Below are 109,602 nucleotides of genomic sequence, written 5' to 3'. Positions count from 1 at the left end.
CCACCAATCACCCCACGGGCGCGTGCCGGCTGTTATTAAAAAAGATGTCATATGACGTCCAGTATAGGACCACCCTATAGCAGATTTACTACTACAGGACAGACGTTCTGTGCAGAATCACGTATATATACACGTGATTCTGTACTTCCGCATAGGGGGCGCCCACACGCAGAAGTCACAGCATAAGCCAATCAGCGGGTGCCGGCCAACGGATGTCTGACGGTACCCGCTGATCGTCGAGGAGAGACACAGAATGGAGCCCAGCCTATATAAACAAGGCAGAGCTCCGTCCTGACAGCAGGGATGTGATGGACTTTCTTTCCTTGCAAAGCAGGGAGTAAAATACATCATATCCCTCAGTGAAAGCACCTCACAGTGTAGACAAAAACACTGGTTGACAGCACATACAGTGGGGACGGAAAGTATTCAGACCCTCTTAAATTTTTCACTCTTTGTTATATTGCAGCCATTTGCTAAAATCACTTAAGTACATTTTTTTCCTCATTAATGTACACACAGCACCCCATATTGACAGAAAAACACAGAATTGTTGACATTTTTGCAGATTTATAAAAAGAAAAACTGAAATATCACATGGTCCTAAGTATTCAGACCCTTTGCTCAGTATTTAGTAGAAGCCCCCTTTTGATCTAATACAACCATGAGTCTTTTTGGGAAAGATACAACAAGTTTTTCACACCTGGATTTGGGGATCCTCTGCCATTCCTCCTTGCAGATCCTCTCCAGTTCTGTCAGGTTGGATGGTAAATGTTGGTGGACGGCCATTTTTAGGTCTCTCCAGAGATGCTCAATTGGGTTTAAGTCAGGGCTCTGGCTGGGCCATTCAAGAACAGTCACGGAGTTGTTGTGAATCCACTCCTTCGTTATTTTAGCTGTGTGCTTAGGGTCATTGTCTTGTTGGAAGGTAAACCTTCGGCCCAGTCTGAGGTCCTGAGCACTTTGGAGAAGGTTTTCATCCAGGATATCCCTGTACTTGGCCGCATTCATCTTTCCCTCGATTGCAACCAGTCGTCCTGTCCCTGCAGCTGAAAAATACCCCCACAGCATGATGCTGCCACCACCATGCTTCACTGTTGGGACTGTATTGGACAGGTGATGACTAGGGATGAGCTTCGAGTTCGAGTCGAACCCTTGTTCGACTCGAACATCGCATGTTTGACCGTTCGTCGAATTGCGAACGACATGGGCCGTTCGCGCCAAATTCGAGTGGCACGTCACGGCCCATAATACACTGCAGCATCGCAGTGCATTGCTTGCTGATGATTGGCCAAGCATGCACTATGACCCGCATGCTTGGCCAATCACAGCGCCGTCTGTACAGAGACCCGTAATTGGCCAAAGCCTGGGTGGCTTTGGCCAATTATGGCTCAGGGGGTTTAGTACACGCCTCACACTATATAAGGCCGCCTGCGTGGCGGCCTTGTGTAGTGTGTTGCGGCGGCGGTGGAGAGATAGGGAGAAAGACAGTGTCATTTGATTTAAGTTAGATAGAGTAGGCAGGCGAGGCAGTTAGCTGCACTTACAGTGTATTGTGTAAATATATGCATCCTAGGTGTTTTACATACAGTGGGGACGGAAAGTATTCAGATCCCCTTAAATTTTTCACTCTTTGTTATATTGCAGCCATTTGCTAAAATCATTTAAGTTCATTTTTTTCCTCATTAATGTACACACAGCACCCCATATTGACAGAAAAACACAGAATTGTTGACATTTTTGCAGATTTAGAAAAAGACAAACTAAAATATCACATGGTCCTAAGTATTCAGACCCTTTGCTCAGTATTTAGTAGAAGCACCCTTTTGATCTAATACAGCTTTGCTCCAGTGATGAGGAGGGAGGGGATGATGAGGTCACTGACTCCACGTGGGTGCCTGATAGGAGAGAGGAAGAGGAGGAGGCACATCTCCAACGAGGCAGCATGCCCTCCAGGGGCCAGCTTAAGGGCAGCACACTGACTGCATCACACCGCAGAGGTCCGCATGTGCAGGGCGCTGCTGTCTCTGTGTGTTATTCCAAAAGTTCTTTGGTGTGGGCCCTTTTTGAGACGAGTGCATCAGATCCCACCGCTGCTATTTGCAACATATGTCTCAAGCGTATCTCGCGTGGCCAAAACATCACCCGCTTGGGCTCCACATGCTTGACCAGACATATGTCGACCTGCCATGCAAGCGTACCTAAAAGACCCACACGAAAGAACAAAGCGGACTTCTCCTTGCTCCTCATCAGCTGGGATTTCCAACCCCACTATACCTTCAGTCCTGTCTGAAACCTGCACTGAGAGGAATGAAGGTGTAGAATTAGGTGTGTCACAGCCAAGTACTTGCGGGCAATCTGCTATTGGTACACCGACGTCAGATTGTACCAGGCAAATTTCCCTGCCCCAGCTGCTGCACCGCCAAAATAAGTTTGCTCCCAGCCATCCACATGCCCAGCGGTTGAATGCTAGCATGGCTAAATTTCTAGCACTTCAACTGCTGCCTTTCAGTTGGTAGACTCTGCCCCCTTCCGTGAGTTTGTGGAATGTGCGGTTCCTCAGTGGCAGGTTCCCAAATGCCACTTTTTCTGACAGAAGGCAATTCCGGCTCTCTACCGGCATGTGGAAGGCAATGTCTTGGCCTCGCTGGACAGGGCGGTCAGCGGTAAGGTGCATATTACAGCTGATTCATGGTCCAGCAGGCATGGACAGGGACGTTGCCTATCTTTCACCACGCACTGGGTGACTCTTCTGGGAGCTGGGAAGGATGCAGGACAGGGTGCAGTAGTGTTGGAGGTTGTTCCACCACCATGCCTCCAAAATTCTACTAGTGGTGATTCTGCCACACCTCTCTTCCACCCCCTCCTCCTCCTCCTCTTCTTCCTCCATGGCCTCTTCCTGTGCTGATTTGTCCTCGGAACCAACGGTGCTCTGTAGGCGTTCAAGGGGCTACAGAAGTACGCAGGCAAAAAGATGCCATGCGGTGCTTGAGCTCGTGTGCTTGGGGGACAGGAGCCACACTGGGGCGGAGATTCTGTCAGCTCTGCAGGAGCAGGTTCAGAGGTGGTTGATGCCAGCTTGAGGCAGGTATGGTGGTTTGCGACAATGGCACCAACCTCCTCTCCGCCCTCCGACAGGGACAACTGACCCATGTGCCCTGTTTGGCTCATGTCCTTAACGTGGTGGTGCAGCGTTTCTTGGGCAGGTACCCAGGCTTACAGGATGTCCTGAGGCAGGCCAGGAAAGTCTGTGTGCATTTCCACAGGTCATACAATGCCAGTGCTCGGCTAGCTGATCTCCAAAAGGAATTTAACCTGCCCAAGAACCGCCTAATCTGTGACATGCCCACCAGGTGGAACTCAACGTTGTCCATGCTGCAGTGGCTGCACATGCAGCAGAGGGTCATCAATGAGTACCTATGCGACTATGGCACCAGGACAGGGTCAGGGGACCTTGGATTTTTTCCCCACGCCAGTGGGCTATGATCAGGGATGCATGCACTGTCCTGTCACCATTTAAGGAGGCCACGAGGATGGTGAGCAATGACAGTGTCCCTCTTGTCCACCTGTTGGAGCACACGCTGCTGGAATAATGGACAGGGCACTTGAGGTAGAACAGAGGCAGGAAGAGGAGGACTTCCTTACCTCTCAAGGCCCCCTTTATCCAGACAGTGTTCCTGCATGCCCACCGATCACACAGGAATAGGAGGAGGAGGAGGATTGTGTCAGCATGGAGGTGGAGCCTGGCACTCAGCATCAGCAGCAGTCTTCAAGGGATCATTTACAGTCCGAAGAAACCCATGGGCTTGTACGTGGCTGGGAGGAGGTGGCTGCGGATCATGTCATCCTTCGTGACCCAGAGGACTGTGTACCGAATGCCTCAGCAAACCTACGCTGCATGGCCTCCCTGATCCTGCAAAGCCTGTGGAAGGATCCTCGTATTCGTGGTATCAAGGGGAGGGATGATTACTGGCTGGCAACCCTCCTTGATCCACGTTACAAGCGTAAGGTTGCGGACCTTATCTTGCCATCGCAGAGGGAGCAGAGGATGAAACATCTTTGGGAGGCCTTGCAGAAAGGTTTGTGCAAAGCATTTCCAGAGCCTGGGAGGTTACAATTTCCTGGTTCTCTTGGACAACATGTTGCTGAGGCTTTGGTCAGTCACAGAAGGAGCGGTGGAGAAGGTGGCCGTCTGACCGATGCGTTCAGACAATTTTTTAGTCCGCAGCCCCAAGGTCTGATCGGTTCCAGCAACCATCACCAGCGTCTGATTCACATGGTGCAGGATTACCTAGGGGCAAGATCAGACTTGGACACCTTTGCCACCGAAAATCCTCTGGGTTACTGGGTCTTGAGGATGGATCACTGGCCAGAGCTTGCACAGTATGCAATTGAGCTACTGGCCTGTCCTGCATCCAGCGTTCTTTTGGGATGCACATTCAGTGCTGCTGGAGGCTTTGTAACTGATCACAGGGTGTGCCTGTCCACCAAATCGGTCTATCAGCTGACCTTCATAAAAATGAATCAGTCTTGGATCACCAGCTACCAAGCACCTGATGCTGATGTAACCGATTGATTTTTTTTTTTTTTTTGATGTGAGATCCCTTCAAGACTGCCTATGCTGATGCTGAGTGACTATCCTGTTTATGCTGAAAGAGGAGGAGAGTCTGACAGGGACTACCATAGACGGGTGTGCCACATCCCAATATATCGTAGAAGGGAATACCCCTGAGTGGGACTTTATAGACACTACCACATATAAGAAATCTATGTAAAGAAAATTTTATTCAGAAAAAAAATGTAAAAAAACATGAAACAGTACATATCATATTGAGAACACAGTAATACATGGATTAGGGTATGTTAAAAAACCGTCAATAAACGATTGTGCAGTTTCCCTGAACCAGACGCGTTTTGGAAAATCTTTCCTTCATCAGGGTTCACAAAGAGAAATTTACATCTGGAATTGCAGAATACAAAATGATCAATGATCAACATTACCATCACCAAAATATTCCTGAAGTGTTATGGCAGATGCAATACACTTACATTGTATTAATTGACACTGTATGTAAATATCCACATGATTAAAAGAAAAGGAATTTCATGACCCCATGCCTGGCCTGATGGACGTGACATCGACTAGCTGACCATGGAACACTATGCTAGGCTGGAGAATACCAACTAGTGTTGAAAAACACCACACCCCGGGTTGGGGTGGGGTGCCTATGTGTGTGCTGGGGTCTAAAAGGTAGGGAACCTGGAATCAAAGGCACAAGGATGAAAATGCTGAACTGATATAACCAATTGGGTATAGATACTCTATTGGAGAGGACATACCTCAACCCAAAAATATCGGCATATACAGGTAGATAGGCTGGTTGGCCAGTGTAAAGGGCGCAGATGGTCCTGGTAGGGTGTCTCAAAATGGGATGGCTGTAGTATCAGTATAGCCACAAAAGTCCAAACATCAAATAATGTGGCAAAGGCAGAGATGGGGAGAAGAAAAAAGGGAAAACATAGGAGCAGCAAGTTAGTAAAAAGTATGTATCCAAAATCGGTAAGAATGAAGGATACAAAGTTCAATAACACAAAAATCCACTTACTATTAGGGAACCTCTTAAGCTCTCTCTCTAACCCGACCGTCCTGCTTGCTACCTTGTCAAATAATGAACAGGCAGGGCTATTAATAGCCCCATCAAATCCATCACAGCTGATTCCAAATAAGGATCAGCTGGATGGAGGTGTATCACAAGCCCGCCCTTGGTACAACCCCATCAGTCACATCCTAGCAGATTCCCAGTAGGAATCAGCTGGATGTGGGCGTGTCATAGACCGGCACCTCATACAGCAGACTCCAGATAGGAATCAGCTGGATGGAGGAGTACCACAAACCTGCCCCAGATACAGCCCCATTCGTCACATCCTAGCTGATTCCTGATAGGAACCAGCTGGATGTTAAGTGTGCCATAGACCCGCCCCTCATACAGGGCCCCCTGGACATCAGTCGCGCACTGCCTCCACACCGCGCCGACACCAACAACATCCTGCGCATGCGTGCCAGCCATGCTGGAACACACAGGGGGGAAGCGTCATAGAGCAGCGCCGTGGAGTGGCACGCCACGGTCAACTCCCACCAACACGGCGAACCTGCCCCGGAGACAGCCGGAGTGGGCTGACCCAGAGCCAAGGGCGGGGGGATTTCAGGAGGAAACGGAGACCCCCTCTCATTGTCCTCCGAGGAGGACAGCATCGCCGGGCACAAACATAGAAATCAACCCTTAGGATGCGCCCAGAGGCAACATCTCAGTAGATGTGAAAACTCAAAAAGCCTGAATAAAAAGGAGGGGATTTGGGATGGGAGTGGGGAGGAGAGAGACACTATAAGTATTGCTGAGACACTGATAATAGGGAAGGTTGGTTTAAAAGCACTTACAAGTAGGAATATTAGAACACTGAAGAGGATCAATTTTGTTGGATTTAGGAGTATACACAAATTCAGGATTATAGGAAAATATTTGAAACCTACACTGGTTATGTTGGTCACACTACTTAAAATGTATTTTGATTTTGGAATGGGGGGCCAGGGAATGCCCGATTTTAAAATATTATATAGAAGAGGGGTATTGAGTTGCCCACATTATTTAAAGTCACCATGGTCTTTAGCAGGAGAAGTGATTGGAATACACGTGTCAAAATACTGCATAGTAGAGGGGTGTTAAGGTAGTATATTTTTAATGAATCTGGTCTTTTTTCTTTTTTTTTTCTCGGATATACCTTTTAGATTAGTACTTGTCTTCCTCTGGTACTTAAATGAAGGCTAAAATGTTAAAAATAGGATCCTGGAATGTCAGGGGATTACGCAAAAAGATGGCAGTTCTGTCTACAATGGAGAGTTGTGGCACGGAACTGATCTGCCTGCAGGAAACTCATTTAACTAAAAACTCACTTCACCAATTAAAGTCAAAGAAATATCACTGTCAGTTCCACGCGGTTCACTCCTCCTATAGTAGGGGGGTGAGCATTATGGTGAAAACGGGGGTGAACTTTTCCTGCAGGCAGTCCTGTATTGATGAATTGGGCCGTTATATTTTTCTTCATTGTTCAATTGATAGTAGTATATATTCCTCCCCCCTTTAATTTGGATGTAATGTTTAGATTGAACAAATTCCTGCTAGATAAAGAAGGGGTGCCGATCATAGTAGTGGGTGATTTCAATGAGATACTGGATAGAAGGCTGGATAGATTTCCAGTACGGCCTCTTATTGAGCCTAATGTGAAGAGCCACCTGCGGCAATTCCTGGATGAAGTGGGGCTAGTAGACCTGTGGAGGGTGAGGAACCTGGAAGCCTTGCAATATTCATGCTATTCTGCCTCGCACTCCGTGCTATCTAGAATAGACCTGGTTCTGGGAAATAATAGAGCATTACAGATCACTGATAGAATTTCATATCTCCCAAGAGGTATATCAGATCACTCTCCGGTTGTGGTGACATTGAAATTAGGAGGGAACAAATTCCGGAAGGAGTGGAAAATTAACCCGTACTGGTTTGAATTAATCAAAGAAACGAATGGGGTTCTCCCTAAATTGAGAGATTTCATAGTAATCAATGAGGGAACAGTGCCACCTATAGTGCTGTGGGACGCCCTGAAGGCCTTCCTTAGGGGGGTATTAATTCAGCAGGTGGGCAAATTTAATAAAGAGGCTATGAACGGGGAAGAAAAAATTCAGAAAGAGGTGGTTGAGGCAGAAAGCAATTATATAATGGATCCGACTCCTGAGTAGGGATGAGCCGAACACCCCCCTGTTCGGTTCGCACCAGAACATGCGAACAGGAAAAAAATTCGTTCGAACACGCGAACACCGTTAAAGTCTATGGGACACGAACATGAATAATCAAAAGTGCTAATTTTAAAGGCTAATATGCAAGTTATTGTCAATAAAAGTGTTTGGGGACCTGGGTCCTGCCCCAGGGGACATGGATCAATGCAAAAAAAAGTTTTAAAAACGGCCGTTTTTTCAGGAGCAGTGATTTTAATAATGCTTAAAGTCAAACAATAAAAGTGTAATATCCCTTTAAATTTCATACCTGGGGGGTGTCTATAGTATGCCTGTAAAGGGGCGCATGTTTCCCGTGTTTAGAACAGTCTGACAGCAAAATGACATTTTGAAGGAAAAAACTCATTTAAAACTACCCGCGGCTATTGCATTGCCGACAATACACATAGAAGTTCATTGATAAAAACGGCATGGGAATTCCCCACAGGGCAACCCCGAACCAAAATTAAAAAAAAAAAATGATGTGGGAGTCCCCCTAAATTCCATACAAGGCCCTTCAGGTCTGGTATGGATATTAAGGGGAACCCCAGCCAAAATTAAAAAAAAAAATTGACGTGGGGTTCCCCCTAAATTCCATACCAGACCCTTCAGGTCTGGTATGGATTTTAAGGGGAACCCCGCGCCAAAAAAAAAAAAAAAAAACGGCGTGGGGTCCCCCTAAAAATCCATACCAGACCCTTATCCGAGCACGCAACTTGGCAGGCCGCAGGAAAAGAGGGGGGGACGAGAGTGCGGCCCCCCCCCCTCCTGAACCGTACCAGGCCACATGCCCTCAACATTGGGAGGGTGCTTTGGGGTAGCCCCCCAAAGCACCTTGTCCCCATGTTGATGAAGACAAGGGCCTCATCCCCACAACCGTGGCCGGTGGTTGTGGGGGTCTGCGGGCGGGGGGCTTATCGGAATCTGGAAGCCCCCTTTACCAAGGGGACCCCCAGATCCCGGCCCCCCCCCTGTGTGAAATGGTAAGGGGTTACTTACCCCTACCATTTCACTAAAAAACTGTCAAAAATGTTAAAAATGACAAGAGACAGTTTTTGACAATTCCTTTATTTAAATGCTTCTTCTTTCTTCCTTCATCTTCTTCTTCTTCTGGTTCTTCTGGCTCTTCTGGTTCTTCCTCCGGCGTTCTCGTCCAGCATCTCCTCCGTGGCGTCTTCTATCTTCTTCTCCTCGGGCCGCTCCGCACCCATGGCATGAGGGGGGAGGCTCCCGCTCTTCTCTTCATCTTCTTCTTCATCTTCATCTTCTTCTTCATCTTCTTCTTCTTCTTCTTCTTCTCTTCTTCATCTCTTCTTCCTTCTTCATTTCTTCTGCGGGCCGCTCCGCATCCATGCATGGAGGGAGGCTCCCGCTGTGTGACGGCGTCTCTTCGTCTGACGGTTCTTAAATAACGGGGGGCGGGGCCACCCGGTGACCCCGCCCCCCTCTGACGCACGGGACATGACGGGACTTCCCTGTGGCATTCCCCGTGACGTCACAGGGAAGTCCCGTCAATTCACCGTGCGTCAGAGGGGGGCGGGGTCACCGGATGGCCCCGCCCCCCGTTATTTAAGAACCGTCAGACGAAGAGACGCCGTCACACAGCGGGAGCCTCCCTCCATGCATGGATGCGGAGCGGCCCGCAGAAGAAATGAAGAAGGAAGAAGAGATGAAGAAGAGAAGAAGAAGAAGAAGAAGAAGAAGAAGAAGAAGAAGAAGATGAAGAAGAAGATGAAGATGAAGAAGAAGATGAAGAGAAGAGCGGGAGCCTCCCCCCTCATGCCATGGGTGCGGAGCGGCCCGAGGAGAAGAAGATAGAAGACGCCGCGGAGGAGATGCTGGACGAGAACGCCGGAGGAAGAACCAGAAGAGCCAGAAGAACCAGAAGAAGAAGAAGATGAAGGAAGAAAGAAGAAGCATTTAAATAAAGGAATTGTCAAAAACTGTCTCTTGTCATTTTTAACATTTTTGACAGTTTTTTAGTGAAATGGTAGGGGTAAGTAACCCCTTACCATTTCACACAGGGGGGGGGCCGGGATCTGGGGGTCCCCTTGGTAAAGGGGGCTTCCAGATTCCAATAAGCCCCCCGCCCGCAGACCCCCACAACCACCGGCCACGGTTGTGGGGATGAGGCCCTTGTCTTCATCAACATGGGGACAAGGTGCTTTGGGGGGCTACCCCAAAGCACCCTCCCAATGTTGAGGGCATGTGGCCTGGTACGGTTCAGGAGGGGGGGGGCCGCACTCTCGTCCCCCCCTCTTTTCCTGCGGCCTGCCAGGTTGCGTGCTCGGATAAGGGTCTGGTATGGATCTTTAGGGGGACCCCACGCCGTTTTTTTTTTTTTTTTTTGGCGTGGGGTTCCCCTTAAAATCCATACCAGACCTGAAGGGTCTGGTATGGAATTTAGGGGGAACCCCACGTCAATTTTTTTTTTTAATTTTGGCTGGGGTTCCCCTTAATATCCATACCAGACCCGAAGGGCCTTGTATGGAATTTAGGGGGACCCCCAAATCATTTTTTTTTTTTTATTTTGGTTCGGGGTTGCCCTGTGGGGAATTCCCATGCCGTTTTTATCAATGAACTTCTATGTGTATTGTCGGCAATGCAATAGCCGCGGGTAGTTTTAAATGAGTTTTTTCCTTCCAAATGTCATTTTGCTGTCAGACTGTTCTAAACACAGGAAACATGCGCCCCTTTACAGGCATACTATAGACACCCCCCAGGTACGAAATTTAAAGGGATATTACACTTTTATTGTTTGACTTTAAGCATTAATAAAATCACTGCTCCTGAAAAAACGTCCGTTTTTAAAACTTTTTTTTGCATTGATCCATGTCCCCTGGGGCAGGACCCGGGTCCCCAAACACTTTTTATGACAATAACTTGCATATAAGCCTTTAAAATTAGCACTTTTGATTTCTCCCATAGACTTTTAAAGGGTGTTCCGTGGCATTCGAATTTGCCGCGAACACCCCAAATTGTTCGCTGTTCGGCGAACTTGCGAACAGCCAATGTTCGAGTAGAACATGAGTTCGACTCGAACTCGAAGCTCATCCCTACTCCTGAGAGGGAAAAAACATGGCTAGACAAACAGCATGACTACAAGGTAGTTGTCATGCAGAAAGCGGAGACCAGGTGCCTCCTACAGTGACAGGTCTCTTGGGTTGAGGGAGAAAGAGTGGGAAAGCTGCTGGCGCAGTTGGTAAAGTCCAATTCTGCCCCGTCGACTGTTCTTGCTGTTAGGTCCCCAGGTGGAGATATATTAGCAGAGACTTCAAAGATAGTACAAGTATTCAGGGACTACTATAGAAATCTTTATTCCACTCAGAAAAAAGGTACGGAGGGGGTGATGGAGAATTTTTTGGAGGGCCTGGCAATACCGACCATTTCGCAAGCAGAAAGGGACTTATTGGAAGAGCCAATTACACTTGTAGAACTCCAGAAAGCAATAGCCAGTATGGCAAATCAAAAATCCCCTGGCCCTGATTGGCTCCCAATTGAGGCCTATAAAGAGTATGCGAAGTATTAATTCCAAAGCTACTAAAAGCCCTGGGAGGGGCGACTAGGGGGGGCCACTTGCCAGCGTCAATGTTGGAGGCAACTATCATTGTAATTCAGAAAGAGGGGAAGGATCCCCTTGATGTGTCCACCTATAGGCCAATTTCTCTTTTGTGCTCTGATGCCAAGATCTTAGCTAAGGTTTTGGCATCTAGACTAAATAAAATTATCTCTAAGCTGGTCCATATAGATCAAGCAGGTTTTATTGCCAACAGATCCACAAGCTTGAATATTAGAAGGGCCTTCTTAAACTTACAGTCCCCAACAGATAATGAAGGCTCAAGAGCGATATTGACGTTAGACGTGACTAAAGCATTCGATAGTGTGGAATGGGTTTACATCTGGAGAGTGTTGGAGAAATTTGGCTTTGGCCCCGTTTTTATTGCATGGATTAAAATGCTTTATGATAGACCCAAGGCAAGACTAAAAGTTAATAACGACCTATCAGATTGGTTTGAACTAGAAAGGGGAACCAGACAGGGGTGCCCACTATCCCCCCTGCTCTTTGCCTTGGTGATGGAACCCCTGGCTATTTCTATAAGAGCGAGTTCTGAGATAGTCGGTTTCCAGAGAAGGACGGGTGAGGATAAAATTGCGCTGTACGCGGACGATATCTTGCTTTTTTGGGGGGATACGAGCAAATCACTGTTAAAGGCAATGAGAATGGTGGAGTTGTTCGGCAGCTTTTCAGGACTCGAGATAAATTGGAAAAAGTCCGAGTTATTACCCATAGACCCCATCGATTTGATAACAGTGCAAGAAATGCACCCGTTGGTAATAGTGGACGCATTGAAATACCTGGGAATCATCATGACTAGGGATCCTAACCAATACATTAGTAAAAACCTTCTCCCACTCTTGTCGAAATTCAAACAAAAGATAGGGATATGGAAACGTTTTCCTTTATCAGTGGCAGGAAGATGCAGTTTGATAAAAATGATTTGGCTGCCACAATTGCTATATGTTTTGCATAATTCTCCTGTGTGGATATGCAAGAAGTGGTTCAACAAAATCGAGAGCCTGTTCAGGGAACAAGCCAGAATACGTCTACGAGTACTTCAACTCCCGCTACAGGAGGGTGGTTATGCTCTCCCTCATCTTCAGCGGTATTTTTTATCTTCTCAACTGCAGCAGTTAATGGGGTGCGGAGCCCCTGAGGGGGGTACCCCAAATGGTAGAATCGTACTAATGGGCACCTCACATAATACATTAATAGAAGCCCTAGAAGCAAACTCATTTCACGACACCTATCCAACAATTATAATGTTAACCAAAGTATGGAAAACAGTCAAGAACCAGATGAGATACAATGGGTGTAATGAATATACTCCCATTTGGAATAATCGAAATTTGCAGGAAATCCATAAGATAGGAAAAGTAAGAGAATGGGAAGATCGAGGTATTAAAAAGTTGAGACAATTGTATAGTGGTAATACTCTGAAGAAATTCTCAGAGTTGGAAAGTGAATTCAACCTGTCGCCGGGCTCCTTTTATACGTACCTTCAGCTAGAACACACTCTTAACCACTTGCCGACCGCCTAACGCACATATACGTCGGCAGAATGGCACGGGCAGGCAGAATCACGTACCTGTACGTGATCTGCCTCCCGCGGGCGGGGGGTCCGATCGGACCCCCCCCCGGTGCCAGCGGCGGTCGGCATTTGACTGGGAGCGTCGGGAGGCGAGGGGGAGACCATCCGATCGTGGCCCCCCCCTCGCGATCGCTCCCAGCCAATCGGAATCCTCCCCTGCCTGTGTGTAGTTTCACACAGGCAGAGGATGTGATGTCATCTCTCCTCGGCTTGGCAGTTTCCGTCCAGCGCCGAGGAGAGAAGACATGTAAGTGCACAACACTACACAAACACACACAGTAGAACATGCCAGGCATACTTTACACCCCCGATCCCCCCCCGATCGCCCCCCAATCACCCCCCCCCCCGTCACAAACTGACAGCAAGCAGTATTTTTTTTTTTTTTTCTGATTACTGCATGGTGTCAGTTTGTGACAGTTACAGTGTTGGGGCAGTGAATATTACCCCCCTTTAGGTCTAGGATACCCCCCTAACCCCCCCTAATAAAGTTTTAACCCCTTGATCACCCCCTGTCACCAGTGTCACTAAGCGATCATTTTTCTGATCGCTGTATTAGTGTCGCTGGTGACGCTAGTTAGGGAGGTAAATATTTAGGTTCGCCGTCAGCGTTTTATAGTGACAGGGACCCCCATATACTACCTAATAAATGTTTTAACCCCTTGATTGCCCCCTAGTTAACCCTTTCACCACTGATCACCGTATAACCGTTACGGGTGACGCTGGTTAGTTCGTTTATTTTTTATAGTGTCAGGGGACCCGCCGTTTATTACCTAATAAAGGTTTAGCCCCCTGATCGCCCGGCGGTGATATGCGTCGCCCCAGGCAGCGTCAGATTAGCGCCAGTACCGCTAACACCCACGCACGCAGCATACGCCTCCCTTAGTGGTATAGTATCTGTACGGATCAATATCTGATCCGATCAGATCTATACTAGTGTCCCCAGCAGTTTAGGGTTCCCAAAAACGCAGTGTTAGCGGGATCAGCCCAGATACCCGCTAGCACCTGCGTTCTTCCCCTCCGCCCGGCCCAGCCCAAGTGCAGTATCGATCGATCACTGTCACTTACAAAACACTAAACGCATAACTGCAGCGTTCGCAGAGTCAGGCCTGATCCCTGCGATCGCTAACAGTTTTCTTGGTAGCGTTTTGGTGAACTGGCAAGCACCAGCCCCAGGCAGCGTCAGGTTAGCGCCAGTACCGCTAACACCCACGCACGCACCGTACACCTCCCTTAGTGGTATAGTATCTGAACGCATCAATATCTGATCCGATCAGATCTATACTAGCGTTCCCAGCAGTTTAGGGTTCCCACAAACGCAGTGTTAGCGGGATCAGCCCAGATACCTGCTAGCACCTGCGTTTTGCCCCTCCGCCCGGCCCAGCCCACCCAAGTGCAGTATCGATCGATCACTGACACTTACAAAACACTAAACGCATAACTGCAGCGTTCGCAGAGTCAGGCCTGATCCCTGCGATCGCTAACAGTTTTTTTGGTAGCGTTTTGGTGAACTGGCAAGCACCAGCCCCAGGCAGCATCAGGTTAGCGCCAGTACCGCTAACACCCACGCACACACCGTACACCTCCCTTAGTGGTATAGTATCTGATCGGATCAATATCTGATCTGATCAGATCTATACTAGCGTCCCCAGCAGTTTAGGGTTCCCACAAACGCAGTGTTAGCGGGATCAGCCCAGATACCTGCTAGCACCTGCGTTTTGCCCCTCCGCCCGGCCCAGCCCAGCCCACCCAAGTGCAGTATCGATCGATCACTGTCACTTACAAAACACTAAACACATAACTGCAGTGTTCGCAGAGTCAGGCCTGATCCCTGCGATCGCTAACAGTTTTTTTGGTAGCGTTTTGGTGAACTGGCAAGCACCAGCAGCCTAGTACACCCCGGTCATAGTCAAACCAGCACTGCAGTAACACTTGGTGACGTGGCGAGTCCCATAAATGCAGTTCAAGCTGGTGAGGTGGCAAGCACAAGTAGTGTCCCGCTGCCACCAAGAAGACAAACACAGGCCCGTCGTGCCCATAATGCCCTTCCTGCTGCATTCGCCAATCCTAATAATTGGGAACCCACCGCTTCTGCAGCGCCTGTACTTCCCCCATTCACATCCCCAACCAAATGCAGTCGGCTGCATGAGAGGCATTTTCTTTATGTCCTCCCGAGTACCCCTACCCAACGAACCCCCCCAAAAAAGATGTTGTGTCTGCAGCAAGCGCGGATATAGGCGTGACACCCGCTATTATTGTCCCTCCTGTCCTGACAATCCTGGTCTTTGCATTGGTGAATGTTTTGAACGCTACCATTCACTAGTTGAGTATTAGCGTAGGGTACAGCACTGCACAGACTAGGCACACTTTCACAGGGTCTCCCAAGATGCCATCGCATTTTGAGAGACCCGAACCTGGAACCGGTTACAGTTATAAAAGTTAGTTACAAAAAAAAGTGTAAAAAAAAAAAAAAAACACAAACAAAAATATAAAATAAAAAAAAAATAGTTGTTGTTTTATTGTTTTCTCTCTCTCTATTCTCTCTCTATTGTTCTGCTCTTTTTTACTGTATTCTATTCTGCAATGTTTTATTGTTATTAAGTTTTATCATGTTTGCTTTTCAGATATGCAATTTTTTATACCTTACCGTTTACTGTGCTTTATTGTTAACCATTTTTTTGTCTTCAGGTACGCCATTCACGACTTTGAGTGGTTATACCAGAATGATGCCTGCAGGTTTAGGTATCATCTTGGTATCATTCTTTTCAGCCAGCGATTGGCTTTCATGTAAAAGCAATCCTAGCAGCTAATTAGCCTCTAGACTGCTTTTACAAGCAGTGGGAGGGAATGCCCCCCCCCCCAACGTCTTCCGTGTTTTTCTCTGGCTCTCCTGTCTCAACAGGGAACCTGAGAATGCAGCCGGTGATTCAGCCAGCTGACCATAGAGCTGATCAGAGACCAGAGTGGCTCCAAACATCTCTATGGCCTAAGAAACCGGAAGCTACGAGCATTTTATGACTTAGATTTCGCCGGATGTAAACAGCGCCATTGGGAAATTGGGAAAGCATTTTATCACACCGATCTTGGTGTGGTCAGATGCTTTGAGGGCAGAGGAGAAATCTAGGGTCTAATAGACCCCAATTTTTGCAAAAAAGAGTACCTGTCACTACCTATTGCTATGATAGGGGATATTTACATTCCCTGAGATAACAATAAAAATGATTTAAAAAAAAAAAAATGAAAGGAACAGTTTAAAAATAAGATAAAAAAATAATAATAATAAAGAAAAAAAAAAAAAAAAAAAAAAAAAAGCACCCCTGTCCCCCCTGCTCTCGCGCTAAGGCGAACGCAAGCGTCGGTCTGGCGTCAAATGTAAACAGCAATTGCACCATGCATGTGAGGTATCACCGCGAACGTCAGATCGAGGGCAGTAATTTTAGCAGTAGACCTCCTCTGTAAATCTAAAGTGGTAACCTGTAAAGGCTTTTAAAGGCTTTTAAAAATGTATTTAGTTTGTCGCCACTGCACGTTTGTGCGCAATTTTAAAGCATGTCATGTTTGGTATCCATGTACTCGGCCTAAGATCATCTTTTTTATTTCATCAAACATTTGGGCAATATAGTGTGTTTTAGTGCATTAAAATTTAAAAAAGTGTGTTTTTTCCCCAAAAAATGCGTTTGAAAAATCGCTGCGCAAATACTGTGTGAAAAAAAAAAATGAAACACCCACCATTTTAATCTGTAGGGCATTTGCTTTAAAAAAATATATAATGTTTGGGGGTTCAAAGTAATTTTCTTGCAAAAAAAATTTATTTTTTTATGTAATCAAAAAGTGTCAGAAAGGGCTTTGTCTTCAAGTGGTTAGAAGAGTGGGTGATGTGTGACATAAGCTTCTAAATGTTGTGCATAAAATGCCAGGACAGTTCAAAACCCCCCCCAAATGACCCCATTTTGGAAAGTAGACACCCCAAGCTATTTGCTGAGAGGCATGTCGAGTCCATGGAATATTTTATATTGTGACACAAGTTGCGGGAAAGAGACAATTTTTTATTTTTTTTATTTTTTTTTGCGCAAAGTTGTCACAAAATGATATATTGCTCAAACATGCCATGGGAATATGTGAAATTACACCCCAAAATGCATTCTGTTGCTTCTCCTGAGTACGGGGATACCACATGTGTGAGACTTTTTGGGAGCCTAGCCGCGTACGGGACCCCGAAAACCAAGCACCGCCTTCAGGCTTTCTAAGGCCGTAAATTTTTGATTTCACTCTTCACTGCCTATCACAGTCTCGGAGGCCATGGAATGCCCAGGTGGCACAAACCCCCCCCAAATGACCCCATTTTGGAAAGTAGACACCCCAAGCTATTTGATGAGAGGTATAGTGAGTATTTTGCAGACCTCACTTTTTGTCACAAAGTTTTGAAAATTGAAAAAAGAAAAAAAAAATTTTTTTTCTCGTCTTTCTTTATTTTCAAAAACAAATGAGAGCTGCAAAATACTCACCATGCCTCTCAGCAAATAGCTTGGGGTGTCTACTTTCCAAAATGGGGTCATTTGGGGGGGGTTTGTGCCACCTGGGCATTCCATGGCCTCCGAAACTGTGATAGGTAGTGAGGAGTAAAATCAAAAATGTACGCCCTTAGAAATCCTGAAGGCGGTGATTGGTTTTCGGGGCCCTGTACGCGGCTAGGCTCCCAAAAAGTCCCACACATGTGGTATCCCCGTACTCAGGAGAAGCAGCTAAATGTATTTTGGGGTGCAATTCCACATATGCCCATGGCCTGTGTGAGCAATATATCATTTAGTGACAACTTTGTGCAAAAAAAAAAAAAAAAATTTGTCACTTTCCCGCAACTTGTGTCAAAATATAAAACATTCCATGGACTCAACATGCCTCAAAGCAAATAGCTTGGGGTGTCTACTTTCCAAAATGGGGTCATTTGGGGGGGTTTTATGCCATCTGGGCATTTTATGGCCTTCAAAACTGTGATAGGTAGTGAGGAGTAAAATCAAAAATGTACGCCCTTAGAAATCCTGAAGGCAGTGATTGGTTTTCGGGGGCCCCGTACGCGGCTAGGCTCCCAAAAAGTCCCACACATGTGGTATCCCCATACTCAGGAGAAGTAGCTAAATGTATTTTGGGGTGCAATTCCACATATGCCCATGGCCTGTGTGAGCAATATATCATTTAGTGACAACTTTTTGTAATTTTTTTTTTTTTTTTTTGTCATTATTCAATCACTTGGGACAAAAAAAATGAATATTCAATGGGCTCAACATGCCTCTCAGCAAATTCCTTGGGGTGTCTACTTTCCAAAATGGGGTCATTTGTGGGGGTTTTGTACTGCCCTGCCATTTTAGCACCTCAAGAAACGACATAGGCAGTCATAAATTAAAGGCTGTGTAAATTCCAGAAAATGTACCCTAGTTTGTAGGCGCTATAACTTTTGCGCAAACCAATAAATATACACTTATTGACATTTTTTCTACCAAAGACATGTGGCTGAATACATTTTGGCCTAAATGTATGACTAAAATTGAGTTTATTGGATTTTTTTTAGAACAAAAAGTAGAAAATATCATTTTTTTTCAAAATTTTCGGTCTTTTTCCGTGTATAGCGCAAAAAATAAAAATGGCAGAGGTGATCAAATACCATCAAAAGAAAGCTCTATTTGTGGGAAGAAAAGGACGCAAATTTTGTTTGGGTACAGCATTGCATGACCGCGCAATTAGCAGTTAAAGCGACGCAGTGCCGAATTGTAAAAAGTGCTCTGGTCAGGAAGGGGGTAAAACCTTCCGGGGCTGAAGTGGTTAAAGCTCAATTTAGGAACTATAGTTTAGTATGGAATGAAACGCCCCTACTTCATAGTATATTGCAGGTAGCCCCGACTAAGGGGTTAATATCCAAGATTTATAACCAACTGAGTAAAGAAGCCAATAGTGAAGACCTACTCAATGATGTAAAAGTCAGGTGGGAAGAGGACGTGGGGGTTATAACACAGGCTCAGTGGAAAAGAATCTTAGAGATGGGATCGTTGATATCAGTCTCCCCCCCACAGAAGATATCACACTTGATGTTGTTAAACAGAGCTTATTACACACCTAAACGTCTCTTTAAGTTTGGAAGAAGATCTGATGATAGATGTCCTAGATGCCGGGGGACGGGGACCTCATTCACATGATGTGGAGATGTCCCAAGTTGTTTCGCTACTGGGAGGGGGTGATTGATAGTTTGAGAGATGTATTTGGGATTGTACTGGAGAAAGAGGCTAAAGAATGCATCTTGGGGTATAGAAAGATACAGGGGGAGAGGGAGAGTACCACACTGGCAATTCTGAGAGGTCTATTCCAAGCAAGGAAAACAATCGCATTAAAATGGCAATCAAAGGAACCCCCCACAGTAAGAGATTGGATTGTTATATTAAAGGAAACCCTTTGTAGGGAAAGAACAGATTATATTAAGAGAGGCAATCTTAAGGAGTTTGATAAAATGTGGAGACCATGGCTGGAGAAGGTAGAAGGCTCTTAACAGGAAGTGAAGAATATAACAGAGTGGGATTTAATAATAAAAGCCCTAGGCAGCCAGGGATCTGGTCTACCAGTACATAACTTCTTGGGTGCTTGTCTCTATCTGACAAATAATAGTTAATAGAAGTTGTGTTTAACTAAATGTGTTGAAAGTCTAACCCTGAATACTCTATATAGGGGAGTGGGATGTTGGGTGGGAGGGATGAGAGGGCAAGGGGAAAGAGTGATGGAATTAAGTATATATATATATATATATATTAATCTGGATAATATTGAATTTGGCTGGAGGAGCGGGCGCGGGAAGTCCTTTAGTCTCTGTTATTATTGATCTTGGACTTGTTATATGGTACCCGCATCGCGACTCTATAGGTCCATATCAATTGGTAGTGAACTAATGTCTAATTTATGACCCTGTGTAATTTCAGCTCAAAGCTCAGGAAATATGTAGAGGGGAAGGGAGGGGGAGCGGTGATAAGAAAATTTTGCCACAATGATGTGAATTTAAGAGGTCTGTAAATGAACGTCAAGCTGAATAAGCTTCCAGACACTATTCTCTGATGTGGTTAAAAGGAAAGAAAAAAAAATAGAAAAAAAATAAATGCGTGTATCATCCGATCATTGTAGTGGAAGGCGCCAGCAGAGGCCACCCATGAGGACATGAAAGTGGGACAAAGCAGAACAAAATCGGCTGACCTTCATTAAAAAATCAGTCTTGGATCACCAGCTACCAAGCACCTGATGCTGATGTACAGTAACCGATTTGATTTTTTTTTTGAAATGTCAGATCCCTTTAAGACTGCCTATGCTGATGCTGGGTGACTATCCTGTTATGCTGAGTCACAATCCTCTTCCTCCTCAATTTTCATGCTGATAACTTGTAAGAACATTTTTGGTTCTGGGCACCGCCACCAGTGCCCAGGGCCCAATTTTTCAGCACCTGTGTAACAGGGGCATATAATTACAATTTTTGATGCAATACTTTGCAGCAGGGCTCATTCCTGCGCTCCAACTATAGCATCTGTGAGAGGTTGCAGTGTTGTGGCACCAGTGCCTAAGGCCCAATTTTTCTGCCCCTGTTCAACAATGGCATGTAATTACAATTCTTGATCTAATATTTCACAGCAGGGCCCATTCCTGCGCCCACCAAGAGTAACTGTGAGGGCTTACAGTGTTGTGGCCACAACAACATCTAAGGCCCCAATTTCTGCAGAGTATATAGGGCAGGCCCCTACTTTCAAACATCCAACTTACAAACGACTCCTACTTGCAAACAGAAGGAGACAACAGGAAGTGAGATGAAATCTACCCCTAGGAAGGGAAATTCTCTCCTGTAAGAGTTAATATGGGAAAAAAGTGTCTCCTTTCCACTGATGCTTTATCACCAATCCTTGTTTCACTTAAAACCCCAAAATTTCAAAAAACATTTGTCATTGGGACAGAAAGTGAGGTAAAATCTTCTGAAGAGGTGCATAGACAGCAAAACAAATGTTACAGGGGTGATAACCCTTCCCTATGTTTTCCAAAAAGCTTAAAAATAGATTTTTTGGCTGGAGCTACACTTTAAAAATGTACCAGTTCAAAATTACAAACAGATTCTACTTAACAACAAACCTACAGTCCCTGTCTTGTTTGCACCGCCTGTATACTGCTGTTTAGAGTACATAGGGCCTGGGGGCCCCACGCCTTTCCTTTTTTTAATTTAGGTGCGGGGTTCCCCTTAATATCCATACAAGACCCACAGGGCCTGGTAATGGATGGGGAGGGGGTACCCATGCCGTTTGCCTCACTGATTTTCATCCATATTGCCAGGACCCAACATTACATTAAAGTCGGCAAGCGGTTAAAATCACTGCTCCCGAAAAAACAGCGGCTTTTAAAACTTTTTTTTTGCATTGATACATGTCCCCTGGGGCAGGACCCAGGTCCCCAAACCCTTTTTAGGACAATAACTTGCATATTGGCCTTAAAAAAGAGCACTTTTGATTTTGAACGTTCGAGTCCCATAGACTTTAATGGGGTTCTAAAGTTTGAGCGAACTTTCGGTCCGTTTGCAGGTTCTGGTGCAAACTGAACCGGGGGGGGTGTTGAGCTAATCCCTAGTGATGAGCAGTGCCTGGTTTTCTCCACACATAACGCTTAGAATTAAGGACAAAAAGTTCTATCTTGGTGTCATCAGACCAGAGAATCTTATTTTTCGCTATCTTGGAGTCCTTCAGGTGTTTTTTTTAGCAAACTCCATGCGGGCTTTCATGTGTCTTGCACTGAGGAGAGGCTTCCGTGGGGCCACTCTGCCATAAAGCCCCAACTGGTGGAGGGCTGCACCCGACTGCATCTCTAGAGCTCAGCCACAGTGATCTTTGGGTTCTTCTTTACCTCTCTCACCAAGGCTCTTCTCCCCCAATAGCTCAGTTTGGCCAGACGGCCAGCTCTAGGAAGGGTTCTGGTCATCCCAAACGTCTTCCATTTAAGGATTATGGAGGCCACTGTGCTCTTAGGAACCTTGAGTGCAGAATTTTTTTTGTAACCTTGGCCAGATCTGTGCCTTGCCACAATTCTGTCTCTGAGCTCTTCAGGCAGTTGACCTCACGATTCTCATTTGCTCTGACATGCACTGTGATCTGTAAGGTCTTATATAGACAGGTGTGTGGTTTTCCTAATCAAGTACAATCAGTATAATCAAACACAGTTGGACTCAAATGAAGGTGTAGAACCATCTCAAGGATGATCAGAAGAAATGGACAGCACCTGAGTTAAATATGAGTGTCACAGCAAAGGGTCTGAATACACAGGACCATGTGATATTTCAGTTTTTCTTTTTTAACCACTTCGTGCCTGCACTATAGCCGAAAGACGGCTGCAGCGCGGACGCTAACTGCCGGGTGGCCGTCCCTGGACGTCCTGCTGTTTATTTCCGTGATGCGCGCTCCCGCGGGCGCGCATCCGGGAAGTTCTGTGCTGGCTGTGTCCCTTGGACACAGCCAGTCACAGATCGCCATAAATGGCCAATCACAGCGGCCGTTTACAGTGCGATCGGCGGTGCCAATGAGAGATGATCTCATATGTAAACATATGAGATCATCTCTCATCGCCGGCTCTCCCTCCTCACACAGAGACAGCGTGTGAGGAGGGAGAGCGAACCGCTGCAGTGGTGAGTGTAAAAAAAAAAAAAAAAACGAAAAAAAAGTCACGTCCCTGTCATCTGTCCCCACTGCCATCCGTCCCCACTGTCATTAGTGCCATCCGTCCCCTCTGTCATTAGTGCCATCCGTCTCCTCTGTCATCAGTGCCATCCGTCCCCTCTGTCATCAGTGCCATCCGTCCCCTCTGTCATCAGTGCCATCCGTCCCCACTTTTTTTTTTATTGATTTGTAAATGCCATTTTTGCTGTAACACATCCTATAGAAAGAATGAATACATGAAATTGTGTAAGGTTCCCCCAAAATACATACCAGACTCTTTGAAAAAATGCATACCAGACCCTTATTACGAGTGTGCCCCATATACTGCCCCCCCCCCCCATATGAATGAGTAATCATTCACAAAAAAGAAAAGTTGTAACCTAGAACTAAAGACACCCAATTGTTTCCCAAGTTCTTTATTAAAAAAAATTTAAAAAATCCCCAAAAATGTCACTTGTAAATCCATCGTTAATCACAATGTCCACCACCCAAGAAAATAAAACCCATTAACTCAGCAGATACAACTGATGGAGTCGGTAACGCCAGCCAAATGACAGCTCCATGAGCTATCATCAGTTATATAAGGGAAGGGGTGGAGATACCGGTACCGATACTCATGCAAATGCACTGATACTGGTATCGGTGCAAGCCTACTGAAGACCATTGTCACTGAGACAGATAGTGATGGGTAATCCAATAATTCTGAGATGTCACCAGTACATGAAGTGAGGGGAAAAGCATCCAATGGGGACACTTATTCCTGTGAACTCTCTAAGGTGGAAATTCTCCTCACTTTGGAGAGACTTCCTCTAATTTCCTGTTCTGTCTCCAAGACAGGAATTTAAGGGAAATCTCCCCAGATGGACACCGAGGGTAAAAAACGAACTTTATAAGGATATTTACCCTTCCCTACCCTAAAACAAGAAGAACAAGTTTTTGGTGTCCATACATGTTAAGCACAGAATATGTTTGGCTCATTCGGGAGGTTACAGATCTGAGCTGCATACACATATCTGGTGGTTGATAAACAGCGGATGGTATTCCTGTCCATGGATGAAGTTACTTTTATTATTAAGTTAACCTGCAGAGAATGTTTACACAGGAATGGTTTGTCGACCTGTGTTCTGTGGCTGGGGTTGGTCTTTGCAGATGTATTATAATGAAAGTGAAAGAGAAATGCTTAGTATAAATATCGTAGCAGAGGGATCAGAGGCTACCAGAGAAGATACAGATCTCCGTGTCTCCTCCAAGTAAGTGATGAAAATTGTGTCCACGAAAGGGACAAGCTTAGCATATTGTAGAAAGGGAACCAGAGACCACCAGAGAAGATACAGATCTCTGTGTCTCTTCCAGGTAAGAGATGAGAAATGTGTCTATGAAAGGGACAAGCTTAGCATATGTAGAAAGGGAACCAGAGACCACCAAAGACGATACAGATATCCATGTCTCCTCCTGATTAGTGGTGAGAATTGTGTCCATGAAAAGGACAAGCTTAGCTTAAATATCATTGCACAGTGCAGTGACCAGAGGCCACCAGAGAAGATACCAAGGTAAGTGATGAAATTTGTATCAGTGATTGTATTCTCCTTCATGCATATTATAATAGTATGGTCATGTCATAGATTCAGTTTTTGGTTTGTATCATTTATCCTTGGAGGTAATCAAAAACAGCAATACAATCCTAACCCCTTTCTCAAGCTATCCAACTTTTTGGAAAAAATATGGCTAGAGTTTCAATTTAATCGAAATTGGACCAAGCGAAAAAAAATACATCTAATGTTTCTGAGATAATATATCAGAATTCTGAGATATTGGTCTTGATTTGGGTCAAGTGTGAGTATCATTAGACTCCATTTTATGAGTTTCATCATAATTTTCCTTTTTAGCCAACAGTTATAAAGTCATTTTCAATTTTTTGGGGGGTTTATTTGTTTTTTCTGTTGTAAAAAGCCTGATATTCATGCAACATTAGAAAACGCACACACACATAAAGTACTGGTGTAACGCTCAGCGCTGAAATGCCCGATTATGAAAAATAGTGGGAAGATAGGTATGCTGGTTCATCAATAGCAACAATAAAATATATATTGTAGGGGTAAAGATTAAAAAAAAAAAAAAACCAAAGGTTTTTGTAAAAAAAATCGATCGATCAAAGTCCTGAAATAAACGAGTTGAACATAAAGTTCTAGAGGGTGCGCTCTTGTCAACTCTGAGTCTCTGAAACAAATGCTGCAAAGGGAGCCAGGCTGCTTCAGGCTCGGGCTGGGGGAGCCGATCACTATGGGAAAAGGAAGGCAAGAAAGGAAGAGAAGCGCCAGGCAAATCCTAGTGCAGCATTATTTTATTTGATTAAAATACAAATTGTTGACAGAATAAGGTGCACTTACATATTGCTAGTGAGGGTAGGTGCCTACCCTCACTAGGATTTTCACTAGGTCCTCACCTACCTCCCCCCCAGTTCAACATACCCACTTCAATCCAAAATCAATATTCAACCCAGTACACAAAAAAGGTCCCTACATACACACCTTTTACCAGATGGTGTATGCAGACCTCATCAAGATATGCCAAACCAACCAGAACTCCAAGAAAATATCCAACCTATCCAAGGCTGAACGAACAGTAGTAGACACTCTGGCCGACAACGAGGACATCATCATAAAAGCTCCAGACAAGGGTGGAGGTATTGTAATTCAAAATAAAGTGGAAGAGGACTCCAGTGGCAACCTGTGAAGCTCTGGTGAACTCCATGCCCAAGAGGGTTAAGACACTTTGGAAATTTTCACTTAGTGGTGTACTCACTTTTGTTGCCAGGGGTTTAGACATTAATGGCTGTGTGTTGAGTTATTTTGAGGGGACAACAAATTTACACTGTTATACAATCTGTACACTCACTACTTTACATTGTAGCAAAGTGTCATTTCTTCAGTGTTGTCACATGAAAAGATAGAATAAAATATTTACAAAATGTGAGGGGTGTACTCACTTTTGTGAGATGTGTGTGTGTGTCTGTGTGTGTATATATATGTGTGTGTATATATATATACATATATATACATATTGCATGATCCATCATTAGATGCACCCCATTTGGTATCCACACTATGAAGGGACACATAAACATGCCTTGTATACCAATTAGGGGGAACGCAGCACCAATTTTATCATTACCGTTCATTATCATTATTAGGGATGAGCCGAACACCCCCCCGGTTCGGTTCGCAGCAGAACATGCGAACAGGCAAAACATTTGTTCAAACACGCGAACACCGTTAAAGTCTATGGGACACGAACATGAATAATCAAAAGTGCTCATTTTAAAGGCTTATATGCAAGTTATTGTCATAAAAAGTGTTTGGGGACCTGGGTCCTGCCCCAGGGGACATGGATCAATGCAAAAAAAAGTTTTAAAAATGGCCGTTTTTTTGGGAGCAGTGATTTTAATAATGCTTAAAGTGAAACAATAAAAGTGAAATATTCCTTTAAATTTCATGCCTGGGGGGTGTCTATAGTATGCCTGTAAAGTGGCACATGTTTCCCGTGTTTACAACAGTCCCTGCACAAATTGACATTTCTAAAGGAAAAAAAGTAATTTAAAAGTACTCGCAGCCATAATAAATTGTCAGTCCCGGCAATACACATAAGTCATTGAAAAAAACGGCATGGGATTCCCCCACAGTCCATTACCAGGCCTTTTGGGTCTGGTATGAATATTAAGGGGAACCCCGCAAAAAATTTAAAACAAAAAAATTGCGTGGGGGTCCCCCCAAATTCCATACCAGGCCCTTCACGTCTGGTATGGATATTAAGGGGAACCCTGCGCCAAAATTTAACAAAAAAATGGCGTGGGGGTCCCCCTTCAAAATCCATGCCAGACCCTTCAGGTCTGGTATGGATTTTAAGGGGAACCTCATGCCAAAATTTTTTAAAAAATGGCGTGGGGGTGCCCCAAAAATCCATACCAGACCCTTATCTGAGCACGCAACCTGGCAGCCTGCAGGAAAAGAGGGGGGGACGGGAGAGCGCCCCCCCCTCCTGAACCGTACCAGGCCACATGCCCTTAACATGGGGAGGGTGCTTTGGGGTAGCCCCCCAAAGCACCTTGTCCCCATGTTGATGGGGACAAGGGCCTCATCCCCACAACCCCTGCCTGGTTAACAAGGGGACCCCCATATCCCGGTTTCCCCCCCTGTGTGAAATGGTAACGGGGTACAAATGTACCCCTACCATTTTACAAAAAAAAGTGTGAAAATGTTAAAAATGACATGACACAGCTTGGGGACAAGTCCTTTATTAAAAATAAAAAACGTAGTCTTCTTCTTCTCTTGCTCTGCAGGACCAAAAAAGAAAAAAAAATGCGACCGACCCGCCTACATGGGAGGCACCCGCCGTAATGACGTCCTCTCAGGTGACAGCTCTTTTATAACTGAGGGCGGGGCCACACAGTAGCGTCGCTGGGTGACCCCGCCCCCCTCTGTCATACGGGGACATCCCTATGGCTTCCCCGTAGCGTCAGAGGGGGGCGGGACCACCTGGTTACATAACCGGGTGACAAAAAATATCCTAACAGAAAATGCTTTCTAATATGATAAACACACCTATAAATTAAAATTATAATAGACATAGGCATAAGTATGCATATAAAATAAGCAATTTAAATGCAAAATATTGGTTAAATTAAAATAAAATTAGAATTAAAACCGACCCACTTTAAATTAAATAAAATAAAATAAATTGAATAAATTATGAATGGAAATAAAATTAATTGCAACATGAAATGTATCAAATAAGACTAGTAGATGAAATATGTTGGTGGGACTATTATGAAATTGGCGAATTTTATAGGGATGTAGTAAAAAGGAAAATAGAAACAAAGATATAAAATAAAAAGAAAAAAGAATTAATTTATAGGTCCTATTTGGCCTGTAAATCCAAGAAGATATTCGGATTACTTTTAAGATCTGGTTAGGCATATATCAGATCTTATGTGTGTGGGTCGAATGTAAAATATTCTAAAACCCATTTATCTAAGTTAAAGGTTAAAAATAGAATGTCGGTCTGTACCAGCACAAAGAGAATGGAAGAGGAAAGAGAGAAATAGTTTAACATCATATCTTAGCCCATATTCATAAATTAGAGATGTTACTAATTTTAAAGAATGCCTTAAATTTTGTAGACAAATTATTTTCATCTAGAAAAAAAACCTTGACGGGATTATTATGGGGATTTTTTTGTTCTGGCCTATGTGTGGAATATGGTCTCAATGCATATATTAGATCCCCTTTACAGGGTCGGATGTAGTATATGCTTAAACCCTCCTTTTTGGAATACTGATCTTTGTGGCATATTTTCAAATGAATATATCCCCAGGTTGAATTTCACATCTAATGATGAAATGTGATAAAATGGGTTAGTCCACCATACCGGTGTGGCTCAAAAATTGGTAAGGAAGCAATTTAGGTCAACATCTATATTCATTCCTGCTGGTTGAAGAGTGTCCAGTTGGAATATCCATTTGGTCTCATTTTGTGAGATCTTAATTCTTTTATTCTTACCCATCCAGTGCCCTATGATCTTATCTATGGCATAGAAGACCATGCAAGTAGGATATTTTTGATGGTGCTCTTTAAAATGTCTAGAGACACTGTGTTTATTGAAACCGTTTTTTATGTTGGTGATGTGTTCTCGGATTCTGACGTGTAATTGTCTGGTTGTTCTTCCTACGTATTGTTTGTGGAATGGGCATTCTATTATATAGGTGACATGGGTGCTATTGCAGGTTATTATTTTGTTGATGTTGTATTCTCTTCTGTTAGCTGCCGAGCTGAACTTTGTTATCTTTTATGTAGCGGACTACTCCCTTGGGAGCTGATGGTAGTACATTCCTTTCTGTTAGTGTGATTCCGTTCTCCTCCCCTGCACGAACGACACAACAGCAGACAGTCCAGAACAACTGAACATTAAACTTTATTCTTTTTCTTGCTGCATAATAAAAAAGAATGTGGAATATTTACAGTCTGTATCTTCAGGAAGTATGAGCTGCCTCTAAATCTTTGGTTCCTGTAAAAGTAGTTCTATCCTTTTCCCTTAACCACTTCAGCCCCGGAAGGATTTACCCCCATCCTGACCAGAGCACTTTTTACAATTTGGCACTGTGTCACTTTAACTGCTGATTGCGCGTCATGGAATGCTGTACCCAAACGAAATTTGCGTCCTTTTCTTCCCACAAATAGAGCTTTCTTTTGATGGTATTTGATCACCTCTGCGGTTTTTATTTTTTGCGCTTTTTTTTTGCTCTATAAATGGAAAAAGACTGAAAATTTTGAAAAAGAATGATATTTTCAACTTTTTGTTGTAAAAAAATCCAATAAACTCAATTGTAATCATACATTTAGGCCAAAACGTATTCGGCCACATGTCCTTGGTAAAAAAAATGTCAATACGCGTATATTTATTGGTTTGCGCAAAAGTTATAGCGTCTACAAACTAGGGTACATTTTCTGGAATTTACACAGCTTTTAGTTTATGACTGCCTATCTCATTTCTTGAGGTGCTAAAATGGCAGGGCAGTACAAACCCCCCCCCAAATGACCCCATTTTGGAAAGTAGACACCCCAAGGAAATTGCTGAGAGATATGTTAAGCCCATTGAATAATACATTTTTTTGTCCCAAGTGATTGAATAATGATAAAAAAATAAAAATAAATTTTTTTTTACAAAAAGTTGTCACTAAATGATATATTGCTCACACATGCCATGGTTATATGTGGAATTGCACCCCAAAATACATTTAGCTGCTTCTCCTGAGTACGGGGATACCACAAGTGTGGGATTTTTTGGGAGCCTAGCCGCCTACGGGGCCCCGAAAACCAAGCACCGCCTTCAGGATTTCGAAGGGCGTAAATTTTTTATTTCACTCCTCACTACCTATCACAGTTTTGAAGGCCATAAAATGCCAAGATGGCACAAACCCCCCCCAAATGACCCCATTTTGGAAAGTAGACACCCCAAGCTATTTGCTGAGAGGCATGTTGAGTCCATGGAATATTTTATATTTTGCCACAAGTTGCAGGAAAATGACAAACTTTTTTTTTTTGCACAAAGTTGTCACTAAATGATATATTGCTCACACAAGCCATGGGTATATGTGGAATTGCACCCCAAAATACATTCTGCTGATTCTCCTGAGTACGGGGATACCACATGTGTGGGACTTTTTGGGAGCCTAGCCGCGTACGGGGCCCCGGAAAACCAAGCACCGCCTACAGGATTTGTAAGGGCGTAATTTTTTGATTTCACTCCTCACTACCTATCACAGTTTCGGAGGCCATGGAATGCCCATATGGCACAAAACCCCCCCAAATGACCCCATTTTGGAAAGTAGACACCCCAAGCTATTTGCTGAGAGGCATGGTGAGTATTTTGCAGCTCTCATTTGTTTTCGAAAATGAAGAAAGACAAGAAAAATGTATTTTTTTTTTCAATTTTCAAAACTTAGTGACAAAAAATAAGGTCTGCAAAATACTCGCCATACCTCTCAGCAAAGAGCTTGGGGTGTCTACTTTCCAAAATAGGGTCATTTCGGGGGGTTTTGTGCCATCTGGGCATTCCATGGCCTCCGAAACTGTGATAGGCAGTGAAGAGTGAAATCAAACATTTACACCTTTAGAAAGCCTGAAGGCGGTGCTTGGTTTTCGTGGTCCCGTACGCAGCTAGGCTCCCAAAAAGTCTCACACATGTGGTATCCCCAAACTCAGGAGAAGCAACAGAATGTATTTTGGGGTGTAATTTCACATATTCCCAAGGCATGTTTGAGCAATATATCATTTAGTGACAACTTTGTGCAAAAAAAAAAAAATGTTGTCTTTTTCCCGCAACTTGTGTCACAATATAAATATTCCATGGACTCGACATGCCTCTCAGCAAATAGCTTGGGGTGTCTACTTTCCAAAATGGGGTCATTTGGGGGGTTTTGAACTGTCCTATCATTTTATGCACAACATTTAGAAGCTTATGTCACACATCACCCACTCTTCTAACCACTTGAAGACAAAGCCCTTTCTGACACTTATTGTTTACATGAAAATTTTTGCAATTTTTTGCAAGAAAATTACTTTGAACCCCCAAACATTATATATATTTTTTAAAGCAAAGGCCCTACAGATTAAAATGATGAGTGTTTCATTTTTTTTTTTCACACAGTATTTGCGCAGCGATTTTTCAAACGCATTTTTTTGGGAAAAAACACTTTTTTAAATTTTAATGCACTAAAGCACACTATATTTATCAAATGTTTGATGAAATAAAAAAAGATGATCTTAGGCCGAGTACATGGATACCAAACACGACATGCTTTAAAATTGCGCACAAACGTGCAGTGGCGACAAACTAAATACATTTTTAAAAGCCTTTAAAAGCCTTTACCGGTTACCACTTTAGATTTACAGAGGAGGTCTACTGCTAAAATTAGATCTGACCTTCGCGGTGATACCTCACATGCATGGTGCAATTGCTGTTTACATTTGACGCCAGACCGACGCTTGCGTTTGCCTTTGCGCGAGAGCGGGGGGGGACTGGGGTGCTTTTTTTTTTTTCTTATTTTTTTTTTCTTTTTTATCTTATTTTTTAACTGTTCCTTTCAATTTTTTTTTTTTAGCCTTTTTATTGTTATCTCAGGGAATGTAAATATTCCCTATGGTAGCAATAGGTAGTGACAGGTACTCTTTTTTGAAAAAATTGGGGTCTATTAGACCCTAGATCTCTCCTCTGCCCTCAAAGCATCTGACCACACCAAGATCGGTGTGATAAAATGCTTTCCCAATTTCCCAATGGTGCTGTTTACATCCGGCAAAATCTAAGTCATAAAATGCTTGTAGCTTCAGGTTTCTTAGGCCATAGAGATGATTGGAGCCATTCTGGTCTCTGATCAGCTCTATGGTCAGCTGGCCAAATCAACGGCTGAATTCTCAGGTTCCCTGTTGGGACAGGAGAGCCAGAGAAAAACATGGAAGATGGTGGGAGGGGGGCATTCCCTCCCACTGCTTGTAAAAGCAGTCTAGAGGCTAATTAGCTGCTAGGATTGCATTTACATGAAAGCCGACCGCTGGCTGAAAAGAATTATACCAAGATGATACCTAAACCTGCAGGCATCATTCTGGTATAACCACTCAAAGTCCAGCAACATACCAGTACCCTGCTGGTCCTTGTTGGGCATATATTGTAAACTTTTTTTTCATGCAGCCTGTGAGCTGAACGAAAAAAAGAGATTGATCAGTGGGTATGCCCACCATTAGACTACCTCCCTTCATCCACCCACTTCTAATGATGGGCATACATGCACCGTTTATATATGCTGAAGCATGGGGGCATCCTCCCGCAAAAGGTAGAAGCAAATCGCTCCTCCGCCCGCTGCTGCCCCCGCGCTTCGGCATATATGCTGAAGTATGTAACTGTGGTGGTGAAATCACCTCCGACAGCGCTGGAGTCACGGCTTTATGTATCGTGGGAGCAAACGCTGTCAAGATAAATAAATCCGCGCTGCAGCTGAATGGCGTACCTGAAAACAAAATAATGGTTAACAATAAAACACAGTAAACTATAAAATTACATACCTGAAAAGCAAACATGATAGAACATAACAACAATAAAACATTGCAGAATAGAATACAGTAAAAAAGAGCAGAACAATAGAAAGAGAATAGAGAGAGAGAGAGAGAACAATAAAACGACAACTATTTTTTTTTTTTTATTTTATATTTTTTTTGTGTATTTTTTTTCTTTTACATTTTTTTTTATAACTGTAACTTTTATAACTGTAACCGGTTCCAGGTTTGGGTCTCTCAAAATGCAATGGCATCTTGGGAGACCCTGTGAAAGTGTGTCCTAGTCTGTGCAGTGCTGTACCCTACGCTAATACTCAACTAGTGTATGGTAGTGTTCAAAACATTCACCAATGCATAGACCAGGATTGTCAGGACAGGAGGGACAAGAATACCGGGTGTCACGCCTATATCCCCGCTTGCTGCAGACATGACATCTTTTTTGGGGGGCTCGTTGGGTAGGGGTACTCGGGAGGACATAAGGAAAATGCCTCTCATGCAGTCGGCTTACTGCATTTGGTTGGGGAAGGTGAGGTGGAGCACCGTCTGGAAACAGAAGGGCTCTGACGATCTCTTCCTGGAATGTAAGGAAGGATCCAGTCCGTCCTGAAGCCCTGTATAGCACATGAGCATTCAGCAAAGCCAATTGAAATAAATAAACAGACACTTTTTTGTACCAGCGTCTGGCCTTACGGGCAACTAGGTACGGCACCAACAACTGGTCGTTGAGGTCCACCCCTCCCATATTTTGGTTATATTCGTGGACACAGAGGGGTTTCTCCACAACACCAGTCGCCGTAGTAATTTGGACCGTCGTGTCTGCATGAAGGGAGGTAAGAACGAAAACATTCTTCTTATCCCTCCACTTCATAGCGAGCAAGTTATTATACTTCAAGCAGGCTCTCTCCCCCAGCCTAAGACGGGAATCTACAAGCCGCTGGGAAAAGCCCCGACGATTAGATCGCACGGTGCCACATGCTCCAATCTGATGATCAAAAAGATGACTAAAAAGTGGCACGCTCGTGTAATAATTGTCCATGTACACGTGGTACCCCTTTCCGAATAAGGGTGACACCAAGTCCCACACTATCTTGCCAGCGCTTCCTATGTAATCAGGGCAGTTTGTCGGCTCTACGTGACTATCTTTGCCCTCGTAAACCATAAATCTACATGTATAGCCTGTGGCCCTGTCACAGAGCTTATACATCTTGACCCCGTATCTGGCACGCTTGCTGGGAAGGTACTGTTTGAATGACAAGCGGCCAGAAAATTTAATCAGGGACTCATCAATGCAGACAACTTGATGGGGAGTAAACAAGTCTGCAAAACGTGGTTGAAGTGGTTTACGAGGGGCCGAATTTTGTAGAGCCGATCGTATTCAGGGTCTCCACGAGGACGACAGAGTTCATTGTTGTTGAAGTACATGAACCGCAAAATCTGCTCGTATCGTGCCCTGGTCATGGAGGCAGAGAACACGGGCATATGGTAAATTGGGTCAGTGGACCAATATGACCACAACTCACTCTTTTTGGTTATGCCCATGTTGAGGGAAAGGCCCAGAAAGATCTTAAATTCGGAGACCGTAATTGGTCTCCAATCTCTGGCAAGGGAGGACTGGGGATTAGTGGCGATGTGTTGACCAGCGTATAAATTGCTTTGGTCCACAATAGATCTATAGAGATCTTCGGTGAAAAACAGCAAATAAAAATCCAGTGGCGTAAAATCAACTGTTTCCACCTGAATTCCGGGTTGGCCAGTGAATGGGGGAAGTACGGGTGCTGCAGAAGTGGTGGGTTCCCAATTCGGATTGGCGAATGCAGCAGGAATTGCACTATGGGCACGACGGGCCTGTGTTCGTCTTCTTGGTGGCAGCGGGACACTACTTGTGCTTGCCACCTCGCCAGCTTGAACTGCACTTATGGGACTCGCCACGTCACCACGTGATACTGCAGTGCTGGATGTACGACCAGGGTGTACTAGGCCGCTGGTGCTTGCCAGTTCACCAGAAGGAATAGCGGCGCTAGTACTTCTCTGCTCCATACGAGGGACCTGCGGTTCTTGCACTTCAAGGACAGAAGAAGATTGGGGTCTGGTACGCCTTACCTTGGCAGGGACCACAACTCCGTCATCAGAGCTATCTGTCATGGAGCCGCTGTCCTCTACAGGATCGTATTCTGAGCCTGAATCTGACAGATGAGTGACTTCCTCTTCACTATCTGTCATGCTCAGAAACATGTAGGCCTCTTCACTAGTGTACCTTCGATTTGCCATTTTGGCCTCTAAATTTAGGGGTACACTAGTGAGACTCACAGGCAAAAAAGCTCCTGACTGTTAGCGACTGATTCAATACACTACCAAAAAACTGTTAGCGATCGCAGGGATCAGGCCTGACTCTGCGAACGCTGCAGTTATGCGTTTAGTGTTTTGTAAGTGTCAGTGATCAATCGATACTTCACTTGGGTGGGCTGGGCTGGGCCGGGCGGAGGGGCAAAACGCAGTTGCTAGCAGGTATCTGGGCTGATCCCGCTAACACCGCGTTTTTGGGAACCCTAAACTGCTGGGGACGCTAGTATAGATCTGATCGGATCAGATATTGATCCGTTCAGATACTATACCACTAAGGGAGGTGTATGCTGCGTGCGTGGGTTTTAGCGGTACTGACACTAACCTGACGCTGCCTGGGGCGACGCAGACCTTATCTGACCCTAAAAACGTAACTTATATCACCGCAGGGCAATTAGGGGGTTAAACCTTTATAAGGTAATAAACGGCGGGTGCCCTGAAACTATAATAAACTATAAAAAACAAACTAACTAACCAGCGTCACCCGTAACACTTATACGGTGATCACTGGTGAAAGGGTTAACTAGGGGGCAATCAGGGGGTTAAAACCTTTAGTAGGTAGTATATGGGGGGTCCCTGTCGCTATAAAACACTGACAGCGAACCTATATACTTACCTCCCTAACTAGCGTCACCTGTGTCACTAATACAGCGATCAGAAAAACAATCGCTTAGTGACACTGGTGACGGGGGGTGGTCAAGGGGTTAACCTTTATTAGGGGGGGTTAGGGGGGTACCCTGGACCTAAAGGGGGTACCCTAGACCTAAAGGGGGCTAACCCTAACTGCCCTAACACTTATAACTGTCACAAACTGACACCAATGCAAAAAAAAAAAAAAAACTGCTATTGGTGTCACTGTGACAGGGGGTACAGGAGAGTGAACGGGGGGTGATGGGGGTGAAAAGTGTGCCTAGTGTGTTCTACTGTTAGTGTAGTGTTGGTGTAACTCACATTAATGTCTTCTCTCCTCGGCGCCGGAGCGAAAAGACCAGCTCGAGGAGAGGTGACATCACTTCCTCTGCCGCTGTTTACATTACAGAGGCAGAGGAAGGATTTCATTCGCCGGGAGTGATCGCGAGGAGGTGGCCTCCCCCTCACGTCTGATCGCCCGCGAACAAATGCCAGCCGCCTCGGGCACCGGGGGGAGTCCGATAGGACCCACCACCAGCTGGAGGCAGATAACGTATATCAGCGTGAGGCGGTTGGCAAGTGGTTAAGCTTCCAATAAATCACTGCTCATTTAAAAATGACGGTTTTTACAAACTTTTTTTTCATTGATACATTTCCCCCTGGGCAGTAACCGGACCCCCATAACCATTGTATGCCCATTTACTTGCATAAAAGCCTTCAAAGCAGGCACTTTTGATTTTTCACGTTTGGCTCCCATAGACTTCAATGGGGTTCCTTATTCGGTTCCAAACTTTCGCGATGTCCGAAAGTTCTGGTGCGAACCGAGCAGGTTGTCGTTCAGCCCATCCCTAGTGGCTGCAGAATGCATAAATAGTCTAGGATCTGGAGCAGCCTGGTTCTTGTCCTGGAGAAGTTCCCAGCCTGAAGTGCTCCTGCCCTCCCAGACAGCCCAGCTGAAACTTACCTGAGCTCATCGAGATCCCAGCTATGCTAAAGTTGGGGGACCTAATTGCTAAGAACATCTGAAGCTAAACCAGAGGGATTTATTATATTTTTTTACTTATTACAGGTACTTATATAGCACCGCTAATTTACGCAGCACTTTACAGACACACACATAGATATAGATATATATATCTATATATTATACATTCACATCAGTCCCTGCCCACAAGAAGCTTACAATCTAAGGTCCCTTGCTCACATTCATACATACACATACTATGGCCAATTTAGACAGGATCCAATTAACTTACCAGCATGTCTTTGGAGTGTGGGAGGAAACCGGAGTACCACACAGGCACAGAGAGAACATGCAAAGTCCGGGAAGGTAGTGCCGTGGTTGGGATTCGAACAGAGACCCGAGTGCTGCCAGGTGGAGGTGTTAGCCACTAACCACTGTGCTGCCCACGTTTCACCTAGGACCTGGTCTGGAGAGTCCACTAAAGACATGTCTACTAGACATGTGCATTCGTTTTCGCCCGAATGCATTTTCGTCCGAATTTCAGGTATTTTCTTTATCGTTTTAACAAACGATAACGAAAGTGCAGAATCCGAAAAACGAAAGATCCAACATAAACAAATGCTTTATTTTCATTTTCGTTGCTACAACAGTTCGATATAGATAGGAGATTCGACATGATGATGACAATAACAATCTGTGCGCATTAAACCTGTGGTTGAATGTAGAGGTCGACCGATATATCGGCTGATATTTGGCTTTTTTTACTTAATCGGCATCGGCCAATTGTGCTGATAAAAAAAGCCGATTATAACTTCAGCGGGACTTGCAAATGACTTCTGTAATAGAAGTCAATGCAAGTTGCCTGACATTATCTGTGGAAAGACTTCTCTCCTCCCTGGGCAGCCTGCCAAGTCTGATAAGAAGATACATTGTATCTCTTCAGGTTCTTTTATCAATAGACTGAACTCCATGTGTAGAAGTTCTCAGTTTAACCATTTAAAGACTAAATCTTTTCTGACACTTGTTGCTTACAAGTAAAAATCCTGTATTTTCTCCTAGACAATCACTTAGAACCCCCAAACATTATATATATTTTTTTAGCAGAGACCCTAGGGAATAAAATAGCGGTTGTTGCAATATTTTATGTCACACGGTATTTGCGCAGCGGTCTTTCAAACGCAATTTAAAAAAAAAAATACACTAATGAAATAAAAAAAAAAAAGAAGTAAAGTTAGCCCATTTTTTTTTGTCCAAAAGTTTTGAATACCTGTTTTTGTGTATTTAATATTTAAGATATAGTTATTTTTCTTTTTATCTAAATCATACATACAAGTGAACTGATTGGAGGTTTGTTTTGTTTAATAAATGTTTAAATGTAAAAAATTTTCTGTATCACTTATTACTTAAGGCTGCTTTCACACTGGAGCGGGCATGCGTTGACGTTAAAATGCTGTTAGTTTTAGCAGCGCTTTACCGTCATTTTAGCGGCGCTATTCAGCTGCTAGCAGGGCGCTTATAACCCAGCTAGCGGCCGAGGAAGGGGTTAAATGCGCCCCTGAAGCGCTGCTGCCGAAACGCTTTGCAGGCGCTTTGCAGGCGCTTTGGCAGCGGTGCGCATTCATTTCAATGGGCAGGAGTGGTGAAGAAGCGGTATACACCGCTCCAAAGATGCTGCTTGCAGGACTTTTTTTTAACATCCTGCCAGCGCATCGCCTCAGTGTGAAAGCACTCGGGATATCACACTGAGACTGCAGGGGAGCCGTTTTACTGGCACTTTACAGGCGCTTTTTTTAGCCCAAAAGTGCCTGAAAAACGCCTCAGTGTGAAAGGGGTCTAACTGTTAGATTTTATGAGATGAAGGGAAAAAAAAAAAAGAAAAAAAAAATTGGCCTAATATATCGGCCCAAAAAAATCGACATCATATATCGGCCGTCGGCTACCGCGATTTCTAAATATCGGCATCGGCCAGAGAAAAACCCATATCAGTCGACCTCTAGTCGAATGTGCCTAACCTTAACTCTATTAGTCCAAGATTATTCTACATAGAGAGAAAAGATTCGACGTAGGGGAAAAAAGATTCCACATAGGGGAGAAAAGATTCCACATAGGGGAGAAAAGATTCCACATAGGGGAGAAAAGATTCCACATAGCGTAGCGTCGTACAGTTTAGCTGCTCCATCGAATCCTCTTTGAACATTCGACAGACACCATAAGCCTTCAATGACTGATTCAACCTTAATTTGGATTTTCGGACGAATGCAATTTTTAACGAAAAATGAAATGAATAAAAACGAATTTCGGGAGTAACTAACTAAATTTATTTTTCGGACGAAAACGAAATTCTGAAATGAAATATTTCAGTGTGCACATTTCTAATGTCTACCTGACACTGGAGGGAGGCATCCAAGTACCCAAGGACCTCAGGTGAGTAAAGACCTGAGTGCAGAACCTCGGTGACTGTTGCTGCTGTTAACCCTTGGTGCACTAAAACTGGCCTGGAACATTGCTAATGTCAGAGCATGCCCCTTATAGGTGACTCTGACATGCAAAAAGGAGGAGGCGGCCCAGAGACCGGGACCGACCTCTCCACCAGGGAACCCACCGGGCGGAAGGACACAGAGATGGGGCACCACGCACCAGTGCCTGTCATAGGGGGGCAGAAAGGGACAAGCAGTAAGGCTCAGATGCAATGATAAATCAAAAAATAAATAACAATGGGAAATCTAAGGAAATGGGAATGAAATGTATAAAAAAATGATGTAACATAAAGTGTATATAGTTGCTATAAATGGATGAAGTAAGTACCCTGTAAAGCCAATGCAACCCTTGTAAGTTCACGGTGGAAGCCCAAGGCAGAAAGAGGGCAATGGGACTTGTAAACATCATGGGGTACAACTTGTTAATGGTTAGGCGGTAGCCTGTAATATGATCATGGAGTCTATCCAGCCCAAACTTTGGACATCCGTAATGAGTGGTTGCATGGAGCTAAATTTAGCAAAGGTTAATTGATTAAACTAAGAAATACTATGTATGATTGGGAGCCCCCCCCAAGACACATAGTCAATGGGTTCTTTGTTTTAATGCTGCAGAGTGGGATGGATGGGAGCGATAGAGGGGGGGGGGGGGGGGGCAGAGGGGCAACCGTGTTCATCACTGGTTCACCATTTTGTGGCTTTGTAAGTCCACAATATACCTACCCTTTTTGCCTTACTTTATTTATCTAGATTCCAGTCCATCATGTTTGTTAGTTCATCCAGGTCGGGGACTGCCAGGACATGGGTAAGCAGCCTTGCTCTTCCTTCCCCCCTTTATGTACAAAATAATTTTGTTTAACTGTCATGCCATATTAAAAGTTTTTCATTGCTCATGCCTTTGGGCAACTACATTGTTCTTTGATCATTTGTTAATTAATTCACAGATACCCTCTTGATGAAGCGGCCATTGTCCGCAAAACTAGTCGAGTTACTATCTGTGATCAATTGTCCCACTGTGATCCTCCCTTTCCGGGGTTAATTATTTTGGTGATATATATGAACTGTTATCAAGTTTTAACTTGTAACTGACCATTATCTCTGCATTAATAAAACTTTTTTATATTTGTATACCTGTCATATACTTGAACTTTATTGTCCTACTGTACCACGATAGTCCAACTGCCCCCCATGTTCTTGTGGTAGCCTGGTTAGGGACCAGGCTCCCAGTCCCTTTATATTTAGATTCCTGGATGATGGTACAAGTCTCTTAAATTTTATCTTCAGCAATCAATTATTGGATTCTGTCTAAATTGTCCCTAGTATGTATGAATGTGAGTTAGGGACCTTAGATTGTAAGCTCCTTGAGGGTAGGGACTGATGTGAATGTACAATGTATATGTAAAGTGCTGCGTAAATTGACGGCGTTATATAAGTAACATAAATAAATAGTAATAATAATAATATCAGACTGGAAAGCAGAGACCTCAAGCTGGAAGGCAGGCGCCGAAACATCCAACTGGAAAGCGGGCACCGAGACTTCGGGCTGGAAGGCAGGCATCAAGACATCAGGCTGGAAAGCGGGCACATCAGACTGGGAAGCGGGCACCAAGACTTTGGGCTGGAGCACAGGCATCAGCACATCAGACTGGAAGGCAGGCACATCAGGCTGGAAGGCAGGCACATCAGGCCGGAAGACGGGCACCAAAACATCAGGCTGGAAGGCAGGCATCAGAACATCAGACTGGAAAGCAGAGACATCAAGTTGGAAGGCAGGCACCGAGACATCCAGCTGGAAGGTGGGCACATCAGGCTGGAAATCGGGCACCGAGACTTTGGGCTGGAAGGCAGACATCAGGACATCACACTGGATAGCAGGCACTGGGTTGGCAGGTTTAGGTGGGTCATCAAGTTCAACTGGCATGAATGCAGGTTGGAACAGGTTGGTTGGTGTGGAGGCAGGTTGGGTTACTGGTAGGATGGTGTGGGTTGGAAAGAACTTTCATTTCTTTTTTGGTTTAGCCACTGCAGCTTTTTATTTAGGTGCAGGGCTGTAAGAAAAGAATGTAGCTGGGCAAAAGGAAGACCAAGGAACAGTGGCTGGAGGAGGGTTTTGTGGGATTGTTATAGGTGGAGAAGAGGCAAGTGGATGGAAGGCAGGATAGGTGCTACACTTGGAGACTGGGTAATAGTATTTGGTAGGTAGCTGAGTAAACTGGGCTGTAGCTGAGGTTGCCATAGGTGACGGGGAGATAGATTCTTGGGAAGGCAGGTTATTAATGGCAGGGCTGGAATGTTGTGATTTGGCTAAATGCAGCAGATCTGACTATGCCTGTAGCACAGGTTGAACAAGCATTGATTCACACATAGCCTGACTAACCAGGGATTGCACTGAATGGATGCAATCAAACAACACCTGCTGGGAACAAGAGGAATAATGTTCCATGAATAAGGCTGGATCATCCTTTAACAACCATACCAAAGACTCAACTTGGCCATAATTGAAGGGGGAAGAAAAATCCTCACTTTCTTCGGGAATGCATGACAGGGCTGGTTTTACACATAACTGGATCAGAGGCTGAACATCTTTAAATGACATATACCCCTGATCCACTAGGGAATAAGCTGATCGGATAGTTTCCATCAGCTGGTCACAAGTCCACCCTTTTAAAATCTGATGACAATATTCACCATCCTCTTCTGCCAGCAGAGAATAATACATGATTTAATTGAAATCCATATTAGCAGAACTAACAAACCAGGATGGTTCCTCAATGCAGCCATGTCTGGTCAGGGATGGCCTTGGTATACTGTTAAGGAATTTAGTAGACCAGACTGTGTGGACTGCACAGAGGAAACCAGAAAAGCATGCAAGTGAAAAATAATGGTGTTTATTAAATAGGTGACAAGTAAGTGAAATATAAACAGTGCAAAAACCAACCACAGGCCCACAAACAACAAATAGTATATACAGATAAATGGAAATACCAGAATCGTAAACAAAGCCAGGCCAAGGTCATACACATGGAGGTCAGCAGATGGGCAAGGACGGGAAACCAACAGGACAGGGTGAGGATGGATGGATAGGCTGCAGGGCAGGGATCCAAGGAAATCAGGAAACAGGAGGGACAAGTACAGGATGGGCTCGGGATAGGGATCGGATCAGGACAGAAACAGGCTCAAGGTCAGGATACAGGCAGCAACGTCAGGGCGCAGGGGGAAAGACACCAAGGTAAGCATATGTATACTAGTATTCCGCGCTCAGGACAGACACCAATACGAACGGTGACGTCCAAATGCTATAAACTATGAAAAGGGGATTGGCGCTGTTCACTATTAAAATAATGATAACATCTCTCACCACAAGGGAATGTATGCGCTACAAATCTGAGTGAAAATAAAAAATGTTTTGTGAAAAGACGCTGAAAAACTAATTATTGAATACGTATAATCACATAAACATTAAATATCAAATGTGAAAATCACCCCAAAAAATAATATATATATTACCACGAATATGACTGAGGCTACTAATAGACATAAGAAATGCTCATAATGAAAAGTAAAACATAGAAAATATATACAAATAAAAAATAAAAAAAATATATATATATATATTAAGAGGGGGGGCGGAGAGTATGGGGGACAGAGAGTATGGGGGAAGGCGGAGAGTATGGGGGGGTGGCACAGAGCATGGAGGGAGGTGGAGAGCATGGCGGGGGAGGTGGAGTGTATGGGGGGGATGGCGGAGAGCATGGGGGAGGTGGAGAGCATGGGGGGAGGTGGAGAGCATGGGGGGTGGCAGAGAGCATGGGGGGAGGTGGAGAGTATGAGGGGGTGGCAGAGAGCATGGGGGGAGGTGGAGAGTATGGGAGGGAGGTGGAGAGTATGGGGGGGAGGTGGAGAGTATGGGGGATGTCAGAGAGCACAGGGGGGTGGCAGAGAGCATTGGGGAGGTGGAGAGCATGGGGGAGGTGGAGAGCATGGGTGGAGGTGGAGAGTATGAGGGGGTGGCAGAGAGCATGGGGGGAGGTGGAGCGTATGGGGGGAGGTGGAGAGTATGGGGGTGACAGAGAGCATGAGGGAAGGTGGAGAGTATGGGGGGTGGCAGAGAGCATGGAGGGAGGTGGAGTGCATGGGGGGAGGTGGAGAGTACGGGGTGGTGGCAGAGAGCATGGGGGGTGGCAGAGAGCATGGGGGAGGTGGAGAGTATGAGGGGGAGGTGGAGAGTATGGGGGGTGACAGAGAGCATGGGGGAGGTGGAGAGTATGGGTGGAGGTGTAGAGTATGAGGGGGTGGCAGAGAGCATGGGGGGAGGTGGAGCGTATGGGGGGAGGTGGAGAGTATGGGGGAAGGTGGAGAGTATGGGGGGTGGCAGAGAGCATGGGGGAAGGTGGAGAGTATGGGGGGTGGCAGAGAGCATAGGGGGTGGCAGAGAGCATGGGGGGAGGTGGAGAGTATGGGGGTGACAGAGAGCATGGGGGAAGGTGGAGAGTATGGGGGGTGGCAGAGAGCATGGGGGGTGGCAGAGAGCATGGGAGGAGGTGGAGAGTATGGGGGGGGTGGAGAGTATGGGGGGTAGCAGAGAGCATGGGGGAGGTGGAGAGTATGGGGGGTGGCAGAGAGCATGGGGGGCAGCGGAGAACATGGGGGTGATGTGGAGAGCACGGGGTTGGCAGAGAGTATGGGTGCGGTGGAGAGCCCTGCGGGAGCAGCAGAGAGAAGCAGGATAGGAGGATCGGTGGGGGCGGCTGCATAGGAATGCATTAAATGCAGGAGAAATTTTGTGGCTATAGTATGGGCGGCAATGCAATTCCACCCCACTGCCAACAAGCTTTTCTTTCAACACTTTCTATAACATTAGTGATGTTATAAATTGTTTGTGGGATCCGACTCACACAGTAGGTCCGACACGCATACGGAGTGAAGGCTTCCATTTCACAGGCGAGCCCAGGTTTTAATCTTGACATGTTTGGTATCTATTTACTTGACGCAGCACCATCTTTTATATTTTACCAAAAAAATGGGTATTATATTGTGTTTGTGTGAGCCATAATTCATTTAAGTGTATGTTTTCCTGAAAATTTGTATTTGAAAAGCCACTATTTTATTCTCCGGGGCCTCTGCTTTGAGTAAATATATAATGCTTGGGTATGGGACCGACGCACACGTTCACCTTTGCGTGCTAGCACGGGGAGGCGGGGACATGAAATATTATACATGAAAGTAAAAAAATAAGGTACTCGAGTCCCTGGGAACAATAATAAAATCAAGACAAACATATAAAGAATCCCCAAGGATTCTAATTAATTTTATAGGAGAAAGCCACTTGAAGACCAAGCTTTTTCTGGTACTTTTTGTTTACATGTAACAATCATTTTTTTTTTTTTTATGGTAGAAAATTACTTAGAACCCCCAAACATTATATATTTTTTTAAAATCAGAGGCCCTAGATAATAAATTGGCGGGCTTTGCAATTTTTTATGTCACAGGGGTTTTTAATTTGTTTGTGGGATCTGACCAGTGGCAGCCCGTCCATTAGGGGTGCATGGGTGCCACCCCCCCATCCATGCGTCCGGCCCCCTAATCAACATGCAGGGCGCCGGATGCATGGATTCCAATTTTTTTTTTTTTTTTTAAGTACATGATTAGAGCTTCAAAAAAGGGCGGGCTCTGAGCGCAGAGCACTGTGCCCTGAACCCACCCAGGTGTGTGACAATAGCGAATGAATATTCGCTATTGTCACACTGATCCTCCTCCTGGCCAGTCAGGAAGCGGGTCTTGACACACGTCACCCAATTGGCTGAAAGGACAGGTGATCCTATTGGATGCCTAGGAGGAGGAGGAAGGAGATGCATGGCGGAAACCACCGTGATGCAGAGGAGGAGGAGACGCAATGGAAGCCACCGCCCGTAGGAGCACTGCCCACTCTCGACTTAGATGGGGGGGTAAGTGTGGGGCTGGATTACCAACCAACCGCCAGTGCGGGTGACCCGACAGACAGCATGGGGGGTGCCACTGGCCGATCGGGGGGTGGTTGTTATTTGCTGCCCCCCCCAAAATAAAAACACCACCCGCCACTGGATCCGACTGTATGCGTGATGTGTGAGCTCTGCCAGGGTACACTCTGACTGTGCCACACGGTATTTGCGCAGCGGTTTCTCAAACGCAATTTTTGGGGAAAAAATAGCAACGGCGACAAACGGCGTACATTTTACTATCCATAGGCGACGCTTTCAAAGCTTTTACAGGCTACCACTTTAGATTTACAGAAGAGGTCCGGTGCTACAATTACTGCCCATGATCTGATGTTTGTGGCGATACATCACATGTATGGGACAATTGCTGTTTGCGTGTGTGTGTATGGGACCGACACACACGTTCGCCTTCGCATGCTAGCGCGGGGAGCCTGGGACATGAAATATTATACATGAAAGTAAAAATATAAGGTACTCAAGTCCCCGAGAACAATAATAAAATCATGACAAACGTATAAAGAAAAATAAGAACGATAAAATGAATGTAGAATAATAAAAAAATACATATAATATAATAATAAAAATATTGTGTAGAATAATATAATATTAAAAAATAATATTTTTCACATCAGCTATCATCCCACATGAAAAAGGATGTTAGTGGGGCCCCTTTTACTGGTTAGCCCCAAAGGATTCCAGATTTCATATGTCAAAACCCATTTCTTACATCTACATGTAGCTTAGGTAGGGCGTACAGAAATTCATGTAGAATAATATAACACTTTTTTTTTGTTCCTGCAGATTATTGCAGAATGAGATCCCTTGTTGGTATACTCTTTTCTGTCTGGCTGATATTTGGGCTTCGGCAGACACAAGCGGTATGTAGACTGAAGTAAATGGTAACCAAATAAAAAATAAATGTATTATTTAAATGAGGTTGCAGTTCGGTGAGTAAAATAAGTATTTGATCTCTTGACAAACCAACAATAATTCTCTCTCCCGTAGGTGCTCATGTGGTACACAGATTAGTCCTGTCAATGTAAGAAGGTTCTCCTAACAACAACTCATTATGTGTATAAAAGACACCTCTCCACAGAATCGCTTTTTTCCATAAAAACTTTACCATCACGGGCAAGACCAAAGAGCTGTTAAAGGACATCAGGGACAAGATTGTAGACCTACTCAAGGCTGGAATGGGCTACAAGACCATCAGCAAAAAAGCTTGGTTAGAAGGAGACAACTGTTGGAGCGATTATTTGCAAATGGATGAATTACAACATAACCATCAATCACCCTCGGTCTGGAGCTCCATGCAAGGTTTCCCCTCATGGGGTGAGGATGATCATGAGAAAAGTGAGGGATCAGCCCAGAACTAAATGGGAGGAGCTTGTGAATGATCTCAAACCATTGGTAACACAATATGCAGCTATAGATTATTTTGCCAATGAGCATCTAAATGATTCAGAGAAGGATTGGGAGAAAGTGATGTGGTCAGATGAGACAGAAATTGAGCTCTTTGGCATTAACTTGACTCGCCGTGCTTGGAGGAAGAAAAATGTTGACTATGACTCTAAGAACACCATCCCTACAGCCAAGCACGGAGGTGCTAACATGATGCTTTGGAGCGGTTTCTCTGCTAAAGGTACAGGCTGATTTTGCCGCATTGAGGGGCCAATGGACGGGGCCACGTATTGTAAAATCTTGGATGAGAACCTTCTTCCCCCAGCCAGAACACTGAAGATGGGTCACGGATGGGTCCACAACAATGACCCAAAACATACCACCAAGGCAACAAAGGAGTGGCTCAATAAGAAGCACATGAAGGTCATGGAGTGGCCTAGTCAGTCTCCACGACCTTAATCCTATAGCAAATTTATGGAGAGTTTCAAAGCGACAGCCAAGAAACCTTAAGGATTTAGAGAAGATCTGTAAAGAAGAGTGGACCAAAATCCCTCCTGAGTTGTGTGCAAACCTCATAACCAACTACAAGAAACTTCTTACCTCTGTGCTTGCCAGTAAGGGTTTCTCCACCAAGTACTAAGTCATGTTTTGCTTGGGCATCAAATACTTATTTTACTCACTGAACTGCAACTCAATTTATAACATTTGTGTTTTTATGTGTTTTTTTTTTTCTGGATTTTTGGTTGATATTTTGTCTCTATCATTTAAACTACACCTATGATTAAAATTATAGACCCTTCATTTCTTTGTAAGTGGGCAAACTTACAAAATTTGCAGGAGATCAAATTATTATTTTTGCCACTGTATAACTCATGTAACTGGGCAGGGAACCTAAAATCTCCCAAATGTGTACACCCCAAAGCTCAAGCACACATCCATGTGTGTGTGTGCATATAACACAGTTTACAATGCTTCGGGTATGTATGGACACAGTGAGTGATCGGTACTGATTACTCACTGTGTTCATTCAGAAAAGGAAGGGTCCGGTAAATGACATAGGGGCCCAGGCAGCAAGGGGAATCTGTGCCACATGGGGTATTTGGTGTGCGCCCAGGCACACTTGGCACATAGGGTTACCACATCATCCCTTTAAAACCGAACACATATGAATTACACAGGTTCTGTGGCTGATTAAGGTGGTAATGAAACTCACTCAGTGCCTTAACTACATTAAATTAACCTCAGAACCTGTGTAATTCATATGTGTTTGGGTTTAAAGGGATGAGGAGGCAACCCTACTGGCACACCCTGTTTGCACACCTATGGTTGAAGGGCTTCAGGCTTGTGTTAATAGCATCAGTTTCAGCTGCTTCTGGAATCTTCTGAACCAGCATTTGACCTGCTTCAACCGGGTTTTGCATTCCCATAGACTTGTATGGTATGCGAACAATAGCCTGTAAGTGCAGGCCCTTATACCTCCATCACCCATATGCAAAAACAGAAGCCAACTAGTCAGCGTTTTATTGGACAGTGGGTGGGAAGATGAGAACATGGGAAAAACTCATAGAGATACAAGGAGAACAGACTCAATACACTCCTGGTGGAAAAGGAACCCAGGACAACATTGCTGTAATCCCACCATGTCATTTACTATTGCACCAAGCTGGAGTTTGTATGTTCTCCCGTATTTGCTGAGGTTCACAGCAGGTACTTTGATGACTTCCAATAGCTAAAAGGAGAACATGCCCATAGGACTTTGTTTGAGTTACCCAACAAAGTTTAAATTACATTACAATAAATTAATTAAACATAATAAAAAATAGAAAAATATATAATAATAATAACTACATAATCATTTTTTTAAATACATATTTTTATTACATATTAAAGCTTAAAAAAGGTGAACTATGGATATAGCTTAGTATAAGAATTAAATAGACATGACAGCGTTGGTGTATGTTTCCACATGAAGACAACACTATGCAGAAGGACAGGTACATAAATGCTAGACTTCACTCCAACACATTTCATTAAGTGATGTTCACTTCTTCAGAAGCAAATGAAATCCAAAAATCCAAGCATATTTGTGGAGATACCATGTCATCAGGGTAAAAAAGAGGAGAAAAACACTCTGATGCCGCGTACACACGCTCGGACTTTTCATCTACAAAAGTCCAACGGACGCTGACGGACTAAAGCTGGCTGGTAATCCGATCGTGTGTGGGCTTCTCCGGACTTTCAGCAGACTTTTTCAGCCTCAAATCCGACGGACTTTAGATTTGAAACATGCTTCAAATCTTTACGTCGTAACTACGACGGACCCCGAAATCCGCTCGTCTGTGTGCTAGTCCGACGGACAAAAACCCACGCTAGGGCAGCTATTGGCTACTGGCTATGAACTTCCTTATTTTAGTCCGGTGTACGTCATCACGTACGAATCCGTCGGACTTTTGTGTGGTCGTGTGTAGGCAAGTCCGTTCGTTAGAAAGTCTGCTGCAAGTCCGCCGAAAGTCCGCCGGAAGTCCGCCGGAAGTCTGTCGGACAGGCTGTCGGACTTTTGTAGACGAAAAGTCCGACCGTGTGTACGCGGCATAAGATTTGCAACTGGTTGTTTCTTGTTTAAATATTTTATTGTGTTTTGCAAGATACAATTAATTTGCATTGTAAGAGCTTTTTATACAATATAATGTCGAAACATACAACAAAGCTTCTCAGATGAATAAAGATTGGTCAGGTAAAATCATTCAATAGTATATACCGACTGTCTGTATAACAAGTAATGCTTCTTAATATTGGTATTTCTATCTTGGCAATGATAACAATTGAATACAGGACAGAGGTAGTAATATAAAATCAATAAACACGTAGACATATAAAATAGGTTGGGGACAATGGTAATAGTGGGATGACAATTCGAGATATTGCGGGTTAGTTGGTAGATAGGCTACTCAAACCAGGGCCCAGATCCAACTCTATGGCTTGGCGGTACCTGGCAAAAATAACTCAAGAATACCAACCATCCCAAGTGTCCCCATTTGTAATAGAACCTGTAGAATGTGGAGTAGGGTAAGGGAAAGTTTTGCATAGGGGTAAGAAAGGGAGAGAAGGGGTTTCCAGAGATTATTATTTAACTGGATATTCAGAGAGTACGAATCAGAAAAGTAAAGTAGGTATTCTGGTCTTTTTAGTTTATATTAACGTATTATCTATACCAGGGGGAGGTAATGTTCGATCCATGGTTTCCATAAAGATTCAAATTTGGCTATTTTGTCTAAAAAGATTGCTTCAATCTTTGCATGGATCATAGCTTGCGTCACTCTTTGTTTAACAGATAGTATGCAAAGGGAGTTGTTTTTCCATGCTTTTGCAATGGTTTGTTTAGCCGCTGTTGTTACAAAGAGCAAGAGCTTAAATTGGTGAAGAGTTAAAATTTGAGGTTTGCTACAGTAGGATCAGGAGGTAAAGTAACCTTGAACATTGTAGAAAGGATTTTGAAAACGTTTGTCCAAAATGAGTTGGCTATAGGACATTCCCAGTCAGGTCCATAAATATTGGGACATCGACACAATTCTAATCTTTTTGGCTCTATACACCACCGCAATGGATTTGAAATGAAACAAACAAGATGTGCTTTAACTGTTGACTTTCATCTTTAATTTGAGGGTATTTACATCCAAATCAGGTGAACGGTGTAGGAATTACAACAGTTTGTATATGTGCCTTCCACTTTTTAAGGGACCAAAAGTAATGGGACGGATTAACAATCATTCATCAAACTTTCACTTTTTAATACTTGGTTGCAAATCCTTTGCAGTCAATTACAGCCTGAAGTCTGGAATGCATAGATATCAGCAGACGCTGGGTTTCATCCCTGGTGATGCTCTGCCAGGCCTCTACTGCAAATGTCTTCAGTTCCTGCTTGTTCTTGGAGCATTTTCCCTTCAGTTTTGTCTTCAGCAAGTGAAATGCATGCTCAATCTGATTCAGGTCAGGTGATTGACTTGGCCATTGCATAAGATTCAACTTCTTTCCCTTAAAAAGCTCTTTGGTTCCTTTCGCAGTATGCTTCGGGTCATTGTTCATCTGCACTGTGAAGCGCCGTCCAATGAGTTCTGAAGCATTTTGCTGAATATGAGCAGATAATATTGCCCGAAACACTTCAGAATTCATCCTGCTGCTTTTGTCAGCAGTCACATCATCAATAAATACAAGAGAACCAGTTCCATTGGCAGCCATACATGCCCACGCCATGACACTACCACCACCATGCTTCACTGATGAGGTGGTATGCTTTGGATCTTGAGCGGTTCCTTTCCTTCTCCATACTCTTCTCTTCCCATCACTCTGGTACAAGTTGATCTTGGTCTCATCTGTCCATAGGATGTTGTTCCAGAACCGTGAAGGCTTTTTTAGATGTTGTTTGGCAAACTCTAATCTGGCCTTCCTGTTTTTGAGGCTCACCAATGGTTTACATCTTGTGGTGATCCCTCTGTATTCATATTGGTGAAGTCTTCTCTTGATTGTTGACTTTGACACACATACACCTACCTCCTGGAGAGTGTTCTTGATCTGGCCAACTGTTGCGAAGGGTGTTTTCTTCACCAGGTAAAGAATTCTTTGGTCATCCACCACAGTTGTTTTTCGTGGTCTTCCGGGTCTTTTGGAGCTCACCGATGCATTCTTTTTTAAGGATGTTCCAAACAGTTGATTTGGCCACACCTAATGTTTTTGCTATCTCTCTGATGGGTTTGTTTTGTTTTTTCAGCCTAATGATGGCTTGCTTCACTGATAGTGACAGCTCTTTGGATCTGATATTGAGAGTTGACAGCAACAGATTCCAAATGCAAATAGCACACTTGAAATGAAATCTGGACCTTTTATCTGCTCCTTGTAAATGGGATAATGAGGGAATAACACACACTTGGCCATGGAACAGCTGAGCAGCCAATTGTACCATTACTTTTGGTCCCTTAAAAAGTGGGAGGCACATATACAAACTCTTGTAATTACTACACCATTCATCTGATTTGTATGTAAATACCCTCAAATTAAAGCTGAAAGTTTGCAGTTAAAGCACATCTTGTTTGTTTCATTTCAAATCCATTGTGGTGGTGTATAGAGCCAAAAAGATTAGAATTGTGTTGATGTCCCAATATTTATGGACCTGACTTTATGTATGTGGGTGCCCAATTTGGTACAACCTCAAACAGTTGGAAGGGTATTGTTGGCTAAATTTGGCTATTATGGCTGAAACTAAATACCATCTGGTAATCACTTTGTATTTTGTTTCTAGGGCAACTATATTTGGCGTGGCTGATTTAGTTGCTTGCCAGATCTGAGTCCAATTTAAGTCATCTGTGTGGAGGTGAAGATCTGTCTCCCATTTAGAAGTATAGGATGGGGGAGAGGAAGTTGCATGTGAGAGTAATTGGGCATATAAATCAGAGATAAGTCCACGTCTGTGTGGATCCGATTTTCAACTCTGTCCAAAAATAGAGAATGTAAGAGGCATGGTATCCAAAGGTTTGTTTTGGATTAAAAAGTTTTTGATTTGAAGATACTGGAAGGTTTCTGTCTGTGGTAGATTATGTTGTTCGCATAAGGTGAGGGAAGGATATTATGTTAGAGGATTCAAAGAATTGGTGGATTCGTATTAAACCAGCTTTAGACCATGCTGAAAAGGATGTTGGGGATGACCAGGCCAGGTAGAAGGAAGGATTGTAGAGAAAGGAAAGAAGAAGATTTTGTTGAGATTGGAATCCGAAACAAGTTTTCCGTCTATCCCAGATGGAAAGGCTATGTTTGGTGTAGGGATTAGTGATAGTTTTCCGTTGCATGGGGGCAAGCCACAAGAGATTTGCAGTGGATCAGGGATCGCAGTCTACTGATTCAAGTGCTACCCACACATTTCCTTGGTGGCATGGTATTTGGTAAATTGAGCCAATTGGGCTGCATAATAGTATTCTGTATAATCAGGTACTCCTAGACCTCCTCTGATTTTGGGGGAATACAGAGTATGCTTGGGTAATCGAGGTCTAAGTTTGTCCCAAATGTATTGAATAGTTTTCTGTTGGAGAATGCGTGATGGGACTGGTATAAGAAGTACTCTAAAAGATAAAGGATCTTGGGAAGAATGGACATTTTGATAACTGTTATACGGCCCATCCATGCCAGTGGTAGGGATGACCAGGTTGAAAGCAATTTAGTAAGTTGTGTTAATAGTGGAGGGTAGTTGGACATCTAGAGATCTTTCAGATTAGCTGTGAGATTAATACCTAGATATGTTATATGAGTTGTTGACCAGGTAAACGGGAGAGAGTTGTGTAATTGTGATTGAAATTTAGGTGATAATGATATATTTAGAGCTTTGGATTTATGAGGATTTATCATCTGTAAGGATGTTAAGAAGGAGCGGTGCAGATAACAAGGGTTCAGTGAGAAATATTAGGACATCGTCTGCGAATAGGCAAATTTTATGGTGGTGACCTCCAAGTTCAAGACCCCTGATGTTTGCATCGGAACGAATGAGTTGGGCCAAGGTTCAATTGCTAAAGCGAAGAGGGGGACAACCTGATGCGTTCCTCTTTTGTTGATAAAGGGATCAGAACAGAATCCTGAGTAGAATATAAATGCTTTTGAATGCAGATATAAGGTAGAAATCCATCTCAGGGGGCGTGGCTTGGATGTTCATGTGAGAGGACGTGTCTCACACTAGCTCCTGCATCCTGCTTCACAGAATCCTGTTGTGAGCCACATACATCGCAGAAATAGACCGGATACTTCGCCCCCGGTGTGGAGTCACCACTACAGCGACTCCCGGTCGCCATAATAACAAGGCAAACATGCCTAAAAAGGAAGGGAGCCTCCTCACCGACGGCACGGCCCAGCATGGCGGATCCCCGCTCCAGCAACGAACGGGAAGAGACTCCTATGCCTCGGCGGCGGCTAAACTCGGCCAATATGCCCATGAAGCCAGCGGTGTCAAGTCCACACAGCAAACTTTGCTAGCCTGCACAGCTAAAACAGCCAAAAACGGACCCCCTGTGAAGACTCCTAACACAGCACAACATGTGCCTGAGAAAATGGCGCCGGCGGCCTCCAGGAACGCAGTGAGTAATCCACCATCCCCCCTCCCTGCCCAAGTCACTGCTGATCCCACAGATGTGGAAAATAGAGAGCCCTCACTACAGGACATACTAACTGCAGTCCATGCTTATGGCTCCTCCATTACTGACTTATCAACTGAAGTCAAAGGCATGAAGGAAGGTTTGTTGCACATTAGACAAGATATGCAGAAAATCAGGGAGAGGGCCACTGCTTTGGAGGGACGTGTGAGCTCTATTGAGGATGAATTACCCCCCTTAGCCCAAGAAATGCACATAACCTCTAATAAAGCTGATGAATCAGCAGCTAGAATCGAAGATATGGAGAATAGATTAAGAAGGTCGAACATCCGTATAGTCGGAATGCCTGAGAAATCCGAAGGGAAACACCCTGCAGAGTTCATTGAAGCATGGCTTGCAGACACTTTTGGGAAAAATAATCTTACTCCATTCTTCTCAGTGGAAAGGGCTCACAGGGTGCCATCCCGACCACCGCCACCGGGGGGCAATCACAGACCATTTATCCTAAAACTCCTCCACTACAAGGACAGAGACATTATATTACGCTTAGCCAGACAAAAAACTGATATGGACATACAAGGCTCCAAAGTCTCAATATATCCAGATTTCTCGGCTGCTGTCCAAAAACAGAGGGCAAAATTCACAGAAGTAAAAAAAAAGGATGCGGGCAATACCACTAGTCTATTCCATGTTGTATCCAGCTAAGTTACGCGTGGTAGCAGATGGAACAGTGCATTTTTTTGAATCCCCAAACATGGCTGCCTCCTGGCTTGGTCGACATGAAAGGCGTTTGCGTGGAGCTGACCAAGGGCATGCATTTGATTGAAAATTGCAAAGTATCCAGCAATATATGAATCCTTTTGCTCACCTTGCTATTTCAGGAGCTCTTAGAGAGACACAAATTTTTTACATTGCCACCTCTCAGTATCTATCGTTTAAATCTTGTACTTTGATTTCAAAGACGCTGGGTCCCGGCCCTCAACTCTACCCCCTTACAAGCCCTGCGGGGCACTTATCAAAGTTCAATAATTGGTCTATCTGAGTTTAGGTTTGCTAAACCTACTGTTGTTATGGACAGACTGTTTTTTATTTTTTTAATGTTTTTTCTATTTCCCAACCTTGGTTGGATGGGTTTTTTTTTTTGCAGGTGCACACGGCATATAAGTCTGTATTATGTCTCTATCGTCCAGACTGATTTACCTGAGACTGAAGAAGGTCAACACTGTTTACAAATTATCTACCCAGGTAACATTTGTGAATGGGCACAATGGTTCATTTCTCAAGATTTAAATACCTCTTGGCGTATGCGCCCCTCTATGCAGTCCCCCCGTCTTAATGAGTAATCGGCTGGATACAATTTTATCCTGGAACATTAGGGGCTTGCGTGATCCTACAAAAAGGACTGCCCTGTTCTCTTTTCTTTCACAGCAGAACCCCACCATTATATGTCTGCAGGAGTCACATCTCACCAGAGACTCCATACAATTATTACATATGTCTAAATATCCTGTGCAATACCACTCTGTACATACCAACTACTCCAGAGGAGTTAGTATCCTTGTGGCCAGATCTGCTGCATTTACTAAACAAGATGTGCAAGTGGACTCTGAGGGCAGATTTGTTTTTCTTATGGGGGTATGGGAATCTCAAGCCTGTATTATTGCTAATATATATGTGCCCCCACCTTTTGCATTGACGGTATTGCAGTGTCTGGCTAGATTTTTGGCTAGGCACCCGCATATACCAGTATATGTTTGTGGTGACTTTAACAGTGTAATGGACTCTTCTCTTGACATACATAGGAAATATTGTCCTCAGGGCCCTAGGAAATGTACTCCACTAGCTAGGTTTATAGGTGAGATGGGGTTGGTGGACTTATGGAGGTGTAAGTTTCCCTTGCGAGCCCAGTACTCATGTCATTCCCCGACACATTCAGCACTATCTCGTATAGACTTTGCATTAGGAAATGATCTAACATATCGATATGACCCGAAAGTAACATATTTGGCTAGGGGATTGTCTGATCATTCCCCGGTGCAGCTTACCCTAAACTTTCATAAAACTCCCCTACCTGTGCACTGGAAGCTGAACCCCTTTTGGCTGCAGCTATTTACTGATGCAGATAAAATGCAGATGCACATTAAATATTTTCTTGAAACTAACAAACCTTCAGCTGCGCCGGGGGTGGTTTGGGACACTCTCAAGGCATATGTCAGGGGTATGTGTTTAAAAGAAATTAACACCATAAAAACAAATAGCAGACAATGGGCAAAAGATGCCGCTCGGGCAGTGGAGAGGGCGGAGGAATTGTTTCTGCGATCTCCAACACCTGAACATGAGCGGCAATGGACGGACGCACAAAAATTACATCGTACTTTACATTTACAACAAGCAGACAACAAGAGGTTTTTCACATCCCAAACATACTTTGAGGAAGGGGAAAAAACTGGCCACATGTTGGCTATGATAGCCAGGTCACAACAACCACCTCAAGTAATTCACAGCATCACAACATCTTTATCACAGACTGTCACAGATACACCGTCTATACTGAAGGAGTTTTCCTCCTTCTACCAAGATCTCTACTCCTCAAAGGTGTCTTATCCTGAAGAGGATCTGACACAATTTCTGGATTATATTACTCTACCCCAGCTACAGGATACAGACAGGCAGCTTTTAAACGCTCCTATTAATATTGAGGAACTGCATACTGCACTAGCTTCATTCCCAAACTCAAAGGCCCCAGGTAATGACGGATTGCCCATAGAGCTATACAAAAAATTTGCAGGAATACTCATGCCGGAACTACTTCATACATTAACAGAAACGCTTAACACAGATTCCTTGCCGAGATCCATGTATGAAGCGGTGGTGGTAGTTATACTAAAGCCCGGAAAAGAACCTGATAAACCTGAGTCATACAGACCTATATCATTGTTAAATACAGATCTAAAAATTCTTACAAAGGTAATTGCCATGAGACTCTCAAAAGTGGTCTCTAAATTAGTCCATCCGGACCAGTCTGGCTTCATACCAAATAGATCTACGGCAAACAATCTCCGGCGTCTCTATCTCAATATGCAAATACCCACCGATAATCAAGGACAGAAAGCTATCCTCTCACTTGATGCCGCTAAGGCGTTCGATAGCGTTGAATGGGACTACTTGTGGAAAATATTAGAAAAATTTAATCTGGGGGATAAAATAATTACTTGGATTAAATTATTATACAAGGCCCCTAAGGCATGTATTAGGATAAATAACACCTTGTCTTCTTCCTTTGAACTTTATAGGGGAACCAGACAAGGATGTCCCCTTTCTCCATTGCTCTTTGCTCTAGCCATAGAACCTCTAGCGGCAGCCATAAGAGGGAACCCAGACATAGTGGGATTCAGACGGGGTGAAATAGAGGACAAATTGGCATTATATGCGGATGATGCACTTTTATTTCTGGGTGACACCTCCACCTCACTGATCAAGCTAATGGAATTAATACACACATTTGGAACCTTTTCCGGGTTCACAATAAATTGGGACAAGTCCACACTACTACCCTTAGATCCACTAACAGGGCCCCTACCTCAGATAGCTGAACAGATCAAAATAGTTGATAAATTTAAATACCTAGGAATAATTATACACCCTAACCTAGAATATTATATAAAGCTAAATATAGACCCAATACTTAAACAATTTCAGGAAAAAACTACCAGCTGGATTAAATTGCCACTCTCCGTAGTCGGCAGATGCAATTTGATAAAGATGATATGGAATCCACAAATACTCTATGCACTCCACAACGCCCCCGTCTGGATCCCTGTCCACATATTTAAGAGATGTAACACCATCTATCGTGCATTAATATGGAGGAAACAGGTTCCAAGAATAAAACTAGAGACCTTACAAGAGGCTAAGGACTCGGGGGGACTGGCGGTGCCAAATTCGTTTCTTTACTTTATAGCAGCTCAGATGCAACATCTGACGGGCTGGCTCTGCCCTGAGCCCCCTGACCCCATCCGCAATATTGTGTGCACTCAGGTGTCATGTGGCGAACTTGTGGAGTGCTTAGAGGCTGGTGAACTGGGAGCACTGACTCAATACCCTACGCTACAGCTTATAGACAAAGTATGGAACAAAACAAAACAACATCTTCAGTACACGGGTTATACAAACTGGTCTCGTATTTGGAATAACAGAAACTACCTAGAATTAAACAAATTGGAAAATTTCTCCAATTGGTTAGCTAGGGGAGTGAAATATATCCCACAACTATATTGCGGGGGCATATTGCGCGATTTTCAATCACTCCGTACAGAATTTAACTTACCAAACACCTCATTTTTCCAATACCTGCAACTTAGGCATGCTATAACAGCACAGGCTGTGGTGTCCACTTGGGAGCTATCCAGGTCCCCGGTGATTACACAGCTGATCTTGTCTTCATCCCGAAAGGGACAAATTTCCTCTCTGTACGGCTCTCTTCTGGGCCACGTGTCTAAAGCGGTGGCTCTGAATTGTAGAGCTGGATGGGGAGCAGACATAGAGCATATCTCAGATGAGGAATGGATTACCATATTAGATAATGTACCTAAAATATCACTGTCCTCATCTCAAAAACTCACTCAATTATTTATTATACATCGCACCTACCGCACACCTGAGAAATTACACAGATGGCGCAGGAGGGAGAGTCCGCTGTGTCCTCGCTGTCTTGTGGACACTGGTACACTTGTTCACATGCTGTGGAAATGCCCAAAATTGCATAGATATTGGGCGGAAGTGATTAGTACCATTAATAGTATCTGGAATCTTAGACTCACTACAGACCCTAAACTCTGTTTGCTGGGTTGGTTGGATGAGGAACAGTACACACCCCATACATATATTGCCATCCTCAGAACTTTATTCCTAGCTAGGAAACTCATCGCCAGAAAATGGCTATCTATAACGGCCCCCACACATACAGAATGGATTACATCCGTAAATGATTCTCTTATTAGAGAACAACTCACCTATAAGCATAGAGGTAGCCCACAAAAATTTGAATCTATCTGGGAACCCTGGTTAGACACCCCGGGACTGGCTCCATTGCGACTGGTTCAAAATAGAATCTTAGGCGGTAGACCGACATCAATAAATACACCAAGTTAGTTTATGACACTGAAGAAGAAAGTCTGCGATAGAGCAGTGATACAAGAGTGTTGGGACCTGCAAAGATTTAAAGGTTTATGTTGTGTTATACCCAATGGGTACTGTTTGTTATAGAGCATACTTACCGCCTCCCGCTGTTTAAGGGTTAGCGGTAACAAACTCCACTCAGAGGCCCCCCCTTTTTTTTTTTTTTTTTTGGGACCGAAAGTGGAGAGAAATAGTATCCTATTAAGAGGACATAAAGGTTGTTTTTGTTTTCCTTTTTTAAAAAAAAAAGGGGAAATAAAGAATAAAGTAAAAAGAATGAAGAAACACTACCACAAATGCCTTATTACACATATACATCTTTTATTTCTGATATGAAACTACAAAGCATGTTATTATATATGAGTGACACAATGTACAGATATTTGTGGTCAGATAAATGTGCTTAATATATGTCCTTAAATACTACTGAAAAACCTTTGTATGGTTCTTTGATTTTTGTTTTTATTTTTTGTTTTTGATTTTCAATAAAAATTATCTGATTTAAAAAAAGAAATCCATCTCAGGAAGTGTGTGCCAAATCCCCATTGAAGAAGGATCGAGTTTAACCGCTTCCCGACCAGCTCACAACGATATACGTCGGCAGAATGGCACGGCTGGGCAAAAGGACGTACCTGTACGTCCATTTGAATTCCCCGCCGTGCCATTGCGTGCGCGCCGGCCGGGAGCTCCGTGCGTTGGGTCGCGGGTCCCGCAGACTCGATCGCCGCGGGGATACCTGCGATCGCCTCATGGAGAGGATGAACGGGGAGATGCTGATGTAAACAGCATCTCTCCGTTCTGCCTAGTGACAAGTGTCACTGATCACTGCTCCCTGTCATCGGGAGCAGTGATCAGTCTAGTGACACTGCTAGCCCATCCCCCCTACAGTTAGAAAACACTCCCCTAGTACTGATTAACCCCTCCCAGTCCCCTAGTGGTTAACCCCTTCACTGCCAGTGTCATTTACACAGTAATCAGTGCATTTTTTATCGCACTGATCGCTGTATAAATGACAATGGTCCCAAAAATGTGTCAAAAATGTCCGATGTGTCCGCCATAACGTCGCAGTCTCAATAAAAATCACTGATCGCCGCCATTACTAGTAAAAAAAAATCATTAATAAAAATGCCATAAATCTATCCCCTATTTAGTAAACGCTATAACTTTTGCGCAAACCAATCAATAAACACTTATTGCGATTTTTTTTTTACCAAAAATTTGTAGAAGAATACGTATCGGCCTAAACTGAGGAAAAAAATGTTTTTTTTATATATTTTTGGGGAATATTTATTATAGCAAAATGTAAAAAATAATGCGTTTTTTTCAAAATTGTCGCTCTTATTTTGTTTATAGCGCAAAAAATAAAAATCGCAGAGGTGATTAAATACCACCAAAAGAAAGCTCTATTTGTGGGAAAAAAAAGGACGTCAATTTTGTTTGGGAGCCACGTCGCACGACCGCACAATTGTCAGTTAAAGTGACGCAGTGCCGAATCATAAAAAGTGCTCTGGCCAGGAAGGGGGTAAATCCTTCCGGGGCTGAAGCGCTTAAATAAGACAAGGATAATGAATCAAATGCCTTTCTCATGTCTAGTGAAAGGAAGCAGTTTGGGATACTGCAGGTAGGTGCAGTGTGAGCTAAAAGCAAAGCACAACGTATATTGTCTCCTACCTGTCTGGAGGGTATAAACCCTGTTTGGTCTCGATGGATTAGGGTACCTATAATAGGATTGAGTCTGTTAGAGAGGACCTTAGCTAATAGTATAATATTAATATTGAGTATTGATATTGGTCTGTAATTAGACCAAGAGGTATAATCTGCGTTTGGTTTTGGAATCATTGAAATAGAGGCAACTAGTGATTCTGAACGAAAGGAGTGGCCTGTGAGAAGGGAGTTGAAGGCTTCAACCATGAGTGGAGATATAAGCAATTTGCAACACTACTAAGTGGCTGAAAAACCATCTATGCCTGGGCGTTTACGTGGTTTTAGTGATTTTATTGCTGTCTGTATTTCTAGTTTGGTGATTGGTCTGTCTAGGGTTTCTTGTTGAGTATTGGAAAGGGAAGCAGACAAATTGAGGACAGAAGGGTGGTTAATCGTGAATGGTCAAATCCATGGGGATCTTTATAGAGTTCAGACAGTTTTCTTTGAAATTCATGTAGGATTTTTTGTGGATTGCTGGTATAATTATCTTTGGTTAGTTTTAGTCTAATGGGTTTCGGATGATAGGTTTTTTCGTAATGCAAGGGTTAAGAAGGTGTCAGGTTTATAAGCCTATAGAAAGTGTGCTTGGATTTTCTGAGAATATTTTCCACCGATTCCGTCAAGAATAGATCAAGTTCCAAACGTATTGTATTTCAGCTAAGGAGAAGGTGGCTCCTAAATGGAGCTAGTATCCAAGGGGTGGTGAAAAAACACCAGACAGTGGGTACAACTTGTCCAAGAGTGTCCAAACGAATCCGTCGGGTACTTGAGGATGTATTGGAGGTGCAGTGGCTATCTCCGGGACTACGACAGCCATCAAATAGGTGATTTGAAAACAAACATTATAACAATCAAGTCTCAAGTACAATAAATATTTGAGGTAACAAAGTATGGATCCATTTGGTATGGTAAGGTAAACTGGATCATTTATTCTAGAACAGTGTTGTAGCTAATGTATAAGTAGAATGAAATCAATGTTCTAGATCAGGATCCAAGAAATAAGTGTATACTTAAAAAGAGTAAAAGGAGAGAGAATGGGCTACCTTATTTCCTATATGAGGATAATAGTTTACCCTATGTGGATTTATAGGTTATTTAAAGAACCAAAAAAACTAAGATCTAAATTACTAAATTATTATATTCTAATCTAAATAAGGGTGAGAGATCTATAATTTGTGGAATTTAAGGAAGGAAGGAGAGTTATGTACTGTCAAAAAGGTCATAGGATAGACAAATTTTAGGTTTGTCTAGGTTTCATCAATGGAAAAAACACACATAGGAGAGACATGGAGGCTGCACACCCCGAAAATGAATAAACAAGCAAGGAAAATTCACCCATGGGGCTTTTTAGCAGCAGTATATCAAGATTCAAGATGGAATGAATGTAGAAAATTCTTTATTAAAAATCCAAAGGATTCAAATGTCATGTTACAATTGAAATATAAAGATACCGGCTATAGGATACATACAATATTCCATGGTACAATGATGCAAACACAAATTATATACAGTGTTCCATTGTTGAATGGAACAATGGAATACTGTGTATATTTGTGTTTGCATCATTGTACCATGGAATATTGTATGTATCCTATAGCCGGTATCTTTATATTTTAATTGTAACATGACATTTGAATCTTTAATAATTTTCCTTGCTTGTTTTGTCTAGGTTTCATTTGAAATATATACTGACAAACAGATCAGAAACCAAGATAAATACTTTAGTTCAGATCTGCTTGTGCAGGGGATGTAGTTTTGTGTAGTGTTGTGTATACTTATAAGAAGAATTATCACCCATTAAAGGATATAATATACTGTATGTTCTGTCTTTGGGACAGCTAGCTTCTTATCCCAATAACTTCAGATACCATATTTCTTTGATCTCAGTTTATTAGAACAAGCCAGCTGAAACTACAAATAACAGAAATAGACATCAATAAGTATAATATTGCATACAATACAGCATACATTGCAGAAACAATGATGTACAATACAAGATGTGATAGTAAAAACGTACTTTTTAAGTTCCCTAAGGGGTGATGGCGATAGATTGAGAAAGACATGTCTTGCTTCCTGCAATGGTGGCTGGTTCACTTCCTGTTAAGATTCTACCCAGAATTCCCTGCTTGCTGACAACTTCCTTAATTACACATACATTAAACAAATAAACAGAACTGCAGCAATACCAAAAAGGAACCAGAAATGGAGCCGGCACACCACATATGATTGTCTTAAGTAAATTACACATTTTGCATGTAAATTTAACAACACAGGTACAAATAACCAGTATAAAACATCTGGTGGACAGAACACTGTATATCAGTTCATTGGTTCCGCTTCTGGAGTAGGTGAAGCATAGCGACTTCTCTTATGGATGCTGGGTGACGTTAGTTTATTTAGGAATGTCTTTTTGTTGTTGAGGGGAGCCAGAGTTCGCCCGACGCTGCAGCCTTCTGTAGGTGTTTCTGGTGTTGACAGGCGAAGATCAAGGATTGTGGCGAGTAAGTCGTCAGCAGTTTTGCAGGTATAGGTGGTTCCTTTGTAGGCATGGGGAATGATGAAGGGAAAACTCCAGCGATATGGGATACAATGATATTGAAGTAATTGAAAGTGAGGTTTCATTGCCTTTCTTTTTATCAGTGTTTGTTGAGAGTGGTCTTGATAGATTTGGCATCGATGACCCTGGATTATTAAGGAGTCTTTGTTGCGGGCAGCTTCTAATGCCCCGTACACACGGTCGGATTTTCCGATGGAAAATGTCCGATCGGAGCGTGTTGTCGGAAATTCCGACCGTGTGTGGGCTCCATCGGACATTTTCCATCGGATTTTCCGACACACAAAGTTGGACAGCAGGAGATAAAATTTTCCGACAACAAAATCCGATCGTGTCAATTCCGACCGTGTGTGGCCTGTTCCGACGCACAAAGTGCCACGCATGCTCAGAAGAAATTCCAAGACGGAACAGCTCGTTCTGGTAAACTTAGCGTTCGCAATGGATACAGCACTTTCGTCACGCTGCAATGTTCAAAATGGTTTAATACAGCGCACTCTCTTCTTCTTTATAATGTGACAAGAATTAAGTAGTTTTGCTGCTCATATTCACACACACTTCTCACAAACTTATTATGTTACTATTTATCGGGATTCCCTCAATATATTTTGATTTCTCACATCTGACAACATATTTTTGTATATTTTTTATATATTTTTTGGCTTTAATGTAGATTCTTTTTTTGTGTTTCTATTTTATTTTTTTTTTTTTTTGCGATTTTGATTTGTACTCCCGAAAATGTTTGTGTGTGTTTTTTGTGACAAGTTCCCATGTTGTTCTATTTAATCTGTAGGAGATTGTTTGGTGTTGTTGTCCTTTGTTAATTTCACATTTTATGTTAGAAATGTACCTGGATTGTCACCAACAAACTGTCCTTTTTGGATGAAAACACACATAGGAGAGTAGAATTTCCCCCAAAAATGTATTAAGGGCTCACAACTAAACAAAGAGGGAGGCAACGCTGGAGAAACTGCAGAAGTGGGTGAAGCTTTGGACCCCCAGGGCAGACATCAATTATTTAAAAGCAAAATTGGTGGCCTGAGGAGTCCTTATCTAAGGGAGGGCAGTCTGGTCCAGAAGTCCCAGAGATCCGGAAAGCAGCAGATGACATCTATGTCCCCAGGCTGTGGTCATACGAGAGACTGCAGCTTCTGTTAGACCAGACTGAACCCAGGGCCATCACTCTTTGGTCTTCTTTCCACGCCTCCTTCCATGCGGTGGCTGTGGTGGTGGAGTTGTGGCAGCAGGAGGAGGAGGAGGAGGATCGTCCATCTCAATGACATCCATCTTGGGTGTTAGTTCCCCACTCACCCCCTTACGTAGGACTTTATAAATAAGGTCCTCACACAGGAGGCGTTGACCCTCCTGCATGCCCTGCAATTTGGTGGCAGCCATGCAGGCAAAGGCCTCTTCAGGAGTTGGTAAGGCTCTGAGGGACGCAGAAGCCTCCTGGATCAGCCTGAACGCTGAATCCTGCACGGGACTCGGAGTGGCCTTCCTGGCCCTTTTGTATGGAAGGCGGAGGGGAGGGACCTGAGACTCAGTCAGGCTGCGACTGGTCCCTGGCTTCTCTTGGCTGACACTTAGCCCCGCCTCCTCCTGGCTGCCACTAATCCCCGCCTCCTTCTGACTGCCACATTCCACAGCCTCCTCCTGGCTGAGGTCTTCCTGTGTATGAAAAAGGGACATAGTTTGAGATTTTTAGTCATCAATCACACACAATTTTCACCTCCTGACTGCTGAAAATTGAATGTTAACAAATATAACAGACTATCATTCTGAGCCCAGCATTTTTCATTTGTGTCCCAATTTTGGGTGCCCACTACTGTCTATTGATATGTAAAACACTTTTTTTTATCAGCAATTAGCGATCAATAATAACATCTAGTAAACATCATTTCTTTATTGTCCAGAAATCTGTAGAAGAATGCTATACCTGACTCCAGCTGGGCTCCTCCACTTCTTCCTGGCTAGAAGGCCCAGGTTGGACATCGGAAGCCTCAGCTGGGGTGGAAGGAAGCGTGGAAGGAAGAGTAGAGAGGGATTCCCTGACTTCAGTGTGGTCTGACAGAAATCGCAGTCTCTCATAGTACCACAGCCTGGGGACATAAATGTCATCTGCTGCAGCTCCGGACCTCTGGGAATCCGTGACCTTCTTGCGCTCCCTCAGATATGTGCTCCTCAGGCCACCAATTTTGGCTTTTAAATAGGGGATGGTTGCTGTGGGGACCACCGGCTTCACCAACTCCAGCAGTTTCTCCAGCGCTGCCTGCCTCTTCTGTTTGTGATTATAGTGGGGGTGTCTCACTTGCCACAGACAGGGCAGCTCCCTGTACTTGTCCATGAACAGGGGGAGGAAGTTGTGGTCGTGGAACCCATCCATTTTCTCTGCAAGACACAACACAAGACAAACCCGAATGTCAGGCAAAACTCCCCTAATCTTGTTACAATATAGGCTTCCATTTCGAAGCAGTATAGGCGCAAGTTTAGATCTTACCTTCGTTATCACGATTGGCGTCTCCGATGCTCCTTCCTCCGCTCACAGATCGTACGTAAGACGCACGTGTGTTACGCTTTATACACACTGCGCACGCGTATAACTTCGCCCGCCCCTGACGTTCTTTCTAGTCTATTCCCCGCCCCTTTTCGTTCGGCGCAGTGGGGGAAGAGCACATGGCGGATAGACAGCAGGTGCGTGCTAATTATAGCAACGAGGAGGAGGAGGTAAGGCCGGAGCCTGAAACGTCCCGATCCAGAAGGAGATTTAAGGACTCAAATATGTCCTTTGGGGAGATGTTGGAAATGGTGGACATCCTGAAGAAGGCCGACTATGATGGAAAGTATGGGCCTTACCCCAACCCCAATGTCCGAAAGGCCAAGATCATGGCGAAAGTGGTCAGGAGTCTGCACCGGAATTTCGGGGTACGACGATCGAAAGATCAGCTCAGGAAGCGGTGGTCGGACCTGAAATTACGAGAACATGAGCAGTACAGAAAGATCCGGAGAGTGCTGCAAAAAAGTAAGTAGTTGTGCTGTGTTCCTATTCTTTATGTTTATTACGTTCGTGCTGCTCCATGTGCTTTTCTTTACTGTTGTACAGTTTAAAATGGCAACTTTCATGTTCATGGGCACATTATTCGTTCGGATCAAACATTTTTCGTTCCAACTATAAAATACCATTGTTTAGCCCATATGCATTTGGCCACCGTTTTGACGCCCTATACTTGTCTTCAAAGAATTGGGTTGTGTAGATGGCTTTGTTACTAGAATGAAATGCAAACTAGATTCTGTGTAAGGAGAGGACACTCAGCAGCTGTTTTCACATCTGGACACTGGAGCACTAGTGTGGGACAAAAGAACATCATTTTTATTAGGGGGGCCACACAGGTGCTCCAGTGTATACTATAGGGGGGGCTACATCTGTGAAGCTTGGACAAAACAGGTAAAGTATTGCAGGTTGACAAAGGACACTAAAAAAGCTACATGTTGGAACTCTGCTAAAATAGACAATTGTACCCCACTTCCAAGCAATGTTTACTATTTATAGTTCTGACATTAAATATCTGTGTGCTAATTATACCATTTTTGTTTTACATAGGGGAGAAAAGACTCGGAGGACACCCCTCATCTGAGGAGACCAGAGCCCCCCCCCCCCCTGGAAGAAGGTGAAATCCCCCCAACACAAGCTGAGCAGGAAGATGAAGACGTGGTGGAACTAGTCACCACAACAGGTGAGTGTCTGCGACCACAGGCTCAGATAAGAGATGGATGGCAGCATATTTTTGAAACCAAATTTATTTTGGGGTTCCTCTCTTTTTAGGTGATCGTGAGGTTGTGGATGAAGATCCTTTCACATCAGAAAGTGGCCAGATCCTGATCGGGGAGATCATGGGGTGTAATTTACAATTGGAAAACATCCAGCAACAAATCAGTGATGTTATTAAAAAAAAAAAATAACATCATTGATGTTTTGGGGCGAATTTAAACCCCACAAAATCACCTGTTTTATCGTACAAAAATTTTTTCAATGTTTAGAAAAGCCAAATTTGGAGGATGCACACAGTGTGCCAACATGTGCTATCTGCCATCACGGGAGATCAATGGACGCGTTTTGGGGGTGCAACCCCTTCCTCAATAATAAAGTAGCGGTGAGGAAGGGGTTTCGCCCCAAAAACACGTCCCTTGATCCCCTGTGATGGCAGCTAGCACATGTTGACATTGGGAAATTTGTGTGCATCTTCCAAATTTGGCTTTTCCAGGGGTGATTTCCCCCCATCTGAACGCAATATCAAACACAGTTCCTAAATACTCATGTCTGATATTGCCTTCAAGTTCTACCAAATGTGACGTTTGTAAGTTCAAGATTTGTGTCTTTTCTTGTTGATTTTACACAGGCCTGTTTTCTATAAAATGGACATTTTGATTTTGGATAATGCCACCACAAAAATTGGTATACAACAAACATGTTGGTTTGTCTGAAAAACCTTTGGTAAATGCACATGTGATTGTGCAGGTATTAAAAAGATTGTTAATCAAGAATGTGTGGATTATTCTCTCAACGCTACAACACTTTTGGGGTGATGTAATTGTTGTTTTATGAGAAAATGGGGGTTATTTCCTAAGGGCAAATCCACTTTGCACTACAAGTGCAGTTTCAGTGCAGTTGCAAGTGTTTTTGCATTTAGTAAATAACAGCCAACAGTGCTTTGTATAAGGTTACACAATCACGCCATTTTCTGCACTCAAAACATTTCTGTCAGGGTCAGCTAAAACAAACACAAGCAGGAAATGTCCACAAAGATTTTTTTTTTTATTATAAAAAGGCTTCACAGATTTTTTGGCATATTGATAGCCCCCCTACCCGCAAAGAACTCCTGGTGTCGTAACCGAACATCACGGGCACTCAGGGAGGGCAAGCCAGGACGGCCCCTTTCAAGCGCCGTCAGTGTGGTTTGATGTATCATTCCGGCCTCAGGCCCAACTGAGCCAGCATAGTTGGCCGAATGTTTCCTTAAAAAGTTATGGAGAACACAGCACGCAAGTATTATATGGTTCAGTTTATACTCCGCCATATGGATGGGTGTCAGAAATAGTCGGAACCGGCTGGCCAGGATTCCAAATGTGTTCTCCACCACTCTTCGGGCTCTGGCCAGCCGGTAATTAAAAACCCTCTGTTCCGGGGTGAGGGTCCTCATTGGGAATGGCCGCATCAGGTGGTCCCCCAGCGCAAACGCTTCATCAGCAACAAACACAAATGGGAGTCCTTCAACATTGTGCTCTGGAGCTGGCAAGTCCAAGCTGCCATTCTGGAGATGCCTGTAGAACTCCATCTGGGCGATGACTCCACCATCGGACATCAGGCCATTCTTCCCCACGTCCACATACAAGAAGTCATAATTAGCCGACACCACCGCCAACATCACTATACTATTAAACCCCTTGTAATTATAATAGTACGACCCTGAGTTGGGTGGTGGGACGATGTGGACGTGTTTCCCATCAATTGCCCCTCCGCAGTTAGGAAAGTCCCACCGCTGGGCAAAGTGGGAGGCCACAGTCTGCCATTTCTGTGGCGTGGAAGGAAACTGTTGAGGAAAAAACAATAAACATTACTATTTTTTCACAGAAACATGGCAAGCAGATTAGACACAAACATTATGGGGCAACCTCCAGATAGCATTTAGTAAGAAGAATTTAACAAGGCCAAAGTATAAGGTACACCTATCATATCCCCCCCCCCTCTCATGGGCCATTTCTAACATTATAGGGGATGTGTGGAAATCTTGGACAGGTAACCCTCTTCACTTCATTGAGAGATGAATGCCTAAATAATGGGTATTACTTGGAACAGCCCCTCATTAGTTACAATATTGGCAGCCCACTGGACAAGTAAGAAGTGTCATAATACAAAGATATAAATACACACTGTACACATTTGAGGACATTTGGACATTCTGCTATTACTTATCAAGATAATAATAGGATACAAAAACTTTAAACAGTACCATTTGAAAGTATACAGGCAGGCCCTTGCACTACATGCTTTGGACAATTCATCCATAAATCTGACCAGTAAAGAGGTGGGTATAGTGTGTATGGGTTTGGCAAAGTCAGCAGATAGATTATTGAGGATAGAGAATTGGGATCAGCTGACTTAGCAGTTGGGGGAGGGAGGGTTACTAAAAATTATTTGGGGACACCACAAAAAAAGCCTCTGGCACTCTGCCTGAATTTAAATCAAAAATAACATTTACAAACATTTTAGGGGGTGTTTGGGGTAAAGAACTACTATGGAGCTGATAAAATACATTGTTAAGTGACTACATGAGGTGAATATAGGCCAGGAGACACCATGCTGGGGAGGTTATTGAAGGGCAAATATGTATGAAGGACCTAAAATAATAATTACATAAAAATCCAGCATGCATGAGAACAAAGGGGACATTCACAGCATATTACAATCATGGTAATTAGGGAATGAGGAAAGAAATACAATATATTAGCAAACATTCAATACAATAAAATGTGACATAAAAGGATAAAAATCTTACCTTCATATACTCCTTCTGCAGGACCTGGATGATGGCAGAACAGGTCTCTGGGATAATGATCCCCAGAGTCTGGGGGGAGATGCCTGTGGAGAACTTCAAGTCCTGCAGACTTCTCCCTGTGGCCAAATACCGCAGGGTAGCGACCAACCTCTGCTCCGGAGTGATGGCTTGCCTCATGCAGGTATCCTGCCTGCTGATATAGGGGGTCAGCGAAGCCAACAAACGGTGAAACACGGGGTCCGTCATCCTGAGAAAGTTCCTGAAATCATCAGGATTATTCTCACGGATCTCACGGAGCAAAGGCATATGAGAGAACTGGTCACGCTGAAGCAACCAATTCTTGGTCCATGAACTCCTCCCCACCCTGTTCATGGACTGGACTTGTGTCAAGGTCAGGACCCCAACACCAAGCCCCCGCACAGCATGAACTCTACGAGGAGTACGCATACGAAACATGGATAGAAAACGGTCGGCTGCTCAGAACGAAGTAACAGAACGCACTGAAGAACAGCAAGGCCTGTGAAGAGCGACCTGAAAAACAGTAACGAACGAACAAGAATACAATGACTACCTAAAGTCACGCGGAACTTGCTTGCACGCACTGAAGAGCAGATACAAACCCACAAGCACAAACTGAACAGCAGAACACGATCTGAAAGCCACGAGTCTGAAAAAGTGCGAATCGTCTCTCACCAAACTTTTACTAACACGAGATTAGCAAAAGGAGCCCAAAGGGTGCCGCGCTTGGTTCTGAACCGGCCTTTTCTAGTCTCGTCGTACGTGGTGTACGTGACCGCGTGGTTGGCGATCGGAAATTCCGACAACTTTGTGCGACCGTGTGTAGACAAATCAAGGTTGAGCCAACATCCGTCGGAAAAAATCCTAGGATTTTGTTGTCGGAATGTCCGAACAAAGTCCGACCGTGTGTACGCCCTATAATAGTTGTTCTTTTGTGCGGAAATAGTGAAATTTAATAATGATGTCTCTGGGGGGACCACTTTCTTTAGGTGGCGTTAGAGATCTGTGTAATCTGTCAATTTTCTAATCGTTCGATGGGAATAGAAGGGGCTAATTCCTGGAATAGTTCAGTGACTGCTGATTGAAGATCCTCAATTACCTCAGGAATACCCCTAATATGGAGGTTAGATCTTCTGTTTCTATCTTCAAAGTCTTCAAGATAATTTTGGAGGGAAGAGGTATTCAAGTTCCTCAGCATGATTTGAAGTGGTAACCTCAACTTCATCAACCACTTGTTCCAGGATAGAGGTGTGTCGTCCTACCTCCAAAATTTCTCTTGTCAATTTATCTGTAATGGCATCTGAGGTGGTCTGAAGGGCTTTAATAAGGACTCTTTCAAATTGACTAATTAAGTCAGAATTGAGTGATGTATGTTGTAGAGAATTAGGAATTATCTCAATATCATATTCTGGCTCACTGCGCTGTGATGAGACTGCAGCTGCTTTTGTGAGTAAGTATCATGGATAGTACTTACCGAGGCCGAGATGCCTGAGAGCGGCTCGCCCTTGCGACCACGCGCACCCCGTCCCCCGGAGGTGATACAGGGAACAGGTGGCACGTGGAGGCATGGGCCACCAGCAGGAGTGAGTTCCTTGGGAAGGCTGAAGAGCTGTATGGAGAATTAGCTGGGGTTCAGGAACTGGCTGAGGGTCTGGTGTTGGATAGATGAATCAGGTACCAAGGGAAGTAAACAAGTCCGTGAAACATGCCAGGGGTCAAATCCAGGTAAGCAGGTAAGTCCGTAAGGCAAGCCATCATGCACACCGTGCGCTATCGTGCACACCCGCAAGCCACTGCGCGCACACGCGAGCTGTTGTGCATACACGCGCCGCACCATCGGGCCGCGCATGTGTGTGTGCCGGAGCGCCAATCCGCTGCGCATGCGCGCAGGAGCATGGGGAACAAGAGTGGAAAAAGTCCTTCTCTGTCAGTAAGACTGTGTTAGGTGAGAGAATAGCGGCACCGCCATTTTAGATGTGGATCTAGTCAGCGGTTCTTGCGCTTTCCCTGCCTTCAGTTTGGCTTTCCTCCCACTATACATCATTCCAAAAAGTGCCTGGGGGTAGCAGCTAGATACCTGTTACTGAGAAATGTCAGTATGTGAGCGAGGCTCGAGTTATTAGTCTGTTGTGTCCCAGTCGGAGTGGAGCGCTTAGGCGGACATATCTGTCTCAGGCGGCTTCGCGCAGGCGCCCCTGCAACTGTTTTTTTCTAGCCAGATCACTTAGTTTGTACCTTCAGGTTTTAGGTTCCTATAGTAGCCAATGCTGACTTGTCTTTTAAATACCTATACTAAAATATATGTATTGCTCATCGTTACATGGTTAGTCTGGCCGAAAAAAGACACAAGTCCATCCAGTTTAACCAATAAACCGTACAACCCCATATACACAATCCTATTAAACTTTATTATGGAATAAAAATATGTATAATTTTATGTAATGTAATTTCAACTTTTTTGGTGCAACTCAAACAAAGTCCTATGGGCATGTTCTCCTTTTAGATATCGTTTGGTTTAGGGACCGAGTTCTGCCTTCATCTCATGCACTCCTGGCCACCTTTTTCTTTATTTTTATACCTACTTCCCACTGTCCAAAAAATATTCTGATTGGTCAACACGCTTCTGATTAAACTGACCCAAAATTCCATGCGGCAAGTAGGTTTAAAGGGCCTCCTGCTCGTGTTTATTGGTCAGTCAGCGTACAGCAAAACAAAAGATTAGGACCGGGGTAAGAATCACAGTCCAAAACGAAAGTCCAGCAAAACAATTCAGGCCGGGCTCACACATGTCCGGCTGCGGTTTGCAGTGTGGAGTCCGGTGCATTTCTGTTCACCGTTTTAGGTGCGATTTAGGTGCAAATTTTTGCCTGAATTCCCACCTGAACTGGACCCACAACTGCACAGGAAAACCGCACATCCCGGACATGCTTAAAAAAACGGTTAAAAACACATCCAATTTGCATATATGTGAACCCAGCCTAAGCCTCCTGGCTAGTAAATAGACCTCGCTGGGTCTGCTTCAGACCTGCAGACATGTTACCTCATAGCCTGCTTGCATTCTTTCCCAGTAACAACCCATTAAAGTGTTGCTAAACCCACAACAGTATGTAGCACTTACTCTCGGTGGAGCTGCTGATTTAAGCGGGCTTGTTACCTTCACTCTTGACACCCCTGCTTCACCGGGTCTAGGGTTCCGTTGAGTTTACCTCTGGACGATGAAAGCACCAACACTTGAGTACGTTTTCAATGCTTTATTAAACCAAGTAACGAAGGAAGTAGCAGGAAAGAGCAGGAGCGAAGCTGCAGGGAAGCTCAAATACCTTTCTTTAGGATTCTGGGGAGTGTCCTTTAAAGTTGAATATTGTAATCGGATGCAGTCCCCTTGTGGGACACAATCTTTGCTCGCCTGGATAGGCCTCTCTCACTTGCCTAGCAGCCAGTACGTAGCACGAGCAAAAGTCTCTGCCACAGACTTGCTTGAAATAAACCCGTACGATCCTCTGCCACAGGATGTATTAAGTTTTGCGGTGAATGTCAGACACAGTACTTGGACCTCTAAGCCAACCCGGCAGTACTATGCTGTAGAACTACTTTTGGATACGTCCTCCAACTGAGTCACCAGGCCCATCTCCAGACCAGCACTCTGCATGATCCTTCCATGACGGGTCCTCCCCTGGGATCTCCTCAGTTGTCCAGCTTCTTCACTCTGGATAGACAGCTCAGGACCATTCCTCGGCTGCTGTGGTAGGCCCCAGACATGCTTCTGGGCCCACCCACGCACCGCAGCGGTGCGGGCCTCCGGAACGGTTGACCACGAGGTAGCACTCGATCGCATACCTGTCGGCCAGGAGGGCCAGCAGGTGGCTGTAAAACGAACCCCAAAATATGGCATCTGTCCCATAAATACCCTCTCCCAGAATGCAACTCGGAGGACCACCTCCACGGAGTTGTCTCTGGGACAGAGGAGCACCCATACACTTCGACACGTTGCCTTTCCAACACCAGCCAATGGTAAGAGCGACACCCACCGGCTCAGTGTGGAACCACATGCAACGTCAGCCAGGCTGGAACAGAGGCAAATCTAACTCCCCTAACGAGCAATTCACTAAATTTACCTATCAGATGGTAGATCATAAATCTACCAGCGCTACAAGTAAAATCAGTAAACCATGTTTGTTATACTCACTGTGGAGCCTAAGGGGTTAATCATCTGCAATGTATAAAAAGGCTGTTTGACAGTGGTGGCCCGTCCATAGGTTCATACATGGGGCTACCCCCTAATCCATGTGCCAGGCCCCTAATCTACTGGAGGCATGGATTCCAACAAGGTCTTTTTTTTTTTTTTTTTGAAGCACATGATTAGAGCCAGAGACTCTAATTGGCTTAAAAAAAAGGTGGAATCGGGGCGCAGAGCATTGCACCCTGAGCCCATCCAGTTGTGTGACAGTAGCAAATTAATATTCCCTATTGTCTTTCTGATTCTCCTCCTTGCCAATCAGGAAGCGGGTCCTGAGACCTGCCACCCGATTGGCCGAGAGCAGAAGTGATCCTATTGGCCGCCTAGGAGGAGGAGACACAGGGGAAGCCGCCGCCTGCCCACCCAGAGGAAGCGATGCCTGCGACCTAGATGGGGTAAGTGCGGGGCTGGTGACTAACTGACCGACCGGCAATACACTGAGCATGTGCAGCCTGTCCCCTGGCTCTGTTCTATCGGGGGATGGTTTAAGGACAGGGGAAAAAGGGGAGGATCAGAGAAGACAGGATCAAACAGCAGTAGCGGCTGGTGGTATATCTTTTTTTTGGGGGGGTGGGGGTGGAAAACAATGCAATGCAAAAAAATATATACCACCAGCCGTCACTGCTGTTTGATCCTCCCCTTCTTCCACTGTCTTCAAACCATCTCCTGATAGAACAGAGCCAGGGGACAGGCTGCACATGCTCAGTTTGGTGTGTATTGCTGGAGAGTTTTTTTTTTTCTTGGTAGAGTGTATGATCAGCACAGGGCCAATTAGCACTCGTAGGACAATCAGGGGCAATGAAAACGCCTCCTACAAGCTTTAACCAGACACTGATAGAAGTCACAAGACTGCTTAAGAGAAAAGTTATTTAGCAGTTTATATTTACTAAAATAATTGCATTTGCATGTTCTGTGTACTGTGGGAGACCAGATATTCAGGGTCCTGGGTTTAGTAACACTTTAACACAAGGAATGACAAATTATAACCCAGGTGGGGAACAAGGAACAGGGGCTGTTTGTCACAATGTACGTGTATGACCATAATAGAGTTCTTCTGATCACAGCAGCTTTATCTAACTATGAGTGACACGGCGTTTGATGATCAGTACGAAGGTTGCACAGAAGAGATGGAAAGTAGAATAAATTCCCTACTTGCTAAAGAAAAAGAAGATGACTCAGAATTTAGTAGAACTTGGGATGCAGCTGAAAAGAAATGGAACACCAAGAAACGGAGTGTACCGAGTGGCTTTCGGGATGAGTACGGCATTGCCATCATGGCTTATTCCAACAACGAGACCAACCTTTATAAGGATTTCAACAGCGCAGTGAGAAATTATAGCAGCTGGGACACATTCCGTTACCATTCTCTGCATTTCTTGATGACACGAGCTGTAGTGCTCCTCAGGTCGAGCTGTTGGTGGTCACCATGGTCGGTATACAGAGGGATGAAATACCTATATTTTGAGCCTGAAAAAATAGGAGGAGAAGTCAGGCTTGGACAGTTTTCCTCTTCATCCACCAGCCAAAAGATAGCAAAGGACTTTGGAGATGACACCTTTTTCACCTTCACCAGCTGCTTCGGTGCTCAGATCAAAAAATATTCCTATTATCCAGACCAAGAGGAGGTTCTGATACCAGTAGACGAGGTTTTCACAGTGACCAACTTTACAAAGCAGGGAGGTAAAAACAGATTTGTCCTTAAAACAACAAAAAGAAGATGTCACTACTACAACTGTGACTACCTAAGGAAAGGTCAGTAAACTTTTTTTTTACTTTTTGACAGTTTGCTCTGGGCTTTCATGTGGAAAAAAGAGGATGTAGGTCCAACTAAACATATACCTGCCACAAACATGGACAATTCAAATCAAACATGATATAAAAAAAACAAAAACAAAAAAAACAACACTTACAGGAATGAGTCACATACACTGTATTATCAAAAGTTTTGGGACGCCTGCCTTTACACGCACGTGAACTTTAATGGCATCCCAGTCTAAAGCCTCGTACACACAATCAGATTGTTGACCAACAAAGCGTCAGACCTTTGTCCAAAGGGTGTGTGCCTTTTGTGTGACAAACTTGTGTACAGGTGATAGGAAAATCTGACAACAAACCGCCATCCGCCGAAAATTTACTAGCCTGCCAACCAACATTTGTTGGTAGAAAGTTGGACAACAATTGTCTGATGGAGCGTACTAACGGTCGGATTTTAGGCAAACCGTCTGTCATCACACATTTCCCTGACGGATATCCTATCGTGTGCACGAGGCTTTAGTCCGTAGGGTTCAATATTGAGTTGGCCCACCCTTTGCAGCTATAACAGCTTCAACTCTTCTGGGAAGGCCGTCCACAAGCTTTAGGAGTGTGTCTATGGGAATGTTTGACCATTCTTTCAGAAGTGCATTTGTGAGGTAAGGCACTGATGTTGGATGAGAAGACCTGAGTCGCAGTCCCCATTCTAATTCCTCCCAGAGGTGTTCTATCGGTTTGGGGTCAGGACTCTGTGCAGGCCATTCAAGTTCCTCCACCCCAACCTTGCTCACCCATGTCGTTATGGACCTTGCTTTGTGCACTGGTCCAAATCATTTGGTGGAGGGGGGATTATGGTGTGGGTTTTTTTTTTTTAGGGGTTGGTCTTGGCCCCTTAGTCCCAGTGAAGGAAACTCTTAGGGCTTTAGCATACCAAAACATTTTGGACAATTTCAACTTTGTGGGAACAGTTTGGGGATGGCCCCTTCCTGTTGCAACAGGACTGCTCACCAGTAGACAAAGCAAAGTCCATAAAGACATGGATGAGCGAGTTTGGGCTGGAGGAACTTGACTGGCCTGCACCTTAATCCAATAGAACCCTTTTGGGATGAATTAGAGCGGAGACTGCGAGCCAGACCTTCTCGTCCACATCAGTGCCTGACCTCACAAATGCAGCTTCTGGAAGAATGGTCAAACATTCCCATAGACACACTCCTAAACTTTGTGGACGGCCTTCCCAGAATAGTTTAAGCTGTTATAGCTGTAAAGGGTGGGCCAACTCAATATTGAACCCTATAGACTTATGCCTTGTACACACGATAGGATTTTCCAATGGAAAATGTCTGATAGGACCTTGTTGTCGGAAATTCAAACCGTGTGTGGGCTCCATCACACATTTTCCATAGGAATTTACGTCACACAAAGTTTGAGAGCTTGCTATATAATTTTCCGACAACAAAATCTGTTGTCGGAAATTCCGATCGTGTGTACACAAATCCGACGCACAAAGTGCCACGCATGCTCAGAATAAATTAAGAGACAAAAGTCATTGGCTACTGCCCCGTTTATAGTCCCGACGTACGCGTTTTACGTCACCGCGTTCAGAACGATCGGATTTTCCGACAACTTTGTGTGACCGTGTGTATGCAAGACAAGTTTGAGCCAACATCCGTCAGAAAAAATCCTAGGATTTTGTTGTCGGAATGTCCGATCAATGTCCGACCGTGTGATCGGGGCATAAGACTGGGATGGTTTATGTGCGTGTAAAGGTAGGTGTCACAATACTTTTGGCAATATAGTGTAGTTACATATTTAGTTTGAAAATACACGTCCAACAAGTCAATTGAGCTTAACCAATAGAAAAAAAAAATAATAGCTGAATTGTAAACCTCCAACTACAAAACCATAAACCCACAGTTGATCCAGAAGAAGAAAAAAAAAATCCTGATAAGTCGTGGTACAAATTATTCCAACGGGAGAAAAAAATCCCTCCTGATTCCTGAAAAATGCAATATTTCAGGATGACTTGGATCCCTTCTTCAGGTCTGAACTGTATCAAATCAAAATCATTCAGAGGGCCATACTCAGACTATAATAACACTACACTAACACTCTACACTCAAAGCTACAATAAGTGAACACACTAACTCACTAATAGAAAACTGAGCCCTGCTCTATCTATCTCCACTCCAACAACACACTGCAAAAGGTTCCTGTGGGAAGAAATCTTTTTTTTTTTTTTTTTTTTTTCGTTTCAAAATATTTATTGTTTTTTTCAACAAAAAAGTAGTACAATAAATGAATGGGAAGAAACCTTTTATAGTGTGGGGTGGGGCTATGAGAATCATGACTTTGTCCAATCATGGCTCTGACTGTGCTCTGTGCCCTGATTTTGCAAATTCTTGCACCTGACCAGCGGTCAGGTGCATTGCTTTATCCAATTAGGGCCCTAGAATGCACTGTGCAGCGCGCAGTGCATTGTGGGGTGCTCAGCGGGCGAATATCCTGCCGAACGACCTGCAAATTTGGATGTTCGCCGAACGGGTAAACAAGCAATGTTCGGGCCGAAGTTTTGCTAGGCTCAAACTGTTCGCCCAACTCTATTGGCCAATAAGGTTATCACTAAAAGAGTAAATTCACCTTTTAGAAAAAAAATTAAAGGCAAACTAACCTCAAATGTCCTGGGCAACCCTCGGGACATCCCACTGCACATAGTGGTCATGATGTCCTGTGCTGCTGATGTAGTGATCCAAACACCGCATGCCACAATACACAACAACGGAGTGAGAAAGTCTCATAATGCTTGCAATGGCAAATTGGTCAGTACAATACCATGACCGTGTCGACCAATGAGAAGCATTTTTCTGGAAACCTTTCTAGATACACTTCTTATTGATCACCTTCTCCCTAAGTTGATGAGGCCTCTTCCCTACAACCTTGGCCTAGTGGTTGTGGGGGCCTGCAGGTGATTGGAATTTGGAAGCCCCTTTTTAAAACAATGGGACCCACAGATACCAGCACTCCCCCACTCATTCATAAAAAAAAAAAATCTCCCCAAAAATGTCCTATGATGTAAATCCATAGTTAATCTTGTCACCCAGGGGTAGGCCAAAGGTCAATCACAATGAATGATGTCTGACTGACTGCAGGATATACTTTATCACCACAAATCACTGCAAATTACTTCTCCTGTTCCCTGCTGCTAAATGTAAAACACAAGAGTGGGATCTGCCAGGTGGTACATTTGACCAAAATATGGCAATGGCCATATGGTCATTGCCAAAATATAGCCACGTGCCCATATTTGGTCAATGCTGTCAGCACTTTCCTTGCCCCTTAGTTTACATAGCTGGGGGTTCCCAGCCAGTAAATAAACAGGGCTGGGTGAAGTCACTGGTTGCTAAGGATGAGGTGGATGCCGGAACTTGTTACTTCCTTAACAACCATTGACAGGAAGCTGTCATATATAGTAGCGGAAGACATACTGCTACTATAGATAATGTTTGGCTCCCATCAAATGAGCAAAAAGTTGAATGTATGATCATTTGTTCAAACGAGCAATATGTAAAACTCTGAGCACATTCCTAGTGATAACAGAGTCTTAAGTAGAGCAGGACAAGGTGCCATTTCAGATGGTGATATTTCAATGTTTCCTTAGAAAATTAGGTTTACAGTACGTAAATTACAAATAAATAAATAAAAAATATTCCAAACCAGAATTAGATTTATTACCTGAATTAGTTTTGTCTGATCACTTTTAGGAGAAATGTACTCTGAAAACAAAAAACAAATGGAGTTAAAGTATAATTAAAAAGGCAAAACTTTTTTTTTTTAGTTTTGGACAGAGTGGAGAAGGATTAGAGCCCCTGCCAGTTTTTTTTTGCTGTCTGTGCCCCCTGTTATGGGGATTCACCTTCTCTATTTGTCCTGTTTACCATTATCATTGAAAGTGAAAGTAAAAAGGAAACCCCAATTTTTGGGTTGTCCCCAGAAAAGTAATAGATGGAAAATCTTCCAATGGGGACACTAGTTCTGGTGAGCTTGGAGTCCCCAAAAAATTCCTTTAATTTGCAGAAATATCATCTCACTTCATGCTTGGTTATGGGATAGGAAGTGAAGGGAAATCTCCACAATGGGACAGAGATGGCGAAAAAAAAAATCTGACAGCGGTTAAAACCCTCCCTTAATCTATCCAAAATGAGAAAAAAAAACGGAAAATTGTATCATGCTTATCGTAATTTTCCTTTCCTGGTGCCTATCCATGGCAACATATCTGTGATAAGCTCCGTCCCGGCTCCTCCTCTCAGGATAGTGAATATATTATAAAAGAAAGACCAATACCCCCCCGCATTCTCCTGTTATATTGAATACCAAGGGAGGGCATGTATACTGCCATGGATAGGCACCAGGAAAGGAAAATTACGGTAAGTATGATGCAATTTTCTGTTTTCCTGGTGTCTCCATGGCAGCATACCTGTGATACAATAGATAGCTGAAAAACTGGGTGGGTAATGCTCATAAAGAAATTTTATTAAGTAAACATCAGAGCTGACTAAATTGCTTTTCTTCCGAACTCCACTGAAGTGAGTGCTTCTGGATCAATTCTATAATGTCGTATGAATGTGTTTGAAGAAGACCAGGAAGCTGCTCTGCAAATCGAGAGACATTTGCCCTTGCAGCCCAAGATGTCCCTATGTGTTCTTTGAAATAGAATTGAATTGCAAATCCAGGAGGCAATTGTTCTTGTGGCTGCTTCCTTTCCTCTATTCTTGCCCCAATGTAGAACAAATAGTCTATTTGATGCCCTGAAGGATGCTGTGGCCTGAAGGTAATATCTTAGAACTCTGGACATGTCTAGTTCATGTAAAGACCCTGACTGTGGATCTGGAAACGTAGGTAGAGCCCAAGCCTCCGTGAGAGTGGATCGGGAAGACACATTAAGCACAAATCCTTGCACTGTCCGAAGCTCCACTCTGTCTGGGAAGAAAGATATATGCTCATCCTCTGCCCCTAATGATTGTAGTTCTGAGGCTCTGTTCCCTGAAGTCACTGCAATCAAAAAGGCAGTCTTGAGCGTCAGGTTCCATAATGTAGCAGATTCCGATGGGGCAAAAGGTTGAGTTGTCAGAGAGTCCAATACCACAAAGAGATCCCAAGCAGGAAAAGCACGCTTTACTGGTGGTCTAATTTTCTTAACTGCTCTGAGGAATTGGATGATAAGAACGTCTTCTGCCCATCTCTTTTGTGTGGCTGCCGAAATGGCTGCCACCTGAACTTTCAGGGAACTTAGACCGAGACCAAGGTTCAGGCCTGCTTGAAGGAAGTCTAAGAGCAGCGAGGAGGAAGGGACCAAACACCTGCCGGCTGCAAACAATTTGAATTTGTTCCAGATCTTGGTGTATACACCATTTGTGGATGGCTTTCTGGCCTTTAGCAGTGTAGAGATCACTTCCGATGAGCAACCCAGAGATTGGAATTTTTGACTTTCAACATCCAAACATGAAGATTTAGTTTGTGAGGTGCTGGGTGCACAAATCACTCTTGAGTGAGAAGCTGAGGTAAGATTGGAATCTTGACAGGATGACAAGTGCTGAGGTGCATTGCCCAAGGAAACCACAGCCTCCTCAGCCAGTATGGGAGGATTGCTACCACACTGACTCATTCAGTAATCTGAGGAGAAATCTCGAGATTAAAGTTTTGGGGGGGGGACGCATAAACTGTCCTGCACTGCCACAAACTCAAAAGGGCATCCACGGACTCTGCCCGCAGATGAGGCAGACATGTAAGGAACCTTGGCAATTTGGCATTCTCTGCTGAGGCGAAGAGATCGATTCTGGAGACCCATGATCCAACTGAATATTGAGGGGTGAAGGGACCATTTGTTGCTGTCTTGAAAGTTCTGGGACAGATGATCCGCCTTCTCGTTCAGGCGGCCCGGAAGGTAGACTGCCTTGAGCTCCAGCAAGTTTCTCTCTGCCCACAACATAATGGGCTCCACTTCCTTCAACAACGGGATGCTGTGAGTTCCCCCTGTCGCTGCATATATGCCACTGCCACTCTGTTGTCCAAGCGTAACAAGTCCGGTTTTTGTAGTAGATGGTCCCCCAGATTCACTAGGGCTAGATAGGCTGACCGTATTTCCAAGACGTTCGAGACTATTCCCGTCGTGGGAAAATCCCACTTCCCTTCCACCTCAAGATGATCACAGTGTGCTCCCCAGCCTCTTGAACTTCCATCGGTAGTAAGTATGGTCCAAGAGTGGCACTGCAGATGCCATGGCTTCGCAATCCGATCTTTCTTCGTCCACCAAAGAAGACTCCTCTTCATGGGGATCGAGATGAAAATCTGCTGATGCAAAGACTGTTTCTTCCACTGCGACAGGAAGCCTACTTGAAAAAACCTTAGGTGCCAATGGGCCCAAGGCAGCATCAGGATGCAAGATGACATAATCCCGATTAAACTCAGGCAACCTGATGCAGATAGGTGGGACAGTGATCTGACCTGGATCATCCTCTGGGAAATAGCCGCCACTTTCTGGGGAGGAAGACACACTGTCCTGGTCGAAGTGTTTAACAAGGCTCCCAGGTAGATCTTTGTCTGGGTTGGTGTAGGAAGACTTTTCCCCAAATTTTGCTAGGGTGGACAGCAAGATCTTCTTGTGCTCCAGAAGTTGTTCCGGGCTGAGAGCTAGTAACAAGATGTCGTCTAGATAATGAAAAACTCTCAGCCCTCTCTCCCTTAAGGGGGCTAGAACTGCAATTAGGATCTTCAAAAATACCCTCGGTGAGGTGCAGAGGCCAAAAGGGGAGACACTGGAATTGAAGATGCGTGTGCCCTACTGCCACCCTTAGATATTTTTAGAAGGCAGGGAGCAGAGAGGATGAGCACGTGGAAGTAGGCATCTTGGGGATCCACTGAGATCATCCAATCTACCGGTTGTACCATCTGGATGATCATTTGTAAGGATTCCATCTTGAAGATGTCTAGATGAATGAAATGATTTAGACGCTTTAAATCCACCACCGGTATCCAAACCCCATTCTTTTTGGGGATCAGAAAAAGGGTTGAATAAAACCCTGTGAACCTCTCGGCTCTCCATCGCTCCATCCTCGGCATTGGCAATATTTCTCTGTTTATTAGATTTTAAGAAGGTAGCGTGAGTGCTTCTCCAGTTCCTTTTAGGATCTCTATTTTGATGGAACTGAGAGAAATTCCTATTCTTGGAAGACTGAAACTTGCAGAAAAAACCTTCTCATCCTCTTGTCCTGAAGCAATAAACCTGAGTTTCCCCCTGTTACCTGGGAGATCGCCTTTTCAAGTCTATCCCAAAATAGTGCCTTTCTGTCAAAGGGGATCCTGCACCAATTCTGTTTAGAGGCTGCATCAGCCGCCCATGGCTTTAGCCACAAGGCCCGTTTGGTCATAATTGTACGCAGCATGGCTTTAGCTGAAAATCTTATTGCATCGATGGCCGCTTCCCCCACAAAATCAGCTGACATCTTGAGCTCTTCCAGTACTTTAATGATATCATCTTTTGGGACGCCTTGTCGTTAGGGTCTGGATGTTCTCCATCCAGACCCTAATGGCATTTGAGACTGATGTTAACGCCACCGCTGGTCTGCAGGCACCTCCAGCCGACTGGTAGGCCTTCTTAAGGTCTGAATCACTGCGCCTAACTAACGGATCCTTAAAGGAGGCTGAGTCCTCTATTGGCAAGGTAAGGTTCTTGGCTAGGCGAACTACCGCGGTGTCAACCACCGAGGAGGTGTCCAAAAGAGCTGAGTCTAATTCAGCTAAAGGGTAAAGTTTATGCAACTGGTTTGAGGAAAAATGTTTCTCAGTCTTTTTCCATTCATCCAAGATGAGGTCTTTCACTTTCTCCATAAGCGGGAAAAAGTCTTTTCTTCAAAAAGGGAAAATAAGACCTCGACTTTTTAGGAGGTTCCTCCCAACCTATAGCCTGCTTCATGGCTGACACAAACGGATTGACTAAAGAAAAACTGAAGCCCTATGGGTCAGTCTCATCCGCGGATTCTTGTGACTCTTGTGACAGTCGTAAGAGGAGGTACTGATGCGGACCAACCAGAACCAGTGGCAGAGGGACCCGGGAGCACTACATCTGCCGTCTTCTCCTGCTCACCTGTCGCAATCTGCTGGGGAAGCGTTGTTCCCACTAGTTCTGCAAGTGAGTCCTTAACGACTTTTTTGTTCAAGTCTGTAACTTGCTGAGCTTCAGCCTCCCCTTGTGAAGCATAGCTTTGAAAACAATCCTTGCAGACCAGTTTATCTGCCATAGGAACAGCACCACAAGCCCAAACACTTTTTTGGACCTTCTCATCTAGGAGAATTTGTCGATTGATGTCTCTTGGAAGAAGATCTGTCATCTGAATGACGTCGTGATCTAGACGACCAACATGGCTTGGATGGGAATGACCTCCATGGTGGCCAGAAGTCCTGTTAGACTTATCTTTTGTTTCAGCCCTATACACCAAGATAACAGCGTAAAAGCACATTTTTTCTAACAAGCAAACAAAAATAAATTTCTTCATTTTTTTTTCCAGGAACCGAAGTGCATGTCCTTACCTAGAGAAACGAAGAAGAAGAGGGGGAGAAGAAAAAAAAAAGAAGAAAAAGAAAAAAGGAAGATTTCAGCTATACACAACTTCTGACTCCAAACTCCGTCGAAAATTAAAAACAAAAATATGCTAAACAAAATATTTTCCCCTATTTTCACCTTTCCCTCCCCTCTTTTACCTTTGCAAGTACAGACACAAAAGAAAAAAACCAACAACATTTTCCCCTATTTTTTTTACCTACCAGAGAACATGGACTGCGGTCATACAGGAGCACTCGGCACAGACAACCTGCTGCACCAAAGCAGACCGCCATACTAAACTCCTTTGCTCCTTAAATAGGACCAGGGAAGGGAAAGAGGGCATGGACATAGCCTAACGTCCGCCCCCCCCCCCCCCCCCCCCCCCCCCCCAGCTATCCTCCTATAGCGAGGGCAACAGCCTAAGCTGAGTCCCTCTAGGAAGATGGCACCTGAGTCTTTACCACTATTGCGCATGCGTCGCACGGAGGCCGATGCGAGCATGCTCGCCGCCGATCCCCAAGGACGCCACAGACTCCCCATACACTCTTATGCCCCGTACACACGGTCGGATTTTCCGACTGAAAATGTGTGATAGGACCTTGTTGTCGGAAATTCCGACCGTGTGTGGGCTCCATCACACATTTTCCATCGGATTTTCCGACACACAAAGTTTGAGAGCAGGATATAAAATTTTCCGACAACAAAACCTGTTGTCGGAAATTCCGATCAAGTGTACACAAATCCGACGGACAAAGTGCCACGCATGCTCAGAATAAATAAAGAGATGAAAGCTATTGGCCACTGCCCCGTTTATAGTCCCGACGTACGTGTTTTACGTCACCGCGTTCAGAACGATCGGATTTCTGACAACTTTGTGTGACCGTGTGTATGGAAGACAAGTTTGAGCCAACATCCGTCGGAAAAAATCCTAGGATTTTGTTGTCGGAATGTCCGAACAAAGTCCGAGCGTGTGTACGGGGCATTAGAAGTGAAAGACATAATGAATACGAAGTGACAGAAAATAAAGCTAAACTATGCTACCTTACCTACTCCCCAGCATGGTACTACCCATAATCCATCTGCAGACCAACCACTCCGATTTAGGAGACTGCTGCGGCCCCAAAAGATCCTCAGAAGGGGCTCCCCACCTTATTAGCACTTTTAGAAGCCCAAGGATGAGGGCTGCATCTGGGGGAGGCTCAGAACCCAGACGGAACCTGCACAAGACAGAGGCAAGGACACACACACCACTATCCATGGAGGTATGAGTAAAAAAAGGAGAATGCTGGGGGGGGGGGGGGGGGGGGGGGGGTATTGGTCTTTCTTTTATAATATATTCACTATCCTGAGAGGAGGAGCCCGGGGCAGGGCTTATCACAGGTATGCTGTCATGGAGACACCAGGAAAAAGAATTGCCTAGTGCACATAATCTCATATAATACAAGTGTTATGATGATTTTAAACTGTATCAAGGTTCTTTACAAGAATTATTAAAAAATTGAACAGTAATGAATGATATTGCTCACTGCGTTGGTCATATTCCCTGTTGTGCAGGCCCGAACTGGGAGAAAAAATAGGACCGGGCATTTTAGACTGAGAAGCCCATTTTTTTTAAACTCCCCTTCCTCTTCCGCTTTCACATCATCACCCCCCCCCCCTTTCCTCCCTCATCACTGTAGTGTTCTCTACCCCTCTTCCCCCACAGTAGTGACGTGCAGTCAGGGGAGGCAGGTGAGGCAGAGCCATGAACATTAAAGAATTAAAATAAAAATATAACGAACTTCAGGGGTCGTAGCTCTGCGACCTGAGGTAACCTAAGTCCTACCCCACCACTGATAAAAAATTTGGGACTCCTATCATCTATGTTTCCGGAGATGCGGGGCTCCTTGTGCAGCCTGTCAGAAGCTACATATAGAGTGGGCACTTTAAATACAAGCTGGCACACTCTGTTTGCAGCAGACTGAGAGGACGAGCTCACAGAGCCTCTCCTCACTTCTTGTCAGATGCACTGAGCTCAATGGACAGCTTGGAGCCTTGGACTAATGGTAAAGTACCATTAGCCCCAGCTGTCCAATAAAAATGCTGCAGTGGAGGCACGCCTCTCACTGCATTTTCATAGAAGGGGGCGTGTCTAAAAGCCACATGCTCCCTTCCAGCCCATCCCTCTTAACTAGAAGGAAAAAACATGTGTTTATGGGTACAAGATTTACCCACAATCCAATGTTTTTCTCACACAGTTAAGAGGGAGAAACTGATTCTGTTGAAAAAGTACTGTTTTATTCAAGCCAAATCATATATCATTATGCTATTTGTTATAAGATAATAATTTATTATTTAACTATTTACTGTGAAATCTCAAACGCGTTAACAAAAAAAAAACTTTCATGAATATAAAAAAGAAACACTAAAGATAACCCAATTTTTTGTATAATGTGAAAGATGATGTTACGCCGAGTAAATAGATACCTAACATGTCACGCTTTAAAATTGCGCACACTCGTGGAATGGCGTCAAACTTCAATACTTAAAAATCTCCATAGGTGACGCTTTAAATATTTTTTACCGGTTACATGTTTAGAGTTACAGAGGAGGTCTAGTGCTAGAATTATTGCTCTCGCTCTAACGATCGTGGCGTATGTAACCTGTGTGTATCTGGCTCTGATACTAGCCAGTGCCTCACCAGCCAACTCACCTCACCAGACGTCCCTGGTGTCCTGTAACCCTCATAGCAGTGTCCTCTGCCACCTTAACATCACCCCACCACCACCATTGTAGTTTCCTCTGCCCCCCTTCCTCCACAGTTGTTTCCTGTACCCTCCAAAGACATATCCCCTGCCCTCTTCACATCACCCCCCCTCCCCCACCACTTAGTGTCCTGTACTCCCCAATACTGTTCCCTCTGCCCCTTCACATCACCCCCCTGTAATGTCCTCTGCCCCCTCCCCCCACAGTAGTGTCCTGTACCCCCCAAAGCAGTGTTTTCTTCCCTCCCTTCAAATCACCCCCTGTAATGTCCTCTGCCCCCCCAGTAGTGTCCTGTGCTCCCAATACTGTGCCCTCTGCCTCTTCACATCACCCCCCTGTGTTGTTCACTGCCCCCCTCTCTCCCACAGTAGTATCCTGTACTCCCAAATACTGTGCCCTCTGCGACTTCACATCACCTCCCTGTAATGTCCTCTGCCCCCCTACCCCACAATAGTGTCCTGTGCTCCCCAATACTGTGCCCTCTGCCCCTTCACATCACCCCCCTGTAATGTCCTCTGCCCCTCCCCCCACAGTAGTGTCCTGTACCCCCCAAAGCAGTGTCCTCCTCCCCCCTTCACATCACCCCCTGTAATGTCCTCTGCCTCCCTCCCCCCCAGTAGTGTTCTGTACTCTCCAATACTGTGCCCTCTGCCTCTTCACACCACCTCCCTGTAATGTCCTCTTCCCCCCCCCGCCCCACATTAGTGTTCTGTACTCCCCAATACTGTGCCCTCTGCCTCTTCACACCACCTCCCTGTAATGTCCTCTGCCCCCCTCCCCCCACAGTAGTGTCCTGTACTCCCCAATACTGTGCCCTCTGCCTCTTCACATCACCTCCCTGTAATGTCCTCTGCCCCCCCCCCCCTTGCACAGTAGTGTCCTGTACTCCCCAATACTGTGCCCTCTGCCCCTTCACATCACCACCTGTAATTTCCTCTGCCCCTCCCCCCACAGTAGTGTCCTGTACCCCCCAAAGCAGTGTCCTCTTTCCTCCTTCACATCACCCCCCCTGTAATGTCCTCTGCCTCCCTCCCCCCACAGTAGTGTCCTTTACTCCCCAATACTGTGCCCTCTGCCTCTTCACATCACCCCCCTGTAATGTCCCCCCCCCACATTAGTGTTCAGTACTCCCAAATACTGTGCCCTCTGCCTCTTCACATCACCCCCCTCCCTGTAATGTCCTCTGCCCCTCTCCCCCCACAGTAGTGTCCTGTGCTCCCCAATACTGTGCCCTCTGCCTCTTCACATCACCTCCCTGTAACGTCCTCTGCCCCCCTCCCCACACAGAAGTGTCCTGTACCCCCCAAAGCAGTGTCCTCTTCCCCCCTTCACATCACCGCCCCCCCCCCATCTGTAGCATCCTCTGGCCCCTTTCCCCCAGTAGTGTCCTGTACCTCCCCCAAAAGAGTGTCCTTAGCCCCCCTTCACATCACCCTCCCCACTGTAGTGTCCGCTACCCCCCCATAGCAGTGTCTTCTGCCCCTCACAAGGTGACCTCTGCTCCCCGTGCCCCCTGAAAGCAGTGTCTTCTGCCTCCCCGTCCCCCAAAGCAGTGCATCACAATATTCCCCTCCCCCCAACGTAGTGTCCTCTGTCCCCCCTCCAACAGTATTTCCTCTGTCCCCTTCACATCATTCCCCCCAACATACACACGGCGCTGTGTAGGTAGCACTTCCTACCTGCCGGCGTGTGTACAGCAGAGGAGATCAGGAAACAGCAAAGTACTGGGTGGAAGGCAAGAGCAGGTGCTGCCAGAGTTCATAATAGCAAGCTACTGATTGGTTGCTAGGACCGCCTAGCAACCAATCACTGAGGCAGCTCCCGCCCAGACCCTCATCCAGCATTATGCTGCCTCCCGCTCTCCATTCTGCAGTTAACATGAGAGTGTTGGTGGCTGGGGGGAAGGCCGAGCCATGGTCACAATCCACCTGTCAACTCCCTGCAGTCGACCGGTCATTCGCGATCGACAGCTTGCCGACCCCGTGTTCAGGGCTGGTGCAAGGATTTTTGACACCCTAGGCGAAACCTCATTTTGCCGCCCCCCTTGGCTCCACCCTCTTTTCCCTGCCCATGTATACCCCACCCTTTTTAATGAAGCGCCCATCATATGCAGCCCACCAGTGCCCATCAAATGTAGCCTCACCAGCGCCCATCAAATGCAGCCTCACCAGCGCCCATCAAATGTAGCCTCACCAGCGCCCATCAAATGCAGCCTCACCAGCGTCCATCAATGCAGCCTCACCAGCGCCCATCAAATGCAGCCTACCAGCGCCCATCAAATGTAGCCTCACCAGCACCCATCAAATGCAGCCTCACCAGCATTCATCAATGTAGCCTCACCAACGCCCATCAAATGGAGCCTCACCAGCGCCCATCAATGCAGCCTCACCAGTGCCCATCAATGCAGCCTCACCAGCGCCCATCAATGCAGCCTCACCAGCGCCCATCAAATGCAGCCTCACCAGTGTTCATCAATGCAGCCTCACCAGTGCCCATCAAATGCCGCGTCAGCAGCGTCCATCAATGCAGCCTCACCAGAGCCCATCAAATGCAGCCTCACCAGCATCTATCAAATGCAGCCTCACCAGCGCCCATCAAATGTAGCGGTCGACCGGTCGTTCGCGATCGACAGCTTGCCGACCCCCGGGCCGCGTTAGGACATGTGGCTCGGTTAGCTCTATGGCCAGTCTGGGCCTGCTGTTGTAGTAGAGTCTGTGTTTTGTCTTATTGTGATTCGGATTGCACTGATACCATTTTTTTACCGCCGAGTACGAGTACTGATACTTTCCATCAAGTACTTGCCGATACTGATGCTTTGCGATTTGCGTCCATACAAAATGAATAGGCGCAAATCACATTGCAAAGAATCACATGCAATTTGAACAGGAATGCTGTGCAATTCCTGTCCGAATCGCATGTGATTTCCCCCACAGCTCCTGTGTGAACCCAGTATAGAAAGGAAAGCGCCATCTAGTGGGCAGTTTATTAAAAATGTTATAACTCATGTCAAAGTACAGATCTACTCAAATCCAAATCTGCATAGTGTTCCTGTCCTGCCGACGATAGAAAATTACGGCCACTGGATGTGCTCACAGGGCTGGGGGGAGAAGTTCTGGGATTCCTGACAGTATAGGGAGGAAGTGATGTCAGCTTGGGGACTGCCCGCTTATACATCTCCTCAAACGGCCATGGATTTCTATCATCGGCTGGATGGGGGCCCTATGAAAATTTGGAGTAGAGCAGATAGGTATTGTTATCGGTGCATCCCTAGTTGTGATATGACATTTCTGGTCATTGTTTTTACAGGAGGAAAAAGCAATACATGTGTGACCAGCGGAGGTAAGCATGAAACCTTCTCCTAAACTAATCATGGATTCTAATATTTAGAGTATATCACAAGACAGATATTATATGTATTTCTTCATAAGAAAGCCAGAAACATCAAAGAAAACATTCCCCCATACTTCCTAGTTTTTTCTGCCTTATGGAGGGTCTGATATCCTTGTGGTGGGTGTAGCCACAAAGGTGAAGAGAGGGTCAGAAGAGTATTTACTACATTATAGAGGGTCATGTTGAAGTGGGTTGTGATATCCCAGTGGTGAGTCTTCTCACCAAGGCAAAGAGTATGTCAGGAGCTGAGTATTTTCACTTTAGGGAAAGTCATGGAGGTTTGATATCTCAGAGGTGGGTGTAATCAGGAAGGTAGGGAGAAGGTCAGGAGCAAATCATTTTCTATCTGATGGAAGGCCATGTTGGAGGGTGTGATATCCCGGATGGTGGGTGTAATCAGGAACTTAGAAAATACTCTGCTCCTGAGCTTCCCTCTAAGTTACTGATTACACCCACCATCCGGGATATCACACCCTCCAACATGACCTTCTATCAGATAGAAAATACTCTGCTCCTGAGCTTCCCTCTATCTGATAGAAGGTCATGTTGGAGGGTGCGATATCCTGGTGGTGGGTGTAATCAGGATGGTAGGGATAAGGTCTGGAGCAGAGTATTATCTATCTGATGGAAAATCATGTTGGAGGGTGTGATATCCCGGATGGTGAGCGTAATCAGGAACGTAGAGGGAAGGTAGGTAGGGAGAAGGTCAGGAGCAAATCATTTTCTATCTGATGGAAGGCCATGTTGGAGGGTGTGATATCCCGGATGGTGGGTGTAATCAGGAACTTAGAAAATACTCTTCTCCTGAGCTTCCCTCTAAGTTACTGATTACACCCACCATCCGGGATATCACACCCTCCAACATGACCTTCTATCAGATAGAAAATACTCTGCTCCTGAGCTTCCCTCTATCTGATAGAAGGTCATGTTGGAGGGTGCGATATCCTGGTGGTGGGTGTAATCAGGATGGTAGGGATAAGGTCTGGAGCAGAGTATTATCTATCTGATGGAAAATCATGTTGGAGGGTGTGATATCCCGGATGGTGAGCGTAATCAGGAACGTAGAGGGAAGGTAGGTAGGGAGAAGGTCAGGAGCAAATCATTTTCTATCTGATGGAAGGCCATGTTGGAGGGTGTGATATCCCGGATGGTGGGTGTAATCGTGAACTTAGAAAATACTCTGCTCCTGAGCTTCCCTCTAAGTTCCTGATTACACAAACCATCCGGGATATCACACCCTCCAACATGACCTTCTATCAGATAGAGGGAAGCTCAGGAGCAGAGTATTTTCTATTGGATAGAAGGTCATGTTGGAGGGTGTGATATCCTGGTGGTGGGTGTAATCAGGAAGGTAGGGATAAGGTCTGGAGCAGAGTATTATCTATCTGATGGAAAATCATGTTGGAGGGTGTGATATCCCGGATGGTGAGCGTAATCAGGAACGTAGAGGGAAGGTCAGGAGCAGAGTATTTACTACCTTATATAGGGTCATGTTAGAGGGTGTGATATCTCCGTGGTAAGTGCAATCAGAGAGAGAAGGTCAGGCACACATTAAAGTGATTTTAAAGGTATTATAAAAAAAAAAAATCAAAAAACACAAAAAACCAACATGTTATACTTAACTGCTCTGTATAATAATTTTGCACAGAGCAGCCCCAATCCTCTTTCCACCCCCTGCTCTCTCCTTATTGGCTCACTGGCTGTGATTGACAGCAGCGGGAGCTAATGGCTCCCGCGGCTGGGTGAGCCACTTAGGAGAGAGAGAGAGAGAGAGAGAGAGACTCGGGAGGGCCGCTGCTCTCATGCACATCACTGGATCGAGATAGGGCTCAGGTAAGTATGGGGGGGGTGTTTACATTTTATGCATTAATGTAAAAAAAACCTTCTGCCTTTAGAACCAGTTTAAAGATCGTGATCCTTCCATCCTTTAAGGGTCTTTTCTCTGAATCATGGTGTTATTGTTTAGTAATTATCACATTCTAAAGTTTTACTTTGATGTTTTTTCCAGGGACCCGGATTTTTTCATCTCTGGCTTTGATAGCTCTTCTTGCTTTGACAATATATCATATTTAACTGCTGTTTTTTGAGGAGCTCGTATACCAACTGACCACCTTGATATTGGGGGTCTGAGAAGTCGGTTATTCCAGAAAATACACTTATTAATTCTCCTGCTCTAATTTGCTAAAGTGGAGCTCAGGCCACCACATTTCCGTTTTAGATGGAGTGGGGAATGGTTAGAACCGCTGTCAGGTTTTTATCACTTTCTGTGTCTCCATTGTTGCCATTCCCCTTTATTCCTGTCCTGGAGACCTCAGACACAGTAAAAATATTTCCAGCTTGAACACAGACAGTAAACGCAATGGGGGAGATTTACAAAAGTTTACTTGGTATAGAGAACCAGACATATTTAACATTTAAATATAGATTTAACCACTTCAGCCCCGAAAGATTTTACCCCCTTCCTGACCAGAGCACTTTTTGTGATTCGGCGCTGCGTCGCTTTAGCTGACAATTGCGCGGTCGTGCGACGTTGCACCCAAACAAAATTGACGTCCTTTTTTTCCCACAAATAGAGCTTTCTTTTGGTGGTATTTGATCACCTCTGCGGTTTTTTTTTTTTTGCGCTATAAACAAAAAAAAGCGTCAATTTTGAAAATAACACAATATTTTTTACTTTTTGCTATAATAAATATCCCCCAAAAATATATAAAAAAACTATTTTTTTTCCTCAGTTTAGGCTGATATGTATTCTTCTACATATTTTTGGTAAAAGAAATAGCAATAAGCGTATAATGATTGGTTTGCGCAAAATTAATAGCGTCTACAAAATAGGGGATAGTTTTATGGCATTTTTATTTTTAATTTTTTTTTTTTTATTAGTAATGGCGGCGATCTGCGATTTTTATCTGGACCGCGACATTATGGCAGATACATCGGACATTTTTTACACTATTTTGGGACCATTGTCATTTATAGAGCGATCGATGCTATGAAAATGCACTGATTACTGTGTAAATGACACTGGCAGTGAAGGGGTTAACTACTAGGGGGCAGTGAAGGGGTTAAGTGTGTCCGAGGGAGTGATTCTAACTGTTAGGGGGCTGGGCTTTAACACACAGGACAGTGATCACTGCTCCCGATGACAGTCAGAAAGCTGTGATCTCTGTCCTGTCACTAGACAAAACGGGGAAATGCTTTGTTTACAAAAGCATCTCCCCGTTCTTCCTCTCCGTGACATGATCGCGGGCACCCAGTGGACATTGAGTCCGCGGGAGCTGCAGTCACAGAGACCGCGGCAGGCGCACGCCCGCAACACCTCTTCTTAAAGGGGACGTACCTTTACGCCCTTTTGCCTACCAGCGCCATTCTGCCAATGTACATTGGCGTACGCTGGTCGGCAAGCGGTTAATGGCCAAAGTTTGGAGATATCTGACCATCACACCTACCTCTAAGGCCAAAAGTATTGGGGTGCCCTACTAAATTGAGTTAAGGTGATTCCAATAAAAGGTACTACTACTGTACTAACACTACATCATACAAAAAACATTGCAAACAAATTGTGCTCTTTCAGTCTTGTGGTAACAGTTTGGTGAAGACCCTATTCTGTTCCAGCATGACTGTGTCCTGTGTACAAAGCCAGCTCCATAAAGACATGGTGTGACCAGTTGCGGAGGAACTCGAGTGTCCTGCACTGAAGTCTGACCTCAACTCTACTGAACACCTTTGGTGAGCCAGGTCTACTCATCCAACATCAGAACCTAACCTCATAAATTGGCATAAATTCCCAAAGACATACTCCAAAATCTTGTCTAAAGCCTTCTCAGGGGAATGGAAGCTGTTATAGGGGGTAATTCCATATTAATGGTCATGTTTTTGGAATGTTATAGCCAACAATCTCATATAGGTGTGATGGTCAGGTATAAACAGAATTTTGGTCATTTAGTGTCTATACGGTATGTTGGGGTGACCTTTTCTTGTTGGATGATTAGGTGTTTTTGTAGTTAGCCCCAGTGAGTTTTTGGGAGTGTTTTGAATATTGAATGTAAAATTGTTAGTACCATTACCTCGGGGACTTCAGAGGCAATAGCGTTTGCCATTTACTTAGGGTCTATTTTAGGTGTCTCTTAGTAAATGACCACCATGACACAGACTCCGCCCCTTTGTCCTATCAGGATTTGAGTATGAAGCATATTTTACTCTATATGTATGTAAATGTTCATGGTTATATTTACAAGGGTACCCTGTACAGTACAAATGTACTCTTTTGGCGCCTACTTCCTAGCAACCAAGGATGTTAGGCGGCAGGAAAAACCTGCATCCTAGCAGCTAATAGAGCCAATAGGGTACATTTTGCACTATGTTTTGTACAAACTTAAACATTAGCACATGTGTACAGCACAAATGTAGAGCCACCTGCATCTTAGCAACCAAGGACTCTAGGTGGTAGTGTACCCATGTCCCAGCAGCCAATAAGACCCCTTCTACACTGTAAGCTGTATGTATGTAAATTTTAGCATATACGTACAGCACTAATGTACTCTATTAGAGCCACCTGCATCCTAGCAACCAAGAATGCTAGACCTGCTTCCTTGCAACCAAGGTTGCTAGGCGATAGTAGCTAACCATGGAAACTAGACAGCAGGAACCACCTGCATCCTAGCAACCAAGGATGCTAGGCAAGTTACCTGCATCCTAGCAGCCAATAGCGTACTTTTGCACTGAGAGCTGTATGCAGGGCTTTTTTTCCCCCTCAGAGAATAGGGGCAGGAACTCCTCCCTTTGGAGTCACCCCTTGACTCCGCCCCCTACCCACCTCCGAGCACCATTCCTTTGTTCCACCCCCTTCCCACCTCCCATTACCACCCCTTTTAGAGAATACAGAACCAAGTATCATTTTGTGGTGCTAAGTATTTTGTGTTACATTTGTTAATGATAATAAGAAAGGCATTAAAATAGATCTAGCAACAATTGACACCCCAGTGACAAAAGATCCACCCCAGCAACAATGGACTCCCAACAGCCAGCAACATTAGACCCTTATCTCAATAGTAGAACCCTCCCAGCAATGATTGACCCCCTGCAACATAAATCCCACCACCAGCAACAATAAATCACCCACTTGCAACAAAGGCCATCCCAGCAGCAATAGACCCCCAGCAAAAATAGATCCCCTCCAGCAACAATAGATTCCCCAGCAGCTAGTATCAATAGACCCTTCAGTAGTCAGCAACAAGGACCCCTCCCTCAACAGTAAATCCCCCCAGCAACGATTGGCCCCCCAGCAACATAAGACCCACCCCAGCTACAATAGATCCCCCACGAGCAACAAAAGACCTCCCCAGCAACAATAAACCCTCTTCCTCCACAAAAAAAGATCCCCTCAGCAACAATAGATTCCCCAGCAGCCAGCATCAATAGAACCTCCAGCACACCCCAGAACCCCTTGCAATTACATACATTCAGTTCTGGAGGTGCCAGAACTATGTTCCCCTGTGTCCCTTCCGAAAAAAATGCCTTGGCTGTATGCATGTAAATGTTAGCACATGCATACAGAACTAATGTACCCTATTGGAGCCAACTGCATCCTAGCAACCAAGGACGCTAGACGGTAGGAGCTTTCTGCTTCCTAGCAACCAACAATGCTAGGCAATAGTAGCCAACCATGGAAACTAGGCAGCAAGAACCACCTGCATCCTAGCGACCAAGGATTCTAGGCTAGTACCTGCATCCTAGCAGCCAATAGGATACTTTTGCATTGTAATATGTATTCATGTAAATGTTAGCACATGCATATAGCGCAAATGTACACTGTTAGAGCCACCTGCACGCTAGCAACCAGGGATGCTAAGCAGCAGGAGAAACCTGCATCCATGCAGCTAATAGGGCCAATATCGTACATTTACTCTATATGCTTCACACACATAGCTTCCAACTGTCCCTGATTTCGAGGGACTGTCCCTGATTTGGAACAAAGTCCCTCTGTCCCTTTTTCCTCCTTATTTGTCCCTCATTTTGGCCTGATCTATATAGTTGTATATAAAATGCACTACTTTCAAAAAGTGTCTCACAGTGCTAAACCTTTGGATTGAAAAGAAAGAAAATTTCCTCTTGGTGGGACTTTGAATAGGGCAGATGGCAAATGAAGTATGAAGAGAGTATAAAATATTATAAATTTATTAAGGGAATATGTTTAAAATAATTAGCACATAAACAATACACATGACAATATCAAAATGGTATTCTGGAGGTGAGTGAACATACAGTGCAGTACAATTTGGACAGACAATGATCGCAGAAGTCTGTTAAGTTGAAGATAAACGCAACAGAGATACCCAACGCGTTTCAAAATTTGCTTGGATTGCTATTTCTTCATCAGGGGTGTATGCGATTTATCGCAGAATGTAAAAATGTCTGCAATTAAACAGATAAACAAAAATTCAATACATAATGATAAATGTACAGTGAAAATGCAACTTAGAGAGTAAATAGGCATATCATCACACTTGAATTTATATATGAATGTTTATAGACTAACCGTACAAACTGTATGGCTCTTGAGATAATCTCATATCCAGAATGTTAGGAAATGTGTTGCAACTGTAGGCCCAAGAGGACACCGACCCGGTGAAGTAGATCAATGCATCACCACAGAATGGGAGGTCCAATGGCAACCAGAAGGGGAAAGAACAGAGGTCCCACATAAAGGACAGCTCAGCATGGCCCTCCGAGATAGACCCCTTAATGTGAATTTATGAGGAAAGAGGGGAAAAGGAGGGATAAAGTTACTTAAAGTGCTAAACCTTTTATCCAATTTCTAAAATTTCTGCATTTGTAAATTTCAGAAGCCAATATAAAGGAATAGTAGGTGCAAAAAAAAAAAAAGCACTTGTGGGTTTGAGTAATCATTTTTTTTTTGCATTATTCTCCTTTAAGTATACATGGCAGGAGGTATGCCTACATACCTTTGCTAATGGGTGTCCCTCGTTCTCATTTTGAAAAGTTGGAAGGTATGTCTTCAGATGTACTATAATGTTTAATATAATGTTAGCACAAATGCATACAGCCTATGGACAAGATTTTATGTGGGATCGTGCCACCACCTAGAGGCCTTGCTGCCAGCAAAGACCTACGTAAAATTACACACCCTGTGTGCCTGATCCCTTAAAGTGTATCTGAGCCCAAAACGTTGTCATCAGAGCTAAAGGTGATGGGAAATCCCAAATTTACGATGTCTCCAGAAAAGCAATGGAGTTAAATCCTCCAAAAAGCACACTTTATAGCTGTCTAAAAGGGTATATCCCTCACTTCCTGATGTTGTGTCTACAGGACAGGAAGTGAAGGTAAATTTCCCCAATGTTAAATGTAAACAAAAGAAAATGGTGCGCTAATTCAACTAGTGAGAGTGTCCCAATACTCTAAATTCAGCAACATGAACACAAAAATTACAGTGAAACAATAATATACACACTATAGTAGTTCCAAAAAAATTTCAAATTAGAATTCAAGTCCCATAAAGTCAAAAAGACTAATTCTTCTGTAAACAACTTGCTCCAACAAGTGCAACTGATCACTAAAGATTGGTGATAATGAAAACCACCACCGCCACCTCCTGGTGAATTGCCTGTTCACCTTAGGAGAAGACCCTTTGGGTCTAATCACGTCTCTGGTATTGTGGTCTTTAAAACTCCTGACTGGTATCACCGCTGTCCCTTTGGTCTTTCTGGTCTCTTCAATTACTCAGAGCAGCTTCTCCTCAGAGATACTAAGAACAGCTTCTTCAATATTAACTCAAAATGAAAAGAAAACCTTCATCAAGCAAAATTGCTTCAATAATTAAAATTGTATTGCACAAAAAATGCCCACTCACATAGCAATCATATTTAGTATTGCATGATATAGAAAAGCTTGCCTCCTCATCGCTCCTTCCGGGTTTCCGAGACACCAGAAGTGATGTCACCGGCTCCGCGAGACGTGTTGTATCACTGGTCACGTGACTTCTTCAAGGCTTTTCTATGTTGCTCCAAATCAGGGACAGTCCCTTGAAACCAGGAACAGTTGGGAGCTATGGTGTAGTGTGCCCAGTCAAACTGACCTGGCCCTACTTCTTGACCGCCATTATTTAAACTCAAACCTGCTCACCAGCGTTTGATGTGTGTAATCACCAATTTGCATGCTATAAATCCTATATTCTCTATATGGCCAGTGCAGTGTTTGAATCCAGGGTCCATGCCATAATACATAGTTAGTCAGGTTGAAAAAAAGACACAAGTCCATCTAGTTCAACCATAAAAATAAATAAAAAATAATAAATAATATCATACAATCCCATATACCCAATCCTATACCCACAGTTGATCCAGAGGAAGGCAAAAAAAACAGCAAAGCATGATCCAATTTGCTACAGCAGGGGAAAAAATTCCTTCCTAACCCCTAAAAGGCAATCAGATTTTCCCTGGATCAACTTTACCTATAAATGTCAGTACCCAGTTATATTATGTGCATTTAGGAAAGAATCCAGGACTTTCTTAAAGCAATCTACTGAGCTGGCCAGAACCACCTCTGGAGGGAGTCTATTCCAGATTTTCACAGCTCTTAGGGTCGGTTCACACATGGGCAACACGACTTTAGCGCGACTTTGTACCGCGACTTCAACGCGGCTTCAGCGCGACTTCAGCGCAACTTCGGCAAATTACGAGGCGACTTGAAGTCGCCTCCATGACAGGCGACTTCGCCTGTGGCCAATCACGGGGCAATCAGCTCTCTGGGAGGGAGGGGGGGAGGGAGGGGTTTTCCCTGCAAAGTCACTTGACTTTACAGAGAGATCCGACTTGGAGGCGACTTCCATTGATTTCTATGGTACAGGTCGCCTACCAAGTTGGATCAAAGTAGTACAGGGAGTACGCTCTGAAGTCGGAGCGACTTCAGTAGTGTCTATTAAGACACTAGCGTTAACTCCCATCAAAACTATTTCTGGGGCGACTTGGGGCGACTTGAGGGCGTACAAGTCGGATCCCAAGTCTCCCCAGTGTGAACCGAGCCTTACTGTGAAGAAACTTTTCCGTATTTGGAGATGAAATCTCTTTTCCTCTAGGTGTAAAGAGTGCCCCCTTGTCCTCTGTGTTGACTGTAAAGTGAATAACCCAACACCAAGTTCACTATACGGACCCCTTATATATTTGTACATGTTGATCATATCCCCCCTTATTCTCCTTTTCTCAAGAAGTGAATAAATTAAGTTCCTCTAATCTTTCCTCATAGCTGAGCTCCTCCATGTCTCTTATCAGTTTGGTTTCCCTTCTCTGCACTTTCTCCAGTTCCCCCGATATCATTTTTGAGAACTGGTGCCCAAAACTGAACTGCATATTCCAGATGAGGTCTTACTAATGACTTGTAGAGGGGCAAAATTATATATCTCTCTCTGGAGTCCATACCTCTCCTAATACAAGAAAGGACTTTGCTTGCTTTGAAAACCGCAGCTTGGCATTGCATGTTATTACTGAGCTTATGATCTACCAAAACCCCATATCCTTCTCCACCATGTATTCATTGTATAATCCAATAATAATCATCTGTATTTGATATTATTATACATGATCATATTTTCCTTATGAAATGTATTATATCTCTGTCTATAAGAACTGTTTCTTTAGACTTTTCTATATTGAATGTAATAAAAAGATTATTCCTGAACTCAGCATGTTGTCAATTCTTTCATGGGGAACACAGGAGCTGTCACAGTGATATTGGCCTCTGTAGACTATGTGGAGTATTATGGGTGACATAAGGAAGCTAGACAGATATATGGGGTCACACAGTCTGTATAAAAAGTGTTTTGAGATACTAAGCTTAACATTGTATACATATATACAGTATTATACAGTAGTACACCCCTCACATTTTTGTAAATATTTTATTATATCTTTTCATGTGACAACACTGAAGAAAAGAGACTTTGCTACAATGTAAAGTAGTGAGTGTACAGCTTGTATAACAGTGTAAATTTGTTGTCCCCTCAAAATAACTCACACAGCCATTAATGTCTAAACCGCTGGCAACAAAAGTGAGTACACCCCTAAGTGAAAATGTCCAAACTGGCCCCAATTAGCCATTTTCCCTCCTCAGTGTCATGTGACTCGTTAGTGTTACATGGTCTCAGGTGTGAATAGGGAGCAGGTGTGCTAAATTTGGTGTTATCGCTCTCACTCTCTCAAACTGGTCACTGGAAGTTCAACATGGCACCTCATGGCAAAGAACTCTGAAGATCTAAAAAAAAAAAAAAAAAAAGAATTGTTGCTCTACATTGAAAGGAATTATACACCTTGACGACCACCCTGGTCTATGCAGGCAGATCACCGGGACCCTCGGATCCGTGAGAGACCAAATGAGACACGGGAAACAGGCTTGAGTGTGTGTTAATAAGAGCTCTGTCTTTATTGAATACAACAGTAGTATATATATCGGTAAAAATACATGTCTAAGGGTTATTCAAACTTTACACTCATTACTTTCGTATCAAGAGTAGGGATGAGCTTCGAGTTCGAGTCAAACTTATGTTCGACTCGAACATTGGCTGTTCGCAAGTCCGCCGAACAGCGAACAATTTGGGGTGTTCGTGGCAAATTCGAATGCCGCGGAACACCCTTTAAAAGTCTATGGGAGAAATCAAAAGTGCTAATTTTAAAGGTTTATATGCAAGTTATTGTCATAAAAAGTGTTTGGGGACCCGGGTCCTGCCCCAGGGGACATGGATCAATGCAAAAAAAAGTTTTAAAAACGGCCGTTTTTTCAGGAGCAGTGATTTTAATAATGCTTAAAGTCAAACAATAAAAGTGTAATATCCCTTTAAATTTCGTAGCTGGGGGGTGTCTATAGTATGCCTGTAAAGGGGTGCATGTTTCCCGTGTTTAGAACAGTCTGACAGCAAAATGACATTTCGAAGGAAAAAACCCATTTAAAACTACTCGCGGCTATTGCATTGCCAACAATACACATAGAAGTTCATTGATAAAAACGGCATGGGAATTCCCCACAGGGGAACCCCGAACCAAAATAAAAAAAAAAAAATGACGTGGGAGTCCCCCTAAATTCCATACCAGGCCCTTCAGGTCTGGTATGGATATTAAGGGGAACCCCGGCCAAAATAAAAAAAAAAAAATGACGTGGGGTTCCCCCTAAATTCACCCCGCGCCAAAGAAAAAAAAAACAGGTACGTCCTTTTGCCCAGCCATGCCATTCTGCCAACGTATATCATCGTGAGCCGGTCGGGAAGCGGTTAAACTCGATCCTTCTTCACTGGGGATTTGGCACACACTTCCTGAGATGGATTTCTACCTTATATCAGCATTCAAAAGCATTTATATCCTACTCAGGATTCTGTTCTGATCCCTTTATCAACGAAAGAGGAACGCATCAGGTTGTCCCCCTCTTCACTTTAGCAATTGAACCTTGGCCCAACTCATTCGTTCCGATGCAAACATCAGGGGTCTTGAACTTGGAGGTCACCACCATAAAATTTGCCTATTCGCAGACGATGTCCTAAAATTTCTCACTGAACCCTTGTTATCTGCACCGCTCCTTCTTAACATCCTTACAGAGTTTGGACATCTATCTGGCCTCATGATAAATCCTCATAAATCCAAAGCTCTAAATATATCATTATTACCTAAATTTCAATCACAATTACACAACTCTCTCCCGTTTACCTGGTCAACAACTCATATAACATATCTAGGTATTAATCTCACAGCTAATCTGAAAGATCTCTAGATGTCCAACTACCCTCCACTATTAACACAACGACATCTCCCCGTTCATCCTCTCCGTGAGGCGATCGCGGGTATGCCCGCGGCGATCGAGTCCGCGGGACCCGCGACCCGACTCACGAAGATCGCGGCAGGCGCGCGTGCACATGGCGGCAAATTCAAAGTAACATACGGGTACGTTACTTTGCGCAGCCGTGCCATTCTGACGATGTATAATTACAGGAGCCGGTCGGGAACCGGTTAAAAGTCTATGAGAGAAATCAAAAGTGCTAATTTTAAAGGTTAATATGCAAGCTATTGTCATAAAAAGTGTTTGGGGACCGGGGTCCTGCCCCAGGGGACATGTATCAATGCAAAAAAAAGTTTTAAAAAGGCCGTTTTTTCAGGAGCAGTGATTTTTATAACGCTTAAAGTGAAATATTCCTTTAAATTTCGTACCTGACGGGTGTCTATAGTATGCCTGTAAAGTAGAGCACATTTCCCATGTTTAGAACAGTCCCTGCACAAAATTACATTTCTAAAGGAAAAAAAAAGTAATTTAAAACTACTCGCGGCTATAATGAATTGTCTGGTCTCAGCAATACAGCTAAAAGTCATTGAAAAAAAGGCATGGCATCCCTCCCAGTCTATTACCAGGCCCTTTGGGTCTGATCTGAATATTAAGGGGAACCCCGAACCAAAATTTAAAAAAAAAATTGCATGGGGGTCGCCCCAAATTCCATACCAGGCCCTTCAAGTATGGTATGGATATTAAGGGGAACCCTGCGCCAATTTTTTGTTTTAAAATGGCGTAGGGGTCCCCCTCAAATCCATACCAGAGCCTTCAGCTCTGGTATAGATTTTAAGGGGAATCCCATGCCAAAATTTAAAAAAAAAAAATTGGTTGGGGGTCCCCACATAAATCCATACCAGACCTTTATCCGAGCACGCAACCTGGCAGGCCGCAGGAAAAGAGGGGGGACGAGAGCGCCCCCCTTCTGATCTATACCAGGCCACATGCACTCAACATGGGGAGGATGTCCCCATGTTGATGGGGACAAGGGTCTCATCCCCACAACACTTGCCCGGTGGTTGTGGGGGGGTCTGTGGGGGGGGGCTTATTGGTATCTGGAAGCCCCCTTTAACAAGGGGACCCCCAGATCCCGGTCTCCCCCTGTGTAAAATGGTAACGGGGTACAAATGTACTCTTACCATTTCACAAAAAAAGTGTCAAAATGTTAAAAACGACAAGACACAGCTTGGGGACAAGTCCTTTATTAAAAAATAAAAATGTCCCACAAAGTCCATTCATGTTCTTCTCTCACGTGTCCAGAACAAGAAAAACAAAAAAAAAACCGCGAGACCAATCCGCCTCAATGGGAGGCACCCACCATATGATGCTTAGCGCGGATGACAGTTCTTTTATAACTGAGGGCGGGGCCACACGGTGACACCCCCGGGTGACCGCGTCTCCATCTGACGCACGGGGACTTCCCTGTGGCCTTCCCCGTGTTGTCAGAGGGGGGCGGCGTCACCTGGTTATGTAAACGGGTGACCCCGCCCCCTCTGACAACACGGGGAAAGCCACAGGGAAGTCCCCGTGCGTCAGAGGAGAGCAGGGTCATCCGTTTACGTAACCAGGTGACCCCGCCCCCCTCCGTTATATAAGAAGTGTCAGAAGAACCGAAGTGTCACATGGCGGAAGACTCCCACTGAGGCGGATCGTGCGGATGGAGCGGAGAAGAAGTGGGACGAGAAGAGCGGAGGAAGAAGAAGATGGAGGAAGAAGAAGAACACCGAAGGAAGACCAGAAGAAAGAAGATGGAAGAAGAAGAAGAAGAAGAAATGAATAAAGGACTTGTCAAAAACCATCTCTTATGTTTTTTTAGCTTTTTGACACTTTTTTGTGAATTGGTAGGGGTGTACCCCATTACCAATTCACACGGGGGGGGCGGGATCTGGGGGTCCCCTTGTTAAAGGGGGCTTCCAGATCCCGATAAGCCCCCTGCCCGCAGACCCCACAACCACCGGGGAAGGGTTGTGGGGATGAGGCCCTTCTCCCCATCAACATGGGGACAAGGTGCTTTGGGGGCTACCCTAAAGCACCCTCCCAATGTTGAGGGCATGTGGCCTGGTACGGTTCGGGGGGGGGGCGCTCTCTCATTCCCACCTTTTTCCTGCGGCCTGCCAGGTTGCGTGCTCGGATAAGGATCTGGTATGGGTTTTTGGGGGGACCCCACACCATTTTTTTTTTAGTTTTGGCGCAGGTTTCCCCTTAATATCTATACCAGACCTGAAGGGCCTGGTATGGAATTTAGGGGGACCCCTACGCATTTTTTTTTAAATTTTGGTTAGGGGTTCCCCTGTGGGGGAATCCCAAGCCATTTTTATCAATGAACTTTTATGTGTATTGCCGGACCGACAATTCATTATAGCCGGTGCTAGCGATAGTAGTTTTACAGTAGTTAGTAGTGATAGTAGCGATAGTAGTTTTAAATGACTTTTTTCCTATAGAAATGTTATTTTGCTGTCAGACTGTTCTAAACACGGGAAACATGCGCCCCTTTACAGGCATACTATAGATCCCCCCCAGGTACGAAATTTAAAGGAATATTACACTTTTATTGTTTCACTTTAAGCATTATTAAAATCACTGCTCCCGAAAAAACGTCAGTTTTCAAAACTTCTTTTTGCATTGATACATGTCCCCTGGGGCAGGACCCGGGTCCCCAAACACTTTTTATGACAATAACTTGTATATTCAAAGACAAACAGTCAGCGCAAAAACCATCACAAAAACTAAAGCTGCTGAACACTTAAGGCAAATATACAAATCCTTTCATGTAATACAGTAAAAAATAGTGCAGCGCTGAAGGAAAATTAAACAACTGAGTCTGATGATAAATGTCCATATAAATTCGTGTGCGGAAAAAAATAAAAATTCATGTGCGGAAAAAATAAAGAAGCATCAACGGTGGTAAAGGGTGCTTCATGCAAAATCTGAAGTGCTCCTTAATCCGTGCTCACACCACTTGCTAGTCAAACCGCTCACCTTGTTAAATGGACCCCTGAACTAACAGGAAGGTCTCACAGGCATTCACCACTTGTTAGTGGTCAGGGTTAAATCTTGAATGGAAAGCCGGACACCTCTTCCATATAATGGCTTAAACGTTTTCATCCATAATCACATGAAATATATAAGAAATAAAATAGTGCTCTCTGTATGGCTAACAATCGGTTAAATTTATTAAAAGACAGGTACTCAAATAAAAAGCACTATACCCAGTGCTAGGATAGTAGGTGCATATACATTAAAGGTGACAGTGAATAATAAGGTGGCTGCAGTGACGTCTTAAGGGATAAATCCGCACGTGTATCGTCCAGCAGGACTTCCTTGACCGCTGAGGAAGTCCTGCTGGACGATACGCGTGCGGATTTATCCCTTAAGACGTCACTGCAGCCACCTTATTATTCACTGTCACCTTTAATGTATATGCACCTACTATCCTAGCACTGGGTATAGTGCTTTTTATGTGAGTACCTGTCTTTTAATAAATTTAACCGATTGTTAGCCATACAGAGAGCACTATTTTATTTCTTATATATTTCATGTGATTATGGATGAAAAGGTTTAAGCCATTATATGGAAGAGGTGTCCGGCTTTCCATTCAAGATTTAACCCTGACCACTAACAAGTGGTGAATGCCTGTGAGACCTTCCTGTTAGTTCAGGGGTCCATTTAACAAGGTGAGCGGTTTGACTAGCAAGTGGCGTGAGTACGGATTAAGGAGCACTTCAGACTTTGCATGAAGCACCCTTTACCACCGTTGATGCTTCCGGCTTCTTTATGTTTTCCGCACATGAATTTTTATTTTTTTCCGCAGACAAATTTATATGGACATTTATCATCAGACTTAGTTGTTTTATTTTCCTTCAGCGCTGCACTATTTTTTACAATAACTTGTATATAACCTTTAAAATTAGCACTTTTGGTTATTCATGTTTGTGTCCCATAGACTTTAACGGTGTTCGAACAAATTTTTTGCCTGTTTGCATGTTCTGGATGCTAACCGAACCAGGGGGTGTTCGGCTCATCCCTGGTCCTTAGTCTGCTTGTCTTCAGCAAACTTCAGGCTTTCTTGTGCGTCATCTTTAGAAGAGGCTTCCTTCTGGGATGACAGCCATGCAGACCAATTTGATGCAGTGTGCAGCGTATGGTCTGAGCACTGACAGGCTGACCCCCCACCTCTTCAACCTCTGCAGCAATGCTGGCAGCACTCATACATCTATTTCCCAAAGGCAACCTCTGCATCAACTCAACTTCTTTGGTCGACCATGGCAAGGCCTGTTCTGAGTGGAATCTGTCCTCTTAAACCACTGTATGATCTTGGCCACCGTGCTGCAGCTCAGTTTCAGGGTCTTGGCAATCTTCTTATAGCCTAGGCCATCTTTATGTAGAGCAACAATTCTTTTTTTCAGATCCTCAGAGAGTTCTTTGCCATGAGGTGCCATGTTGAATTTCCAGTGACCAGTATGAGAGAGTGAGAGCGATAACACCAAATTTAATACATCTGCTCCCCATTCACACCTGAGACCTTGTAACACTAACGAGTCACATGACACCGGGGAGGGAAAATGGCTAATTGGTCCCAATTTGGACATTTTCACTTAGGGGTGTACTCACTTTTGTTGCTAGCGGTTTAGACATTAATGGCTGTGTGTGGAGTTATTTTGAGGGGACAGCAAATTTACACTGTTATACAAGCTGTACACTCACTACTTTACATTGTAGTAAAGTGTCATTTCTTCAGTGTTGTCACATGAAAAGATAGAAGAAAATATTTACAAAGAGGTGAGGGGTGTACTTACTTTTGTGAAATGCTGTATATAATGTTTGGGGGTTCTAAGTAATTTTCTAGCAAATAATACAGATTTTACCTTGTAATCAACAAATGTCAGAAAAGGGCTCGGTCAGCAAGTGAATATTATTCCGGATGCCTTTACTAAGGAAGCTGTTTCCAGAGCCTTGTTTCAGGCACGCAGATCTATCCTTCACTGGAAAAGCACTTCCCCTCCATCCCTTATGGAATGGATTGACCACATGGGTACCATCCTAAGATACGAACGAATCTTCTATCAGCACTGCGGATTCCCTGCTAAATTTGAAAGGGTTTGGGCAAGTTGACTTGATATACCAGGGCTGGCTCCAGTAGATTTGGTTATTGGTAGGATATTGGAGTAGGATGCCTTTGTTTATTAAATGTTGGTTGCTATCTGACTTTGGAGTATGCTATAATGCTATATCTGTACTGTAAGTGCTGTTCCCGGCTGCTGCTGTAGGTGGGGCTATAAGGTCTTTTTAGAGAACTGATGTGTGAATGTAGTTGTATGATGCTGGAAGCTGTAATCGATGGACCTGTTTCTGTACATCACAACTTTGTATTGAGTCCTGAACATTTCTGGACTCTGCATGCTCGAATTTGTTTGAATTAAAATCTCTTTTGACAAAAAGAAAAAACAAAAAAGTTCATAACCTGAACCTCATTGAAATCAAAGAGAGCCGAGTCTGTCAAATTTAAAAAAAAAAAAAAAAACATTTTCTGGGCAAGGGAGTGTATAAAAATTGAATGGGGAAGGGGAGTGGGCACTGCTCTGGGGAACGAGTACCAATGTAAAAAAATAAAAAAAAAATCCAATGATTTTTTTTTTTTTTTCCACGCCAATACTGGACACTCCCCCCCCCCCTTCCTGCCCAGGCCAATTTTCAGCTTTTAGCGCTGTCACTTTTTAAATGACAATTGCCCGGTCATGCTACACTGTACCCAAACAACATTTTTATCATTTTGTTCCCACAAATAGAGCTTTTTTGGTGGTATTTGATCACCTCTGTGTTTTTTTTTTTTTTGATAAACAAATAAAAAAAGACCTAAAATTTAGAAAAAAAAAAGTTTTTCTTTGTTTCTGTTATAAAATGTTGTAAATAAGTAAGTTTTCTCCTTCACTGATGGGCACTGATAAGGCGGCACTGCTGGACACTGATGAGGTAGCACCAATGAGGTGGCATTGATAGGCGGCACTGATATGCAGCACTGATGGGCATTGATAGGCGGCACTGGGCACTCATAGGTGGCACTGATGGGCAACACTGGGCACTAAAAGGCTGCACTGATGGGTACTTATGGGGGGCACTGATAGGTGGCACTGATGGACACTGATAGATAGCACTGATAGGCATCACTGATGGCACTGGCAGGCATTGCTGATGGGCACTGATTGGCATCAAGTCTGGGTACTGATTGGCATCATCTCTGGGCACTGATTGGCATCGTGTCTGGGCACTGACTGGCATCCCTGGTGGTCCAGGGTGGCATACCTGGTGGCCATCCATGATCAGCATACTTGGTGGTCCTGGCAGCCTCCCTGGTGGTCCTGGACAGGCATCCGCTGGGGGGGGCTGAACTGATAATCCATCAGCGCAGACCCCCCCTGTCAGGAGAGCAGCCGATCAGCTCTCCTCTACTCACGTCTGTCAGATGCGAGTGAGGAAAAGCCAATAAATGGCTTTTCCTGTTTACACTGTGAACCGCTGTGATTGGACACAGCTGATCACGTGGTAAAGAGCCTCCGTCAGAGGCTCTTTACCGAGATCGGTGTAGCGGTGTGACAGACTGACCCACCGCACCACCAATCACCCCACGAGCGCGTGCCGGCTGTTATTAAGAAAGATGTCATATGACGTCCAGTATAGGACCACCCTATAGCAGATTTACTACTACAGGACAGACGTTCTGTGCAGAATCACGTATATATACACGTGATTCTGCACTTCCGCATAGGGGGCGCCCACACGCAGAAGTCACAGCATAAGCCAATCAGCGGGTGCCGGCCAACGGATGTCTGACGGTACCCGCTGATCGGCGAGGAGAGACACAGGATGGAGCCCAGCCTATATAAACAAGGCAGACCTCTGTCCTGACAGCAGGGATGTGATGGATTTTCTTCCTTGCAAAGCAGGGAGTAAAATACATCATATCCCTCAGTGAAAGCACCTCACAGTGTACACAAAAACACTGGTTAGGCATATATTTAACCCTTTGATTGCCCTAGATGTTTAACCCCTTCCCAGCCAGTGTCATTAGTACAGTGACAGCACATATTTTTAGCACTGATCACTGTGTTAGTGTCACTGGCTCCCGCCAAGTGTCAAAAGTGTCAGTTAGTGTCCGATTGTCCACCGCAATATCACAGTCCCGCTGCTCACCACCATTATTAGTATAAAAAAAGTTAAATAAATAAAAATTCCAGTATATATACCATAGTTTATAGATGCTATAACTTTTGCTCAAACCAATTAATATACGCTTAATGGGATTTTTTTTTAACCAATTTTTTTTTTTTTTAAATGTTTTGTAGCAGAAGGTAAAAAATGTTTTTCAAAAATTGTCTGTAATTTTTTGCTTCTAGTGCAAAAAGAAAAAAACCCAGTGGTGATCAAATGCCACCAAAAGAAAGCTCTATTTGTGCGTGGAAAAAAATTACATAAATTTCAGTTATGTAAAGTGTTGCATGACCGCGCAATTGTCAATTAAAGTAACGAAAGGGGATAAATCTTCTGGAAGACAAGAAGTTAATATTGCTGGCAACAAACCCTCCAACAGTTAACTATGTATTTTGGGGGACCTTTGGAAGGGATCTGTGTGCTGTATTTTTAATTTTCTTTTTAAAGCTAGCAATAAATGTAATTTGCTGGCATTTTTTTTTTTCTTGATTTGTAAATACCATTTTTGCTGTAGCACATCCTATAGAAAGAATGAATACATGAAATTGTGTAAGGTTCCCCCAAAATACATACCAGACTCTGAAAAAATGCATACCAGACCCTTATTATGAGTGTGCCCCATATATAAATCCATCGTCAATCACAATGTCCACCACCCAAGAAAATAAAACCCATTAACT

At 44.3% G+C, this 109,602-nt stretch overlaps 1 protein-coding gene across 4 annotated transcripts; it reads left to right on the top strand.

The window, feature by feature from the left end:
• The first annotated feature begins 23,821 nt into the window (after positions 1–23,821).
• On the top strand, positions 23,822–99,592 carry LOC141126648 (ecto-ADP-ribosyltransferase 5-like). 4 transcript variants are annotated; one of them, XM_073612584.1, is made up of 6 exons: positions 23,845–23,923; positions 27,010–27,081; positions 45,460–45,536; positions 74,487–75,174; positions 89,819–89,851; positions 91,911–99,592. In XM_073612584.1, the coding sequence occupies exons 2-6, from the start codon at positions 27,048–27,050 to the stop codon at positions 91,973–91,975; spliced, it is 897 nt and encodes a 298-aa protein (XP_073468685.1). In that variant the 5' UTR covers positions 23,845–23,923; positions 27,010–27,047; the 3' UTR covers positions 91,976–99,592. The 4 variants fall into 4 exon arrangements, with proteins under 4 accessions (XP_073468688.1, XP_073468687.1, XP_073468685.1 ...); XM_073612585.1 differs by having other exon boundaries at positions 23,846–23,923; positions 74,490–75,174; XM_073612587.1 differs by lacking the exon at positions 27,010–27,081 and having other exon boundaries at positions 23,822–23,923; positions 74,490–75,174.
• Positions 99,593–109,602: the final 10,010 nt, after the last annotated feature.

Source organism: Aquarana catesbeiana, linkage group LG02 (assembly GCF_042186555.1).
Source record: "Aquarana catesbeiana isolate 2022-GZ linkage group LG02, ASM4218655v1, whole genome shotgun sequence".
NCBI classification, from domain to species: Eukaryota; Metazoa; Chordata; class Amphibia; order Anura; family Ranidae; genus Aquarana; species Aquarana catesbeiana.
This window is presented reverse-complemented; position numbering and strand designations above follow the sequence as displayed.

Bases quoted from the DNA above. Each gene is read 5' to 3' on its own strand.
- LOC141126648 (XM_073612584.1), top strand. From the start codon at position 27,048: ATGGGAGGCACCCGCCGTAATGACGTCCTCTCAG. The intron at 27,082-45,459 runs GTGACAGCTCTT...TTGTTCCTGCAG, and splicing joins CCGTAATGACGTCCTCTCAG to ATTATTGCAGAATGAGATCC. The intron at 89,852-91,910 runs GTAAGCATGAAA...TGTTTTTTCCAG, and splicing joins TACATGTGTGACCAGCGGAG to GGACCCGGATTTTTTCATCT.